The sequence below is a fragment of the Lepeophtheirus salmonis genome, chromosome 2 (assembly GCF_016086655.4).
Source record: "Lepeophtheirus salmonis chromosome 2, UVic_Lsal_1.4, whole genome shotgun sequence".
Lineage (NCBI taxonomy): Eukaryota > Metazoa > Arthropoda > Copepoda > Siphonostomatoida > Caligidae > Lepeophtheirus > Lepeophtheirus salmonis.
The window spans coordinates 21125652-21269830 of NC_052132.2; the positions used below are offsets into that span (position 1 = coordinate 21125652).

A 144179-nucleotide genomic window follows, 5' to 3' on the forward strand; every position below is an offset into this window, starting at 1 on the left:
TATGTAGCACTAAAGGAATTGTAAATGTGTTATGAAAGTCAATACGCGTATTCAGATTTAAACCTACGCAAAAAGAGATGATTTTATATATTAAAGCCCTAAGTGTAATCCAATTTGAATAAGATTCTCCTTGACTTTCATACTCAATTCCAATACATTAGTTTTTCCCTTGATAGTGCATCCCACAAGATTTGATCCTGTAACTGGACTTAATTCATCTAATGTAAGAATACTCCTTTTTCTTTGATTAATTTCTTACCTCGACTTATCTTTAAATTTTTGGGAAAACGAAAAAATAGCCTCAATTCTCCAAATGAGTTGAGTTGATAAACATCACTTTGTCGGCGTAAATATCAATAATATGGGGTTTTCCATCAAATAAAATACCACAATCACCATACTTGTGTTAATTTTTATGGTTAATTCTTCTGTGGTAATAACAAGCAATAGAGGATCAGTTGGACATCCTTGACGATAGATTCCATTTAACATTATAGGATTACTTTTTTCTCCATTTATATTAATTGTACCGTTAAAAAGTAAAAATTGAAACGCTTTGGCAGACATTTCTTCATAGTATGAATAATGCAGTCATGATTTACCTTATCAAATTTCTGACGAAAATCAACAGCGATTAGAGCGTCATATTTTTTCTACTTTTTACAGAGTGGATCACAATTTAGATATTTCGAGAGACATCTGACACTTGTCTTTCTTTTAGGAAACCTTTCTATAGTATATTAATCTTCTTATTCAAAATTGGCTGAATATGATCGGCAATTACTCAAGATATAATTTGATAAGTCTCAATTAGCACTGTTATAGGCATCCAGTGGCCAATGTCAGTCCCATCTCCTTTTTTTGGAACTAATAATATTTATCCCTCTGGGATTGACCAAGAAAACATTCCGTATCTTTCCATAGATTTATCAACACATAGTAATAACACATATGAAAAATCTCATCTTTAAACAAAGAATAAGCTTTTCCTCTTATTCCATCAGGGTCCTTCTAAATGCAGTTCAATATTATTCAGAAGAAAAAATAGTATTCGTAAACTTCTGACAATATTTAGGAAAGCAAATTCTCTGCTCACCCATCGTCATAACGACACAAATTTGCGCTTTGTTCCTCAACATAATACAAACTTATGGTGAATTATCTACATTTAACATTTTTTGCAATATTGTCTTTGACCTTGACCTCTTAAAATTTAATGGCCTCTTACTTTCGCCAAATATAATTTTTTTACTTAGTTAAATCAAAATGATCAGTAACTTTTAGCGTAATCTAACAAACAGAAGCAAAAACATAACATTCAGTCAACTTGGCGGGAGTAAGTACCTATTAATATATCTAACAATTATGTACGTCTCACTTAGTAACAGAAAAAGGAAGAACGTATATTATATATTAATTAAAAAGGGCATTAGGAAGAGGATGCGCGAGTTAATCTTAGTATGTATCTTCAGTCTTCATTATATTTATGTTTGAATAAGGGACACGTCAATTAAGCAATGACAATTAGTAAATCACAGGGTCAAACATTTAAAAAATTGCTTTATATTTACTAAAATCAGTATTTTCATATGTTGTTTGTCAAGAGTGTCAAAAGAAAGTGCAGGTTTGATTATATTTATATCAAATAGATATAAGCAACAAAAAAAGTTGTATAAAAGGAAGTTTTACAATAGAAATTTACCCATTATATAATTATAGTTTATAGTAAATCGTTTTAGTTTAAAATTTTAACATAATAAGCAATTTTTCATTCGCTATCTTTAAGATAGATTGTTCGTGCTAGTTTTTTAAAAAATAATGTAAATTTTTTGGAACACCTTAATTTAATTATATTTGTAGCCATTTATCATCAATGTTGTTTAAATCCTCTGTTGCCAAAAGTATGCATTATGTATTAGCAACACTTTGGAAAGCAATAATGCTCTTCCAAGGAGTAAAAAAGAAGAAAAAAGAGTCAAAAGAACGAAGCCGTGGGTTTTTGATGTGGGATGTTGAAAAATATGGGAGAGAAATGTTTTTAGTCAAACGAGGCTTTTCAAGTTATATAGACATTGTGATATCGGATTTTTTTTTTGTAATTCCACAACAGGAACTTCATGGACCATTTGACTTCATAGGGAGCGTTCGGAAAGGTGAGTTTTGAATAATAATTTGAGACTATGTATTAAATTTTTTCTGGCTGAGTTTAATGCATGAGTTATATGTAATATGATCAAATTAGCTTTCGAAATAAGAGGAATCAACAAACCAATTGATGTTTGCAGTTGAAAAACAAAAAAAAACAGTATGTGCACTTTAGAGTAATCTTTGTCAAATTAGATTTTTTTTTTGCAGTAATAAATTGCTTCCGTGTTTAAAGAAACTGGTATAATTGTATTTATTATTTTTTATTTCTTTGAAAACACACTTTCTTCGATAAATAAATATGTCGATTCAAGAAAGAGAAAAATATATAACTTTTACAGTTTAAATTACATTTTTATAAACATATATCCTTGTTAGTAATCTCAGACTCAAGTATTGTTATTAAAATAGATACAATAATTCAGTCTAGCTTACATCTAAGGTAATAACAAAATTTGTTAAGTATTTAATTTTGCAGATAATTTAAGTTTGCAAAGTGATTTAGAACTCTGCTAATCTCATATGATTAAATATAGTAAGAAATAACTGTTTTTTACCATATATTAATTCACTTACTGACAGCTGAGTCACATCAGCGTATTGTTGTAAAAATACTTGTCTGATTAAATTTTCTAGAAAATAACAATTATTAATTTGAATTCAAACTTTATTTCGATTTGGAATCTTAATAACTAGTTAACAAATGAATAAAATATTACTTGATAAAGTTGTAAATTTTACATATTGTCGATATGAAAGAAAAACAAACCATAAAAAGGAAATTTGAAGAATGTTTGGGAGAAAAACAGCTTAGTTGTCATGGCGTTTATTAGCTTTGAGAGGAAGGAATTAACACAAAGTTTTGAGATTTGAACACTGTTTAGGCCACTTCACGTCCTTAATGTGCTTCTTCTTCAGCCACTACTTTGTTACCTTGGTCGTTTGCTTTGGGTTGTTATCTTGCCAGAAGAACCATTAAATAACCGATTTTTAGTGCCCTGCTCTAAGGAAAAGAGGTTGTTGCCCAAGATTTTCTGCTACATGACCTGTGTGCCCAACCTACTCTCGATGCCTTGAAGTCTTCCATTCTCATTAGGAGAGGGATCAAACTTACAAAATCGGCCAGATATCAAATATTTATTTTCTCCACTATAGGTGTTAAAATAGCTTACTGAATTTAATGGTCATTTTCTTTGGAAAAATAATTGTCTGATTATTTTTTTTATAAAATAACCACAACCTTGTTTCAATGCATTATTAGCTCGATTTTGAATTTTAAAGGTGAGTCAACAAATGAATGAAATATGAATACAATTTTATTTCGCTCCAAAGTAACCCAATACTTTTACTTATCAAGTATACTTTAAGTGAGTTGCGTTGTAGGCTTACAACTAAATTACAAGTTATAAAAAGGAAAAGCTCCATGAATGAACAAAATGTTGTCTTCTCAAGATTGTATTATAATGATGTAATTTGTGAAACAGACTACTGTACGGAATATGTAACTCGAAGGACATAATACAGTTTCTTATTTCTCAATAAATTCTGGGATAAACCTTTGAAAAATAAATGATATTAAATTAGACAAATTCATTCTATATTTTATGAGGAAAACGTAAATTTTTGCTTGACGCGAGAGATTTATTTTATATGTTTCCTAAATTACAAAGTGAAGTAATAAGTTAATTTCCAATTTGTTATAATTATTTTGGATACTCGATACTTTACATTTAAATATATTAGTAATTATCCAAGTTGTAGAAAATATGACCGAAAATTTGCGTCTGATTTTTTCTAGTTGGAAATCTGTATGTCACTTAAAGGCTTGTCACGGGGGTAATTTTGGTCGAGAAGAGATTTGCTAGGACTAGTTTGAAAGATAATTATTTTCTCTTTTGGTTGCCAAATTTGATCTAGTTTAACTCAGTAATATTGTGTTAGAGAATAGCAAATTTGTTATTTGTAGAATATTTTTCCCATTTGTTGATGCGTAAGATTTCGTGAGTTTTTATTGAATAATTTCAGTGTTTATTGTTGCGGAATTGGAATTATGGCGGATCCTACGAAATAACATTTGTATGGTAGTCTTATTTGTCAAACTACCTAACTGATTTCGGCCCATTTTTATGCTTATTTTTTTGTAAATATGGTTGCGTGATACAAGAAAAGTAACGACGTAAAATAAGGGTAGGCCTCTCGATCAAAATTGATTGTATGTCTCTTGACATACAATTAATTTTGGCTTATTTGAAGTCCAGGGCTTAAGGCTTTCGACGGCTTTGTACTATTTATTAAATAATTAAGTTTGTCGATAAATTCTGGGAAAACTGAGAAACAAACCCAAATTGATAGATAGATAAACATAAAAAAAGTACTTTTATCTATTCTTTATTTTATGTTATATAAGGAAAAACTCATCAAAAAAACTCCAGGTCTTAATTCAATTCAATAACTACATTTGTATTATAGATACAAAAATAAATTATGTAAGTACACATTAATAGTTCTTTTCATATATACATAATATTAATGATTAACATGTGCGTTCCGATAATATGTTTCAATTTTATACTTCCATAAATACATCTATAATGTACATCATATATATGTAGGGCAGACCAGACATAGTTGCCTCAACGCCCTATCCTCGAGCATAAAAAAACAACTAACCACAAAGTTAACATTACAATTGTATAATAAAATGCAGATTATTGTGGAAAAAATAAATAACTACACTATGCAACAGCATTTCCCCCCGACAGTTTAAACTAGGGGCGTCTGCAGAATTATATATTTATATTTTTGGGGGAGGCATGTTTTTTGGAATTTTTTATAAAAAACATTCACACCTTTTTACAAAAAATTTCAAAAATTTACAGCTATTAACAAAAAGTTATATATTTGTTTAAAATTCAAAAATCTGTAGCTTTTCACAAAAAAATTAAGAAATTGAATTTAAAATATTAAACTTTTTGAAAAAAAATTCAAATAGATCATTTTTTCAAAATAAAATACAATTTTTAAAAACAAAATTTAAATATTCACAGCTGTTCATAAAAAATCCTTCTTTTATATTTGAAATAATTGATTTGATGTAAGTAATCTGATTGACTTAAATAATATTTCATTTCTTAACTTTTACTACTTCTAAAATTTTCATTACTTCTTATAATTAGTCAAATAGTTTACTTGATTATACATGGCTCTGAATCAAATTTATACACAAAAAAAAAACAATTTAAAAAAAGGCTTAAACTCCAAATCTACTGAAATTAAACAAATTTAAAGATCATTTTCTAGTTCTATGACTTAAATAACATTTATTAATGTAAACTTTAGCAGATGACCTTTCCAAGACCTGAATTTTGATACAAAATGTTATTATTGTCACTTTTGTTTGAGATATTGGATAAAAATAAGGAAACATTACTTTTATGGAACCAAGAAAAGATTGTCAACTCTAAAAGATGAAGGCCGTGTCCATGGTGAACCACACTGTTATAATGGCAGCTCAGAGTGAATCCAAATTTGGATGGGAAGTGCGGCAGATATTCTTCTCTAAGATACCTCATACTGAAAAGTCAGGGTTCAAGGCTGGAGTAGGGCCACATGGAGTCTGGCCAGAAGTCAACCATATTGTTGCTAAAGAAGTATTGGTGTTTCTTGGTTTCATAGGGCTGTAATGGACTAATTGATGTTATAGACAACTTTCAGCTTTCTTAGCACTCACACCAGTGCAGAGGAGATTGCACCGACGTTGCCGCTTTGGTTGTTGCTCCGGCACTTTTAAATTTAAAGACATGGGATAAAAACAAAATTTGTTTATTATTGTTTCAGCTATCGTTTGGTTGCAACTTGAAACTTTGTAATTAAACGCCACTGCAAATTTTGGGCCACCTCTCTGTTTAGTTGCAAATCAAAAAGGGTTGCAACTGTCCCTATAAAATATATGTTTATTACTGAATGAACTGAGATTTTCGATTAGTAAAATCTCAAAAGATTGATTGGCCAAAAAATAAAATAAATCTACCTTGATAAAATACTTTAGATTGGATTTCCTGTTATCAATTGTTGAACAATCTCTTCAAGTCTAATAAAAAATCATTTCATTGTCAAGTCTGAAATTGAAGAGGAAGAAAACTCCAATTTCAAAGCTTGGAAAATATATTTACCTACATACGTACACTGACCGTTATCTGCTTTTCACCTTTAAAAAAAGTAATGAATTAACTTTCATCAGGAGGAGAGGATATAAAATTAATTTTTCCAAGTGTTGATGCAGTTTATCTAAGATAAACAAAGTATAATAATTAACTCCTGTAAAGGCTAACACTAAAAAAATGTTAATTGAATGTTTACCCACGAATGGTTCATGAGAATGGGTACGATTAAAAGTAGCCATTTCGAATTGATTTTCCTCCCACAGTACTTTCCTTTAATATAGAATATCTTGTTTTTATGTAGAACTTGAACTTCTTTGTAATGGAAACATGATTTTCATTAATTAAAATTCATTATATTTCTCTCGATGCAATCCATTTATATTTATTGTATCTCACAACATTTACTCTAAAAAATAAAGCAGAAAAAAAGACCAAAATCTCAAAACAGTTCACCCATTCTTCACCTAACTGTAGAATTATTTGTAATAATTGTAAATAGTACCTTGTTCACAATTTAATAGGGAACAAATTCAAATTCAACTGGCTAACGTTCATAATACTGATAAGGAGAAAAAAAACAGAAAAGACGATAGTTGACTACAAAATACGCCGTAAATTTTAATCTTTGTGAGGTAAAACGGTAAAAACAATGAAAAAATTATTAGATAATATCTATCTAAGGACAATTATGAACTTTATTGTGCACATTGTGAAAGAAATTCCAAAGGCCCATAAAAATAAGCAGAATAAAAAGACTATGCAAATAATACACATTATGCAAATAGTAAACATTATAATATGTAATTGAGTAAAGGATATTAAAAGAAGGTATGTTCTTAAAAGATAATGTTTTACACAGCTTGACCGTGAGTTTCATACACATAAAAGGCCATAAAAATATTTGAAGTGAATGAATGCAATTAAGTAAAACCTACTATGCTTCTGGGTATAAATATGAAAATGAAAATTTTCATTTTTCTTAATATTATTTAGGTATTTATCCTACAAGTATCAAGGAGACAGAGGAATTTTTGTTTAGGGATAAAATATTCGGAGCTAATGAGATTAAGACACTTAATAGGGCTGTAATTACCAAGAGAAAAGGGGCTAGGTCATCAATTTTTTTTTCATTATAAGCAACAACTCTTACAGGTTTTGAGGAAAAAATTTCTTCAAAAGAAATAGAAAAACTTCCATCTGAAGTCACTGAATCTATTAAAATAACGCTTGAAACCGTGGCAACTCTGATAATAAAGTACAAAAGCAAGATTTTCTGTTCCTTGGTGGACCAAGGAATTAAGCAATTTTGAGGATGGCTGTCAGGAGGGCTGAAAGACAAATACGCAAAACGCAGAGTTCCAAGGATATAATTGCTCATTATGGAAGTAATCTCAATGCATTTTAGCAATGCTACTCTTTATAGACAAGGCCGGAATGAAAATGTGAATGAAGGGACAGAGACAAAATAGGACCATTCATGCTATAAGGTTAAAGGATATGAATAATTCACTTGTGGAGTAAGTATTTAGCTCATTCAAAAAAATTTAAAAACCTGGACCTAATGGCTTAGCCCTATTATTTTTAAAGATTTATCAGATGAATAGTATAACAGGATAGCTTTTATATTTAAGTTATCACTTAAATTTTCCTATGTTCCTAAGAAATCCAAAAGCATACAGACCAATTACCCAAGCGAACGCAATAGTTAAAGGACTGGAAAGATTGTTAAAGTGGTTGATAAGGTAAAAAGCGCCGTTGACATTGAGGTAGCATTCAACAACTTTCCTTACGGTACCATGGAAAATCTTTTGAAAATAATGCTATTAACCCATGCTCAATTCAATGGTACAAACATTACTTGATAAACAGAGAAATGACCTGTTCTCAAAAGGGAGTAATTTTCTTCTGCAATCCAACAAAAGGATGCCGTCAAGGGGGAATTCTATTACCATTCGTATGGAACTGCGCCATTCAACACATTTATTCAACCTAGCCCGGGCACATTACTTACTATTGGTCTTGCAGATGACAAAGCCTTGTTGATTACTGGGATTGATCTGACTTCAATGGCTGATATAATTCAAAATCGAGTAAGCGAGATGAACTTGTGTAGATCTCAAGTTTAGTAGGTCAAAGACTAAGGGCATATTATGTACCTAGGCAGATAAAGTGAGTTTTCCTGAGATTAAAATAAATGATACAGTGATAGAGTGGGTAGATTAATACAAATACATGGTGTTATAATTGACCGACGACTGGGATGGAACCCTCATATCGATCATATCATTCAAAAAAATGTATTGTTTGTTGCAAGAAACTTAGTTGGTTTCCAATGGGTATATACGTCCAATGGATTTGAGAAGTATGCATGGAATCAGTGTTATATCATTGGGCAGTCATATGGGCACCTCGGATCATAGAAAAACAGGGAATATCATTAAGTTTCGAAGGGTCAATAGAGTAGTCTGTCTCTTGATTTGTAGAGCGATGCGATCAACACCAACAAAAACAATAGAGATTACTTTTAATATGGAACCTTTATACATTAGAATTAAAAAGAAAACATGTGATGACAACTAAATTAAGAATTATGAATGATGTTCCAATCACATGGATTGCACAGTCAAGAACAAAAGGAGGACAAACCTTCTCCAACAAAATTTAGATAAAATACTCCACAAATTTAATGCACCGTTAGAAAACATAGTTCATAAACCTTATAACAGTCCTTCTTTTCGGACTATAGAGAAATGTAAATCTGCTAATCCTCGATGTGTAAATTTTTTCACTGATAGATTAAAAATTGAAGATAAGGTTGGGTATTGCTAGTGTATTTCGTGTGGGAACAAATCTATTCTTGACGGCTATGAAAATTTAAACGTGTGTGACAAAGTGTTTCAGGCGGAGTTCGAAGAAATTTTTAAAGCATTGTAAGCGCTTGTTGGGATGGAAAAGTATTCAGGTTGCCCATTGGTTTTTCATACTGATAGTATGGATGCCATAGATTGTCTGTCAAAAAGAAAAAGAAAACAAGAGGAATTTTTACTTGACAGCAAGAAAGGATATTAGCTGAAGATTGGCAGATTGAAAGGTTTTGTAACCATGTTATGGGTAAAGGACCATAACAATAATACTGGCATTGAATATGTGGATGCACTAGCTAAAATGGGAAGTGGAATGACTGAAAAATCGACATTGGAAGTCCCACTGGTCACAGTAAAAACTGAAATAAGAAAATAAAAAAATATGTCTGGTCGAATGAGTGGTGTGGTGATTGAAGTTGGGGGCAAAAAAAAAATTACTTTTTTCCTCGTCTTTGTGAGAGACGAGCTGGTATAAATAAATCGGAGAAATTCCGTTTGTCATTCTTTTTTTACAAAATCGAACAAATATATATGTTGTGTCATAAGTATAGATTGCGACTTAACCCTTATTCTCCCAGATAATATTTTTTCTTCAAACTTAATGTATATGAGTTTCTCTTACATTTATGCTCAATTTGAAATATTATGTCTGTAACTTAAATGGTTTGCAAAATATTGCAGATTAGTTTATGGCAACAATAGTAAGATAGTAACCCCAAAAATATATATTTAACTTTTATATAATTTTATTTTATGGTGATAAAAATCGATTTCTTGCAATAATTATTATCTTTGCAATGTATTGTAATTTATAAAGCTAGAAAAGAAGACACCCACATGGAGCTCCAACAGTTGATTCCCCGTTTATATTTCTTCTTTTGTCGCCTTCAGTTTTTTCTAGTAAGGGATCTGTTCTATTATATCAATTTCCTTCTTTATGTGAACATTTTTTTTGTCACAGCTTTTTGGTTTTGTACTTTCAGATACCACACAATTTTCTTCTTATCACTATAAATTTTACTTCCTTATGTATCCTCATTCATTCATTCATCTCATAGAAAAAAAAAATCCACATACAATAGCATAAAACTGAATTTAAGAAACATGATAAAATTTCAACACTTAAATTGTTGAGAAAATCTATAAAAACAATGTCAAAGAAACAAAAAATATTATTAAAAAAAAATAAAAAAAGAACATGCGCAAAAATATGGAGGGAGTATCAATTGACTCTTAACCCTAAAAAAAGACAGTATTAACAGTTAAAATGTTTTAAAATACCTTTCTCACTATTTCCAAGACTCCACATTCGTAAAATAAATGGAAGGATACTTGTTACACAATATGCAAAGCCTACCGAATAATTATTCTTTGTAATTATTTCCAGCATTAATTTTCTTTTGCCAGCAAATATCCATGCAAGGAACATAAATACAACACTTGTTCCCAAATCATATCTTTCAACAACTGCTTAAACAATGCTTTACAAAATTACTTTGAAATATGTAATCAAATCTGTTTCTACATATTGAATAGTAAATTTTTAAGCCCTACCTATTTTTTCAAATAACTTTTCTTCCTTCGAAGAATGTATACCCCGATATAACCAATATACCGATGAAAATCTTTTTCTTATTCTTGATTATCAGAGTGACTTAAAAATTTATCGGAGAACTATAAAAATTTGAATGTTTTTAAATTTGTCAAAATAAAACATCATCAAAGAACAGTTCAAAGATATCATAACATAACATTTTATCTGAAAAGGTTGAATGCTGTCTTTGAAATGTGGAGATTTCCAACGCAATATACTCGACGTTTTCCATTTGGTGCTCTTAAAACTCACATTATCAATAAGAAGATATGATCAAAATGCTGTTGCTATAATCTTGTTTATAATAATGTCGAAATTTGTTAGTGGGATGAAATCTTGCGTATTCCTGATAAATTAATCAAAATGTCATTCACAGAAAGGAATATACCTTATAAGATAAATAAAAAGAAATTTTTACATAATAGAGTTATTCTATGAAAAACTTCGATGTTTTTAATAATTACGAAAGTTTTGAAGGAATATAATTCATATTAATGAATACCTATTAAAAAAATATTTTGTTATATAATATTTTCCAAAAACAACGTTCAAAGAAAATAATATCTCACAATTCTTTTGAAGAGATGTTTCTTTGATTAATTAATTCACAATTTGTTTGTACCTTGAAAAACTAAAGTAGAGGACATGGGAAATATGCTTTCATACATCTTTATTGAGTAATTAAACTAATGAAAAAAGTGTCAAGTACTAATATTTACAAAACTAAAGATTTTGTTTTACAAGGACATCCAAAATATGAAACTTAATTAAAGCTAGAAGGGGCACTTGGTTAAGTGTAAACCGTTACTTAAGGGTATTTCTCCTAGCTCAAAATGTTCAAATATTATGGTAGATTATGTATTTTACCTCTCAAAATTTAATTACCTCATACTGTGACCATATATAATCTTTGTACCAATTTATATCAACATGGATCAGTAAGTTTTACCGTAATTCTAGCGATCAACAGACAAAAAAAAGCAAAAGCATAACTTCTATTTACTTCTTCGTTCGCGGAGGTAATAATTCTAAAAAATATTTTGGGTGTAGCTAAGTGTTAAGCGCAATAAGAATTTTTACATGAGCAATGTGCTATCTCCTGTTCAATAAATCAACTATTCTTTTACTAATAAAGAAGCATATGTAGTAGTTTTACTGTACTTTTGAGTGATACAAGATTTTTTATTAGTTATTGTTTAGTTATTTATTAGTATTATTTTTAGTTGCACTGATTCAGTATAAGTAAACAGTAAGAAAATTACTCCACTTGATCTAGGAATTGTCTTTAAAGTCTTGTGTGAGTATTCATCTATTAAACAGCACGTTGTTTTATCAATTAAAACGACGTGTCGTTTACTAAAAAAATACTCACATTCAAATTTGTCTTTCCTGTCCTGGATATGAAAACGTATTTGGGAGTAAAGATATCAAACCTAGGGTCATTGAGATCAAGAAAATAATTTTCCCGAGCGCGTTGTACATTGAGCTGCATCATTACCTTAATTAGTGTTTACTCAAACATTTTTAATTTTGATTATTCCCCTTTGCATAAAGTAGAGCTTACTAAAAAAGAAAATATTTCGGGGGAGTTAGTTTAATTTTCCAAAAATTGCCTACTTGAGTAAAGTGGTGTGTGCTTTTGAATTCGGTAATACTTGAATCCAACACTATTATTTTGCAATTGTAATGTAAATTTTGTTTTGATGTTCGAGCAAACTGACTTTGATATAACTCTACTCAATTTCCCCTAACACATAAATATATACTATGTTCTATTTCTAGATACGTGACTTTCCATGTAACAGTATTTTAGTAAGTTGCATTTACGAAATTACATACTTCTTAATTGTTGTTATTACGAGTATATTTGAAGACGCAATAAAACTAATGTGTTTCAAATTTATCGTCAACATCTTGTAATGAAGGAATTAAGCATTGAAAGAGGAAAATAGTGAGTTAGCGGGAGTCAAAATATGTACATACAAGATGTGCATAAATTGAGACTAAAATGTAAAAACATATTTATCGTTCAATATTCCTAATACTTTATACATCAAATAGAAGTTATTTGTTTGTTTTAGACTTTTTGTAGAGGTTAAAAAAATATAATTTGAAGATTCGTCTCTTTTTGTAACTAAAGCCAGCCATCCCCGTCATAAAAGGCCTCAAAACAAGATAAAAGTGCAATTTAATGTTGGGCCGAAAGTTCATAATTATTTTTGTTTGCATGCATTATTATTCATTTATCAGATCTCATAAAAGAGTCAGGTTGAGTGACGTCATTTAACTAAATTTCAAATTTGACTTGAAAATTGAGAGCCTTGGCATAGTTTCGTTCGAACAGAGTTTGTATAAATAATTATATAATTGATAAGACACCATATATAATTTTATTATTTTTAATTTTTAAAAGAATTAATTCTATTGGACCAAAGCAATGAATTTACAGAAAGTAATGTGAATAAATCCAATAATAATGATAATGACTAAAAAATAAATCTGATGACTTCTTATTGTGTCATTCTATGTCAAATTGACCATAGAATTTAACATGCCACTCAGAGATTTGATAATTTTTAGCACACAAACTTAAATTTATGTGTTGATCAAGTATGCCAAATTTCAGCACATCATTTTGAGTTGCTCAGGAGATATAAATACTCGTTCCAAAATCTCCACCCTTGCTTTAATGTATTATTTCTTGACACTACTGTTCTTTATATATTATTTTACCCAAACCTTTTGAAATTTGGTACTTCATTATTTTGAAGTCTGAGAATTCCAAAATACAAAAAAAAGTATAATATTTAAATGTCCTATCATTTCTATTTTACTCAAAAAAAAAAAAAAATCTGAAATACACTGGCAAGAACTTGATCAAGTATAAAAGAAAATTGACACAATCTTATGAAACTGAGACTTTGTCAACATGATTCACATATTTTAAAGGTATCACCGTGTCAAAATCAGTTTGGTTTTTTTATCATAGCTTTTAAGGTAGGACCTAAAAGTAAAGTTACTTTTCTCTGGAAATGGGATCAATTTTAAGTACGTATTTATATCAGGAATGCATTTAATGATTTTATAGACTTACAAAAGAAAATTGAACAACATATGTATTTAAAAAAATACAGTTTGTAATACTAATTCATCAAATATCCTCCATTTTATGTTTTGTAAAAAATTAAATAATTGCTTTGTTCATCTAAAAATACACATTAAAAAATGTGGAATATAAAACAGTTTCAATAATTAATAAATATTTTCATTTTCAATATATCCTGTGGTACTTTGATTCCGCAAGAATCCGACAGTTAGATAAATCAAACTATCTAGCTATTCAAATAAGGTTTAATGGTACTACATCAATTTCTAAATTAATAACGAATTCTGTAATTAAATATCGAGGTTTCAATTAATGGTTTTTTGTATGTTCTTATTATTTATTTACGTAAGAACGTTAAGAAACTTAAGGAATGCCTTTCACATTAACAGAATACAAATTCAGAGTAAAAAAATAAGTAGAAAAATTGAAAAGGGAGCAAAAAAATTTATTTGCTTGATTCGATATTTCTGTATGAATCCGAGATATTTTTTTCTAGACATAGATAATGGTGAGATGAAGAAATGTACACAGTTGGAAATTTCTAAACAAGGATTTAGCAAGTGAAAGTTGGAGATGTCTAATTCTGTACCAAACATGTTTTGCTCCATGATAACTTATTGTAAAAATATTCTATCTTCTAAATTCTACAAAATTAAATATTATTTTCTCCAACTAATATTTTAGATTATGAAATCGCAGGTATAAAATATAATGATACCACATGGTTCAATTTGTTCACTGATAGTATCATTCCTATGTGACACCTACTAAGGACAAAACTTTATATTTATTAAAATATCCTTATGCGCTGGATAAACATCCCAAATAATTCATTGCATTACAATTATAAGTACAATGTAACGTACGGTTAAGATCGGAAAATATTCAATCCTAGGTCGTGGTCACTTCTGTATTTGTCATAACTCTTTTTTTGCAACATGTTTTTGTGTAAAAATCATTGGATATATAAAGAAAGTAACGTAGGTTTAAGATCAGAAAATATTCCATACTAAATCGTGGTTATTTCTGTATTTACATTACACTTTTTTTGTACCATATTTTTATGTAAAATCATTATCTGTTTATGGACATTTTTTTCAATCAGTTACGTTTAAAATATGTTTATTACTCGCTTTGTAACTTTGAACTTTTCTATGTATATGTACCACTAGATAAATATATGAGAATGAAAAAAATAAAAAAATATCGTTTCTAATTATCGATTAATGAACTCTTTTTAACAACGGATAATGATAATTATATCCATATTGGCCTTCAAAGAAACAAAAGAATAATAAGAAAAATTGAAGAAGATCTACCGGGAAGGGAATAAGACTTTCAGTGTAGTTTAGAAAGTTCTAATAATAAAATTGGGCATATTGAAAAGTTTTTTTATTATATTTCAAACAAGATATTAGCAAAAAATTTATTTCATTTTTGGACAAAGATGTACTTAGAAAGATTGAAGATTGTTACTTTAATTCCCTTGATTCCACAAAAAAATAACATTTTTTTATAATACAATCAAATCTGGATAAAGAACATTTTTATTGTCAAGATGAAAAGTCGACCAGATGTTAAATAAAACGGAGTTATAAAAAATAACATTTTACGGATAATTATTTAATAAGTAATTTTGAATCTTCCCATTTCGAGACAACCAGTGTTTGATTAGATCCTGTTTTTAAAGATCATCCTGGATTTTCAGCTTATCTCTTAGATAAATTATTTTTCTGGGGGCATTCATGATATGTTTCTGTATTGATTAGAAAGTAATGTTAAAAGAATTTAAAAAAAAACCCATTAGGAATAAAAGTGTTGGCACCAGCTAAAGATTTGTATCTATAAAAAGAAAAAAAATAATCAGAGAATCTTCATTTCCATGAATTTGTATGAAGTTGATATCAACAAAGGGAAGAAAAAGTTGACTTTATCCAGATTTTTATGTTGTGTTTTTTCTGTGGCAAGTATTTTTTGTATAAAAAATTGGTATTTGAGATAACACACTCTATTGATATAAAAGGATGCATGTAGATCTGTAACCATATATACATAGTTTTTAACTTTGGAAAGTACAAACCCATTTCTGAAAAGTCAAGAAACTTGAAAAAAGTTAACTGGGATCCTATGATGTGGAATATAATTATAGATTCCCTCTTGACCGAGTTTAAAGAAGGTGTATTACAAGTTGTAGGTTATGCCGATGATCCTTCTATTAATAAGTGATAAACCTCCTGTTACCCTTGTCAATGGGATGCAGAATGCTATAAATTTGGTTCTGGAATGGCTGAAAACAAATGGTCTCACCTTTGATCCATCAAAATCAAGTGCTATAGTCTTTTCAAAAGCAAATGAATTAAGATCTAAATATTTTCCACAATTATATATGGATAGAAAAGCTATAAAATATGCAACACAAATTGTTAGGTGTGTTGTTTGATCCAAGACTCACTTGTACTGAACACCTGAAAGAAAAATCTGCAGAGTGTTCCCGTATCATGTTCCATATATGGTATTCATGGCTTCGTAGATCAGATAAAGTTATCTGTTCTACGAAGCCATGATCAGACCTATCATCATCTATAGGAGTCTTGTATGGGGCAAACGGTTATTACAAAGAAACGTGGAATAAGGAAATAAACCCCCATTCAGTGAAAATCCCTCTTTGGCATGACTCATACCCTCCAATCAACACCAACAACAGAAATATAGGCTGTGTTGGGCATCCCTCCCCTCGATTCCTACATACAAACGCAAGGAACGAAGTCTAGATAGAGAACAAGGCATTTTCTACGGGCACCTGGGATGGCGTCGTTGACCTTCCAAGGCGTCGTGGGTAGCGTTTCCTTAACGATAAAATATTTGATCAAGTTGAATTTAATAAAGTTAGTGACTATATAATCGGCAATTGTATCTGGTACGACAATCACCAAGTTGAACACCTGATACAATTACATATACAGACGGATCCAAAGATGAGAAAGGCAACACAGGTGCTGGATGGCCAATTACTGAAGGTGACATGTCAATTCATCAATCATCAGCATCATTATATAACGAAGCATAGGTCTTCCAAGCAGAAATCATAATCTTAACCAAGACATTTTCTACATTTTTTTTATCATTCTAATTTCCTTAATTGTAGAGAACAATAAATGATCGCACCTACACTGTTTTTTAACTACTATTGATATTATTAAACTTCAGTAAATAAACTTAAAAAAGGAAAACCTTTCTTCCTTTTTTTCTTATTAATTATCCTTTTAATATAATAATAATTTAAATTTAGAATGTAAATATTGTATTTATATTCTAACAAGAAGAATAACTATGTTTAGAGTGGTGTTGCAGTACAACCCCCCCCCCCCTCTCCCCTAAAAGTAATTATAAATTAACGTCAAAATCAGATGGCCCTTTAGTACATATATCAAGTTTTACTGCGTAGTACGTCATTGTTGTCCACGAATAGAGGGGGATGTAAGGAACTGATAATGCTACTTAAGACTTGGACAGATCTGCTAAGGAAAAATATAGTTCAAGAATTACCTACAGGAACAATATTTGTAACTGGGAAAACTAAGTCAATTTAAAAAAAAAAGTAGTTGATATTTAAAAATTGACGAACTATCTATGTATTTATATGTGTAAAGTAGTTAGTAATTTATATTATTATATAGGGATGATAATTAGTAAAAAAGAAAATAAGTGAAAACGAAAATTATTGTTATTTTTCTTCTTCTTTTCTCTACAGAAGTTAAATAATTTCTTCTTTATTTAATAAACGGTCTAGGCGCCATCTTTTACTGTTTGATACAATTAAAGTAAGTGAAAAGACAAAAAAAAAAAATTATACATTAAGATAATTTGATAATAGAAATATATATATATATACTTTTCAATATGTTTTTTATAAAACCCATAGTAAAAAATGTTTTGCTTCATACAGTTTGGAAATTGCAATAGTACTAGAGGTAAACTATAACCAAATTTGGTAAAATTTTGTATTTGAGTTCTACTTACCTAACTGCAGTACAAAAATTAGGTTCTGCTAATTTTGATAATAATGGGGTCACTGCATCATCCTAATGCATATCTGTACTAGTTTATAATGTACATACATATGTACATAATGTGTATGTACTATGGTAAACAGCAATAAATTCTTAGCTAACAAAAAAAAAAAGCTATTTTATTAAATTCGGCTTTTAATGTATTTATCAAACGACTTTTTTATACATATTAATGCTCTATTTCATTATTAGAATTACCTTTTTTTAGGAAAAGCTATCTTTTTTATGGTTTTTGTAATAGATGGTGTTTATATTTCATTTAAGGACTTTTTTTCAAAAACAATGTAATAATATTTATTTTTATTTTTAAAATGACCTTTTTTTCATTTCTTTTCTTAAGGTCTTTTATAAACATTTTTCTTTGTATATATATTTATATATTGAAATTTATTTTATCAAATTTGTCCAGTTACGATAGGGCTCTGGGGAACCTTCTCCTTGTGCTTCTAAAGCAATTGGCCCTGGCTACATTCCAAATAAAAACTTTTTCTGAAGTTATGTCATAAAAAGTCATAACTCTGAGAAATAACTCCCCAAGAAAATAATACTCGAACTTTCTTTGCAATAACGGTGTACTCCAAACAAGACATCTACAGGTGATGATAGGTCTGATCACGGCTTCGTAGAGCCAGATAACTTTATTTGTGGCTAACAAATACAAAACTCCGAGGAAATAAGGAAAATATAATTGGGTTTCCCATTATGAACTTACAATAGAGAAAATTCAGATAAATACAAAAACCACTCTTTACAACATTGAATTGAATTAAAAGTCTTTGTAAAAAGTTAGACAGCCAGGCATTTGGACTTCCAATGCAGTTTTGCATTCCCTAGAAAAGTTTGGATTGATTTCAATTTTGGGAGGAGAACAAGAACTTCTAGAAAGCCTTATTCGAGTGTATGAAGTAGGATATCCCTATTTTTATAGTTGGTGAAATTGTAAAGTGATTTGTGTCAGACAGAAAGAGAGACGTGTAGAGTTATGGGTAATATTGCAGAACTCCTTAACGTACTATTGTCACAAATTTCTAATTTATCGAGTTGCCTTGTCCTCTCTTTTCATGTGTAAATGCATGGAGAGTCAAGAAGAGAGGTTAATTTTGTCTGTTTGTGTTAAAAGGAACTAGAAACATCTTTTCCCTTTTCGTTACTGTTATGATAATATACTCACGTTACAAAAAATCTTTGAAACATAGGTCCATAAATCATATTGAATGAGGTTGAAAACCATCATATTGGGTCATAGCGACGTCCACTCTTCATCAGAATGCTTGAAGAATAGAGCTCATAATTTTAATGATCCAGAAGGTCTTATATACCTCAAGAGTAAATGAAAGTACGCTTCATGTAGCATTCTCAAGGATGATAAGACGGAAAGTCGATATCATGAGGAGCATAGAAAAGACAAATCACCTCTAAAATTATTGATGCACGTTAATCACGTTATTTACAGAGTTATTTTGAATAAAAATATTTTAGTTTTATTGTTTATTAACAATGGTTAGGTAGTTGCGTATTATTAGTGATGAAAATCTTTTGTATTTTTAGCTCATCTATTTTTGGAGTTGCTTAACTAACGAATGAATTTTCTCTTCCTAAGCTATTGCCATTATTATTTAACCAGGGGTAGATACCAACATCGCCCAATGCAATGAGAAGAAAAATGTAAAATCTTGGGATGATTGACGAGTACATTAACCTTAAGAGCGCTCACTAATAACAACAAACAGAATTCATTTTAACATACCATGGTTTATATTTCAATCAAACATCATATACTGATATGCACATAATCATAATATACATAAGAGACCAATAACAAAAAAAAAAAAAAAAAAAAAAAACATTTTCCTGGTATACATAAAAGTAACTTTTTTCTCCATTATCGGGAAAATGGTTCACGATATAGCTTTTTATGTCTTATAATTTTTTCAAGATGACTTAATTTGTACTAAGAAATATTATTGTTTTTCCGAAAAAAGAATATATATAATGTCAATCACAACGCAAATCAGTTGAAAAGAAAACATATATAACGTGATGCGTGCAATGTTCTTATATTTCTCTTTTTTTCACTAGATTTTTTTTGTTATATTTTCATTTTGTTTAGTTGTTAAAGTTTTAAAGTGGCAATTAGATCTTTTGGATTAAAAAATAGTTAAAAATAGTAAATTATATGCCAAATTGAGATATGGCTAGGGATAGTTCAACGACTTTAAATTGCTAATTTATAAAAAAAAGGTTTTATACTCAACTATCATCAATAATTTTTTGTTTTGTTGTACGCAATACATATTTTTTTAATTTATAACTTTTTTAACATAAGATAATTTATACCATAAAAATAATAATTTTTACTCTATGAAGCGTTATTATGAAATATATATTATCAAATAGTTTTCTTTTTTTCTTCTAAATACTAAGATAGCATCTATACATATTTTTTTTCGAGTCCGAGTACATTGATTGATGCTCATCAACGACATGAAATAAGAATTGAAGCTGCGATTCATCAGTTGTTAAGGATTCACTGTATTTTTTATGCGTCTCACTTTTTGTTCTACATAGGCATTGATAACTTTTGAAACATTATTTCAAGGGGTTTCTTTTAATCATAGTTACTTTGTTATAATTTTGGTTCGACTTTTAAAAGCTCTCTAGGGTGTTTCAGCATCTGAAACTTTTTATAAATTCAAAATGATGATATAGGAAAAGTCAGAAAGCCATTCATGAAGAAGTCAATTTATTTTCAGTCCATTGGGTATTAAATACGCCATTCAGATGTAACTTACATTGAGATAGTATTGATTTTTTCATAGTGTCTGTTTTTTTTTTTTTTTTTTTTTCTCGCTTGAAAGGAAACTAAAAAGTATTGCATGGATTATTTTTACTAAATATTATTATTAATAATTATAGTACGATGGTAATACTATACCGAATGGATTTAAATTGTAAACAAAATGACTCCAGATGTACATTTGTCCAATGATGCTTCAGGAAAGGAGAATTGAAATTCGGGACACCTTTGAAGGACCAATAAATGGAACTGATTTTACATCCTAAGTTAAGAAATGACATAACCAAAACAAAAAAATATTTTTTTTGCAGGAGGAAAATGGGAAAATACAAAAACATTACATGTAACACGCTCTAGATTTATGAGTTTTCTCTTCAAATATTTTTCATTGCAACGAATAAAGGAATAGTTTTTGATCTACAATAAAGTACTTTTTGGGAAGTTTGGCAAAACTTTGGTAGTATGGATTTTTAAGTATAAAGAAATACAAAATTATACTTTCAATTTATGGAAATTATATAACCATTTATATATAGTATATTTTGTATGGGAAATTCCACTCATCTTGAAAAGGAATATAAAGATTAAAATATGTTTTTATAAGATTTCATTTGCCAAAATCAATCAATACTTTTAACTGGAAATTTTTAAAGTCTATTAATATAAAGAGTATTCAATCCTTTTACAAATTTGAAATCTACTAAAAGCCATATTCATTTTTTTGCAATATTTTCTGATAACAATATCATCAAATCTTAAAATATTTGTTAATGAACGGCTGTATTTTATAAATTATATTTCAATACACAAGAAAAAAATAATATTAATTAGTTTTAAATGTTTCATTAATTAATGAGAAATTACCTGAAAATAGCTTCTTAGAATAAAAAAGAAAACATGCATTATAAAATACGATTTCTGTATTCCGTATAACGCGCATCACGTTGCCCTTTTCCTTCATATTATATTTGCAGTTTTATATTCACAGGACAAAACCACAGAGAAATATTATTCACATAAGTTCCACTTTAAATTTTTAGATTCATTGAGTAGGATAATAATATCAGATATAAATATTTATTTTTCAAAAACTTCAAAAGATGCATTTTTATACCTTTAAGGCACATGATGTAGGATTTAATAATTAAAAAAAATGATACTTTGGTATGTGAAAAAGTAAGAAATATAGCAATATAAACGAAAGTATTCTAAACGAGTGTGATAATATGTGGGAATATTTTAGAATTACAAAATAGTTGTTTTTTTAAAGAAGTTTAATATATAAAATGTGGCATATCTTGGACTTAAATAAATAATTTTGGCCTCAATTTATATATTTTAAAGACTCAACACTGTCATTGTAAAGATTTGGACTAATTTTAGTATGAGATTGCGTTAATATATTGATCATTTTGTAGATGCTTTCAAAAAACATATTGTAATCATCAATAGCATAATTTTTGGTTTATAAAGATTATTTTTATGTTTCTTGATATGAAAGCAATCAAAAACAAATCATCTCAGTCCATGCGCAAAAATAAATAAATTTGTTAACTAATGTAAAGAAAGTAATCTAGGAAAAAAGTATTTTCTTATAATAAAATGGCTTATTGTGTATATGAGTATGCATTGAATTTTATATATAAACGTTTAGAAATTCCTCTCGGATATGTTAATCAAGAAATATTGTAGAGCTCTTATTAAGACTTTAATCACACTCAACTAAACTAATACATGCAATTTTATTAAGTTTCTAAACATAGAACTTTTGTTATTGTGTGTTTTCCTGTAGGGAAATGGAACTCATTAAAACAAAAAGACTTAGTTAGAAAAAACAGCAGACAATTCATGTATATCTAAAAAATATCATTTTTTCTTGATATTAGTGCTTATCAAATTTTCAAACTCTTTAGAGTATTTTTGAGTATCTGCACCACCCACACTCATTTTATTAGAGATAAATATTTCTTTTTTATTTATAAAAAGTATTTATATGTCCTTCTTCTGAACTTGCTTTAAATCTCCCCCCCCCCTCTTTATGAGAGAGGTGAGAAAAGGTACTTATATGTACTGCAAGTCGAATTTCGAGTCTTTACTCACAATTACAAGTCTTTGAATATTTTCATCGAGCACAGTTAATATAAACTGCAGGAGCAGTAAAAAAAATTACTTTCCAAGTCGAGATGCGAGTTAATATTAGTAATATTTCAAGTTAAATTGAGTAAGATACCTCGGAACATTTCTTCTCGATATGAAGGTGGCTGAATAGATATTGTAATGAGACATACATAGTTACATTACAGGCAATTCATTTCTTTATTTCTATATTGGCCCCTATCAAAAAATTCTTTATTTTATCATTTTAAAAATAGCAAGCATACTTAATAAATTTGGAGTACAAGGACTCCTTTACTAGGTGTTATTTTAAAGATTTGTGGTATGTATTAAATTTACAATTCAATGATTTTTTAATATTGATCCTGTTCTGTTCTGAATAAAAGTTCTAAGACTCTAGTTAACTACTAATTAATTATGGGCTTAAAATGAGCTTGATATAAATCTGAGAAGTCGAGCTGGACTTGATAATAAAATCAAATTCCTTTGACATGAGAGCAATGAATTTAACTACGATACCAAAGACTTTGGACTCTGTTTAGGCTTTCAATTTAGATACTTAATCGCAATTAATTACTGGTTAATACATCAGTTTGGGCATGGGTAGCAGACAAAGAAGTAAGATTAGTGAAAAAAATGCGTGAGGTCTTGTTTGGACTTTTTTGAAATGTTTGGTAATTATGATCGAATTATTGATAAATATGTAAAAAGATTTTTATAAAGGTGTAATTATTTCCATTTTCTGTTTTTCTCATTAAAGAAATGTTATATATGTTAATTCTTGCTACAATTAGTATAAATATATATATTTATACATAAGTACAAGAAAAATGTTCTCAGATTGGGTATAGTTTCTTGAATCTGATCAAATTTCTTTTTGTAACACAAATTTATTTTTATTCATTTTATGGGTAATATTTGAACCTACTAATTTATATTCATTCAGAATAAAATGATAAAAAAATTCCTTTTGTTCTTTTGATTAAAAAACAAATCATCCGATTAACGAATTAATCTTGAGATATGATTAAATGCGAGCACTTAGAACACAAATAAATCATCTTCCATTGTTTATAAAGAGGAATTGCCCATCCATTTTGAGTCTAAGAGTGTACCCACTTTACAACATACGATACATTATGACAATAAATTGGATGCATATTTGCAAATCATCTCATCTAATAAATTGTACGATATAAAGTGTAATTTCGATTTCAAATCGTTACCTGAATCCTACGTTACATTCCATTGTAAGACTAAAGTGAAAAAAAAATTTAGAGTTTGAAAAAAAACTCTCTCTAGCGCAATGCCCATTGATATTAAATATATTGTGTTGACAAGTTATGACGTAAAGAAAAGTCCAATACATCTCTATTACATACGTCATAATATTAAATTAATAATACCGCATGTTGTATGGTTGCTACATATTTTAAAAGGGGAGTAAAAGACTGGAGGTAGATTGTTGGGAGTAGACGGCTCGGGGAGTGAAATATTAGAGGTTAAAGGGGGAGGTGTGCCTGCTAGTGATTAAAGTTACAGGGGTTAGGAGTTCTAAACCCTTTTGTATTAAAGAGGTAAAGCCGAGTCTTCCCTCACTTTCTTTTTTAAATTTCAACATCTGAGTTCAAATTTAATGCAATACTTTCACTATTTTTTTTTCCAAATAACTTTGATAGAAAGAGCCAAAACTAACTAGAATATTCAATAAATTGCTATAAAACCGAAGAAATATAGTAGGTTTGTGCCCCAGTCGTTCCTAAAGAAAGAATGTATATGGATTTGACACAAGATTCCTAGGTCAGATGGATTAAATGTAATACTACGATAATATCTAAGCAAGATACATCTCACGAAACCTCCTACAAACAAACTACTTCATCACGTAAACGAGGAAGAAATAAAATGATTTAGCACTTTTTTTTTAAAAACAGTTCTGGTGATAAACTTTAGTCATCAAATTAGTTACTTATTAGACAATAAGGATGATTTGGAAGGATCTTTTTCACAGAACATCCGAATATATGGATCTGAGTCAACTCATAGTTCCATTCAACTCCTATGTGTTTATGACCTTGGGATGTCCATCATGTTAAAGGATTTCATCTCTTTAGAAAAGGTTCTTGCGCCTTACTCGATGGATTCTATTTCATTTAATAGAAGTATCAGTCATTGTGCAGATGTCCTTTAACGTCCGAATCTGTTACCCCATCATCCATTGGTTCAAATACACATCCGTTTGACTATATCTTGTATGTAATTGTTGTATACTTCTATAATAACTGAGTATATGTTTAATCAAGAGGAGTAATACTGGAATGAAATGTACAGAGAGGAACAAAGAGACTTATCATCCTTTATCTGTATCTCTTCCATTGAAACTACTTCCAAAGTCTACTCTATTTCGTCTCTTAATATTCTTAGAAAACTGTTTCATTGATTTGAGTCCTTAAATGTCCTTAATTGATGTACATAAAAAAATTACTCATATCTATGACACTGAGTCCAAAAATATGTATAAGGCTGAATTATTTCTGTAATTCTAGACACTTTATCCTCGCTTCCAATTCCATTATTGCTTGCGTGTCACTTCTGTCATTGAAAAAAAGTAGAAAACGATCATGCTGCATGAATTTAAAACGGTCCTCTTTTCTAGATATCTTTATCAGCAAACCCGTACAACATATTCAGCTCTCCCATTACCTACAATCTACATATATGCATAAATAGTTTTTACGTTATAAATATGTTAATAAATTATCTGTGATCTTATAACTTCAGTAGAGTTATTTTGGTAAATATTAATTTCGTTTCACATATTTTAAAAGTTAGTGAGTTGGATGTCATTTTCTGAATACTCAATTAAATATAATTAAATCGTGAGGATTTACAATCTTCACATCAATAAATAAATTAAGGATCACACTAAATGCTGACGATGTAACAAAACTTTATATAAGAAAGATTATTTCAGTATTCATTGACACAAAATAACAGACGATGTTCTTTGACAATTGTGAAGCACATTAGTATGATATTAACAATTAAAATTATTTTATGATTTATCAATTGTAAATAATGGTGTATTGCAAATATGTATTTATTTAAATGCTTCATTGATTTAAGTTTATATTTCTATTTTTTCTTAATTGTTTAACCATATAATATATTTGATAATTTATCAATTTACTACGATTTACACTTATTCCAATTATATACTTCTAAATATCTAATATGTAGTAAAAACGTAAAATTTTTGTTGACTAGTCTCATTAGTCAAAGGTTAATTCATGAGTGTTTTTGTCTTGTTCCAGAATGCCGTAGTAGTTACAAGGTATCAAAGTCTAAAAATATTCAGTATAGTGCTTACTTTTCTTAGCGTCGTTTTATTATTCAATATTCTAATAAATTATAAAAAATTATATCTCCAACAAAAAATCCAAAGGAATATTTTTACTAATTATAATATTTTAAAACTTATATTTGCTAGAAATTCTTGACGTTGACTGTGATGAAGATCATCAATTTGATCGTTTTATATTAGGGTCAAATTTTCAAGTGTATGACTAAACAACTAGTGTCTGTAGTAAATTACAATATTCATAAAGATATAAAAATAACTTATATAAAAACGAAAGAACAAATAAGGATTCAAAAATTGAATAGTGCAGATTAAAAGGTTGATTTATTTCATTAGTAATATTGATAATGTTCTTCAACCTTTATAAAAAATTTGTTTGTCTAATTGTATTGTACAATATTATTATTAATATTGAATACATTCACTACAATCGACTCTTATTTACAATAATAAACGATATTATACATATCAATGAAGTGAAAACATAAGAATGCCCCATACCGTATCTCCTCTCACACTCTTTCTCTTCCTTTAAGGTAAGTATTCATTGAATACTGTAATGTTTACTTATGCTTAATTAGTGCATCTTCAACTGATCAATCAAAAAAAGTATATATACTCATGGTACAAAATAAAAAGTTTCATTGGAATATGAATTATATTCCTTAATAGACTTAATTTATCTTGATGTATCACCAGAGTCTCAGATATTAATGAATGAAATAATATATTTTTAGCCAATGATAAAAATGGTAATGGTGGAATGTTTCATGTCATTGAGTTAGAAATGTTCTATGAAATCAAGACATAATAAATGAATTTCCAGATGAAGGATGACTTTAGTCCTGAAGAAAGTTAATTTTGTTTTGAATCTTCATTTTATAATTTACTTAAATGACTTTGATTATCTGGATGCATCACCACAGATTATATTTTCAGATATTTATCAACTCGTCACGCGAATTTTCTTGGAGTTTAATTCGTTTTAGAGTGGTTTAAAGTTCATCTGCACATTTTTATTAAGTTAATAAGCGTTATCAGTGCACATCTTTCCTCTTTTGAACCAGCATTAGACCTCAGCCATCTTAATTCCACCAATATCTGTATCTTCAGTCTAAAGCTAGAACATTTTTCTTTTCTTTTCTTTTGCAGTACATTAGGAACGTTTCTTATAATAAGAAGCAGACTCTCTAATTGAGCGGAAATTTTTTTGTCATTTGTCATTCATCCTTTGACAATGGAGGAAGAAGATATTGAAACGTGTAATAATCATATACAAAAATATGCATAGCCAAATAAAATGGAAATTACCTCAACCTGAAATGGAAGACCTTCACATACAACAAGTAGGGTTCACATTCTATGACGTGAAAACAAGGTTCTAAAGAACCTCAAAGCAAAAATAACAAACTTGGAGTGAAAAAGCCTTACTCCATAAAAAATAATAATCAGAAAGTGCAACTCCCAGCACATGAAAAAACTGAAAATCTATGCCCCAGAAGTAAGAAACGAGAGAGGGAGGATCATTCTAACGAAACTCCTCCACCTAAAAGGCCTCAAAATTCAAAGTAAGAGTCTGTTGAACAACAAAAGATTCCACGATCGAAGCCTAACCGTAAATTTGCAGAAATTGCCAAGGAGGCCGCATAAATCTCCATTTTAGGGTAAGATGGTGATCACATCTTTCTTGTTGAGTGGAACAAGGTATAAAATACTGGATATAGACTATATAAGTCTCATATCCAACACAGAATCCTCCACAAAACTGTTACCTAACTATGAAGGCCTCCTCTACACCAACAAAAGAGCGGTGATCTACGTAAGGGATGCCGCTTCGGAACAATACTACCGAAAGGTTATCCTGAAGGATACAGCTCTCTTGCCAGTCTCGTGGAGAGGGGTGGAGAAAATGAAAGAGGAAAAAATGCCGAGAAAAGGCTTATCCGCTTTATCAGAAGGGTAAAGCATTGGCGATGAGATACTTGCTCAGATCATTGCATATCAATGTAACATCTTTCGAGTTAGGGGTAAGGTCCAATTGACCAAATCTGAAATTACACAGTTAGGAAAAGTCCTACACCTTGATGTGTATCAAGCAGTATTTGAAGATCTGCAAGCTATTGACTTCACCCTAAAAGTGGCTGGAGAAGACAGGCTAATTCAAGTAGCAGGTGTTAAAGACTCTGGAAAAAATTCAAATATTTATTCAAAAAGTCGTGGTGGCAAAAAACAATCAGAAATAGAAATTTTCCTCGATTTGGCTACCGAAAACCTATTACTTGATAAACCCACAAAAAAGAAACCAAAATGATTAGCCGCTCTTATATCAACACTCAATACTTAAGATGCTAAAAGATCTTTAACCAGTTTTGTGTAGTTGTGGGCCTTTACATTTCCTAAGAACTGCTGACACACTTTCAAAAATGATAGACATGCTGCACACTCTAAGATTGAGAATTTTTCTTCAAATTCTATATTCGTCATTAGTTTTCTTATCCGTGGTCCAACAAAAATACCTTCTTTTATTTTTCCATTGCTAATTTTGGGAAATTTTTCTGTCAAATATGCAAATCCTTCTCCCTTCATGTTCAAAGATTTTACAAAAAATTTAATTAAACCCAATTTAATATGAAGTGGACGAAGAAATATTTTTTTTGATCAACAATGTAATCTTTTATTACATTTTTCTTCCGTGGAGTTAAAACTCTTTTAGACCACTTTTTCTTGTTATAATGGTTATTCACAAAAATAAAAAAAGAATATTTAGTATAGCCGAGTTGCATACCAAGAAAAAGTGCTATAACTTTTAAGTCTCCACAGATTCACCATTCATTTTCAATGGAATTTATTTTTTCTAAAATTAGCCTCATTCTTTCATGGGCTTCTTTCATGCCCACTGCATGTAAAAGAGAAACAAATGGAAGTATATTGCCGTTGTGCAGTAGTCCAGTTTTGAGAATTGTCTTGGATGAGTCAATAAATAAATGCCACCTATTTATTTTATAATCAAGGCGAAGCTCCTTCATTACAGAATTTATGTCATTACAATAAGAAATGCCCTCTTTAAGTTAATTTTTTTTTAAGTCTATTAACTTTACAACAATGGGCTTGTACTTTCCAAAGTTAAAAACTATGTATCGATGATCTGACATTGATGGTTGCAGATCTAGATGCTATCTTATAATCTCTAACTTTTTTAAAACATGTTGATTCATAATTGTAATGTCAATGGTTGAACTGGCACGTTGAGTAACAAAAGTAGGTTCATTTTCTTCATTTAATACTATAAGATTATGTTCATCAATTATGTTTTCAAGAATTTCTCCTCTAGTGATTTACTGCTTCAATGACGATTATGAGCATTAGAATTCGTGGGCATAAGAAAAGGTTTTTGTAGGTGTTGACAATGTTCAATGAGACGTAATAGTGTTTCCTTCTCAACTAATAACAATTGATCAAAATATGCTGCACAAATATACGTAATAGACTCGTCTTTTTTTAAGCATACTGTGCAAACATATTTGCAGAGAATTTTGGAACAAACCATACATGCAAATGATCAGCAGTTCGAACGCATGCTCTTGGTTTTGCCCCATGTTTGCAATGGATAGTATACCCACTTAGAGTGATGCTTTTTATTGAACCGTTACAGAGGTATGGCTTTGTTATTAAGGCTATTTGAGAATTTTTTAGTTTTAATTCTGAGTTAGCTGTTTTACAGTATGTTGATATTAGAGCGGCTAATCATTTTGGTTTCTTTTTTGTGGGTTTATCAAGTAATAGGTTTTCGGTAGCCAAATCGAGGAAAATTTCTATTTTTGATTGTTTTTTGCCACCACGACTTTTTGAATAAATATTTTAATTTTTTCCAGAGTCTTTAACACCTGTTACTTGAATTAGCTTGTCTTCTCCAGCCACTTTTAGGATGAAGTCAATAGCTTGCAGATCTTCAAATACTGCTTGATACACATCAAGGTGTAGGACTTTTCCTAACTGAGTAATTTCACATTTGGTCAATTGGACCTTACCCCTAACTCGAAAGATGTTACATTGATATGCAATGATCTGAGCAAGTATCTCATCGCCAATGTTTTACCCCTCCGATAAAGCCGATCAGCCCAATATATTCATCCTGAAGCTATGAACCTTTGAATAAAAAGCAACTATTTTCAACTTCAAAAAATCATAACTCAAGTTATAAGCATGATAGATATATTTTAAAAATAATTTTAGATTTTTTCAAAATTAGGCTTTAAAATATACTTACTTAATTTATCTCTATCTTCAACACCAAGCACTTACAAAAGCTTTAAAACTTAAAAATAGAAAAAAAAGACAAAAAATGTATGGCTTTTTTATGAGGGCCACGAGGCTAGCAGAGAAAAAATAAGACCATATTTGGAATTAGGAGTAAAATTCAATTAAACTGAGTATATACTGTTTTTGTACCATTTTTGCTGTTGGAACGTGTATTTAATGTTTTTTCTATAGCACTAACATATTATATTGTAGCAACTCCAAAGATTATTTTAAAATAAAGATTATTTTTTTTGTAATGTCTTATATTCATGAAAGTATTTTTATTATTTTTATTTTTATTAATTACGTATGAAAAATGGATAGAATAATTAAAAAAATAATACAAAAATTAAATGACATAATTATTATAAGAGTTCAATTATGTATCATGTAATTTAATACGTTTTATTTTGGGAGTTTCTTTTTTTATCTTGCATTACAAAATAGAAAGTAACGTAGTCTTTTGAAAAATATATTTTTTTCCATATAAATGGATCAAATAGAATAAATTTAGAAAAACCAGTATTTGAATATATTTCATATTAAGAGCATATTTATATTTTTTGTAAATATTATATAATGTATTTTAAAGAAACTTGGAAGTATTTTTTATTTATTTGGGATACAGACTATTCTTATTTATTAACAAAGGATTAAACAAGAATAACCCAATAATAATAATCCGATTACGTGAAATCAATACTTTCATAAAAATAACAACCGTAGATGTTCACTTTTTTTTTTCAAAAACCTAATATTTATTCATAAATTATAACAGGTCTAATTAAAATAGATCTTTTTAAAAATGCGTGAGATTGGTAGTGCTGTGGGCATCTCTATTTGGTACCCTATTTCCATTAATTTTTTGACCACAACTTCTATTGCATTGTCGTGATGGAAACTAAACCTTTTTTTGCGAGCTGGGACAATCGTGTGTGTTTTTCTTGCAGCTCGATTTTCAAACAGTCCAATAACTATGACGAATATGCACCTTTAATAGGTTCACCTTTTTCCAAATACCCAATGAAAATTATTCCTTCCGAATCTAAAAGACAGTCGTTATAATCTTTCCGGCCGATTCTTCGATTCAAACGATTTCTAAACAGAAAGAAATATACCCATTTATCTGAAAGTTGATATGTCTTCTTCAACTAGATGCTAATAACTAAACATAACCTCGATACGCGTTATTAGTGCCATCTATTGGACTCTACAAGGAATTTTCAAATGACCCTCATATGGTGTATTTTCTCTTTCCTGGTGCCCATCTTTGATATGTGCTCAAAATAATAACAAAAATGTCTAAAAACTGTTATAATATAAAATTTAATCTTTTTAACGCCATCCAGTTTAAGTCGTTTGCACTTATGGAATACGAGATACAACTTACCATAAACATCTATTAGAAAAACTTTTTTTTACTACACCTATTATTCAATAAATAACATAACTATAAAATAAAGTTATTAAATAAATAACTTAATTAAACAAATGAAAAATAAAGGTGCTTAAACTCCTTCTGATATATAGGTTATTTTGTTCTTTTAAGGCATAACTCCTTCTCAATGAGATGTTTATTAATCATATGTCATTATATTAAAGTAAAATAATTGATCGTTCACTTATCTTGAAGGTATTAATGTTTTTACTCAACATTAATTAAATAACAAATTAAGACCCAATAAATTGAAGTAATATAAGTCAATGTGTATTTAACATCTATCAATGTATAAAGCTAATACATTATTAATGAATAAATATTTACTAAAAATAGATGAGAGTGAGACTAATTTGTTTCATAGTTATATACAGGGTAGGGCAACAAAACGTGGACTGTTAAATAATGTATATTTTTTCATTACTATGAAAATGTTTTCTGATTATTTTTTGATATTTTATATCCACCGTCCTTTCTACATAAACAAACTATACTAATTATTTAGTCATTTCCTCATCCCGAGTGAGCAACAAGCTAAAAGGCAGCGTATCTAAGATCTCCCAGATGCTAGAGTTGATGTGATGAAGATTACAGACATTGTTAAGTGTTCTAGGAGTCTAGATTTTCAGTTGGCCATGATGAAAAAAACGGATAAGGCCTCTCCAGGATGCCAGAAAGTAGAGAGTATAATTTAAAGAGGGGTACAAAGTTCTTATTAAGTTTGAAGAATAATATAAAGGAGGATCCCACAAAGTCGATGAATCGCCTCGCCAACGACTTCTCTGTGGCTCCTAGAACCATCAGGAGGCTATAAAGCAAACATGGAATTAGTTTTTTTCACAAGTACCCCACGCCACCTTCTGGCAGAGGGCATGAAAACCAGGAAGCTCGAGAGGTGCAAGAAAATCCTCACATGGATCAAGGCAAATGAGTCATTTGTGAAAATTTTCTCGGACAAGAAGTTGATCAATTCTACAACCACCGGAAAGACTGCTGGCTTGCATAAACAAACGAAAAGGTCCAAGGGATTTACTACACCAAATATCTGGCCCAAACAATGGTCCTCGCCGTGGTGTCCTCTTATGGAAAGAAGATGCCTCCGTTCTTTTTCAAGGCTGGAGAGATAATTGGCCAGTGGGCTTACAAAAGGTGCATCTTGCCATAGCTGAAGACCAACTACCGGGAGGGTAACTATGTGTGGACTCCGGACGGCTCCCTCTCCCACACTTCAACCAAGTGCCAAAAGTTATACACAGATAACATGGCTCGTTTTTAGTCCAAAGAGATATGACCCCCTTCCTCACCAGATTTGAACCCACAATACTTTTCTATGTGGGGCACTTTGGAGGGAAACCAAGAGAACCTCACACCTAAATGTGGGCTCACTGAAGTCATACCATGTGGCTGGATGGGACAACTTGTCAGATGAGTTTGCCATCAACTCCTGCATTGATAATGAAGGTGGTCATATTGAGTGAAAAAAGTTTTTCAAAAACTTAGTCTACATGTTTTGTTAACAACATTTTTTTGCCCATTATTGAAAATATTAAATTATTGATGTATTTCTAAATCCATCTTTCGAGTGCATGTTTTGCTGCCCTACCTTGTATATCTAATATATCCTTGACTTTCATAAATATGTAATTACTAAATAATGTTGTTGTTGATAATAGTGAATGTGTTTTTCATCTAAGCTAATTTCTAACGTAAATACTTACACTATGTCTATTATTGAAAGATTATTTACACATGAAATTTGGATAGATAAATATTAATTGTTTTTTTTTTCAATATTACGAACTAAAAAAACTAGTAAAAATTTTATAAAATCTTGTTTATTCTGAATTCATTATTATATTATAATAAAAATCAATAATTCAACATTTTGGGAGGTTCAATGACTTATTCAGCCACTAACTTTGTTTGCTTCTACTTTTTTAATTTTCTATCTGAAACTCAATTAATTTTTGTCATTAAAAGCAGTTGCAACATTAGACGAGTGGTATTTAAAATATTCAAACGAATAAAAGCGTCGTTTGATATATCAAATAATTATAATTAACACGTATTATTCCCTGGTGATTCTATTAAAAATGAACAGTTAAGATAAAATGCAGTTATTTCAAAGTCTATTTGTGATAGAATAATGATTTTTAGGGTGGTTAAAGTACACATTTAGACAAATATTATTAATTAATTTTTTTATAAAAACAAAAGTATTGTGTTCACTTAACTCTCCATTAACAAAGTGGGGTTTTTATTTGTCTGGGGTATATTAAAATCCCAAATACATAAAAATGCTTGTTTTTCCATTGAATCTACATTATATCGCCAATGGTATGCTGCTAAAACATTAAACATCAGTCAATGCAATTCTTTATTCATCCGATAATGCTTTGTTTAGGATTTATTCGTATATTTAGATATTTTAATTATGGTTTACTGAATTTAATCAACTGTTTTCGTTCATTTTGATTCATTTGATTTTTTTTCCAATATGAGAACTAAGGCGAACAAAAAAAAAAATGATACAAATTTTAAATGACGTAATTATTAACTCAAATGAAAATAAACATGAAATTAATAATTAATTAATGATAAATTGCTTGCTTTCTCTAATAAGCATAATATATAGAAATAATAATATTTTATTTTATGAAATCGAAGGAATATAGATTAATCAACTTATTAGTTACATTTCTTGAATTTGTTCACACAGGTGGAATTAAGTAAAAAAACTAGTTAAATCCTTTTAGTCCAGAAGGAATATGAGCAATACTTTTTCTCCCATTGATAAATGATGATACTGAAATGTACGAAATGACAAAAAAAGTTTATGTACATTCGTATTTGAAAAGAATAGCATCAAATTTTTTCTTGACCACATCTCTAGTGGAAATGTTTTAGCCAAAGCCAAACCATTAGTATAAATTTATAAGTGAATTGTTCCTAAATGTTTGATTTGAGAATGGAGTATTTTAAAAAATAGTTTGTCTCTATTGGATTGTCTCAGTTACAAATATTTTGTTTATACAATAAAATTAGAAGATACATTTAGCAAATATAAATCTTTGATAAAAATTCCATTTTCTATAGAGTTGTATTTATTCATTACTCTAATTGTGTCTAAATTGAATACAAACCATCTGGAGGTATCATCTTTTTATTCATAAAACAAAGTTTCACGCTTAACTATTTATAAAAGCATCAATCCTTGCTTCCTTGAATCTAAAAGAATTTTCCATTTAAGAGCATCTGTAACATCTGTTGTTTTTTTTTCAAAAAATCTTTCTAATTTTCTTTAAAAAGTAATATTAATTCAACTTAAGATCCATCTAGTGTAAAAAATAATTTATTTATGTATGTATGAAAAGAACAAGGGAATATAATATACAAGAGCACTGTATACAATGAAGGAAGTCTTGCAGGCGTTTAGCTCAACTTATATTAAAAAAAGGAAAAAAACTGGAAGTACTTTAATGGAAATTTAAGTTTTGCAACCAGCTAAAGTGCTACGTAGCTCCTCAAGACCTTTTTTTTAAATCCAGGAATGGACGTAGCTCATGGACTTTAATGTGCTGGGGATAAATTATTCTTTTGAACTCAATGTACGTAGGTTCCCACTCCGATCATTGCGATAGAAAAAATATACTTAATTGTCTTGCGATTGTTCGTATTATTATTTATGTATTCATAGTACTTAGTATGTATTACAAACGAGTAAATGAATACAGACCCATTCTTATATATACTACCGAAGAAGCAACACGTATTTTATTATATAATCTTTAAAGATTATTTAATACTTATATATTTTGTAATTATAAGTATCAACCATTTATGTATATGGACTTCACACAAGATTCCTAGGTTAGATGGAGTAAATGTAATACCGTACTAATTTTTGCTTATTTTTTATCAGGCAACTCCATATAACCAATTAATGGAACATTTAAAAAAAGAAAATCTCAATCTGTTATTATTATTTTTTTATTCTTGAGAAGAGAATGTCTAAGTATTGAGTTAGTAGCTAGGGGTGAGTGTGCTCATGAAAAACGGACGGTAACACCAAAGATTTGTTATTTTCTATATTATTAGATAAAAATGTGTATGTTCGTCGACACCTAATATCTCTGGGGAATTCCGTGTACTACCGCTAGTAGTTGATATTTAAAAAAATGAGCTAATTAAAAAAAACTTCAAACTCAGTGTGGGGATTTTAAATCAGAAAAATTTAAGGATAGTGTATATTATGGTTTATTTTCTAAAGCTCATCAGTAATTCTAAAAAAAAAAATCCTCTTACATGACGGGGTCTATAGTGAATTCAATAATTCAAATCAAGCACCCCAAGCTTCAACCACAGCCTCCAACTTAGGCACTGAATCCTGCAGGAGCATGGATGAGGAACTCCTAGTCAGTAATGGGCAGTGTCTAGAGAATAAAAGCTGCAAGGAGTGAACAATTTGCACAAGGATGCATTAAACGTCTCATAATTGATAATTTTTTCTAGGATTTTGTTATTATCTCAAATGTGAGAATTGGTCTCATAAATGTTTGTGCAAAAAATGTGTCAAAATTAGAGGTGGTCTTTTAGGACCACTTATTTTTATACGTTTTCGCTATCATTTATTATTTTGTTCGTTCTTATATAAAAGATAGCTTGGACCATATGCAGGTCTGTTTTATTTGACATTACCTTAAGGCCTCTACAATCAAAGCAACTGCAAGGTACTTGGATAAATGGGGAAAAAGTTTGTGAGTGTTTTTTATGAAGACAATACTCCTATTCGATCAGTATATATAAACAAATATCAGATACTTGAGTACATAAGATGCTTACATACAAATTTAAAAAAATTAACATACGACAACTTTACTTTAAAAAAGGTACACCTGGGCATGCAAGAAAAATAAAACAATTTAGAAATTATCGAAAGTTTAAATGATGTGTATAACAAGGATATAAACAGTATGATAAACATACTTTAAAGACGGATTAACACTTTTAAAATATCCAATTTAAAACTAATGGACAGAATTAAGGTTGTGAATCAGATAATAATTACGTAAATTGTTTTAAAGTGACAAAATAAACCTGACTATAGGACACAAATTTATAAAAATATTCAAAGACGAATATTCAACGGCCATAAAAAACATAATAAGAGACAGAATACGGGAAATGTAAAGAAGGCTAGGAGCAATAAATAGTATACTATGAAGTGCATGCTTACTGAAAAGAAAAGAAAAATACAAAAGGGATCTTTTGGCAAGGATTATTGTGGGATAAAGAATAAAAGGTTCCTGGTACGGAAATCACTTTAAAACAAAATTAATAATCCTAGAGTCTAGTCAAAAATTTAGATCTAGAGTCGAAAGATGAGAGAAATGTCCAATGTAACAGTAGAGTTCCAAAAGTTGACAATTGCGGCTGTAAGGAAGATGAAATCGAAAAAACATTGCTAAAGGAGCTCCAAAAAAGGACCAAATTTGTGCATGATATACAGAAATAATATCGTTAGATTCAATGACAAACACGGGGATTATCCCAAATCCTTTCTAAGACCTGATTGAAAGAAAAAAAATATTTTCATAAATTTAGTAACATTTTATAAATACGATAATATTCGTATATTATATACTAGATGCAATGGTGATACAGAAATAACATTATTAAAGTGGTAAACTATGATTTGAGTTTTATCAAACATGTCCAAACTTCCAATGTCAAATATCTTAAGTTCAAGGCTAGCCTTTCAGCTAGTGTCATACGACTACTTATATATTCAATATTATAATATTGAATCCTACACATTGAATTAATATACCAATGAGATAAGAGAGTCAAACCATCCACAATGCTTTATTTCCCTAAAAATGCAGCCAAAACTATAAAAATTGATATATATATATATTTATTTTTATAATTCCAGTTATTATTTAAGTTAGATATAACTTATTTATCAAAAATATATGAACTTCAACTGATTTCATATAAATTTTTCTTTATATATATAAAAAAAATTGAAAAATAATTTATTGCTTGCTAAAAGGCAAATAAACGAAATCTAATCTATCTCATCAGATTCATGGTTTACTTTATCACTATAAATATTGATCTAGTACCTGCCAATCACTTTTGAATTATATTTTCGAAGATGAGAGATTAAGGGGTCACTGCATATAAGAAAATGGCAAATCTGATCTGTAAGGATATTAATTCTTGATGATTTGCCTTCAGCGATTATGTCTGGCATTTATAATTTCTTAATTTAATGCTTCTCCAGAATAAAGACCAATTGGATAAACAGATGACTCAATTACTTGTTTTTCATGCATAAATACTTTATTTATAGAGGGAGGCATAATAAATATTGTAATATTGCTTGATTGACTAGAGGGAAACATGCTCATTGTAGGGGGTATCGCCCAAAATAAAAATTGAGAAAGGAAAGATTTAATTATGAGGAAAGTTGTGTCAACATGTGTCTTGGCAATAGAAAGGAAGATAGATACATATATTTTTGGGGCACCTACTTTTTATATCAACAGTGCGCGCACAAGCCTTTATTGCTTCTTGAACCCTTGGGAAATCCCTTGATAACTTTTGTAATTGATAGTACACATATTTTTTATCAATGTAATTTTTTTAAATGACGCATAACAAAAAAAAAACATCATATGAAAACCTTTGAGCCCCATATATTTATCTACGTTTATTTTTATTGTCAAGACGCAAATTTTGCCACGGGTAAATCCTTGCTATCTTAATTTTTGTTTTAGATGATACCCTCTCAATTGTTCAATCTTGCATTACACTATCAAGCAAAATCGTTATTGTGGCAAAGTGCGCTAAATTTTATGGATTTGGAGTTTTGAGTTAATACTTGAAAGACTTTACAAAAGACATTGAACTCTACTTAGATCTTGTAAATAACAATCTTCATTGTATTTGGCAAACTTTCCTCCACAATAAGAAACAGAAAAAAGACCTGTGTTAGACAAAGTTTAATTCATTACTAGAGATGGGGTTTTTGAAAGAACTCGAGTAAAAAGGTGGGAGCAAGACATATTGAATTACTTAATGAAGATCATTGTTAATATGATGCTACCTGTTAAATGATTTGGAGGGGGGAGGGAAGAAAATGAATTACTGCTATAAAGAGAGAACTTTTACCATATAAAATAGCAATAGTACAGGAAAAGTATCAAAATTATAATTAAATTTATATATACTTACTTTATTATGCATTTTCAAACCATTTTATAATACAGATCCCTTCTTTATTCATTAATATAATCCCTTTAGCTAAAATTTACATTCTGCTTTTGTATTAGATTACAATTTATAAATCCTTGTCTTTTATTAGTGTTCTGAACATTAATTTGTTGAACTCGAATGATATCTTAGGATGTGACTGTCTGAATTATTATGGATACCGGTGTATGATCATTTCGTAAGTATTAGTTTCGTGGAGCCTCATTTCAACAAATTTTTCAATAAATTAGCATTGTACAGGGTATACATTTATTGTATCTCGCAACCTTCCTAAGAAAAAACAAACAAACAGAAATAAGTCTAAGATCAGTTCGTAGTTAGATACTATAGAATGAACTATTATTAACGGTTGGCAATGGCGAAAAAGTTTAAAAAAAGCTCATTTAAAATCAACCTATGAACGTTTAGAACACAAATAAAGGTAAAAAAAGTAGAAAAGTAGAAGTCTGACAACAAAATACAGAGTACGTTTTTGAGTTAATAAGGCTATGTAGTGTGTATAATCAAATCTATGAATTTTTTGTCATATATAAAACCAAACTTTTAAATAATTACCTTTCATTGTATTATTACTAACAAATTCTTCTTTGTTGATGATGTATTATCAATATTTTTGGCATAGGATGACCCCTAAATCTAAAATCTTACGTCATCATTATCAGGTGCACCTTTCAAGATCACACATGAGCATACTACATAAATCATATTACAAAGTATTATGCCTTATTGATCAATGAGGATTAAGTTTTACAGATGAGAGAGTCATATCTGTATTCAAGTGCGAGTCCATATGTCTACGAGTTTGGGTAAATAAAAAAAATGGTTCATGTCTTTAAATGAATACAACACCTCTGGAGACGAACGAAAGAAATGCATTAAGGGAATGGATAAGTATCACGGAGTTAAATATCTCCAAAAACTCAAAGAATATTTAAGACGCAAAGTTTGATAGCACGGTTTCATTATATGTAGATGGAAGGTTTGGTGATATATAATTGAATAACAAAAACATCAATCTTATCTATTTATGAATAGGATTTTTTTAATTTCACAAAAAAGAAAAGTTGCATTTTATGCTCCTATGAATTAATATTTTAGTTTAACATTACTTTCGAAGACAGCAAAGAACTTTATTAATGACAAAAAACTACAACAATGCAGACAGACAGATCACAAATATGATAAAAATGACAATAAAACTTTTCAGGGAATTACAATATAATTATTATATATTTGAAGAAGAAGAAAAAATTATACTGGATAACATAAAACAAAATAATTTGGCTATCGAGATCAATTTTTAAATGTCTTCCTCTGGACTCTTCAAAGTCTTGTTGTGAGAACGATTACCAAAGTATCAAAATCGAACTTTGTTTTATCTTTTTTAGAAAAGAAAATGTCGATTTGGAATTATGAGGTTGAAATTGACCTTTTTCGGGCTTTTGTGCTGTTAATAATATAATATAGCAAAATGAAACCCTTGTTGAACAAAAGAGAGAAATTACAAATCGTTGAGCACTTACAAGAATAATTAAAAAAAATATGCATAAAAAGTACAAATTTTGACATTTAAATAAATGAAAAATGCATAAAAATAGTTTTTAAGTAAATATTTTCAGATTTCTAAAATATTTTTACAATTTTTTTATCTTTTTCTGAATTTAAGAAAATGCCTTGAAAGTATAAAAAAATGACAAAAAATAAACTTTTTCTTTAAATTCTAATAAATTCTTTATTTTTGCTGACTGTGAAAAAATAATAGTTTGTCGTAAAGTGAAAACATATTATTTTATATTAAAAAAAAGAACACCATACAAAAATGATATTTTAAAAATTATAGTACATTTGTTACTTGAAAAAATATTTTTGTATATTAATTAAGGTATAAAAAGATAGCTAAGACCGTCAAATTTAAAAAAAAAGATTCAACCAATAAAAAAAAGATCAAAGGTGGAAAGACTGATTAAAAAACTAGTCCTAAAAACGATTGAATATTACTTCTACAAATAATTTCCTAATTAGTGTACAATTCAACTGTCCTAATTTTATAAGGATCTAACTTGCTAGTTTTATGAAACCAATCAAAAACTAATTATTAATACTTTTTATAGGTTTAAGCTTTTGAGTAGGAAAAAAATGAGTAAAAAAGTTATTGCATTTTGTGCAAAATTTTATGTTATAAAGAGTAAGGATTAAACTTAACAACAATGAGGACTTATCACACTCATGATAACAAATTGTACCACAATGGAATTTAAAAAATCCGGAAAATTATATTGATATTTAAAACAGATGGTAAAATTTCTGAAAATCCAAAAAATATATTGGATGAAATTGATTGTTTGGATATTGAATAAATACATTACATGGTAAAATAACAATGTAGACTTTTGCTATGACTATGTTAGTGAAATGCATAGCTCCTTCAGTGTCTCTGCAGAAAACAACAATATCATTCTATGTTGAAGAAATAAAAACAGCTATTGTCAACAACACTAAATTAACAACGTTAAATAAAGCACCTGGCCCCTCTTGATTTACTTTTGAATTTTATAAAAAATATCGAAGCAAATTGGTTCCCATTCCTCTTTCTTTTTATGAAACGATTATGTCAACTGAATATTTTCTTAGTTTTGCATCTGAAGGAAATATTAATTTAATTTCAAAACCCAATAAAGATCCTAGATATTTAGATAAACCACGTCGTTTAACAATGCAATATATAAAATTTTATCCTAGGTTCTTGATAATAGGTTTAGTATACTTTTGAAGAAAAAAAATTGTACTCTGCTCAGTATGGTTTCGTTTAAGGCAAAATAATGGACAATAAAAACCATATTAGAATATAATAAGAATGTATCACTAATGGCAATTCATTTCACTAAAGCTATTGATACCCTATCTCACAAATATATAATCCAGAGCCATTACAGAAAGGTTTTTGGACACTATATTATTCAAATCTTGGTGTTATCCTATCTAGAACTCGAACGTGGTTTCAATATGGAACTCAAAAATGATTCTTTTATTTTAGAGCACTCACTTAATTAGATTTAAAAAAAAAAAATGATGCAAATTCTTTGATCTATGTTTTTCAATAGCCAAAAATTGCCGAATACCCGGAATACTTCAAACTTTTATGCCTCTCACATACAAAGTAATTATATTTTTTAACTGAAATATTATATATATGTTCGTGCCGAGTGTAGTAACATAAGAAAATTGAGCATACCAAATGTACCTTGCCTGCAAAATTTGGAAAAGTTATCTTACTTTTTGAACGCACCTCGTTTATAAATGTCAAATAATGGCAAAATATATATATATATATATATATATGGTACGCATTCTCGAACGTTCCAAATTGTCAAACACTTAACGGTTAAGTTGCAACAATTTTTTAGTACTTCAACCTAAAATATCAAATATGTAATTTTGACACATTGCTGAATATTATCAATAAATTTCAAATCGATTGATAATATATTTTTCGAGAATCAAAAGTTTAAAGTCCGAGATTTTAATAATTTGCAGTTAAAATTCAACACTTATATATTTTATTTATTTGCTGCATTTTGTCATATTTTTTGCAAAATGATAATTGTCTGATAATATGAACCAAATAATTGACAAATTCACATTATTGGACAGTGTTTCTAGTTATTAGTTAGTGAATGAAGCCTTTCTAAGCAAAGATGATAGCTTGGATTTTGTAGAAGGTAATGCAAATAAGTCTAGAGGAGAGAGTGCTGTATTAATTAATAATTATTATTGATAAATGAAACCAAAGAATGTAAAAGGCTAGAACATCAACTAAATGATAAATCTTGATTGTTAAGGTAAATGAAAGATTTATAGTTGGAGTCAATTCTTCTTCATAATGGCTCATCATATTATCAGAATAACATAAATTTTGATTTGGAAGAGTCTCAATGAAATATAGGCTCGTATTGGAAACGAGGATTTAACTTGCTGGAGTTGACAATAAGATGCAAACAAGACCAGATAATTATACAACATGTTTGAAGAGTTGATAATTTCCCAAGGTTCCATGAGTTGAAGTTAAGCGACTCGGACTCATAGACTTCATACGATAGTTAGCTAGAGTTAGAATAAAAGCCAAGTAGAGATTTAACCGTGAATCGGATATTGGATGTATCCATGGAATAGATGGCATCATATCGCAGAACTGGGTCCATTATATTCCTTTCCGAAACGGAATTGAAAACACGGATAGGATCCTTTATAAATCATACTAATACAACTAAAGAAGGACGATTCTTACTTTTCTAATTTATGTACCGTGTGTCTGTTTCTCTCTCTATTCATTCTCGTAAGATAATATGAGATCCTTCATCCCAAGGATTGCCAAATAATTAGGGGTTCCCATGTGTACAAGAGTAGGTAGGTTGTACTTTGAATTTTATCCATCAAAGAGGAAAATATTAAAACCAGTATTGACAGTCGTAATTCTATTTTTCTCCTATATTTTTGCTATTTCATGGTGTCCAAAATCAAACAACATGATTTGAACAACGTCCGAAGTTAAAAATTTTAATTTGAAACTGTCTGAATTTTTGAATTCTGGGGATTTTTTGAATCAGTTTTTAAATCATTAATAATTCCTCCTAATTCGATGTTTTAATGAAAATATTCTGATAACATATTACTAACATATTTGTTAATGTGTTTATTTTAAAAAATCTCAAATATAACGCACGATGTCTGTAAGCCCATGAACGTAAACCTATCTTCAATATGTCCGACGATGCGTAACTCCACCAATGTATAATTGAAGAAGAAGAAAAAATACTGGAAAATAACATAAGTGCACAAGATAAAATAAAGTTCAAAATTTTTGATTTTGTTAAAATTGCCAATAATTTTATACAGAACCATGAAGTATGTAGTGCAATAAAGATTATTTTTATGTTTTTATAGGAAAAAACAGTTAGAAAACCTCTATATCAATATATTAGCTAAAATTTATAAACTAGTCAAATACTTGAGACACAAATTTCAGAAAATTAAATGTGTGTAATAATTCATTTATTTAGCTTTAAAAGTTCATTTAATAGCTCGTTGACATCGATCTTAAATTCTTTCATATTTCAAAACTCAATATGAATATTAAAAAAAAGCCTGCAAAACGGCATCCACAAAAAATTCAAACGTAGGTATTTGAACTAAATAATGTGCTACAGTTTAATTACATTCTTATTAAAGTAGTCAAAAATTACACCATTGTCAAGTTATCCATTGAATATTCAAATTTAACTTTTATTATTCTTTTTTTATTTTAAGAACACGGTCCTAAACATAAACTAGAAATTTAAAAAACAAAAATTTAAAATTTAAAAAAAAAAAATTAAAAATTAAAAAAAAAAACATTTTTGTATTATTTTATATTTTTGAATAAGTTTTTAATAAATGAGTATTGATATAGTTAAATATTTTTTATATAATTCATTTCATATTAATGTACACATATACAATCGAATAATTAATATTAATTTTACATTTGGAGTGTAATAAACACATTTTTTTATAACAAAATAAAATGTGTCACCAAGGGACAAAAGTAATTTATGTCAACATGGTAAAAAGATCAATAATGTAATTAATAGGGTTTTTGATTGCATCATTCTAACCTTAATTTTAAAGTAATCAAAATGAATGGGTAGATAAGGAATTACGTAAATTACTCGAGTCTATATTTTGAAGATTAACAATTTAATATGAGTTCAAAATTAAAGATTTGAAATTTGACATTAATGTGAAAGGACTTTTTTAGGAATTTTCTCATAATCCATTTTTTCAGTCGATATTAAATACTTTTCAAAGTACATTCTATTGGGAAATAATTCAAAATTCTAGATAGCAAAAACATCAAAATAGTAGCAATTAATAAGTTGAGATTTGATAGGGTCCATTATTTTTGATTTATTTTGGTAAATAATTTATACTGGATTAACGAAAAGCCTTCAGACTCAAATCAACAAATAAATAATTATGAAAGAAATATGAGATGGCAATTGGACTCGATAAAAATATTTTATGGATTTGGAGTTTTGAGTTAATACTTGAAAGACTTTACAAAAGACATTGAACTCTACTTAGATCTTGTAAATAACAATCTTCATTGTATTTGGCAAACTTTCCTCCACAATAAGAAACAGAAAAAAGACCAGAGTTAGACAATTATTTATAACTATGGTACTATTCTTCAGTAAGTAGCAAAAGTGGCGAATTGATACTTGTGTCTTGACATGGACTTGATTCCATGCTTTGATTACTTTCGACCCGATAGCTACAACTCAGGACTCAGCTTGGACTCAGAAATGTCTTTGAATCCTATAGAGCGTGCAGAAGCAAATCACACCGCTGTTATTAAACAAATTGTTCCAAAATATATCAGCATTCATACGCTGTATAATTGGTTCAATACGTCAACAAACAACGACAATGGGAAAAATAGGCAGTGAATTGCAAATTTTCTCCGCGCCCATAACTCTATAAACGAGGTTGTGGGCATGTGAATGCTATGCTGAGCTTGTTTGTAAGGTTAGTAGCCTCATTAAAAGCGGCAAACTCCTCTCTCGGAATACGGGAAGAGGAAGATACGATAAGATTGTCACTGAATACTTCTTGACTGGTGTGGGCTTGGAAATTGAAGCCTTGCCAACAAGAAGGATATAATAGAGGCTGTGAAGTCTTTCTTGGATGCCAACAACCCTAAAGAGAATTACTGATGTCAACAAAACTCAGCACTTAGCCATAATCCCATAACAATTCAAACCTGGTGCAAGGAAACCCTCAATGATTTATGGCCTCCAAACAAGTGGCCCCCTCATCATCGGACTGTGGAATTTTGTGTTGAGTTTTGGTGAGAGTAAGGCCTGCACTGTCCCCCACAGTAATATTGATTTCCTGAAGGCCTCCGTTGAGAAGGAGTGGACAGATATGTCTAACGACTAAGTGGTCAATGTATTTTGTGGATGTGTTACATTTGGATCTAAGTTACTAAGATCAAGTTTATATATTATATTTTCCTATGTAATGTATATATAATCAAAATGACCTTTGATCCTTTTGAATATATCAAAATAATCTATAAATATAAACTGTTTTTATGCATTTTTACTTTCGTTTCAAGATGTACAAATAATATAAGTATGTAAACATATTTTTTTTTATTTGGTAACCTGAGTAGTCGTTATCTTTTTTAATGTTTCCTTAAATTGATTAGATGGAGTTGCACTATTAAGTATAAATAAACCTTATGGTATCACATTACTTCAAATGACCTTGGAAATGTGTTTGAAGGCCACATACATCATGTACATAAATTTTATCATCTATGAGCAAATAATCTCTTCCATGCACCTTATTCACTTAGCTAAATTGCCCAGTAAGGAGTTGTTTAGAACTTAACAACAGCAGTTCATTCGTATTCAACCAATCAAATTTCTAAATTTGAATAGGGGAGAAGAAAAGTAGAAAAATTGATGGCTGACAAAAAATACATAGGAGTTATTAATGTATTAAAACACAACTTACTTTTAGAAATAAATAAAAAATACAATATAGTAAATCATTAGCTGGTTTCGTCAGTTAACTCTTTCTTATTCAGAAGAGCGGATCTTGTATTTATATATAGCTACTGGAAGTTTTTTTATGTGTCCTTTGCTTTTTGAAAGTTGAGGTTTCGAGGAACAAAAAGCTCGTTGTATTTTTTTTTTCAAAAAAATTAGTACAAGAAAAACGTTATATTTATATTTCAATTCATACATTTATATTTGTAAATTAATTTATACCAAAGATACGTAATAATGCTTAGTTCAGAGGAATAAGTTAACACCACAACGATCTATAAATTGATTTAAAGCTTTGATCCGATCTTTCACAATGCATTAATTTATTTGTTCTTAATTTGTATCGTTTTTTAAATTGCAAGGGTAGTCCTTTGATGCCTGAACAGCTAATATGGAAGGAATTAAAATGTATAACAAATCAAAAAATATTAAATGGGAGATGATTTTTTTTTTTTTTGATTTTTTCATTCTTGTTATTCGTTCATAAATATTTTAAATCTTATTTGTAGTTGATTCATTGAAATATATTCCTATTTCAATATTTTAAGACATAAACAATTAGTTACAAAACAAAACAAACCCAAGCTCTATAGCTTACGTACAATTTCTAAAGTCAAATTTGCACCGTTCTTGCCAATTTATAGTTAATTTCAAGATTAATTTCTAATTAATTATCATAACTGACATACTTGTATTCTAACAGAAAGTAAATCAAAATTGTATTAGGTTTTTACAAAATGATTGAGACTACCCCAGTAAGACTTAAATTTAAGAAAAGAGTCATCTCTTGACTTTTTTTTTCAAACGTTGAGTTGTAAAATAAGTAAGAAAGAGAAACATCAATTAAATATGGGATCGTATTGGAAATGATGATTAACAATTTGAAAATCACGAGTATGGCCTTGATGGTAGGAACATACAAAAATTATATGTAAATAATCCATCAACATAAAGAGTCTCAGACTCGGAGATAGCCTAAAAAGATCCCTTTGCTAGAGTTAAAATCTGGAAGAAGGAATTACCGTTAATTTTGGTACATACTATTTCAAGCTAACATTGACAAATGGCGGCTGATTTTCTTCGCATGGATTCCACGTTCTCGGCCCACGTAAATCAAGGACTTAATTGTTGTTACATTGACATCATTACAGTTATTCTATGGAAAGCTCCAGAACTTTTATTCAGCAATCAATAGATAATCTATGATTGAGGATTTAAGTTAACTGTCATTTTATGAACTCACCCCTGTACATATATGCATACGAATCAAACATTAGAAAAGCCTTTATAATTATGAACTCAAAATAAATCTGAGGAAACCAACTAAACACGATCAAAATATTAAAGTATTCAAACTAGACTCAATGAAAATATTCAAAGTCTTGGAGATGTGAGCAAAGACTTGAGACTCGATATGGAATTGCAGTATATGAAATTTTTATTACCTTTGGTAGTTAGTTCATTCTTCTGGTTCAAATCTTGCTTTAGCATAAGATATTGGCTTACAGCTCAACAATACCTAATCCCATCACAATGATCAAAATTAACCAATTCAAGTTGTTCTGAACACTAAAACCGGAACGAGAAGTAGAAATAGGGACAGCCGGCAAAGAAATGCACCTTTAAACATGTGAGTTAAAATAATATTTTATACAACTATAAATATGCATACTGTGTAAATATTGTAATTTTTACAATTAGATTGTACAAATTCCAATTCGTATGTCTTATTAGCCCTTAAGTATTATATTTCATTCTTATTAAAAATATTATGTGAGATCATATTTTTTGAATTACAAATAAAAAATAATCAAATGATCGTAAAACATATTTCCTTAAAATTTACAGAATAAATAAAAATAAGGCTATACTTATATAACTAGTATAATAATATAAATTGAAGAAAAATGGATGTAATACAAGAATTCTCACCTTTTTTTTTTATAAGGATGTGATATCCACAACGATAATGGACTTTTTGTACGGGCAGGATCTTCGAACTTTCGAGATGTTTTATGATTAGAGTTATGAATGGGTGGAAAAATTCCGGTAAATTTCCGCAAAGTTTCTGAAAATTTTGACTGAAATTTTGCTTCGGGAATTTTGAGATTTTCAAATGAGTAGGTTATGTGACTTTGAAATGTTTTGTATACATTTACATGACAGTACTTAAGATTTTTTTTGTCCATACTCGAACCATTAGATACTGTGCTTCTGAGTAAACTGAAAAATCATTCGTTTTAAGTCATATTTTTTCTTCCCTTCGCTTAAATTACCTTGTTAATTCAGTTAAAAGAGTGAATTCATGGAAGCTGCATAATTAGTTAAAGAATTATATTCAAGTATATCCAACGTCCATTAATTTATGAAAGAGATTATATGACTTTAATATTACGATTCTTCATTCATAACATTGGCACTCAAAAATCCACGGAATATTTTAGATCTATTTGATCATTATTTTCGTTGGGTTTGATAAGTTCACCATAAAAGGCATTTTTGATGAAGATTTCTTTTTGGCTATGATATATTGGCACTTCACGATTCACAAATTTCAAAATGACATTGTCTTTAAAAAATAAATGATTATTTTAAAATTGATTAAAAAGTGCCACCATCTCCATGTTATCTTGGGGGGGGGGGGCATTCAGAGATTAAAAATAAATTCAATGGATCAGGATAGAATTTGGTTAATCTGGGCCTTTATACGAGCTGATATGAAAATAAGTTGATAATAAAACTTTTTTCACATATTTTTAGTTTTCCGAAATGCCTTATTTGTTGAAATTTAACCAGAGGTCCAGAAGATATGACTATTTCATAAAATTGCAAAATAAAGGACTCTATGTCACGAGAACCAGTCAGTTGATTTCAAAAAATAATATTCTTCAAGTTTGAAGGTAAAATCTACATGTAGTACACCTACATGTAGAAATTCTATGAAATTCTGAAAGGGTCTTGCCAAAAAGGTGCCCTTTTTTTGCGAGGGAGTGAGGGTATTTTATTTATTTCGACCAGTGGCGATCATCAAAGCCTATAAAGACCGACTATTTAGTGTTTATAAAATATAAGAATCATCACTCTTAGTATAAGTGATGCATTTAAGATACGAATATTAAATTAAAGAAAAAGGCAATGGAAGGAAAAAATTAAATTAATAAAATAAACCCCAAATGTAAATAATATACTCGTAGATGTACCATACAAAAAGGAACTAACTAAAAAACGCTTGAGGTCAGTCTCACTTCCCTGGCTATAGCATAGAGGTATTGCACTCCAAAAATTATTCGATTTGTTATAGAAACTATGTTTAAAAATGTCAATATTTGGTTTTGGGATGTAGATGGTGTTTTGAGCAGAGAGTCTCGTTTCGTGGAAGAGGTAGCCTTTATTTAGTTTCTAGTATGGAGGAGATAGGTTTATATTTTTTTTTAGAATTAGGTCGAGATTAATACATGTAATATCTATCCTTAATAACTCGTCTATGATACATAGGAGTAAGACCAAATCTTTTGTTTTTACATTGATAGTTGTCATTTTCTCCCATTGAAGTAAAAAACGACACAAATCTAGCTTGTACCTTTTCTAAGGACTTAATAAGGTAGTTTTTGGAAAGATTACAGATCTCAAATCTGTATATTAAAATCTGGAAGACATACATTTTATAAAGTTTTACCATGAACAAAGGGTCACAAGTTTTTAAACTTCATAATTCCAATTCAATCGTTCCAATTGACCTTCCTTATAATGTAGTTTATATGCCTCTTAAATCTAAGATCACGAGAAATGTAAATTTCTAAATCTAAGTAATCATCTACCGCCTTAAGACTTGGGTGGAGGAACTCTTTTTCCGGAAAGAAAGAAGTACATATTTATTAACATTTAAATGCATTATCCAAGTAACACTTTAGTTAATAAATTTGTTATAGACATCACCGACAAAGTTTAAATATGAACAACTAGATATATGGATGAGTAGAAATTTTAAAGTCAACGAAACCTCAGAAGTTCCCTTTTTTCTATTAATAATAACGAAGGATAAATATTATTTAAAGTATTTAGTAGTCCTTCATAAATACATTGAATAATGAATTAAATGAATAGTTGTGTTTGGATTCCTAAACAAGTAGAATATTTTGTATTTAAAAAATAAATATCAATATAAATATGCCTTTGCATAGGTCATTTTGCAACTATTACATATCTAATAAAAAATGAATTTCAAAATTTTTAGAGAGGGAGGATGTTTGTCAGTTAATATTTAAAAAAAAAATAATATTATTTATGAAATCTGAACTCAATTGTTATTCGAAATTAAGAGGTTTCATTTGATAAAACTTAAAAAAATAAAATATTTATTTTTTTAAGATTTATCTAATTAATTGTGCTAATGTTCATTCATAAAATCGGATTGTTAATATAATTTTTATAAATCCAAAAAATTGATGAAGGTTTAAACTAAAATTATTGCATTTCATTTCATTGTACAATAAGAAACTATGTTTCAATTTTTTGCTAAGAAATTTATGTGTGATTATATTCTGTATTCCTGTGTTCAAGGTTGTAAGTATCTTAGATGTACATTTTTAATCAATTTGTCTCCCATTGAGACAGTGATGTATTTGAGGATAGAAGATTTAATGTAATAAATTTTAGTAAATATATATGTAAAGGTTTTACTTAGAAATATCTCTAAATTGTACATACAATATATCATATTAGTATCTTAACGTGTTATTTGAGTATATGAATTAGGGTATTTGGTCAAGTAGGAAATAAAGTGTTGAGAGTGATGTTTCACATTTCCTGTGAAATTGTTGTTCAGCTAGATCTCAGGAAGCCAGTTTCTAAATTTCGGATTCGCAGAAAATTCTGGCAGGAGATGGTTAAATAATAAATACTAATTTATTCTATAATAGAACACGGGAGATGTTCTTAGGACTATAGTTCAAAAGTAAATATTTCACTCATCTGATCCCGCCTTTCATTGCCTTAGAAGATATTCCAAACACGAAGATTAAGCAAGCTTTCAGTTTTATATTGGTCGTGAAGAGAAGGATTGATCATCTATCGCGAGGCAAAGGTTCAATAGACTTGGAGATAGAATGGAACATGCGGGTCCAAACCATGATCCTTAAGATGGTTGAGGATGATACCTGGATAAGTTTCGATGTAAGACTGAGTTCCATGGATTAATTCATTGTAATGTCCTCACAGTATAAGAATAGGTGGGAGATTGAGCGGCTTATCAACAAAGTATAATATACACAGTTAAGCATAAGAACCAAGATTTCCTTTCGTGGCTCCATAATTACATCTCTCAAACAATTATAACCATTTACTCCTCCCTTTCCATAATTAAACTTGTAAGTGTTGTTTAGCTGTTGTTTTTTTAGCCAAAACCATGTTAATAATTATGTGTAGTTTAGTTCATTTGTTCGTTTGATTTAGAAAATTTGTTATTTAGAATAAAGTTATGTTTTTCAGCTTTTAAAAGAAATCAGTATTACATAAAGAAGAATATATAATTTTATTTTTTAATTGGTCAGATAGAGTTCCACCAATTATTTTGTTTATTTTTTGTCCGCAATATAATAATAATTGCATTTTTTTAAAATAATATATTATTTTTCATTTAGAGTAAATTATTTATGAATTAAAGGTACCAGTAAAAATAATATTATATTTTGATATTGAAAATATCATCTCATTTGTATAAAGTGTCTAAACTTTATACCGTAGTTCAAAGTGCGTAGTTTTTACCTATCTTTATTGTTGGCTGACAAAATAATGATTGTCATAATCTATTAATGGGATTGAGTCTGCTAACCTCTTCAAATGTTATATTATAAATAAATGAAGTACTGAACTCTGAAGGAGTTATAGTTGCTTTAAAAAGTGCCCAAGCAATTTTGAGACAAAATGTAGGTTAGGAATTACTGTGAAACTTTGCCACGGTGAACTCTTTCATTGGTGAAAAGAGAGCGTTGAACTTTGTTGCAATTAAAATATTCAACAAAGAGAAGCCAATAAAAATCAATTGTTTTCTTAAATATTGATCAGTAATTTATCAATTAATCTTCTCACCAATAAATATCATATTAATATTTCAGACAAGATGAGTAGATCATCCGCCAGTTTTGAAAAGTTTTGTCAAGTTACGAGTCTTCATGGATGGAAGTTCTTGTCTGCAAAACAGTCTTCAAAGCCTCTACGCTTCGGTTGGATATTGGTTGTTCTAGCATCTCTTGCTGTTACGATTTTTTTCTTAATGTACTCCATTTTGAACTTTTGGGGATCCACAGTTCAAACGACGCAAGATACATCGAGGTAAAGTAGGATTTATGTTTTTAACTCTTGGATAAATAATATAAAAAAAAGTTTAATCAAACCAAATTTTAAGTGCTCATTAAATCAAATGATTATTTTTTTTTTTATGTGAAGCAATTTTGTAAAATGGGATATAAAAAAAAACACCTTTATTTATTTAATAATGTCTACTGTAATAATATATTAGATTACTTTTAGTATATTTGTTACAATACACTTACTTTTTGTCTGGTTCCAGTATTAAAATTATTATAAGTATTTAGATACTTTTTTTCAGGGGTTTTTATCATTCAAAAAAATAAGTATGAAAATAAATATCATAAGCACAAATTCTACTTTAGAATTATGTATCGTAACTATAAACCACTATCTCATTTGTATTGTTTTTGAAACATATCACATTGAAAAACAATTTTCTCATAAGAGTGGTTTAAGTATGTAAACCTTGAAAGAGGTAAAAATAAATATGTAAAAGATATCATCATTTTCTAAAATAAAAAAAATACACATAAAACTGAGAAACCTTCACAACTCAGCCCAAACCAAAAAATGATGCTCATAAAATACAAAGAGTAAAAATGATGATTGGTTCTGGAATTAAAAGTGTAGTATGTCCTTTTTGAGCTAGGAGTGGAATTGTGCATCAACATTGGAGTAACTCCAGCCTATATGACCTTGAATTTAGGGAGTGGGATCTGTGTTTAATGCCTTCCTCTCATGTCTGCGTGCAGCTGATCTAATATAGCGTCATGAAAACCAAACTGTTCTCTTTGTAAAAATTCTTCAAATATTTACAAACCGAAAGGAAATGTTTTATGCATCACTGGAGGAATATCATAAATCTTTTTTATAATAAAGATGAAACAACGTACATATATTCTTGCTATTTTATATGTAAGATATATTCTTATTTGAAAAGAGTTATGAAAGTTATAATCTTGCTTTTGTTACTTTTGTTGTATCATGCAACCAGTGTTAACTTCGTTAGCTATTTTCAGTTTCGTCTCATCTTCGTCAGTCATTAGTCTTCGTCATCATTTCGTCAGCTTTCGTCTTCGTCATAGTTTTGTTTGCGTCATAATATTGTGTTCTTCAAACATCGTCATTGTTTCGTCATAGTTATCTTTTATTTCGTCTTCGTCAAAGTTTCGACATCGTCAGAATTTTGTCTTCGTCACAGTTTCGTCTTCATCAAGGTTACGTCTTCGCTATGATTTTTGTCAGATTTTCGTCTGTGTCAAAGTTTCGCCTTTGTCAGTGTTACCTCTGCATTGGAAACAATTTTTCTAGTTCGATGTATATTTTCTTAGTAATAAATAACGTTTGAAAAATTTGTTTTTAAAGTCAATATGGGCGGAGTAGGCTCATAACCCACAACCAAATCATTGTAATTGGCAAAAGGAACCCTTATTTGAGACTCTATTTACTTTTTCTGCCAACAAGCCAGGCTCATAACCCAACACCTATTCACTGTTTATTTATATGACTTCTAGAGTATAACCAAATCTTTTAATCATAATTTTTAATCCATTCGACTTCCTACTGGGTTTGCAAAGGCGGTCACAGGTGTGCCCACAAGGGTGGGCTGGAGGATCTGTAGCCCTCCCAAAGTTAAGGATTTTTGACTTTTATTAGAAATTTGTTTGTTATTCTGACAAATTATATAGCAGAGCAAAAAAATTTAATATTTACTATTTTTTTCCAAAAAATTTAATTATCTCTTTGTAGCTATGGATTTTTCAAATTTAAAAAAAAAAATTAATATCTGCAATTAAACTTTTTAATTTTCTTCCTAAAAATTAAACTTGATGTAAATAGCTATGGTTTTTTGAATTTTTTTTCTAACAAATTTAATATTTAAAATTTTTTTCCCTAAAAAATTATTTTTTGTGAATAGTTATAGATTTTTGAACTTTTTTCAGAAAATTTTAATGTTTGGATTTTTTTCAAATAATTCCAAAAACCAAGCCCTCTCAAAATTTTATCCTGCGGACGCCTGGGTCATTATCAAGAATGGGGGTACATGCCTAGAAACTTTTTAAGGTCAATTAGCATTTGTTGAAGTTAAAAAGTAAAATATTCAAAATTCGTTAAATTTTAGCCCAGGCTGTGAATCTGTGAGACAATTTTTTTTTATAGACATTCTCATTCTTTGTGGCCAGTGTTCCTTTTTATTTGTATTTGTTATTGTAATAGGCGAATATTTACGCATTTAATTTGTTTGGTCTTCTCTAATTTATTAATTACACTATCCAACAGCAAAAATGGTACAAAAACAGTATATGCTCAATTTAATAGAGTTTCCAAATATTCCAAATATGGCATTATTTTTTCTCTCAGTGGCTCGTAGCCTTCGGGAAAAGGCCATATTTTTTTTGGGGCTATTTTTAAAGTTCAAAGCTGTTTTAAGGCCTCGTCGTGGAAGATAAGGATAATTTATGTTAATATATTTTAAAACTGAATGTTAAAATTATTCTAAATCCATTTTTAAAATGTCTGCACAAAACTTATAACTCGAGTTATCATTGTTTAAAGTGGAAAATAGGTGCTTTTTATTCAGAGGCTCATAGGTTCGAGATGAATAGATTCAAAAAGTTTAGAATTGGATAGCTGAAAGTATGAACTTTAATTGAAAAAGAAAGAGCCTTCCGAAAAAACGCTATATATCGTTGTCAATTTGAGATAAAGTCACGACAATATATATTTCAAGGATAAACCTCATTTTTAAATTGATCTCATAATAAAAGTCCATATTTATTGGTATGCCCCAGCTAGAAGATATAGAAACAAAGAGAGAGAAAAATAGAAAAAGAAAAGATATATTATACAATTTGTTGTAACATATGTCTCAACCTGTACAAATAAATTATTTCAAGTTCCATGGACACAAAATGACTCATTGTATACCTGGAATGAGTAAGGAATTCCATAAGACGTACAATAAAGGGAGTCCTCGGAGCAAATCCTTTTTCTTCTTCTCTCTCTTTGTCTATATCTCTTTTTTTCTCCTCTCTCTTTGTTTCTTTCTCTTCTAGCTGGGACCTAATCTCAAATTGACAACGATATAGAGTGTTTTCGGGACGCTCTTTCTTATAAATTAAAGTTGATACTTTTGGCTATCCAATGAAATACTTTTAAACTTTTTGAATATATTCGTCTTGAAGCTATGAGCCTCAGAATAAAAAGCATATTTAACAATTTATAGTTATGGCTCTTAAATGTTTCTAAGGCTGAGCCTCCGTTATTAATGCTGACCGTCTTTTCAAACAAATTAGGAAGTTAAATGGTTTATATAAGTAAAAATTTTAGTTAAACTCTAGAGGTCTTATCAAAAAACAGTGAATTAGCGTAGGGTTATGATCCCACTACGTGCTTTGGTGGAAAAAGTAAATAGAGTCTTGCATAAGGAAAAGACTAACCACATCAATTCTGTCGGATGAAAATGAACAAGGTTTTAAGTGGTGCAATTGCACAGACTCCAAAGAAATAAGTACATCTGCAAAAAACAGGTAATTGAAAATGCCATTATAGAACAACATGCAGGAAAAATAGTTTATTTTGGTGAATAGGTTTATGTTTAGGATATATTTAGGTAACATTAGTTATGTTAGGTGATTTTTTTGAAATTATTACATTTTATTTTAAAAAGTATATTAAAATAAGTTTTTTTGTTTATGTCTATTTTGATCAAACTAATAATATTTATATGAAATATATAACTGGGTAGTTCAAATATTATGAAATAGGATCAATAATTCCAATGTAAGTTTTTATTAGATCTTTAATTGTTGCTGTAATTTTCCTAATATGCCCAAATTTTATCACGTCCATTCAAATTGATAACCCTTTTGGCTTACATTTTAGTATTAAAAAAACACCTGAACCTCTGGCTGCAGAGGAGTTGCATGCCGTTCATAAACCCCCACCAAAGTTACACATACCTTTACATAGACCACTATGTATAATACCAAAAAAAGGTCTAGAGTTCTGCGAATAATGATCCACCTTCTCGACCAGATTTCGCTTGCTCAACCTATGAGCTAGGGTGTATTTTAGGATATTGAAAGGGATCCTTAATGCTCAGGGAAGTGGTGGGTAATTATCTATTTTTTGGACCAGTGGCTCACTTATACAACTGGGTTATTTTTTAATATATTAGAAGGGGTTCTTGATACTAAGAATAGTGATTGAGATATGTTTTGATCCCTCTTAGAGACCAGCTGTCTACCTGCACAACATGTTCGCCTACGTATATTTTGCAAAATAGAATTGAGTCTCTCGTGGCAATTTCTTCTCATAAAAAAAGTTTGATTATGTGAGCACTACATATATTTTAATGGAAATATACCAGAGTATCAAGGGGGTAGCAATCAAATTGTTTTATAATCAAATCCTTAACAACCAAATTTTTAGCATTGAATTGTTTAATAATCAAATTACCAAAAATTATTTCACTTCAATTAATTGAAGTTAAAACGTCAATTGACCCACTCTATTGGAAATTTTATAATTTAATCGGGCATTTTGCACAATACCCGCATTGATGGGAATTTTACACATTGCCTACTCTCACGTGCATTTTTCAAATTGCCGGTAGCACATACATACACATTAAAAAGACACTTAATTATTAATTAAATTTAATACCCTTAAAGAAAATTTTTGTGTTATAAGTTTGTTATAAGACCATGGGGACATGTTGCACGAACCATCAGCATCAGTAATTGTATTCATATTTTTTTGGTTCGTAATCGTAAGTAATTAGTTTTTGTCAGAGTTTTGTCAGTGTAATACTATAATCGTCGTCAGACATCGTCATTGTTTCGTCGTAGTTATCTTATATTTCGTCTTTGTCTCGTCTTCGTCATGAAAAAAAGTTTCATTAACGAAATGATTTCGTCCCGGCAGGTTTGACTAAGTTAACACTGCTTGCAACCTTAACTTCTAAAAGAAAAAGAAAAAATGCATTTATTCAGTTGGTAGCAAGCTAATTCTTCCTTAATATGTAATTACTCTTAATTGAAATAGTAGATAATTGTTTACAGCTTAACAAGAGCTAATTCGAATTATATCAATCAACGTTCAGAACACTTCTTGGGGGGAAAGAAGAAAACTGACAACAAAATACATGGTAAACTTTTGTATAAGTAGAATAAAGCTGTGATCAAGAAAAATTTTCTAGCCCAGAAATTTGAGAAATGGCGTCACCGGAGTGATTTTTTCTCATGATCTAGTGGTACATCAAGAACTAGATGCAATATGTTTGTATGCATATATGGTTATAGTATAGTATCGTTTTAAATTCGTTAGTACACCGTTACCAGAGTACCGGTATACCGAACAATACTATTGGTTGCTTGCTGTAACCAACATCTTAAAGCAACAATTTTTTTTTTGTTTTTCGCATGAACCATTTTTTTTCTTTGTTTTCTATGACCCATTATTTATCTTAAAACAAAAATATTCTTTATCGCATTCATTGTATTTTAAATATTGTATATATAATATATTTATTATTTCTCTTTACAAAATATACATTAAATGCACATTTGCATTGCTTTAAAATGATTTTCGTCTAAATACTTAATTTAAAATATAAATGCCACACTAAATAAACTTGTGTAAAGTGGATATGGATTTTTTCAATGATTTAATTTCAATCAAAGTGTCGGATGAATGGTTAGACTAAACAATTCTTCAAATATGTGTTTTAATTCTCAACAAATATCACTAACTTTAACCACTGACAAGGAAAAATATAGTTTCATGCATATATATTTTTAATCTTTTTTCGGTACTTAAGTACAATTATATTTCAACATGTTATTATTATGTCATGAATCACATATAATGTGGAGGAATTTTATGTTGCAGAGACGGTCTTAGCTATTTTGTGGCCCTATGGAAAATAGATTGCCCTACGCCCTAAATTTCAATCTGGGTAGGGATAAAGGGATCATATTTTTCTCAAACTATATTTTTTTGGAAAATAAATATATTTTTCAATCAAGCTGTGACCTATTGAAAGTGGTCTAAGGCCGGCCCTGTTCTGTTAGTGGAAATATAGTAAGCATGATCTCCAAACTGTAAACAACACTTTAAAGATTAAAAAATAGGGATAGTTGTCCCTTTCAGACGTCTCGTACCATCCCAGTTTTAAAGTAGAAGCCAAATTTTCGAACGTTATTGCTGTATTAGTTTAAATCTACCAAAAAAGGGGCTACTTTTCAAAAAAATAAAATGTCTGTAGTTGGTTTAACGCAAACAGTTTCCCCCTTTTTTGTTTTTTTACTCAAGTAATAGACTAATTTTAATTAGATTAATTAAAGCTAATGCTATTATGCTTTTTTCATCATTCAAATGAAAAAAAAAAAACTTGTTGTATAAAAGAGCGGGATTTAATTATATTTAACTCAAAAAAAGTTTGAACTTTCTTTCAATTTGATAAGTTTTATAATTATTTTTGTGATAAATTCTGTTTTTTTTCTAACTTATAAAAATACTTTGTTGTTCTGATATGTAATTTCACAAATGACAACTGACTTAGAAGCACATTTTTACAAACTATGTTCAAACAAATTCAGCATTCCTACAGTTATCTATAAATCAAATTAAAAAACTGCTAATATAAAACAATAAAAAAACCGCAGGAAAGCAGTTTAAATCAACAAATTTAACCTTATTTCTTGAAGTAAGATATGAATTGAATGTGTATCACATATTAGATCAGGGGTGATTAACCTGTAGTCCTCAAAAGCTTTTTTTTTGCGATCCTTTCTATTAAAAATATATAAGTTCTTGTATTTTTGAGCACTGTAAAAACGCGAAGTTGTAGGAATATATGGGCCTATAGAGCACGGATCATGACAATTAACACTTTCGAAAATCAAGGTTATACGCCTTTGCTCTATATTATATAAGTATATGTTTACTTAAATTAAAAATTGTCGATTTTAACGTAAATATGTTCATTAAGGTTAACGTATAGTATTAACCTATTTTTTAAGTATATTTACAATGTGATAAAATTATCAAGAATACATATCTACATTTGTGAAGGCCAGAGTATTTTCTTACATAAACGCTACTAATTACATACCCTTTCTATTGTTTCTAACAAAAGGTTGAGCAATTAAATGAAGTTATACTATAGCTATGTAGCCTTTACTATTTATAAGACCAGAAACTTTTTATAATGATACTTTCCTCTCTTCAATATACATACATAGATTTTTATACACAATATATTATATTTGTAGAATGTAACGTAATCAAGAAATATTAATTTCAATATTCTAATTTAATTTGTAGACTTTTATAACGAATATTTCCATAAGGAAAAGTACAAACGTGTACAATAAATAAAATGTAGCTTTCTTTACATATGCTTTCATGTTTTTTTAATGTAAATTTATATCACCCAAAGAACTAACTACTGTAGAAAAGTAAAAAAAAATATATATATTTATAATTACATGACTAAATTAGACACATTTATCATTTACAATGTGTGACCTCCATTTAACAACAAAAATGGTATTTTTTTTTAAACGGACTTTCTCTTAGACATTTGATTTGAATAAAAACCAATTACAAACAAAAGCTGACTCCTTTTTTATTTATTATTATTTTATAAAATCGCTTGTGGCGTCAATAAAAGCCTCGATTGGACCTCAAAAATGGGAGCAGATCCTGATGACATCAGTTTGGATTTTGTATTGCAATAGGATCTTATGATGTGTTGCTCAACTACGACCACACAAGGTGCCAAGGGATTGAGGTTTGGTGAGCATGGAGGTCAAACACTGGGTCTAACAAAGTCAAAAAAAATATCGGACAACCTGGTCAAAGTTTTCTTTGACAATGTGGCATGGAGAAGTTACTAGACAGATGGTGTCCCAGCGGTAACTTCCTTAACCCAAGACTTGATTTGTCGAGGTTTAAGAATTTTACTATCTCAACATTGTCTCTTCCAGTGTGGATTGCAACCAGGGCGCTCTGCCTTTTCCACAAATGTGGAATAAATAATTCGTTGATCGATTCCATTTTTTTTAAACTGACGTATAACACTTCTGACTTTTTAATTGAATTTCTAACCTTTTCTTCCTCTATAATTATAAGGACAGAAGTAAGGTCCAAAATCAAGCAGAAGTTAACCTATTCTTTCCAATTGTTAGGCTATGATTTATTACATACTTGTGGGAATAAACACAGCTCGGAGTAGTTTGTTAAATAACATTAATCGTGTAGTCATTTTGAAAAAAATCAATTTTTATCCGTAAATAAATATTCACGAATTAAATTCAAATATGTATTCAAAAAAATATATATATTTTACAGAAAATTTAACGAAATATCTATTTTTTAATTCTAAAAAATATTTATTTTATCATTCCAAAAAATATCTAATTTATAATTCTAAAAAAATATTTATTTTTATTTATATTAAGATGTTCATAATTGCAAGAAAAGATCTTTAGTACCTTTTTAGACTTTCAACTTCTTGGATTATTATTATTGGTTGGTTTCGATTAATGGCTAAAAAAAGCCCAATATTGTCGTCTCATGATAAAATATAATAAAACATTACGATAGAGTATAATAAAAAAATATGGTAAAATCTAATGAAACAATATGGTAAAATGAAATGATATAATATGGTGTGGAATTAAAGTAGATGTGAATTATTTTTTAATAGTATCTGAAAACCGTAAAGTTATTCTCACCTCTTGGGAGAGACTGTTCCATATTCGTATAGTTCGATTAAAAAAGCTATATTGGAGGTAATTAGAATTTGCCGATGGCCGAACTAAGTAAAAATCGGAAGACGACGTAGTGTTGTACACCTTACTACATACTTTGGGCTTGATATTACAATCAGTCAGTCCATTAATAACTTTAAACATCATAACTACATCCTGAAGTTTCTTCCTCTTTATAAAGGGTGAGTCAAAACGAGCAGTTTTTGGATTGTAGAAATAAAACACATAAAATATTATATTATGGTAAAAATTTTATTATGAACCGAAAAAACAATCCTTTAAAATTACTTCTAGAAAATAATCCCCTATATATGTTGGCCGCAACTAGATTTTAAATGGTTCATTCTTTCGCACCAATTTTTGATGACGCGTTCGAGCATTGTGACCGGAATCTCACGAATAACTCGCTCAATATTTGCTTCCAATGCCTCAATCGTCGCTGATTTATCCACATAGACTTTTGCTTTTACGTAGCCCCAAAGAAAAAAGTCCAAAGGTGTGATTCACTGGGCCAAAACGTGAAATTAATTGCTCACCAAAATGATGTCCCAATAAGTTCATTGTTGAGCGCGTTGTGTGGCAAGTGGTACCGTTTTGTTGGAACCAAATATTGTGGAGACCATGTGCTTCAATTTGAGGTACCAAAAAGTATGTTACTGGTGCGATAACGTTTGCCGTTGACGGTAACGTGTTGGCTACACTCTCGGCTACAGCCGCAATATTTTCTACGCTGGCTGTTAGATGTACGTGGCCTTCCAGACGACGGGACATCCAAGCAAGTTGCTGCCCCTTCAAATTTTTCGATTATTCTGCGAATTGTGGATTCTGAAGGTCGATTATGTGGAACATAAGTTGGGCGTAATTTGTGAAAGGTTTCTTTCACAGAACGCTGATTTTCATAGTACAATTGAACAATTTGTACACGTTGTTGTGGTGTATATTTTTCCATGAAGAATTGTAAAACAATACTGAGTAAAAATGACGTATGAATTTGACAGAACTCACGCGCGCCTATCAAAAAACCCCTACTGGAAAAAAAACCTCGTTTTGAATCACTCTTTATATACACAGGAAGATGAGGCACCTTTGATATTAAACTCTAAAAAAAATTATAAACATACAATCATACAGGAAATCAAATCAGAAACATTACTTCCATCACTTTTATTTAATTAGGAAAGTGGGATTAAATCCAAACACAAGAGGTGAGACAAAAATGACTTAATGTGAAGTAATCTATCGATGAAAACAAGTTCATCAAGAAACGCTCTTCTCCAAGAGAAATATGATGAATTACGAAGGAACTGACAATTTCATAACTTTTTTATAGATATTCCTTATAAAATAAAATGTCTTCATTCTATGTGATTTAATAAGAAGCTCTCCTTCCATATTCACTAATACAGACGATTTGAATTAAAAGTTAGATCTGAAAGGAATAAAAGGAACTCTTGTATAAAAATTTAGCTCTTTTTTCGATAGAATAGATTCATACTTGATCATTGCTTTTGGAGTACTCTTTCAAATTTCACCACCAAAAAATGAAATTTTCCGACAAAATCTTTCACAAGACGATCCACAATTCCATGATTGAATACTTAAATCACAAATGAGGGGTTTCAATGGACGATCGGATAAGTCCCTATCTCTACGTTCATGATTCATAACTTTTTAACTATAATTAATTGTTCTCTTCTACACTTGTTATTTAATAGAAGAATTATTAATAATTTATTTTAAAAGTTCTAATATTGAGGTTGCGTAGCATGTGTCTATCCACATATTAAGGAATCCATAAATAAAGACAGGACAAAATATACTCAATTAATGATGAAAAAAAAGTGATGAAACAAGACGAATTGAAAATTTGTTGACAAAATTAACACTAAGTTGTTTGTAGTTTAAAAGAAATAAATGAAAATTGTACTTAATATAACCGAAACGCTTAGACAATGAAAATTGTCGTTTAAATAATGGAAATTGTCGCTCATATAGCAGAAACGTTAAAGTAATGTATATTGCTTTTTATATAAGAGGAACGTTAAAATTAGGGAAATTGTCTTTTACATAGTATTATTTTTCTCATCCATTTATCAAATCGTCACATTTTTTTTTTTTTGAAAGAGAAAAGTCTCGTATATCGACATACCATAACATTCGTTGGCAAATACATTTCGTTTAGTTCTGGCTGAAAAAATGAATGTTATTCCTTTTAGATATTTTTTTTGAGAATTCAACTCCATCACCATTTGGTAATTTGTAGCAGCTGTCAATAAAAATATATATTTTTTTATTTATTATAACTTTTTGGAAGATATATTTTTGCCAAATGTCTTTTTATAAATTGTTTTCAAATAAAACTAGTAAATTGAATCTTTCTGATGATGCATAGGACTAAATTTTCAATTCTACTCGAAGTACAAAAAAATACTTTAGGTTATATACCCTCTTTTTTGAGCACAAACAAATTTACAATCAAATTTTGAATATAATTAAATGTAGTAGGAAATAAGATTCACTACAGCTGGTGAACATAAAATTCATTCTTCAGATTACCAATTCCAAAAATGAGGCTGAGCTAAGAAATACTACGGATTTTCATATTTAATAACCCTATTCAACAAAATGAAGGTCTTGGAGCGCCCGGAGGCTGAAACCCACAATCATTATTGTTATTTAAGCCGTAGAATACGAAAATGGTCATTTAAACTTTCAACAGATATCGGTTGGCCCTTTAAACCCTCTTCAAGTTTTTAGAGTACAACTACGATTCAGTGCCATATTTCGACATAAAAATGAAAGTAAATATTAATTGATACAAACATTTTGACATTTAAAAAATGAATTATTCATTACTTTATCTTGATTAAAATGAATAAAAAATTTATTTAACTACCAAAAAATCGAATAAAATGAAATATCTTATTTAGAAGCTAATATCTTATTTATTTATTCTTCCTGTGCTGTATATGCGAGGACAGGAAATTTTGGGACCAGTAAATCCAACCCAGTCTTATGACCAGTCCTTTCAGTTTTTGGGACTGATCCTTAAGACCGTCGGTCCTTGGTACTGTTAGAATTTAAACTGTTAAAAAAAAGTTGAATGACGTCACCAAGGACCAAACTTTATCAGTTTTAGGACAATTATGCAGCACTGAACTGAACTAGACTGAGACTGAGCTGTACTGCAGGTTTCATTCCTTAATTAAGACGGACACACTACTACATATAGCCATTGCAGTATCCATTAAACAAGACATTAATACTTTGTTTTTGCACTTCCAACCTAAACTAAGGAACGCCATGACAAAAATATTTGAAACTCCGGTGATTGTAAAAATATGTCTGAGATATCTTTATAAAATATAAGATTAAATATGTGTCTCTTAAAAAAATGTGTTGAAATGTGTTTAGAATGGAATATTTAGGAACAATCTTCAGAAAGTTTTGAATACGAGTATTAAACGCTTCTCATATATTATATATAATCTTGAGATAATACATTTTTACATTTATTAAATTACAACTCAACATGCATAAATATCTTGTTTATAAATTCAAATATCTTCAAGAATATTCAGTGTTCCTATTCTTGATTTGCAATATATTTGAAAATTATGTGAAAGATACTTGAAAAGCATTTATTGATGTTTGATTTCACCAGGGGCGTTATATACTTTCATCATTTGGGGGGAAGGGGGAGCCCAAAAGATCAAACAACGTAATATAAATAGATTATATAGCGTGAGGCTTTGATAATAACAAACTCTGAGCAACTACCACAGCCGTACATGTGCAGGTAGGATGTTGTTTGTTGTTTTGACAGCCAGCAGAAGTTTTTGGGGTCAGTTAGAAAAATGACATCGTTCAAAGAAGTATTTATCCCACAATCGTGGAAAAGGCAGTGTGTCCTTGTTCCAATCCACGCCGGACGAGACAATGTTAAGATTTCTTATACTTCGTCAGATTCTTTGTTTGGATATTTAAGAAGGAACTGAAAGATTCTTGGGGTGATTATGAGTAAACAGCAAATCGTGTTGATCACAAGATAAGGTCAAACTTACTTCAAAAACGATTATATTAAATAAATAAAAAATTATGAATGTTTCATTTGGCATTGGTTTTATTGAAATCGGATGATTAGTTTAGGAGAAAATCAATTTAAAAAATGAAGATGATTGTTAAAAAAAGGACACAACCAATATATCTAATATCAAAAATATTAAGGGTTTCAGAAACTTTTTTTTTTTTTTGGGGGGCTTGACCCTCAATTTTTCACAAGGACAGTTTACAATAAGGTATGTAATTCCAATACAAACTTTCCCAAGCCAAATTTTCCAAAAGCCGAGCTTTCTTAGATCCCAGCTAAAGTACCATCAACAATGCCATGCAATTAGTGTAAAAAGGTCATGTGTCAGAGTTTTTGAAGAGAGCAGAAAAGCTAAGACGAACCTAAACATTAATTATCTGAGGAGCAAGGTGAAGAGGGCTCGCTCTTTCCCACTAAGAATTAATTGTCCTATAGTAATAGGCCGAAAAGTATACCAACTATCCCCGCTAGTTTCTGATATGAATCTTTCATTACAAAATTTCAAGTTGAATTGTTGTAGTTATCATGTAAGATGACATCTAAAACGTTATTTAGTCTATTTGAAGTATATTTTCGTGTATTTACATAATATATCTATTGACAATTCAGATATACATATTTATCATCGTATTTTATTGTGGTATTTGTTGAGGCTTATTTACATTATACAATGTCGTATAATCAGGTATCAATGAGCAAATAATCCCTATTTTAAATTTCTAAGTATTTATATATAGAAATATACTTAGTAGAGTTTCTCTACCAAGATCCCATTTTCCCTAAAGGTTGTTTGGGTTTGACAACTACGGGAAATCCATCATTTAATTATCTTATGATTGGAGTTTTATTTAATTAAACGTCAAATTCAATGTACATAAATCTCTCTGTTTTTATGATATATACATTGCAAATAATGTTATACGGATATATGCATCCATAATAAATGATGCCCTACGAAGCATCAAATTGTGTGCGAGGTCACTTTTTGCCAGTGGAACAGGTTGTGTACTTTCATACAACTCCCAGCTCTATCAAAAATGAATTCGTCCATCAATTACTATTCAGTTATTTTTTTGCGGTTTGGATCAGGTGACGGAATTCAAATTATATTTAAATTTTTTAGAGCCGAAAGTTAGTTTACTAAAACTATGGAAAATATAGTCATTTATACATCAAACACTAAAGTTCTTCTATGGAATCATCATACCCTTATATAAAAACTGATGATTTCTATAAAGAAAAATATATTCAAATGTAAAATACAGAGCAAATCGAACATAAACACAGCGCTAGGTGACTATATTTATATAAAGGTGAGGTAGCAAGGAAATTCTACAATTGTTTTTTTTTCATTATCAAGAGAAGAAGGAAAATTTAATGACATCACTGTTGATTTTTTAGTGAATTAAAGATGTAGGCGGAAGAGGCAGAAATTTATTAAATGGAATCAGAAGATTGGTTGGCCACTTTAGTCACATGTGGAGTCAGGGACGATGATGTTTACCAAAAACTTTTAGAAAACACTAAACAACTTAATTTGAAAGAGACTATTACCTTGTGCAGAACGAAACTGAATGTTAAAATGATTTAGTATTAAAGTTTATTAATATAATTTCAAAGGCCGATAATGATAAAAGTGGATTTGAAGGAAGAAGAAGTAAGAGTCAAGAAAACCCATAGATGAGATAGAGAAAATTAATATGTAGACAATGTGGATTTGAAACACATCAATACAGAAGACCATGTCCTGCTAAAGAGACGGAATGCCAAAAGTGTAGAAAGAAAGGTCATTATGCAAAAGTATGCCGGTCTAAGAACATAAGTTCAGTATTATTCATCAATTCAGTTTTTGGATGTGAACTGAATACAATTCCAATTGATATTCTGAATGTAAATGTATTAGGAATAAAATTTAAATATGTGATAGTAGTACAATGGCTTCTATTGCAGGCTTAAGAGTTTACGACGATTTAGATTTACCATCAAACAAACTATGGCATCCATCTACTAGCGCCAAGATAGTCAGAGTGAACGGCTCAAGACTGGAGGTTATTAATAGTATGAAACTAATATTTAGACTCGGTAATCGCCAACATAGAGAGATCAACTATTTTGTGAAGAATATTGGTGAGGAGGATAGGCTTTTATCACAACATGCGTGTATGGGATTGGGAATTATGCACCCAGATTTCTCTATACAATTAAAGGAATAATGGATTAGTCAATCGTTAGTGAATGCAAGTATTAAACGTAATAAAACTCTAGATTTTAATATATCAGAAAAAGTCAAAATTGATCTTTTGCAAGACTTGATAGCCGAATTTTCAGATAAGTTACCTGTAATGAAGAACTTAAGATGATGAAATTCCCTCCGATGAAAATAGAACTTTTAGCTTCATGGATCAAGACAAATTCCATTTTGCTACAGAGATCAAATTAAAGAAACGCTAGAAGACATGGCGAAGAAAGACGTAATAAAGAAGATCGACGATAAGGTGACAGAATAGGTCATCCAATTGTTGTTGTACCAAACCTAATGAAAAAATATGGTTAATAATAGATCTTACCAAATTAAATTCTCAAGTAAAGAGATTAGTTCACCCTATGAAGACACCTAAAGAGGCTGTTTCGGAAATTAATCCGAAATCAAGATACTTTACCAAATTTGATGGAGTAAATGGATATTAGCAAATGCCTCTCGAGGAGAGAAGTCAGAGATTGACTACATTTATAACACCATATTGTAGATTCGATTTTAAGCGAGCACTAATGGGTTTCATTTCTACTGGAGATGCATATAATTGTAGATACAATAAGGTTTGAAAGGAATTCATAATGGTCATAAAGTTGTTAATGCCTTTCTTGTGGATGATGAAAATTTTAATTATATTATTAAGTTATAAAGTATACGGTATTACGCTGAGCGAGGAGAAATTTCAATTCGCAAGTGAGGAAATCAATTTTGTTGGCTACAGAATTTGTAAAGATGGGATAGCATGTCCCTCTTTTCCCGTTTTCAAATTAATGATTATTTTCTTCGTGAATCTCCATTTTTAAAGGATAGTAATTCTGCTTACATTGAAGGCCGTAAAAAAAAGTCGATTGTTAGAACAATTAATGTTATGGCTGAGATATACTTCAAAAGTTTACGAAAGACTTCCTTTGTTGAATTACAGAAGATGAGGAACAAACGCAATTTCCACTACGTTGCATTCATGAACACAAAAAGATATCCTGAATGTAAAAAGACAAAACACTGAAAAGAAAATAAATCCAAAAACATTAATTTATTGAGTTATTATGTAAAATTAATCCTAATAGTATATGAAATAGAGTCATATTATTTATCAACTCTTAAAGATACAATCAACATTATCACTTTATGTAGAGTAGGGGGGACCAAGGAAAGTTGAAACACGTTTTACTGAATTACTTGGATATACTTTAAATTAGACAAAAAAAAATTTTTTACACAACAGACTAATTGTGAAACGAGTTAAAATACAATTATGATAAGTCATTTTTGTAGAATCTATATACTTTAAGCTCTCGTCGGCACCAGTTATCGATATCTTAAAGATTTTTTTTTTCATAATTGTGTAGATGAGATCAAATAGAAAAGAAATGGAGGATATCCATTTTGAAAAATTAATTTCAAATTTATGGGGCACCTAAACCTTTATATGTATATAGTCAGATCGCTAACACAAAAATACACTATGTATTTTGTTATCAGCTGTCGATTATCTCCTTTCATATGATACTTCATGGCTATTTCATATTGTATTATTTTTTATTATTGAACAAAGTAATATGTTATTCTATACTTATACTCCATTTCCAAAAAAGAACAAGGAATGCCATTTTTTGATGATCCCTCGTCGTTTATATAATATATATATTGACCATTATTATATTACTTAGGAAAATTATCATACAGTATCGAATAAAATACCCTGGTTTCACTGCCAAAATTGGGAAAATGTCAAGTTTCGAATTCGTATAAGTAATACATGTTTTCTAAAACAAAATTTTATGCCAACTTCAAATCTGAAATCTGATATACAAAATATGCAATGGTTCTTTAGATATACCCCTTTTTGTTAAGGTATGTCTAATCAGACGGAAAAAAATATCCCTTCATCATTATCAAGTTCTACAAATGAATCAATTAGTCAAATAACCTGCAGTTGTTTTGTGACAAATTAGACCTTGTTTAAGTCAATATCCAGAAGCTGCTGGTCATATGATTGTGTAATATCACGCGTTCCAAAATATGGATATTTTGCTCAAAAATCGAGTTTCTGTTACTTCGTAAAAAAAAAAAAATTCCAGAAGTATTATGTCGTTTGACTCAATTTGCGGATCATTTTCATAAAGAAGTATATTTTGGACATAATTGATAAAGTTTTCACGAATTGCTCATTCTATATTTTGGTTAAGGTCTCTCGTAATGCGAAATTTTGCAGTAAATTTTAAATGCGTAAATCGTAAAAAAAAGAAAAAAATCAGCAATACTTCAGCTGGTAGGAAAATAATAAACACATCAGCCTAAAACATACTATTTTAGGTACAAATGATCAAATTTTCTAGTATTTAGCTCCTAATTTTTTTATTTACCATCCATTTTAATTATCGACGGTATTTTTTTCCACACACCAATAAAGTTAGGGAGTAGACGCAATATTTTTATTTTTTTAAATGTTTCTGTACGAGAAATAGGATAACTTAGGTATCAATTTAAAGCTTATTAAATTTCCAATGAAATGATATGTAAATCAAGTCTGTAGTCCTTTCTTATCAGTAGATATGACTACCTTAAGCCAGGAATTTATCTAAAAGTGTGAATGTTTTATACCGTTTGTCACTTGAGACATATTTTTTAAATGGTCATTTCACAAAAGTTATGGTAAAAAAAAACTGAACAAATAGTTTTATTTTAAAGTTCTGGCCACTATCTATCATTTATACATAAATAAAGGTTTTTTAAATGTACATTGTAGATTCTGTAAGCTTACAAAATTGGATTTCAAAAATTTTGTAACGCAAAAACAGTCATTTATGGGGGAAAAAGTGTCAAATTTCTTGGCTAAACAACACAAAATACAGGATTGAAACTTAAAAAATCATAATTTAAAGCCATTTTTACTTATTAAACAATTCTCAAAAATTTATTTTCTACCCTAAATATTATTTGAACATTTTTGGCAGTGAAACAGGAGTCAAATCTACAAACATGTCATATATGTAATTTATTTTAAAAAAGATGAATAGATAATATGACAGTGATAGTCTAGGATAAAATAATATATAGATAGTGGTTGCTGTGAATGACTTATTTGACTAACTACCAGATGATTTTGGGCCTTTTTTATAAAGAAAGGTTGTGTGATACAACAAAGGTAACAACATGGCTGTTAATATGCCTATTTATTACTAATACAAGTTGAATATTTTGGTGAATTATGACGGCGCTAACTTCTTCTTCAGATCATAAATATTTGTTTTTATATCTTATATCTTTGGTTGTGCTTTATCCGCATGTAGATGTTTTTTTATATTGAAAACAGTATATGAAATCACAAAACTAACGAAAGTATGGAATAAGCTCGGAGTATCCCAGCCTTACAATGGTCAAATAAAGAGCAACACCAAGTAGAAACATGTGACCGAAGCACGGAGTGAGAGGAGTCATATAAAGCTCTGAAGTTATATTTGATCTCACAGGCAAAGATTTATAATGCTTTATATTTTATTACTTTTATTAGTGTATATAGATGGGTAAATTTTTAGACAAAGCAGGAAAATCATTTTGTAGATAAAGATGAAATTACTGAGAAGTGCCAGTCGTAATTATATATTCTTTTATTTACTTCATTATCAAAAGAATGAAAATGACTTATTTTATTGACTAAATGCGGCTACAGTTTATCTATGAACTAAGTCTTCGTTGAACTATTTAAATATACCTTCACTAATCGAATTTGCTATTTTGGATAGGGGTAACATATTTCTGGGAACTGAGGTGTTACTATTATCCAGATTGGATTATATCTATAGTATTTGATTGAAATAATTTTTTTAATTTGATACACATGGGTAGGAGAGAATGGGCATAGTTGGAACCTTTTTTTCTATTGGCCATATTGATCAGAGTTGGTTGAACTTAGACACGCCTTAATTTATCACAAAATTTATACAGTGACCGGAAGATTCACCCCAAGGAATTTTTCTCTAGAATATTTCGCCCTCCGGAAGTTTTCCCCGCCTTTGTATACTTATATATTACATGTATCTTGGGGTCTTCCTTCACATGAAGTCCCTTATAATTCAATTTATTTTGCATGGAATAACTTAAAATGAGGTTTTTTTAATTCAATATCAATGTAAAACATTAATATTAAATAAATATTCCTTCGTTATATGAATTTCTACAGTTTTTTAACGGTGTACATACTTTAAGTCAGAGAAAATAGAAAGAAAGAACACAAACAAATAAATTTGAATAAACAGAGGTCATTACTGCAACTTCAAGTTTTATAAATTTTGTGTCTCCAACTCTGAGTAAAAACTCCATAAACCTGTCGGGGAGACGAACCCCACCTCACTCTCTTAGGATTTGAAACACGACTTGATTGGGTTGGCTCGTTTTTTCTCTGACGAGATTAGCAAGGATGGTGTAGCATAAGTTCCACTATTCTGTCACTGCCCTTGGTATCCTTTCAGCCGTATTCTTTAAATTATTGTATTTTATAAATTATATGTGAGAAGATAGATTTTTGACAATAAATAATATATCTGAGCGAAACTTTCACAGGGCGAAAGTTTCAGGATTTAACATCCTAAAACCCATTTGTACATACTATCTCAGCTATTTTTTGAATACATTTGGATATAATAGCATTAAGTTTTTTTCCCAGAAATTCAATTTGACCCGTAAAATGTTGCAACTGTCCGGTCGTTTATAAATCAAATTGGAGTTAGAAATTAAGAAAATTAAACTAATTAATATTTTTTATGAATAAATAATTAGAAGTAACAATTATTGAAATTAATAAGAAAAAAAATTAAAAAGAATAATGGTTATTATAAAAATAACGTTTCTAAAAAATACCTTTACCCTTCAAAATCAGTTTAAATGCAATTTTGAAGAAAAATTAACATAATTAATTTTTTCCCACAATAATTTACATGATTTTATACAATTGTAATGTAAATTTTGTTCTTTTTGTTGCTCCAGGAAAAGGATATGATGCAACTGCCAATGATATCCACAACCATTTAAAGTACTAATCAAATTAAATATCTGTCACCCCATCATAGTGCAGTTATTTTCAGCTATTGTATTCACTGTTTATCAAGATAATGTTATATAGTTATGTTATAATGTTATTTACTAATAGTAAAAGCAATGGACAAACAATTCATGTTTATTTAAAATAATTTATTATACCAAAACACAAATCTTAAATAATGAAAGAACTCTTAATTAGGATATTTAAGTTAAGATGAAATGATTAGAAAGCTATAATTATGTTTCAACAATTTTCAATTTGAACTCTTTATGCATAGGGAGCTGTAGGTCCGTGAGAAATAATCTTCCTTCTTCATAACTAAAGTCACTAACATTAATTTCATCATTCAGAATGATATTCTTGATGGCTACAGCATGCAAACCGTTAATGCCAATAGAATTGAGCTTTAATTCCTTCATTTCATAGTAGTTATTATGCTTGACAACAGACCTCAAAACTCCATCACTTGACATATCATAGATGGCTCTGAAATAATTGTCATTTTCAACAGTATCTTGGGATATTCCATCATCGAAAAAAAAGGTCCCCATGTGCTTCTTTATTTATATCCAGAGCCACTTCTAGAGTGAATGGGTTCTTTCGAGCTTTTGTTGTATCCATTGCGTCTTTTTGTAAGGGGAAAATGTGTCCACCTCTGAAATAAATGGGTATTTTATCAATAGGAGCGTCAATGGTAATCATTTTTCCAGTACAGTTGCTTGGGAGTTTCATTAATTTGATTGAGTTGCAGATAATTTGAAACATCATACCACCGACTATTGTTTGGTAGATACAAATCTTTTGTCACATCACCTTCATTAGTAACAGGGGCTATAAGAAGACTTGAGCCCCACATAAACTGCTGGTCAAGATTTCGGCAAACCATGTCTTGTGGGAAATTGTTCCACATGGCACGAACAACAGTAGATCCATGCATGTAATGATGATAGAATAGAGTGTAAAGGAAAGGAAGGAAATTGTATCGATATCGCAGGGCAGTACGGATTTTATCTATAGCATCAACACCAAAGAGACCTGGATCCTGATCTATAGTATTGATGGAGTTATGGTTTCTTGCAAATGGATAAAATGCTCCAGTTTGATACCATCTAATGCAAAGCTCTGGGGTTGTATTTTCCAAAAATCCACAGATATCTGCACCTACATGGGGTATTCCAAACATATTGAACTGAATAATTCCAATGATTGAATCACGTAAATGTGACCACCTATTCCAAAAGGAGGAATATAAACGATTAATTGAATTTTTTTAAATCTTAAAATACTTAAATCTTACCAGCTGGTGTTATCTCCTAACCACTTGGCAGCATATCTTCCATTACTCAAAAATGAGGATCGAGTTAACACAAAACCTCTTGTTTTTGTTACTTCACGAATAGCATTAATTGTCATTTTTGATTCAAACAAGCCATATAAACTGTGAACATCGTAATGACGAAGAGAGAAGCCTTTGTAGTTGTGAACGGAGTCAGGACAAATTGTTTTCTCACTTAAGGATTGACCAAGTAAACTTGGAGGCACAAAAGGGGGGGTATTCACGTTATTAGCGATACAGCCTTGCTCTATATCACCATTACCAAAGTTAGCAGGCTCGTTCATATCAATCCATAGCCCATCTACTTTAATCAAATCATGGAATTGACTGATGCATATCTTCCACCATTCGGCTGTATTGTCGTTACAAAAATCAGGAAAATACACTTTACCATAAGGCCAAACTTTTCCGACCACTGGTGTTCCATCAGGTCTTTTTACCCACACATCCATGACATTACCACTATCATAAGCATCATAAGTATCATTTTTATATTTGTTTTCTATATCAATTCCGGGGTCGAGTATAACCACAAACTTCTTGTCTTCCTCATGCAGACGATCCACGAATTCTACAAGTCCTTTAAAGTTACCATCATCTACTGTAAAGTCAAGATATCGATGCATGTAGTCAATATCTATCCATTGGACGTCAATTGGAATGGAACTATTCACTGTTCTTTCATAGGCGTCGGTAATGTGTCCTGTATTTTTGTAGCCATAACGGCACAAATGATGTCCAAGAGACCAGTATGGTGGTATATAGTATTTGCCAAATGTCTCAGCATATTGTTGTAGTGACTCTTCGGGCGTGGGACCTAAAAATAAGTGAAGATCCAAAATTCCTCCAGTTGTTCTATATATAAAAGTATTGTCTGGGGCCATGACCCATTCTTGCGCATTACTATTGAGAATAACAAGAGTGGATGCTGTCCCTTGAGGTTCAACCACAGTTAAGAAGGGAAATACACCATACAAATTTGCATTGCCATTTGGAGTTGCATCTCGAGCCCACCCATTCCAATTCTTCCAATTCATATCGTGTTTGAGAGTTGACTGCTCGTTTTCACCAAGACCATATACATCTCCTCCCTTAGCTAATCCTAGTGGAATTTGTAGAAACTGGTCTGAAAATATTAGTCCAGGAAGATTTTTGGTGTCAAGAATAGCTTCACCACTGGATTTTCGAATAACTCGGAAGGAAAACAACTCTGAGTCCGAAAATTCTACATCATACAACAACTCTTTTTGAGGATCACTAACAGTATCCAATAAATCAATTGGCACTTCATATCTTGGACTGTGATCACTGATTTTGATTCTAAGGGAGTTATCATTTTTAAACTCAAAATGTGCAACAAGGGTCTTGGAGTCTTTTCCAAAAAGGGATACAAGTGAGTCGTCTCTTTCAAGACTCAATGCCCATCCATTTGTGGTTTCTATTTTATTTTTTATCTTGTATCCATAATTGCTAGGAAGTGTGCAATATGGGCCTTCAGGAACTTCTTTATACAAGCAATTTCTAGATGCACAAAGCTCTTTCAAATTGTATCTAAGTTTGTATGAATCTGGAACACAATCTATTGGTAAGTTAGAGGATGCAGCAATGAGAGATGAACCACAAATAAGATATAGACAAAGACCTATACAATGCGCTTTTATTAGAGACCCCATGCTCTTCAAATTTCGAAAACAAACTAATGGAAGTCCTTCAAACTTTTTTCAAAAAGTATGAATATTTATACGTAGGACATAGCTGAGATGAAATCAAAAAGCAAACATTAATGTCCCTTGATAACGGAAAAACAAACATACGTTTGGATTAGGGTGTGTCAAATTTCATTACTATATAACATTAACATGCGCCTCTGTGTATTATTATATTATAACTATTTAGTTTATATCAAAATTTAAAGCAATTTGGTAAGTGATGAAGGACTGCGCAATTACTTTAGTTTTAAATTTGAAGAAAAACAGAGGTTTTAACACTAATTTGAGAAAATCACGTATATGAGAACTTATAAAATCAATCTGTACCAGCAGGAGGAGTTATTTCGTTGGACCAGTAACTTCTTTAATTTTGAGTATACTATAGATAGAGATAAAATGAATGTTTGAATACATTTATTTTCAGAAATTACATGGAAAGAAGAGCTTGAGTTATATAGGATATAAGTTCTATAATGAATACGAATAGTTTTCATAAATGTAAAACTAAAAAGTCTTCAGCAGTCCATGGGTGAGGATCAGTTGTGTCTGAATAAGGTTGGCATTTACCTGTATCTAAATTACCTACTGTGAGAATAGTGTTAAGGGTTCTAAAATATCTGAACGTACATAAAATATATATATTCAATGTCAATCTGGTTTCATTGTCAGTTTACAAAAATCATTTCTGAACAATTCAAAGATACATTTGGTCATGATGGCATTCCCCATAAAAGTCGAACCTTGATACTTAGACACTTCTATTATATTGATTTGAGAGGTTTTGTATGAAGAAATTAAAAATGTATTTAATTTTATAGGTAGCCATGTATCTCAAGCACCATTACTTTTTGATTTTTTTTAAATTGGACGAGAAATGTCATTGCAGCAAGATTCAAGGCGTAGGGTATCAACTCTTCTTCTTGCGGGTCACACTCGGACAGAGGTAGGCTGTCAGGCTGACAGCAATATCCAGAAAATATTATTACTTAAAAATTCTACACATATTGGTAATAAACAAGTATTTAAATAGAATATTTAATGTAATTACTATATCACTGTGGAAAGTAATTTATTAATTATTTAAAATACAATTAAAAATGTAAAAGTCTAGAATTATCTTAAATTACAAAACTTTGCTTCAACTAATCATGGTGCAGCCTTTTGTCATTAATCAAGTTATATGAGATATTTTGCACAATTTTTCTTGAGAAAAAATAAACATTTATGCAATAAACACATTAAGATTAAATCACTTTCTTTTTTCTTTTTTTTTTGCGGGAGGGGGGTATTTGATGCACCCTAATATGTATAAAGGCATTATTTGTTACTAAAACATCAATTTGATTGATATTAATGTTAGATAAATATATTTACAAGGAGATTATTAGCGCTTAACGTTTCTGAGTGCCACATAATTGTTTCCAACTCAATTGAAATGACATACATTTATATTTTTTTATCTCTAAAGATGTAGATGTTTTTTTATCGATTGATAAAATGTCATAATTGAAATATTTATAAAAGCAAATATATCAAGTATAGGATCTATTAAAACTAAATCCTGTATCAGTTTTATTTCAGATTCAAATTCGACTTCAAATATATGTTATATATACTTTATCACTGATAAGAATGTGAATCAAATTTGATAATAAATAGTAATAAGCCTTATAAGTCTGGGAGCCTGCCACGGAAGATTTCACCCGATAATGTACAGAAGGTTTGAACCCCTAAAGTTACTTATATCACCTAGAATATTGAATTTTTTAGTCAGCCTGACCCTTCCCCTTCTGGGTCTGGCCTCCAGATCCCCCTCCCCCCTGAAAATATATTATAGACAGATTTTATGAACCATAAGATTCATGGACAAGACTTACACCATTGTATATGTTAGGACATCAGAAAAAATAAATACTGACAAAAATTATCTGTTGGAAACATGAGGTTACCCCCCCACACACACACAATGTCACCCTAAAAACGTTGAATTTACCCCATAAAGTTTATACACAAAACTTGTATCAACATGTAGTACTATCGCATGGCATTATAAAAAAAAGTGACTCCAAAAAATGTTGAAATGACGATTTATTTCACCCCATAAAGTAAATAAACAAAACATGCATCAATGTTTTATATTATCTCAGGGCATTGTAAAAAAACTCAGACTGACAAATTTCCGTTCTGGAAAATTAAGTCAACCCTCCCCCGCCCCCTTTAAATTAAAACAATAATGCTTTATCAGGACATTATAATAATCTCAATCTTAACATATTTTTTTCATTTACACATTATATTATAAACTTTATAGATACATATTTAAATATAAAATTTTTAAAGACATTTACTATGGATATTGCGGATTTAAAGTCTCCTTCTCACTGTCTTCACTTTTCTCACTACTATCGTCATCTTCGACAACATGCACATAAACAAAAAACACAAAACAAATGAAATTTTATTAAAATCATTTTCTAAATAATATTATCCATTTACCAGTTTGATAAAATGTAATTTTGATGTATGTGAAATTAGTAAGGAATTTAGTTGGACAAAATTCAGGGATTATAATTTTCAGTTTGAAACTGAATTAACCCTTTTTATCCAATATATGAACTACACCAACTGGTAGTAATTATTTACATTCTTCCATCCATATTCCTGGGGAGATAATTCTGCTTAGATCGATTTAGTTTCTAAAATCTAGATTCTAGTTTCTTGCAACTAAATGAATGCGACGTTCTTCTAGAGTAGTTATCTTGAACATGGAGGTAAATAACTGTCATTTAACTTCTGTACACATGTGATTCGTTCCTCAGCTTTCTTTGGTTTTTACTTGTTCATAAACAACTGGAACTGCAATTCATTTACAGATGGTGAACATCGCGCTCAAACTTTCAAAGAGCTGCAAAAGTGGATTTGTTCATTAAATATGCAAGTCGAAGCTGGCTAAAAGCTAAGTGCGCTTCTTTGCTTTTCTGCAGGAGCTCTAGTGATCTTACTCTCCCCTTTCCATTGAATGACGATGACAGACAGGTAGTGATTTGCAGAATGTATCGTCATGTGCTGCATCTGAGTTATGCTTATAGGCCGCTGAGTGTTTTTGGTTTGTAATCCGACTTCTATCCATATCTTCAATGAAGGGTCGTATGAGGAACAGCACCCTAAGCCAATAACGAAACAATTGGGGGCTACTTTGGGGGCTCTGACCTCACTTTTCTGATGGAAATTTAATGCCAGTCTTAGTTTGTTATGATGTCTTGACATAGTTATCTACATTGATACAAGTTTCGTCTTTGTACCTTTATGGGATAAATAAAATGTAAATTTCACTGATTTTCGTTGTACCTAATCTGACCTCATGTTTTCGACCAAATTTTTTTGTCAGTCTTAATTTTTTATGATGTCATGACATAGTACTATACATTGGTACAAGTTTTGTCCATTTACCTTATGGTTCATAAAACCTGTCTCAAGGCTATTTTCAGGAGGGTCGAAAGGCCAGGCTGACAAAAAAAAATACAATGTTCTATGTGACATAAATAATTTCAGTGGGATCAAACCTTTTGCACCCTATGGGGTGAAATCTTCCGTGGTAGGCTCTAGGACTATCAGTGATGTAAAAAATAGTTTTTTTAGCGAGTGCCAATCGCTCAAAAATTATAATGTTTCTATCTAAAAGTCGTATATTCTAAGTATTTACTAGCATGTGAAATTCTTGATAGATGGTAATCTGAACTGTGTTTCCTCTGATCTTCAAAGGTTCTATCATTATTCCTTTATTTGCGAGGAAAGAAGACTAAAGTAAAAAGCTCATGCGCTCATGAAAGACGGATAGTAACACAGAGGATTTGTTGAGGATTTATAAGTATGGACGTGAAAATTGTCCAGATCCTCGTTACCATACATTTTTTAAAAAGTATATGCTGGTAATCTGCAGGATATTAATGTTCTTATTAATTATTTCTTCCTATTTTGAAAATTCAAACGTATAAGCAAGTAAGGAGCACTATAGTTATGATAGTGATCTATGTCGGAAGGTATTCCGTCTATCAATGCTGTCAATGAAAAAATCTCTTTTTGATTTACACTCAGGATGATTTATATAATTATCACATCTCTAATTATAAGTGTTAGGACTAGCTGGACTTACATGAGTATTGAGAATCGACATTGGAGTAATTCCTTCCTTTGTCCTTGCTAAGCTCGGAGAGGGGTTTGTGATTACTTCTTTATCAACATAGCTGCTTGTAGCTGCTCTAATAAAACGTCACAACAGATAAGCTGCTCTTCTTCCAAAAATTCTTCAAATGTCAGGGTTATCATATGTCATGTTATGACATTTCTGTTTCTTTTTTTTTATCAGTAGTCCTTAGAATTTACAATTCTAACCGTAAATCTTTTTTGTAGCAGCCATCATTTTTTCTTAATTTTTGTAGAACATGCATCAATTAAATACATATGTTTAGACTTTACAAATTATTGAAAAAATGATTTGTAGTAAAAAATGACACAATGACTCCTTGCTTCGTTTTAGTAGTAATGATGTGCTCAAATAGCATAAATTTAGGCAGATTTAGAATAAAAAAGTTAAATAATAATAGTTTCTTCATTCTCTTTCTAATGTCTTATACGCCACATCAGCTGACATCAGGTTTAACATATTTTGTATGACATACTTATTTACTAAAGTTTCTTGAAAAATAAAAATATTGATTTAATACTTTTTATTTTATATTTTCTTGTAAAAACGAAAAAATTCAACAAATAGAATTAAAATAAAATAATTATTGTTTTTGCAAGTAAACTAATCATAAATGACTTCATGCAAAAAGAAATAATGCATTCAAAGCTTATTTTAAGGCCATGCGATATAATCTCAAAGAAATAGCCTTTCTAATAGGACTCCTCAGTGGATTCACAATTTTCTATGGGCCAGTTAAGTACATTAAATTAGGTCTGAGAATAGTTTTTTGGCTCACGATCCTGGGCACGACTTTTAAACTCCTTGGGATTCATCCATTTTTCACCATTTGACTCATGATTTATCGACAGGATTTTTCATAATATTATGTCGCTTTTATATGTATTTTGATTCAATGATGTAAATAAATTTTTATATGTAATTATCGAAACGAACCAATAGAACTTCTACTATCTTTAATTAATATTCCAATACTTTGAAAGGAGTTGATCAAACTTTTTTCCCTATTTTTACTCTCTCAATCTTATGCTCATTTTTATGTTTTACCTTTTTCATGATATACCATGTGAAGTTTTTTTTTTTTTTTTTTTTTTTTTTGTAGTGGATAATTAACTAATTTCTTTTTGCGTCTAGATTTATACTACCATAGTGTACTGCGTATGATCTAAATTATTTATACATTAAATCAAATGTAAGATCAAAACTTCTAGGACCATTATAATTAATCTTTCAAACTAGAAACGCATATCACCACTCACCACATATATATATGTGGTGAGAGAATACAAAAACAATCTTGAATAAAAATCAAGAAAGAGTTAAATGTTCCATTTATCTTTTAAATCAATAATCTACGATTTTATAGACTTATTTTGGTTATTTATCGGCATTTTATTTAAATTTCTGGAACTATTTGAGATACCCAAGAACGTTGAATATAGTTTAAAGCCTTATTTAATTTATAAAAGCATATTTAGCCTCGATATATTATTTTAAATCAAATCTATGAACTTGTAATTATTTCATTGTGACAAGGAATTTTTGCTACTCTAAGCAGGGCCTTTTGCCACGAATGGCATGACACCTTGCCCTCCCCCCTATTATTTGAATAGGGAAAACGTAATACCAGTAGGCATATTTGTATTATTTTTGTATATATGGTGTCTACAAGGTGCGTTTTTTTAGATGTTATAAGTTGTATGGTCAAATTAAACCAGTTGCAACCAAAAAATAGGATAATAATTTTAAATGAAGGATTTACAGAGCTTGGTAATATATGTAAGTATTCTTTGGCATACTATAAATAATAATAAAATAATATAAAATCATCTGAAAATAGTACTGTGTATCACTTTAATTCATTTTGTGAGCCCTCAGCTCAAATAATTGCATCATAAAAGGCCTAAATCCCTTGCAGACATTGACTATATAGTCAGACTTGAGCTTGGTCCACTACTTCTAGATAAACGTCTCTAGAGACTGGATACTTCTATGAAGAGTAGCGCACACCCTCTACACCATTTGTGCCTCAAAAGTCCGGAAAGTTATCTCTCAGAAAGGGATGTATCTTAGCTGCGAGAGGACAAGGAGCTCCGCCTTGAGTGAAACAAAGTTGTCCCCGAACTTTTCTCGGCCCAAGTTAGTACTTTTTTATCCAGATGTTCGACGAAGGCATCTGCATTGAGCCGCTCCGTCCTCTCCACAAAAATGTAAGGGTAAGGTCACAACGCCCAAGATCATGGTTCTGGCTGGATTTTTGTTATGAAGACATGTCTCACTGAAGTTGAGACATTGACTGGATGTTCGGTTGTGATGTAGCGGCGGTTTTGCTTATTCCCAGTGGCATAAACGCTGATTATTATATTTTTCATCATTTTTGTTATGCTTGAGAAAATTTAGAATCTTCTTTTCTTTTTCCAACCGTCTCAGCTTGCTCTGTACAGAGATATGATGTCTCTTTGTCCTCCTCCATGATTTTGAACAAATGCAATTTTGGATTGAAAATAATAAAATGTGTACCAGTGGATATGATCATTTACATTTACAGTGTTGTAAATATTGATTTTTTTTTCTAAGAAACCTTTGAAAAAAACATTCAAATATTAAATTTTCTAGTAATAACAAAAATTCCTTAATTTAGTGTGGGTGGGCTACAGTCCCTTCAGCCGATCCCCTGCAGACACCCCCTGCAATTTTTTGAGGAATTATGTCCCTGTTGGACTCAAAGTAGGATTGAGGATCAACATCAAAGAAATTCCTGCTTCAAGATGCCTAAGCCAGAAATAGTGTGGGATTTGAGTATATTTTCTTTCTTTCATAGCTGCTCTCCTTCCAAATATTATTCAAATTGTGAGTGTTACTATGTCATCTTTCCCTTTATTTTTAGCGTACTTTAAGTCATTTATTCATATTTCCTACAATTTTATCAATAATATTCATCAGTGATGTATAACATAATTAACATAAATCTTATTATAACTTAATATTCTCTACTAAATATGTTTAAACTTAATCATTTTACACCTTGAAAGGTCTTGTAATTTATTCATCCAAAATATTATAAGTCTCATTTTCTTAATTTCTAACTCTTTTTTTAACTGATTGACGTCGCAGTAATTCTTGACAATGTCCTCGTTTATTTTCTACTTCCCCTACTCCCTTGCCATTGCTGATTGTAACTGATCTAATGAAACATAATGACAGCTAAGCTACTCTCCTCCACTTCCATATTCTTTAAATTGTCAGGGTTACCATGTTGATTTTCGTTTTTCTTTTTTTTGTTTTAACGTGTCCAAAATAAACACGAATTAGGGCAATTTTATTCATAGCATTGTGTCGGCAGAAATATATGGCTATAAAATCATTTTCCTTCCAAAGTTTTTTTTTTTCATTTCATTTCATACCCCTTTTCGTAATAAAATGCAAAATTTATAAGTAAAAGAATACATGATATTATGTTGCACAGAATGTTTCGAAAAGTCATGTAAATAGCGATAACCATATTTTATTAATTGTTCAGGATGTTATCGTAAAAAAATAAATTCTAGATTTTATTATCATCATTTTGTATCCCTTGAGTAAGTTGTAGGGCTATATAAAATTTTCCAATGTGCAGCAATCAGGTGGGCCTCAGAATAGAGATGCCCGGTTTAAAGCCTATTAAGAATGATTTCTTAATACATCTAATATTCAAGCATAACCTTTTTCTGCATTCTTCTTGAGACAACAGGTTGATAAACACACTCGCTAGACCCAGTGGAACATGACACGTACCATGCTTGTATAATACGCGTTGATACACTTTAAAAAAAAGAACAATTATTATTGAATTATGTGAAATATCAGAAAAAGTCTTCAATTTTTGCAAATGAAAGTATCTACATAAATGAGGAGTATTTCGATTCTGAGAACCTGCACGTTGGAACGAGAAACACCTTCACTTTCCGAAAACTTTCCATATATACCGATCCAAAATAGACACTGGCGATCCTAAGAACCTCCTCATTATTGGTGAGGAACCATGAGTGGATCTGGAGCAAACATGGGAGATGTTTCTTATAATAAAAGTACAGTATAAATATCAAAACTGCTTACCATTGTAAAAGGGATTGAGAGTGAGGAAAACATATTAATTTAAACACTCAAAGTTTTAAAGCTAGTTTTATAATTTTCGTATACACGCATATAAAAAAATTTCCTTGTGATGTAAATATAATCATAAATATGGGAGATGCTAACACCTTAGGCGTGATTATAGAGGGGGAATAAACTTTTGAATTAGACAATGCAAAATATCCATAAAAAGCGAACAATCTTTTATCCTTTGAGTCTTTATCTTAACGATAAATCATTATGAGATGTATAGAGATAAAAAGAAAATGTAGATGAACATAGAGAGCTCTGCAAAGTACATATTACGTAGTTAATTTAGTTCTGTTAATATATTATCTTATTTCTAAGCAAATAAGGAATAACGTCAAAATTTTATAGTAGGATTCATTTTCCTCTGTGCGCAGGATATTCATCAGAAGGGTTATACATAGTATACCCTGCCGTTATCTAAACAATAGAAAAATGACACGGTAACCCTGACAATTTGAAAAATGTTTGAGAGAAGAGTAATCTAGCTCTCATAACATTTTATTATGTTAATCATTGGGATGTTCCGCAATGGTAATAATTAAAAATTGAGCAAATAATAAACATCGTTATTCTATCCATTTTAGAGCGCTTAAACAGAAATAAAATCATTGAATTGCGTATTTATTTGTCAACTGCTATTTTTCCTCCTTTAACTCAACTCTATCTCAATCTTTGTCGTAACTCAATTCATCAGAAGATTCGCTTAAACAGAAATAAAATCATTGAATTGCGTATTTATTTGATTCCTACCCGTGTTCCTTTTTCGTTTATATTTGGATGTTAACATCTCTAGAATGAAATAATAATGATAAAAGCTTTGGAAAATAAAAACACTGCTCAGATTGCCAACTTCAAAAAAACTAACACGGGAGTAAATGCTTAGAGTGACCAACTCTACCGATGGTTTCTTATAAGCATTACCACATCGTTAATTATTTGTTGCTTCAATTTGTCATATAGTTTTCATTTCATCTAATATCCAAAAAAGCTTAATCTTTTTTTTTGGTACTGAGTACGTTGGTTAGGGCTGAAGACTGGATTTGAGTCTCTGTCTAGTTTAGTTAATTCCTAAAAACTTCTGAGACTTTGAAGACGTAACTAAACTTTATTTCTTAAATCAGTTTTAGTACTAACAGTCCTATGAATAGAGGGTCTAAGAACCAGTCCCATGGACCAATAGGACCTTTCCCAATACTAAATTACACTTTATCTATTAAATAAGGACAGATACAACTCTATAGATAAGAACCTAATGATCATATCTGTGAAAATATTATGCTTATATTCTGCACAGCTAATGAAGTAAATATTGACATTTTTTGCTATTCTTTTGAACCATTATTTCATTATTAATACATGGTAGTTTTTTCCAAAAAAAAGAGGATAATTATATTTTTTTATTAATTATATCTTAATCTAAAAAATATCAATATTTTGGAGAAAAATAAATAAATTAAATACATTCAATAAACATTCAAATGTAATTTTGATGTCTGTTTCACTTTTCCAAATTTTTTATTGTTTTTGGGGTTAAAATTGAATTTAATCTTTTTCAATCAAATTGCACGGATGTTTTCATTAGAACTATCCATACAGGGGGAACACTTAAATCTTCCGCGCCGAAAAAGTGAAACTACAGCTTTATTTTTTTAAATTTATTGAAATCAAGAAACATACATATGTATTATGTTATAGAGAAGACATTTATTCAATGAAACCGCCTTCTGTCTTCAAAAACGTCTCGAGACGGGTGCGGAAATGGAAGCACGTCGAAAAGAGGCGAATGTGTTGTAGATAGCTGTAATCAGGCTGACTTTGGTATTGTGGGGGGGTCATGTTGGTGTTATTCTCGACGTAGGGCCACACCTAGTAGTAAAAGACGTTCAAATCGGGTAAGGAGGGGCCAATGTGAGAACGGTACGTATTCTTTTTCAGCCGCTCCTGGGTGGCATTGGCCTTATGGGCGGGGTGGAGTCCTGATAAGATACCCATGGTCTCTTGAAGGCTACCTGATGTAGCCACGGGAGCATTACATCCTTGTTCTTGTTTCTTCCTTGTTCTTGACCTTCCATCTGGGTCGTGCACATTCCTCTCCACGGCCTCCAGGGTGTTGTCAAATTCCTTAAGGTTCGCTTTGATGCTTCTAATTGTTTGTTCTGGCATTTTCAGGATTGAAGAAATCTCCTTGTTGTTAAAAGTTGGATCATCACTAAGCATAAGTTGAATAGCGGCGTATCTTCGATCTCTCTTGTTGAAGACATTGTCATATTTTCCATTTTAGAGAGATACTGTTGTCACTGCGCTTTGTTTGTAACTAACCAAATATTACAAGAGCTCGTAGTAACAGAAAAATCAGTTCCAGTACAAAATATATTGCTTTTGGTAGAGCTACAAATTTGTGGTAGACTTAATCATTTCAACCTGTAGTACCAAGAAAAGGTTATCCGTAAAAATTTAAGAATTTGTTATACACTAGCCTCACACTAATGTATATATAAAAATATATTTGTTCCATGTTTGGTTAAACATGATTGTTATGATTACATTTTACGAAATTATTTATGAAGGCTCATAATATAATCATAAATGCATAAAAAACTGAGGCGAACACTATTTTTAAAACGATGCATCAATTTTCATCAAAAAAATTGAACTTATACCAATAGTATGTGGTTGTTGAAAGTATTAAATATTTTTAGTATTTTTAGGAAAAATGTACTTTGTCTTACGAATATAATTTTTGCCGGATTATGACGGATTCATAGAATTGTATGATTGAGGAAAGAAAAGACGTACCTTTGGTCTTACCTATAAAATATATCTTCTTTCTAAGGAAATAGTCTATCAAAATAGTTGGAATTCACTCAATACGGCTAAACTTGAAGACAATTCTTAGAGCGGAAATGTATGATGCAGGATTTGCCACACAAAATGGCCGTTGATGACCTGTTCATTAGGAATTTCATGAACTACACTTTTGGTCACCTTTACCTTTCAATCATAAATTCTCCCTAAAAGAACGCAGAGTTTAGTACGCATCGCTGATATTATAAATTCCTTCATTCCAGCAAATAAAATGTACCTTTTAATTGGTTACACATAAGAAATGTTGAACTTATGGGTCAAGTTTCCAATGAAACTTCAGCTTCAGTCTTCATTACAAAGTGCAACCAATTATTCACCAATTACTGCCGTACTAACCTAATCTTTTTGTTTTTATCGATTTTTTTTTAATAATAGGGGACTCTCGTATTTATGATCACTAGAAGGGAGATCCCGTTTACATCGTTTAGCACCTTCTTCTATTCAAGAATTTATTTCCTTAATCTCGGAGTAGTTGTCGTTATCCTTTTCATCATTGACCCATTTCCGAGTACGAGATACGACCTCACATTGCTGACTGAGAATATTTCTCCCTACAGCATTGATGTCCATTAGGATGATGAAGTTACCCAAACATTATCAGAATCAGCAGAACCTAATTTTGGTATTTTGAAAATATGTACTTTAATCAAATATTTTTATGAACAATCAAGGATTATCGTTTTTTCTATTTTTTTTATTTTTTTGTGATTCTAGTTTCCTTGATTGTAGAGAGTAATAAGTTAACGCACATAGATCGTTTATTAAATAAAGAAAACATTGTTTAACTTCAGGTGAGAAAAGAAGAAAAAAAAAGTTTTCCTTTTTTATTATTTTCTTTCTACTAATATGATAATATAGATTTATAATTAAATTATTAACTCCTTAACACATATAAATAGAACATTCGTCAATTCTTAAATACTAACTACTTGTGTCTTCCTTTCTGTTTCTTTGATTTGGAAGAGAATATCTATCTTTCTCAACCTGTAAGTTTTCCTTTTTTTCGAGCTTCTCCTAATAAGTCTTTCACTATCTTCTCCCCTCTTTCAGCTCTATCGTTAACCATAGACAAGTTATCGATTTTCTCTTTGCTCATCCAAAAGTCAAGATATGATTCCCATTTTTCAACTGGTTTCTGCACGAAACTTTTGTCTAGCCTCATGATGTCAAAAAAAAAAAATAATATGATGATGAATCCTTGCCAACAAACTGCGATCATTCCTAGGGATCTACAGTATCTTTTAGAATCTGTGGAAACTTCGGGTTTCCATATTTTGAGCCATGCTTTATATGCAGAGTCTTTGTTCTAAAGTTAGTAATTTTGAAATCATCTTTTTTTTATGTCGTTTCCAACTGGATCAAAAAACAATGATAATGGTACTAGTTCTTCAGCTTAGTATCACCATTTTTAGTCAGTTAATTTTCCTTTTGATGGTCAATTTTCTTAAATGAACTTATTTTTGGTACAGGGCTTCAGCCTTTTAAGTCATATTTATCCTGGCGATTGTAATAATTGGAGCCTTTAGGTAATGTAGCATCACTTCTTCGACAACAAAGTTTGCTACCATTCGTGATATTTTGGTAGATTTTCTTACATCCTCCTTCATTAATTTCTCCAAGTTTCCCATATAAGATAGCAGAACTTGATTCCATGTTGGGAGTTTAGATCCAGTTATCTTAATAGGTTCAGCCATGGCGTTTCAAGTAAAATATACAAACAAGAACCAGAACCTCTGTTGCACATATTAAGTAACTAATGCAATACATAACAAAATAATAAGAAAGGGTAACGACTAGTTTAACTCAATACTCAAATATTGACTAATGCTACTAATGAATCACACTGTGCATACAAATTTGTCACTCAGTAATACATATATGAAACAAATTTTCATTTTTATGAACTACGCAGTAGATTTGACGGATTTACTTGTAACTTTTGTCTACATATATGTATGTATGTTAGAATATAAATACAATATTTACATTATAAATTTATATTGATATTATTTTAATAAGATAATTATTAATAAAAAAAAAGGGGCCAGATTGTCTTTTTTTTCTGTACTGAAGTTAAATAATGTCTTCTTTATTTAATAAACGATCTATGCGATACTCTCTACAATCAAGGAAACTAGAATCACAAAAAAAAAAAAAAATATGAAAACAATAATCTTTGATTGTTCATAGAAATATTTTATTAAAATACATCAATTCAAAAAAGTTTTTACTTCATACGTGTTTAGAAATTACAATTGTGTTAGAGGTAAGCGTTAACCAAATTTTCTAAAATTGTGTATTTGTGTTTTATTTACCTAGCCGCAGTACCAAAATTAGGTTCCGTTGATTCTGAAAAGGATTTCTAATTTCAGGGGCAACTGCATTACTCTAATGTCCATGGGACTAGGTGTCTCCTCATTCTCAATATCAGTTGTCTCATCACTCTCATCTAGACCAAATGGCTCAAAGTCCAAAGGTTTATCGATGTTATTATTTTGATGTAAATCTAGGACCTCCTTTAGGGTCCTTTTTTTCATAAATTTCATGGATAAAAATTTATTTTCTGGTGAAATTATTCATTTTGGAGCAAAAAAAAGCATTCATTTCAATTTATCATAATTACATTTATCTGCTTTCTATTTATCCAAATATTTGATATTATTATATTTTGCTATGAGACATGCCCGACGTACTCTGAAGAACGTAAAAAAAATGTTAGAGCATTATGAAAAATAAGTTGTAGCCCAAAGTCTATAGATAAAGTTTGGAGCAATAATAAAATAGTAAATAATATTTTATTTAACCAAATTTACGAACGGATGTTGCATGGAATATTTGAAATTTCAAAACTTTTTTGACTTTGTACGCGTGCTGTGAAGCAACTACTGAATAGTTGACTCTAAATCTAGGTCAATCAAGTCAAAGGACTGGTATTCATTAACTTGATCAGACAATAAAAAAAAATCTAGATACAAAGGATGCACCATTATAGCCATATAAACAAACATATATTTATGTTTATCTGAGGACGTTGGGTAGTAATGGGTTAAACAAATATAAATTAATGCTATGTAAATTTGTGTTATAAATTATAATAGCGAGTACGAGTGTCCCTATTGTAACATATTGGTGAGCCAATTAAATCTGCTGATTTTTACCGGTTTTTGATCTATCAGATATTGCCTAAAGTTGCCGATTTTTATTTCACTTCAAATACCCATTTAAAAAAAAAGGAAAAATTTGACGTTATGTGTGTTACCAAATCTATCTTACAAGAAAAAAAGATATTCGTACAATCAGGAATTTACTCAAACAAACAGTTTCATTTCTCCACTTTACTTAAAAGTTTTAGTTCGATATAAAGGTACTCTACTGGAGAATAAATAAGTCTTCCACCACTTCTTCCACTATATTTTGATAGGTGTAGAGAGTTTCAATTATAAAGTTGCACACATTACAAAATAATATATATCACCCTTGAAGAAAGATGAACAAAAAAAAGGTTGAAGTTTTTAATTTTAATTCGTGCCGGCAATTATACCTCGGACTTTGTCATATCAAGTTGCTGTACAAGGACTTTCTCTGTAAAATAATTTCAATTTTCCTCTTTTTTCCTCGGCGACGAAAATCACTCACTCTCCATGATACTTGAGTGAATAATGGTCTCACTTTAAAAATATTAGAATTCGATGAACAACCTTGACTTCATTTAATATGGTAAGGTGGTCTAAGGATTTCTTGTATATGAATTAGGCCATGGAGATCTCCAGAGTGGCCTCAAAAGAGTGCTTGGTAGCTTCAGAGATTAATTTGACTTGCTTACCGATTTGGGGACAATCCTGATGCCAGACACACCTTCCAGGCGCTTGCAAACGAGATCAATGGTACGATGGTTGACCTCTAGCTGTTTGACGATGAGGTTTTATTGCTTCTATAGCATCAAAATAACAGATTTTCACTAATTTGCGCAATTTTATGATTGAAACTCTATACATCTCTCAAAAATACAGTTAAGTATGTGATGCAAGACTTATTCACTAGCCGGTAGTGGTGCTACGATACTGACGCATTTAGAACGGTATTAAATTGGTATTGGAACCGGCTCTTGCAAATTTATTACATCATAAACAAATTATCCCGCCAAGAATGTCACTCCCTAAATTTCTGTGTTAGAAACTGATCTTTTTAAAACCAGGGGAAAAAGAAAATAGTACTTTTAACATGATCAAAATTTAGATCCAGTCCCCTCTCCCTACTTTTAAAAAAATATATAAATTGCTCTTAACTTGATTTTTATGTTATCTTTTTAGTCGAATAAGGATCGAAATACTGATGATAATTTTTGTACCCAAGCCGCTACAAAAAGATTAGTATCGTGACAGCACAAGCAGAAAAAGGTGTTTTTATTTATATTTATTTGCAATTGATTTCAAAATACACATTTTGGTTGTTTACAGGACATAATGATGAGGAGTTTTGAAAAAATGTTTTATTTAATAAAAATAACACCTTCTCACTTTCAAAAAAATTTAAAATCTTATATTATACATTCATAACAGACAAAAAAAGTGGGCGTGATACATCAATACCGTAAATTGTCTTTTTTTTCATGAAAATAATACTGTTAGAGGAGAATCCTTATAAACAATATTGAAAATATTATTTATTTTTCGAAAATAGTTATTTTATATAAAACGTTCTATTTTGAGTCAGGTGAGAATGCAATTTTTTTCGTAAATTTTTAAAACATTATTGATAATTGTTGTTTTTCCACAACTTCTAACCATAAATAAATATTCTCAATCTTAATATATTTTTATATTTTATCAAAAAATAAAACATTTATGTTCTATGTTTCCCCAACACTTTGAATAAACAAACTAATTTAAAAGCACATGTCTTAAAGAATGGTCATTTAGTTTGTCGTTGTTGTTGGTCTTTACTGTATGTAGTTGATTAATGAGTCTATATGTAATTAAACCCAATTAAGAGGAGTAGAGAGTAATTTATGCAGATCTTAACCCCTTGCCAACATTATTTACTAATTTAGAGGATCACTTTGGAAGACAAATGATCAATTAATCTGCCGTTTTTCTTCCTTTGAATAAATTATTTGACTGCTATTTTTCATCAAAAGATAATAATTAAAATACATCTTTGTAAATCCATTCACTCAAACTTTTTGTAATATATTTCCAGGGGATCCTTGCGAAACGTATATTTTCCATCAGTGACTCTATGTAACATAAATCAAGGACGGAGTTCATTGTTTCGTCAATATGGCCTAGGAAGTAACGAAAGCCTTTTACATGCAGTATTGGAACAAGCTTATTTTGGAATACGAGATGGGACAGCCTCTAGAGAAATGGAGGATATTCGACGAATATTTGGTGATGAAGATCTAGTTAAAAAGGGAGTCCTTGCGGATACCATGTTTATGATGACACCGTATCGTTCTGAAGCCTATGAGCTTGCAAAGAAAGATGATTGGGCTAAACTCATGAACGTTACATATGTGACAGACTCTGGTTGGTATTTCAAAACTCAAGCTGTACAGGAAATTGGTAATATTATCCATTAGTTTCATGTTTTATAAGAATACTTTCATTCTATAATAAAAGTAACATGAATTCAAAAATAGTTGGTATTAAATTAGATATTGTTATTAGTGACTATAAGGGATGCTAAACTTGCGGACAGGACCTACTTTAACTATTGAGATGCCCTTATAAAACGGATGGCACGGATTCTAAATCCCAACCCCAGTAGGGATTAGGTTAATAACTCTATCAAATAAAGTTAATTATTGTCATAAAATCTATTTATTTTTTAAGTCATTTAACGTACCTACTTACTCCCTGAATGGTTATGTTTAAATACATTATACAGGTTACGGCTATAACTTCCTTTATCAAAAGGTAATCAAACAAGCTTTATAAATCCGATTTTTTTTTTGTTTCATAATGAAAGTACACATTCAATATTTTATTTTAAACAATTTAGAAACCCATTTCAGAAGGTTGCGTCCCGCATGGCCCATACACTGAATAAACCTAACTTCGTTATTTTTATAAGCGGTAATTTTTTGTAAAATTTTTTTAAATATGTTTTTAGCATTATTATGTATAATTTATTATATAGCTGGGAGAAAACTTAAAAAAAACAACACAAATTCATTCACTTTTTATAGAAATGGAACAATTTGTGAATAGAAGATAAAAACATTCTCCCCAAATTTACGTACTAATTAGTAGCTCAGGCTAAAAAAGTTAAATTCTATTACATATTATTATACATTTTTTTGTCCATAGCTTACATAAAAGAGGAGTAAATAGACAAATTAGTTGAGTAAGATGCACCTAAGCTCTACCACCATTCCTTGCAATGTAAACAATGATGCAAAACGCAATGGAGAACAGTTTTTTTGGTTTTTTTTATAATTGAGTGAGCAATAACATATGAAATAGTACACGCAAGCATCGTCGTTGAACAAATGTTCTCTGTATTCACGAGAAATTTTGTTAGAGAAAAGAAGGATAATATTCAGAAAAGTTACAACCGAAAAAACTTTTCTTTGCAAGATTGAACAAAAGAAAATTTCAAAATTGAATTGGGTATTGTAAATATTTATTAGTACATTCAGGGGGTAATTTGAAAAGTCCGTGAAAAGTCTGAGAGATGGCACTACTGGCGCGTATCAAGGTTATGTTTTGTACTTTTTTCGAATTTCGATAACGGATAGTGCGGAGAAGTTGTCATATGGTTATATAATAGCCTATAGTAGTATTTTTTAGAAAAACACACACCGACTTTTACCCAGATCGGTGTATTTCTTTCTGTTTGGCATTCGTTAGAGTCGAGGAACGGTTTTCACCTTTTTTGCCACAGATTCACCCTTGATAACCCATTGTTGAGACTGTTGTTTGGTTTCAGGAATGTGGTGATGTATCTATGTTTATCCATAGGCACGAAACGACTCTTAAAGTCCTGCAAATTTTTCTGGAACAGCTACACACCATCCTTGCAACACTTCACACGATTTTTTTATTAGTTTTGGATAGCTTTGTCATGTCCAAATGTTGATTCAAAATATTATGTACTCGTTCATTCGAAATTCCCACACCACTAGAAATCTCACGCATCTTCATCCTTTGGCATCCATCACTATATTATGGATTTTATCAATGATTTTTGGAGTAGTAACCTCAACGGGCGTCCAGAACGTTCAGCGTCACTTGTGCCTATATGTCCAACCTAGATAAGCGTTGGTAGTGCCATCTTTTGGACTTTTGCACGCACTTTTAACGATCTTCGTATGTATTTGAAAGATATTTGTCCAATATTATTATAAAAATTGTTTCTAAATCGTCTAAATTCAATTATTTACTTTACTGAATTAAATTTTGAAATTCTATTTTTTCATTATGAATGATAGTGTTTTCCAATTTTTACAATGAAATTGAGCTATTTTTAAGTATTGGTATTAAATAATATACTTCTGGAATAAAATACAGACAATAACAGTAATATTTGTTATTTTTGAGTTAAAACATTTGGCATTTAACCCTTTCGTTAAAAGTCACAATTGACCTTTTATTTATTCATCTTAATTCTGGAAAAGTTCATAATTATCACAATTTCGAAAAATTTATATGATTTATTTAGTGTGCTTATCTATGTTTGTTATGCCGGCTGAAGTATTTGTTAATCTTACTCATTTCATCCCTTGTTAGTGTATCCTATGGTTAGAAATGGGATTTGTGTAAGATCGCGAGGAGAAGGCGGGAGGGAGACAATTGGTATTACTGAATAAAGACCCTTGTTGATATTAATTGCTTATTAAATGATTTATACGGGGCAAAAATGAGTTACTGCTATTAAAGGAGAACCTTCTACGTATAAAATAATATTATCACTGGAGAAATATTATAATTATAATTAAATTCATTTTATATTTATTATGCATTTTTAAATCAATATACACCTAAGATAGGCAAGAATTCTTCTTCTTCTTGAGAGAGCTATTAACCCCCCTCCCACAACCTATTAAATAATGAACAAAAGAGAAAAAAGACACACTCTCTTTTTTCCCATGTTTTTCCTTCTCATAGACCCCTCTCCTACCCAAGATTTACAGTATATTTTTTCTTCGAATTCAAAACGAAAAATTAAAACAAAGAAGGTGGAAGCTCTTTAATTCTTCTTTGTGAGGGAGATATTATCAGCAAAACGATTCTACAAGGAATGACCATAATGTAAAAAAAGTAAAATTGTATTAATTTTTTTTCCTTTTATACTATTATAAAAGTATATTTTTTTTATGTACAAAAGTCCTATTCCTACTGATTATTCAATCTATTTAAAAAATGTGTTAACTCCTTTACTCCATCATTAATTCAAGTTATATGTCAATTTTGACAATATTAATATATATACACTTATAATATATACTATTTTCAGGTGAAAATGTTGTTTTAAGGGCAACATACCAAAGAACAGAGAAAAACATTGAAAAGTTTACAAGTCTTCTTCCCTTTTTTGGGACAGACTATGGACTTTGCACTCTCATAAAGCCACAAATAACGTTTAATTCATCTCTTGAAGGAGTGCCTTTCAACGATTTAATTCAAAACTATAGTCGAATCATAACACCAGGTATTCGACTTGGAAAGGAAAACGGTCTAAGTTTCCTCGTGGATGCAGAAGTATATGACTATGGATTTTCTCCACAAAGAGGGGAAGGCTTTAAGTTAGCTATTCATCATCATATGGATCAGCCTATCATGGCATTAAGTGATGTGGATATTAGTCCAGGATTTGTAACTCAATTGTCAGTAACTCCCACTTTGACTGTTACGACGGAGGAAGCAAAGAGACGATTTACACCAGATGAAAGAGTTTGCTATTTTGATGAAGAGTTTAAATTCAAATATTTACCGGATCAAATGTACCGATATGGACTCTCCAATTGCCTTTTTGCTGCAACTTACGATACTATTCTAAGTCGGTAATTACACCTCATTTTAATAATAACTCATATTGTACTCCTGTGAGATTATAGCCCCATTTTCTTATCTTTTAATTCAATATTTTTTTAACTTAAAGTTTTTGGGTTTGTTGTTTTCTTCAGTACATACTTTTATGTTCAAGTATAAAATAATTATTGGCGAGACCGGAGGAAGATTGCAAAGTACCGTTCTTAATGAATATCAAAAATACAACATCCATAAATTGTATTTCACGATTGTATAATATAAAATAGATTATTGTGATAAAAATCAATTAATTTATTCAATTATTTTGCTTTGAGATATTGGTTAAAAACTGATTTTGAAGGTTAAAAGTATTTATTTTAAAGGATCAATATTTTTGTTATAATGAAGTCAATATTTCATTGTTTTTGATGTACTTATGTCCTTTAAGTTAATGCTTCTTTTGATGTAAGTATATATATACTTTTATTAAAATACAACTATTGAGTTATCGAAACGCTCAGTACAAAGGGGAATTGTTTGCTTTGCTAGAACTAAACCCTCAAGATATTTGTGAGAATAAATTTATCAGATCTAAAATACAGATCAGCAATCTGTAATATATAAAATATATTTTAATCTTTTATAATATATTGAAAGTACATAGTTCGACAACTTGAAAGGTCCAGTTATGTATTCCTCACAAAATATTTTTTGTCTAATTTTTATCATTTCGAACTCAACTTCAATTTCTATAACTGTTGTAACTGTCCCTGTTTACAGATTAAAAAGATAGAAACAAAAAGGTTGGAGAATGTAACTTTGATCCGTGACGGAAATGAAACTTCTGACATCGTCATATCAGATTGCTACAAGGACTTTAATAGCTGAAAAATAATTGCAATTGTTACACCATTATAATTTAATATTTGAATTTACTCCCTTTTCATCGGAGAATAAAATCACCCAATCAGCATGATGCTTAAGGTCATTCAGATTACGGTGTTCCATATGGAATAGTGGATGGATTGGAGTAAAAAAATTCCCCCTCTCTCAAACATATTTGACTTCCCCCAGCAGCATTTACAACATTAAACACGGTAGATCGGTCTAGGGACATCTTCTTTTTTTTTTTTTTGCAAATTCGGCTATGGGCATGGCCTGTTTGGGATTGAAATAATGCTTGACAGATTTACTGGCTTATCGTTTTGAGTACGATCCTTGAGGCTGGACGCATCTTCAAGGCGGTTCACTTCGAGCTGCTTGACGATACCAGAGGTGTCATTGTTGAAATCTCCAACCTTTTTGTTCCATCTTTGTTACAAAGTGAAATACGAGTATAAATTTGTTTGCAATTTCTAGTGTGAAAGGTAACAACGATAGCTTTTCATTTATGTTTTCAACTTTATTATTAGAACTCTTTCTACCTCTCAAAAATACAGTTAAAGCGGTTGTGAAATACATATTCACCAGCCCATATAGTGATAATCTTTGGCAAGTCTAGCTCAAACCATCTCTTAGTAATTAATCCCAATAGAAGTAGTGTTGCAACCTCTATTACCTATGTTTTACGTACTTACTTCAAGGAACATACAAATTTCATACTATTAGACACTATATGAGCAGCCAATAATTTAAAAAATTTCATTGATTCATAGTACAATAATATAAAAGATCCTATAATCATCCAATATATACCACCTTTTTTCATATTGATTTGTACATTATTTTTGTAATGATAAAATTATTATTTTTGTACTTATAAAATTATTACTTTTTTAAATTACTTCTTTCCAGATGTAAATGTGTTCCTTTTTTCCACACCATTGCATATGCAGATTACCCTCAAATTTGTTCTGGAAAAAGCCTATATTGTATGAACACTATATTGAGCGATATTGGTTCACATACACATGTTCGAGACATCAATGGGATTATCCGTCCTTGCTACTCCCCTTGTCAGGATCAACGCAATAAGCTTGCTGTCACAACCTCTGTTTTCCCGAATCAAAACACTTTTGCTTCCTCTTCATCAAATGGAGAGTTTTGTGCTGTTCTCAAAAAAATCCGATCAACTTGTCGGACAGATAAGAAAGTCACACTCTCAGAGCGTTATCCTGGAATTTGTAAACTAGTGACGAAGTATGGAGCTGCTCTTTGTCATAATGAAATGGATGAATACTATCATGGTACGTTGGGTGAATACGGCTATCGTGAAAAAAATTCATTGATGAAGAACAAGACTCAAATTGTATATTTCATAATTGTTTTAATACGAAACAAAATAAGTTTATATATATATATATTAATTGAGATGTACATTTTATGAATATAAAACACTGTGGTGCTAGTCCAGGGGCGTCCGCAAATTAATATTGGGGGAATTGGGTTTTAATTTTAATTTTTTAAATAGAAATCTCTACACTAACATTTTTACGAAATACAAATTAAAAATTAAATTTTTAAAATCTACACTTGTTTAAAAAAAATATCAAAAATACACTGTTGTTTACTAAAAATTACATTTTTTGGAAAAAAAAATTTAATAATTTAATTTTTTAGAGAAAAATTTTAAAAATCAATTGGTATTTAAAGAAGGTTAAATATTTTAGATTTTTTTTTTCAAATTATTATTTTTTAGATACAAATTTTAAAAATTATTTTTTGTTGGACAAAAAATTTAAAATCTACAGCCGTTAACAAAAAAATTTCAAAAACCAAGTCCGGTTTACTAAAATTTAAATTTTTGGCAACAAACATTTCAAAAATTAAGTTTCAAATATTAAAAATCCGCAGCTATTTGCAGAAAATTATATTTTTAGGGAAAAAAATTAAAATTAAGTTTCAAAAATTATATTTTTTTGGAAAAAAAAATATTCAACAAGCCACTATTGTTTACTAAAAATTAAACTTCTTTGAAAAAAAAATTAAAAATTAAGTGTCTAACATTAATAAAATATTCAGACCAGTTCACAGACATTAAATTTTTGAAAAAAATTCAAATATCTAATTTTGTTGTAAAAAGAAAAAAAAATTATTTTGGGGGTGGGCTACAGCCCCTCCAGCCCACCCCCTGTGGTCGCCCTTGTAATCTATTTATAACATTGATTCCAATTGACTTTATATATATATATAGATATAAAATTTAAAAAAAAACACTTTATATTCACTTCCAGAATTCAATTCTCATTCGATTCCCAATTTTTGAATCCCTTTGTTGGTACAAATGTCCATAAAATTGAAATCGTGAATTTGTTTTTCACAGATAAAAAGTTGAAACGTCATTTGATGTGCTCACGATATTATAATATTTAAAAAAATGCAAAAAAAAAAAAAAAACATTTGTGGTAAAATTCTTTGAGGATTTTTTACTCATCAAAATTGAGCATTTGAAAAAAAAAAAAGAAGAAACAATCTTAAAAAGTTTTTTTCCAATTTTTTTTTCAAACTTTTTCATTTTTATGAAATGGTAGCTAACATTAAAGCCTTTAACATTTTAACTTTAACATTAACCTTTTCATCTGTCAAAAACAAACTAATAATAAAAAACTTTATGAACACATGTACCAAAATAATGAAAGATAAATGCAAGAAACGAATGAGAATAGAATTTTGTATTAGAAAATAAGGCTTTTTTATCAAACTTTGTACATATATTACATAAAGGTCATTTCATACTCAAACGTTTAAAAAGGTTAATCACATATCTCAGAAATGGTAAAAAAGCAGTATAGGAATTCAACCGGTGAGCACTTACTCCAGATCAAATAAAAAAATTAGATCTAAACATTTTTCTACAAAGGAAAAAGGGAAAAACTTTATATTTTCATTTCTAGCTATTTTTAATTAATGAGAAATTACTATGATAATTTTCATGCATGAAAAATTATAATTAAGCCTGAAATATATTTTTATTTTAGTAAAATAAATTTTTTGTAAAAAGTGTAAAGTTTTTACAAGGTATCTATTAAATGAATTTTATTTATATAAAGCCGCGCAATTTGATATTTAAGTCATTATTACATTAAACACTTGACAAAAATTAAATACGGTCACTAAACTTAAACAAGTAAATCTCCAGTGTAGCTTGCTTATTCCTTTATTTTGTGATAACTGATAAGTCATTGAGAGTAAACCTACGTGTTCTACTTTCACATGGAATTTGATTTATTTTTCTTTTCTCTTTCTATTCTAACTTCCTGCATAAAAAATCAAGAGTGACAGGAGGAAAATAGCTTACAAATTTATTATTTGTGTTCAAGTATAATCATTAATAGCGGGGGTCCCAATCAATTTTTCGATAAATATCTCAAATATAATTTAAAGAACAGTATCTTGTAAAGAAAAATTTATTTTACAAAATAGGTTCACTCAAAAACTGTTTCCATTATGTTTTTATGCTGCTTCTATACATATATGATACAGTATTTAAATACATTTTATTAAGGTTTAAACAAAACTTGAAAAAACTTTCCTTCTTATGGAAATAAGTTTGCGCGCAGTTAAGAGTAATATAAAACTAAATTAGCCAAGTTTTAAACAACATATGGTTGTAAAACTTTCAAATGATTTGGTTCAATAAATCCAGAGATATAATATGAATACCAAAATTAGGCAAGGTTAAGTAAATCTTTGTCCTAGAAAATCTTACTGTTAGTAGTTTTTAAATTAAATTTAAAAATTATCTGTCAAATATTATTCATTGGATACAAAAATGTTAAATTGATCTCATAATTTCAGTATTTTCATATCTAAGTTGTATTCAATAAAATAAAAAATTGGTTTCTATTTCTGAGAAATTTGGTTTACTCTGTGGTCGTCTTTTGTGGAATGACACATATAAAAATGTATATAATATTTCTTATTTTCTGTATCTTTAAAACAATTATGAAACAAATGTACTACTATCTATAAATTCAAAGAAATCATCGAAACACAGTGAATTGACACGAGTTCTTTATCGCTATGCAAGAGAAAACCTCGCCCTCGTCAATGTATACATTAAGGATCCCTCAGTGACTCAAATAAAGCGGGATCAGAAAGTTCCTTTAATTTGGTTCATAGCCAATATTGGAGGTATTCTTGGCCTTACAATGGGATGTAGTTTAGTGACTATTTTCGAAATCCTACATCACATCATACTCATCTTCCTCAAGACAGGAGCCAAGTCCATCTCCACTGTACGGAAAACCATACGACGTGGAGGAAAAAATGAGAGTGATACTCCTCCAGACGAACTGGAGATCAATCCAAGTAGTATTCAGAATGGAAGTGCGCTAGTCTCCATTGAAACACAAACCTTTCATATAATAGAAAAGAACAATACCAGAGGAGAGACTCGTAATGTTTTACCAAGGGAACGAAAGACTCGCTTTCAGTTAATTGAGACATCTTAGTAAATGAATTAATTATGATACATAAATTTTAAAAAATCGCATAGTGTACCTGAGTTTTACAAACATACTTTTGCAAGTCCTTGGGAGCTATTGCATCCGAATAGTATATAGATATATAAATATTTTTAATTACTTACATTAATAGTGATATTCAGATATAGCACGCATATCAAGGATTCATGTAATTTCGTCGGTACTAGGAATATTGCCCTACTAGGAAAGTTTCCTCCGACTTATAATATTATTTAAAAGTTTACATGTTTACGTACATGTTTAAAATGCAATTGTTCAATTTTAAGATCTCAATCTGGGATTGAAAAATCACCAGCCCGACGTCCCGAGGTTACGAAAATTTTATACTCCCTTCCCGACGGGCTATCTACAAATATATCTGATACCTTGGATGGCTGATGAGAAGAGGAGACATCATCCTCATTTTGTGTATTACGTGGACAACCAGGTATCCACTCACTATTTTGTCCTGAGAGAGCCATTGATTTTTGAATGTTGAGCACTTTGTAAATAAGACAACATCTGAAGACTTTGACCCAAGAGGAAATTAAGAAAATAAAATAAAGTTTAAATAATAAATAGGTTTTTCTTCGTACTGTAGTAATTAATCTAAAGTTTTACTTTTTAATTTTATGAACAAGTGCAAACTTTTTAAAATTATAAATAAATGTCGGGCATTTTTCTAGCGGGCAACATTTCTAGAGTATCAATTTCCTCACATCTTGTAATCCTTGACTTTAATACAATTTCAAATAATCTCATATAAATTAATTACATACTTAATCTTAATGAAATAATATGATTTCCAATATAATTGGACGATTGGTGAATCCATTTCCTAGACGTATGTACAATATAGTTTAGCATAAAATAAATCAAGAATCCATTCCATTCAAAAAGTTCCTTAAATTCATGAGTTCTTAAAATATTTTTATGTTATTAAATCATTATCTTATTCAGTTTTTCTTCAAAGTTATCTTTCACGTCTCGGAGATGCATTAAATATATATTACTATTATATAAGTATTTATTCATGCCAACTCTTTACTTTACACATAATTTGGCACCCAAGAAGTTTCGCTTCCCAATATTTATGTTATAGATACATAAAAATAAACTAATTTATCAATTTTGATACCCCTTAAGGAAACACAGTGATGATCTTCTTCTTTTTTTTTTTTAAATAATACACTTCTTTAAATAAAAGATACAGGATTTTCACAAGAAATTAGGGAGAACTTAACATTATGAAGAATGAAAAATACGATAAGGATTATAACTTTTTCTAATGAAAGCAGAGATATGCACATTAAATTTTATGCTTATCGAATAGGATGATCTTTCGTCTCAACTACAAGCTCAAGACAATGCCTGAAACACTTGCAGGCAGCAAAAACTTCCTGAGTAGGTACAACTTAAATATACATTTTGATGCCAGTACTCAAATGTCGTGACGGAGATGTGAGGACTTTCACATACTTGTCTTTCATAACCTTTAAATACACATCTGTGGTCACTGTTTCCTTAGGCTAAAAATAATGGAGTAAGATGACATGACATCCACATTCCTGATTGGGAATCCAAGAACATAATGATGGCTTGATTTTTGTTAAAAAGATACAAGGAAATTAAGATTTGGTATCTCATATCCATTTGCCATTCTGATGACTGAGTTTTTGATCCACAGTCCACACTTTTTAAATACTCAAAGTTTAATATCTAGTTGCATCTCTTAGACATAGGGGCGTCCGCAGGGGGGAAGGGGGTAGTCAAAAAAAATATACACGAGTATATTATCATGAGGATTTCGTATCGTATTTTCATTATTTATATATAATCCTGCGGACGTCCCTGAAACTTAATATCCTTAATCCTCTCCATTTAAAATGTGTCTCCTCCACAACATGTAAAACATCAATACAATGTTCCTGGTGACTTCCTTGTGGATCAATGAGGTCGAAACATTTGTTTGATTGTAGAAATCAGTGAGTGACCATCAATTGAAGGTTTAAGGTCAGTAAGGAATCTTTGGGTTCTAATTTCATTTTTTGTTTTACGGCCTTTCCTAGGGGAGGGTGAGAACTATCGGGCAGTGGTAGAATTAGAGTTTATTTCAAGTTAATAGCACATAATTTTCATAACTTATTTCGTAGCATATTTGTAACGTAAATTTTACCTAGTTTAAATTATTTGATGAGCATGTAGGTTTTATTTTTATTTTTGAACTGTCCAATTTTTTTCAACCTTTGGGGTGATTTTCGACTAATTCCAAATAAAGGGATCTAATAAAAAAATGGAGCAAGAAATTCAAATATTATAAAGTACAGAGATAGTTCGATATTCATCTTTTTTTCAAAAAGCTCAAAATATGTAGTACATCAATGTAGTGACCTTGGAGTCTTGATGTCTTAAAATTATCAAAGCACATACAAAAAGTCGTCAAGAGGAATTTTAAACTGCACTGCCCAGATATTCTTACTAGGTTTTATTAGATATATATATCACCTATCTTAATTTATGGAGCTGAAGTATGGAACCAAACTCAATTTTACCTAATTAATGCTATTGAGAAAGCTGCCTGACTAATCTGCAATGGGAACTCCAATTAAGAGAATAATATAAGAAAGGTTGTCCTTGTAACCTTAAAGGTACAAAGGACTGCAGATGACATTTTAACGTTTCATCGTTTATATCAAGTTTTGTGTCAACATTCCTAATTAGATCTGAAAGCAAGGTAACTCTACTTACATGATTAAAAGATATCTTAACTGCAATAGAGCCTCCTCTAATTAATGCTCATCACACCAGAACTTTTTCTTCAGTGTAATTAAATATTGGAATCATATTATAAATAATGAAAATAAAAATTGTTTGAAAGACTTTATTACAAATATATTTTAGAAAATTTGAATTTTAGACTTGCATTTATATCTTGTTTTAGTTTTAATTATTATTATTATTACAAATTAACTTATTATATTTTATTCAGTTTTTAAATTTAATAAGTCGATTTAGCTTACTGAAGCTTCAATATTAAGGAAGTTATGACTAAAGTTGATAATTCTGTAGAGAAAAACGCGTGCAAGGAGAAGGGGGAGAAAGACTTATGGACCATAAGTTATGAGTTATGACCAATTTATCATCGAAATTTCACGCCATTTTCTCTTAGTATTAAATCTGTTAATGTTATAACCTACACAAAAAAATACAAGAATGTGCAAAAGATGATATTTTTAAATACTTGCAATTGAATTGTATTATATGAAAATGGAGTATATGAATACCATACTCTCCCTACAATTAATAATAACTATTGAAAAAAAAGGAGAGGTTAAAAATTAAGACAATGTACTTTCATCTCATAATAAAGATTGAAGGTGCTAATATCGGATTAAAATTGATGTACGTCGAACAACCAGTTTTTTGGAAACTTTACCAAATACTAGAATAATAAATCTTTTAAAGCCCATTCTAATTTTTACTCGATCCATTACTCTATCTGTCATTTTGAAATCTATCTTGAAATGACTTATTTTATATCGAATAGTGCGATTAAACGAATCAACGCATTGAAAAAAAAAATTAACTGGTGGAAAGATTAAGAATTTATCTACATTAAATAGAAATGACATTGATTTCCCCAATTTAAGTAATAAACAGCATTTGTACAGGGATCCTCGAAACACTTCTAAACTTCCGCGCACACCTTCTACAAGATATCCCCTCTCCTTCGGCATTATGTAACGTACCTCCTTTATGATTGCAAATAAATTACAAAAATTTATCCCAAGATATAAAGACAAATTAGGTACAAGAATAAATAAAACTTAAAGCTCTAAACTTATATTTTAAATAAAAATATCCATAAAATGATTAATACAATGGTTTAACTATGAAATATTATTCATCGACAAAAGTGATTTTTTTTCAAAATGTTCGTCCTTTAAACTTTGGCATCTATCTTTAAATATTTGACCACCTTTTGAAAATACTCTCTCAACGGCAGCTGAGGATGGCAGTGTCACTGCTTTTTTCAAGAACTCTGGAAATGTCCAAAATACAATCAAATTTTTCATTCCACCTTGTCTCATTTGGGACTATCAGAAGTTTCCCTACAATATCTTTAATAGTTTCAGCTGCAACAATACTACGACTTTCTTTTTCCAAAAGCTTCGTAAAATAATTTTTTACACTATGTCTTTCTATGCTATCAAATTCATACAGTGAGCAGCACATCTGAAATGATTTGGTAGGCTAAATTCTGAATCTTTTATAAAGTCAGGTGTTAATTTAAAAAAATTGAATATCTTCATCCAGGAAATCATTTTTTTCTTCTTTTTCATCATCTTGGATTCCGTAATTTTCAAAACACTTAATGCAAATTCTTGCATTGCCGGTGATCATTCCTCCATCGCACTTATTTTGCAAGCTATAATCGAAAATAAAGGTTTTTAAGGCTTCGGCAATTTTATCGTGAGTGTGGCTGCCTTTTAATCTAGAGCATGCTAATACTGCTTTTCCACAAGAAAAATCCGGTTTTATCCAATGGCAAGTTACACAATATAGCCACGCTTTGCAGCTGACCAACAATATGCTGTCCAACAGAAACAGTTAATATTTGAGAAAGTTTGTTTCATTTTTTTCTTCATGTTAATAAATTGATGATCAATATTTTTCAGGATTGTTTCATAGGAAAGGATATTTAAGCCCGGAGAAATTGCTTGAATGAGTCTATAAAAATATTCATCCCTCGCTAAAGTTGACGCCTGAGATGACTTAGATTTAACGATAAATTCAGTTATTAACGAATTTAAATAGTTTTGAGAAATGTGAGCTCTAGAACTTGAACCTTTAGTTTCAAAAAAAGATTGGATTGAGGCTTGAGATTGTGAATATACTTTCAACTTTTTCTTCCCTTTATCGGATTGAATGATTTTTTTAAATTTTTCAAGGACTTTTGTACCATGGAGAGACTGTAAATGACGTAGTAAATTGAATTTCGATCTTTCAGTCGCAGTTACATCTTTCCCACATTTTCCAAATTTACAATGGAATTTATAACTTCTTTTTTTTCCAACACGTAAAAAAGAAAAAAATGGTTCCAACATCCAATCACATTTTTAAAGATTCTTTTTCTGCTTCGATTTTTAATAAATGTCCTTGAATTATTTCAAACTAATAATAAAATTTAACTCTATATAGACGAGTTGTACTTCCAGAAGTGCAACATAAAAATTAGTTTTTTTGGCTGAGGGTGTTCTATTAGTGTTAAAATCGATCACACCCTCCCAAGATCTGTTCCATTAATGAAGTACTTTGTAACAGAGAAGAATAATTCTCCATCTATTGCGTTTTTTCCTTTACGGCTTTAGTTGAATTTGAGTATATTTATTAGTAATTATTCTTTCCTTTTTACAAAGTACTTCATTGGTATAATAGAACAGTCTATATGATTTTGTTGGCATCCTTGTCAAGGGATATTCTTGTATTTATTTCTTCTGATAAATTGATGTACAGTTATTTTAATTAATTGTCTCCTTTATTCACAAATTGATATAACCATATTATATATATTTAATTTTGTAAAAAGGGATGGAGAATGCATGCAGTACATACTCATCTTAATGTATAAGTTGTGTCGTTGTTTTTCTTCTCTTACCAATGGCAAGTATGTTCATGGAAAATACGTTTAAAACCATGAGGGAAAACGCTTATATGAATTAGTCAGTTTTTAATATCAGTTTTGTGAAATATTTTCTAACCTTAAAACGATAATAAATAAATTAAATTATTATCTATTATTCAGACGAATGTATATTTATATAAATCAGAAAGGAACATTTGTGCTTGATTAGATCTAACAACAATTCTACCAAATATTCAAATTACTATTAAGAACAACTATTAAATTGATAGAATTAACATTACAACAAGCAAATCAGATAATATTAAGTGCTGATGGGAAGTGGTTTCCAAACGGTGTATCTTGAGGCAAGTTCAAGTGTGCCGTACGATTTATGACAACCATACATTATTTGTAATAGCTTATAATAATCAATATTGTTAGTTAATTAAAATAGGTCTATCAAGAAATGTCTTGTGGTGTGTGTTGGGCGCAAAAAGTTTGGGAACCACTGTCTTAGGGGACATATAATTACGGGATATCGTGCAATTTCCTGATAAGTAAGCCTGATAATTAGTTTGAGATTAAACACAGGGTTCTCAAGTTTTTTAAATTAGGCTTGCGTGAGATTTTGAGATCTTATGTCAATTTATAACATAAAAATATTAGAAAATCGTATTTCAGTTGAGAAAATTCGTTTTACAAATAAGAAAAAATTATCTTCGAACGTAATTTCCACACACGAAGGGGATGGTAGTGTCTCTGAGGGAACTTATGTCTGAGTCTTAATAGAGTGACCAGCTACATGAGAGGCAAACTCGTCAACTGAAGACAGCAGAGAGCCACAGATACAGCATTGAGACATAACTTTAACCATCTTTTCTTGTAATCTTTAAAATTATTCTTTAACTCTCAAACTTTTCGATGTTATCTCATAAGATGCAGAAAACTGAAAAAGTGATACAAATTTATATAAATGAGCGATTTTTTCGCTCTTATAAAATGGCGAGCGCGCTCCCGCTCAAAATTTTTGAGCGACGCTCTAAAGAGGGGCGCTTACTAATACTTTGCCAAAATGTAGTTATTGCATCATATGACTCAAGCTTAAGTAATATGGATTTATATTATCGAAAATACACACAGAGATATAATCCCCGCCCATTTTAAATATAATGTCTAGATTTTCTCTGTATTACAATGAGAAAAAAAATATTGGATATAAAAAAGATGAGTTACAAAGTTGAAAATGTTCAATACGACTACATTTAAATCTAATACCTTTTATGGAAAAATATTTTTAAAATATATACCGATACAATGAATTTGAGATATCTGGAATAAAGACAGAATTTTCCCTTTTCCTCTCTAAAAACAAAATTAAAACTGTATTTTATTGCCAGCTGTCAAAATTTTTTTGTCTTAGCTTCCTGTGATTTAAAGTTATTACAATGTTAGTGAACGTCTGGACATTATATAGGCCGCGAGACTTTCGACCGACCTATAACGTAATCCAATTTTAATGTTACATATTTTCTAAAAAGTAAATGTTATTATAACGCAGAGGAGGAAAAAATTTCATTTAATATTTTTCTAAGATTAAACAGACTTGTATTGTGTATCTAAATCTACTTCAAAGTCAATATTTATGTACATTTCTAATTTTGAAATCAAAAAAGTAAAAATTCCAATTTTATGTGAATATGTAAAGTTGCGTGATTACCGTATAACGCAACATTTCCATCATTTAATTATAAATTCAATTTTAAATTTATTTTAATCTTATTATTCGATATACTATTATTGAAAAAAGTCGATGGCAATTGAAGGTTCTACAATTTTATCAAATTACTTACTACAATAATTATAAATTAGTTTAAACATTTTAAACCAACAAAAACCTATATTTCAATAGGCTGAGTGATACAAAGAATAAAGAATGTTCCGTCAAATAAATTTCTAATCAAGGTACGATATTTTAATATTTATTATGAGGGATAACCATTTTTTTTCTCTTGGCCTTTATTCGGTCAATGAGTTCTACTAATATCTGGAGTGGACCAAGGGTCAATCACTTAACGTCGTGTAGCGGGAGTGTATTTTTATGGTTAAAAGTCATATGGCGAAACCAAATTGACTTTTTACTTTTCTCTTTTTATTTCTTCAACATAGAAAAATCAATGTGAAGTCACATGAACACGAAAATCACATTTTGGAACTAAAATAAAAAAAAAAGTTGTTAAAAAAAAACTTGCATAATGTAAATATTTCAGCTTGGTATTGCCACAAACATTACTTTTAACATTTTTCTACAAGTCCATTACAAAAAAAAAATTACTAAAAATAAAGTTTAGATCGAATATTTTATCCATTTAAGTTAGGAACCATCTTTTTGGCAAAATAAGTAAAATATATTTAAAATAAATCTTTAATTCATCATTTAGAAAGAGAGAAGATCGAAGGAATGAAAGATAATTATTAATTGATTAATAATATTAGTATTAAGTTAGACAGTATTTTTGACCGTGCCCTTTTCATTTCATCACTGAGTATTATTAATTAACTTTGCTTTACATAATAATTACATAATTAGTAATGTGGTAGAGAAAATTCATTCTATCTGTGATAAATGTGAAAAGGTAATTTATAATTACCTTGTATTGAAGATTATCATTTATTTTTAAAAAAATGTAGCATATACGGTGATGAGTACATTTAATGTTTTTAAAATAAAATACATATTAAAAAATAATTTTAATGATGAATCAGTCCTAAAAAGACACATAGTAAATACGCTATTATTATATAAAGCAAAATTAATGCATAATATTCTATGAAAAAATGAAAATGGTACGAACGCAATACTGTCTACTATAATATTCATATCATAAATTATGTAATCATCATTCATCCCCTCGATGCTCTCTATCTTTCTTAAAGATTTACGTTAAATATTATTATATTATATACATCCTTTGCGAAAAAGATGACTTATAACTTAACGGGTAAATTTTCAATGTAAACTTTTTATTTTTATTTTTTCTGTTATTCACTTGTAGAACAAATCTTAAAAGTAATATTTGTAGTACTGAAAGTTTGAAACACAAAAACTACACAAGTTTTTTTAATCAAAACTTTTTTACTTCATTTCAAAAAGGTTTTCTCCTTGAAAAAAATATTAATTGTTGCACGTGACTTGCTACAAATTCTCTGATACTGATCAGTATCAAGGACAACTAAAGTTGTCAATGCCTTAGAAAATGAGTTTGGTCATCATGGGCGCCATTTAAAGAGAACATATGAACGAATAACGTAAAACCCTCAGCTTATATAAATTAATAAAGTAAAACTGAATCAGTACTTCATTATTTACAAAATTAAATATATTCATAGAAAATAATATACGAATTAACAGAGGATTTAAAAATTAAAAAAACAATTTGCCTCATTTTTAAGCTTTTGCTCGCATTACTTGCCACTAATATATTTGAGGCACCTTCAAATTTTACATTTTAATCTCTATAATAAAAGTGTAGCTTACAATTATATATTTTTTTAACAATTTTCCCAATGTCTCATGGTGACAAGATGTAATAAATATATTGGAAAGATTTGTCAGGATTGACGGGGATATCTCATAAATAGGGTTGTTCATCTTACATATTCTTAGATTGTAGCTTTCAAATATATAACTAGCTTTTTCAAACAATGAAATTGAAGAATCGCTACAATAAATTAAAGAGTTAAAGAGTTTTCCGAAAAATACTTTTCTTTAGAAAGTAAATTTAAGGAAGAACAAATATTATAGTCCTTAGTATAATACTTTAAACATTGGAGACATGAATACTTGATAGTTCTGCGAATTGAATAACCTCCCAAGTGACTTAAAGACAATTTTTTGAGGTAAAGAAAAAAAAAAAAGTTCTCAAAAAGATTTGGGAAGGAATAAAGGAAATCCAGGATCTCTATATATTTTGACATTAAACGCATACTGAGAGCAACAAAGCGTCTTCTGAAAGTGTTGACGTCAAACCAAAGCCCTACTTGATCACAAAACTATGCCGTCTTAAGATATTTATAATCAAATGATTTAGCAGAAACGAACACTCGAATTGCCGCTGCCGTTTGTCGGCTGAGAAGGTGAGAGGAAAGGTTAACTTTCATTCTTTGAAATTGTCCCGACTTAATAGACTCTTTAGACAATTTTGGATAAAGTTTATATGACACTTGATCTTGATATGTAATTCAAGATTGAAAAGCTTCCATGCTTCCACAGTATCAGAGGAAAGATTGTATTTCTTTACCAAATGTGTTAGTACTACTATTGCATGTTCTCTAATTAAGTGATTTTGTAGGGTCTTGATCAAATGTGGGATATCCGCAACGACACATATTAGTTCATGGGATGAGAGAGGACTAGGAAATGTGTTAATGATATTGCCTTTCTTTAGCATTATTCCGAGATCTCTCTATGTTGCCTGATTTGATGAACCCATATCACTGGTTATCGAACCAACTTTCTGACCAATGGTTGAAGCTGAAGTGATAACTTCCTTCATTATGGAAGTACTTTCTTTGGGTCGAATGAGTTTCCAGTAAAATGGAATGCTACGATTTGTTTCCTACTAGTTTAAATACCTTTCAACATGACGTACAAAGCATTAGTTGCTAGGACATAGCTTTCATCAATTGATGAATATCCTTTTATTGATTGTCCATCGAATACGAAGCCAGACTTGATGGTCATTTCATCGAATGCTAAAGAATAATGGCGTTCATTAGGAGGGAAACTTTGAACTTACAACCTAAAAGATAAAAAGACTATAAACTAAATATATTATACAGTAAATTTAAAACTACTTCAACAAAGTAATTACGTCCTCTAAAGTACCTGGATTGGAGAAAAAAACTTCCAGCGTCTTCTCAATGGCCTTAGACTTGGTAGAGAAAATACTTGTCGAAGTAGCATCTCGTATCGTAACCACAAGCAATTCGTAACTGCTATACTTTTTTTAAGGTATTTTTTTGTATTATTGTACAGATAACGTAGCTGGTCATCATTAAATATACGATAAATTGCCTCATTCATATCTGTAATATATATGTATGTATAGCTATGAACAGAAACACAATTTGTGTCAATTCTACCTAAAAAATGAACAGTCAATTTTACATATTCCCCTGACTTAGTCTGGAAATTGTCAGTTTGTGTAGAACACTCCCGTACATCAGGCTTGCATTCAATAGTTTCAGTAGCCGTAATTTTGGAAACTGGTTTGTGCTTCAAATATTAAAAATAAAATTCAGTGATAGTAAAACATATATACAAATTAAATTTATATAAACAATTATACATTTTATAGATCATATGATGTCAATTGTTGAATTAGCATATGAGTGTTAAAGGAGTATCAAACGTCCCAGTTCTATGTAATTTTCAATTGAAGTATCTCCACTTCAATAAAAATTGTAGGTGGATGCCGAGGCTTTATCCGAGCTGAACGGCGATTGATCGTGTAACTTCATGGAATTAAGTGTTTTTCTTGGTTTTGCTTCTTTAGAATAGGAAAATTTGCTGGAGATTGCACCAGATGCATCCGTTTTCGATTTATTTAATAAAAAGTATCTTAATCCTTGAAGTGATCAGAACATAAAACAATCGAGTCTTTTGCTTCGTATTTCTTCCACCTCAGAATACGTAACCAAGCCTTATTTTGGTGTAAATCTTTTGAAAAACAAAAGAACGATTTATATGGGCCTGGAAATTTTTTATTAACAGGACAAGCATACATTTTCACACACACACAAAAATATTTTTTATAATTAATGACTTCTATTCTTTTAAACTAGGGTTTACTTAATTAGCTGACGTTTCAGCTGTAGAATATCCAGACTCTCGAACTTATTCTCAAGGTGACAATATATATAAGGCGTATCAGGAGGATTCGCCTTAAGCATTATTGTTTTTTACGTTTTTACCTTGTACGTATTCGCCTTCTGACGCTTTCGCTTTGTGACATTTTTGCCTTGCGGCATTTTCGCTTTGTACTGTTTTACCTTATACCATTTTCGCCTCTCGACTTTTTTGCCTTGGATAATAATAGAGGGAATACTATTTCTTCTTAGTTATATATTTGTTTTGAATTTTTACCGGTGTATTCAAGCTTTGAAAAATTAAAAAGAAAAAGGTAAACAAGCTAGACAATAAAATTCTTCAAACCTTAATTATATATAATACGTAGGTTTTAAAGCATTGGGAAGGTATCACGGAATACTACTGCTACGTTCTGTTATAAAGAATTATTCACATTCATATGCAGTCCATTTCTTCATCAAAATGCCATGAAGAGGTATTGAAATCTCTACTCACATCAAGGATTGTACTAAAGTTATAGATCAAGATGAGAAACGTTTTAAGCAACCTTAGTTTTCAGGGGCCCTGCTAGAACTTGGGACACTACGCACTCTTATATATATTTTATGTCATTCTGCTAATGTTGTACAAAGTAATTAAGTTTTGTTATTTGATTTTTAACTATAAAAAATACACTTCCCCCTACATGGGGAATAAGTAATTGACCATTGGTTCACTTCAGATATTAGTAGAACTAATTGACTCGGCATTCATATATTTTTAGATTTTAAGGAAAAAGACACAAACAAATTGAAACATGTGTAATAATGACAGCTATATGAAAAAATACTAGATACTTTAAATATTTGAAAGCATTCGTTTACAGCTTTACAATGTTTAAAACTCCTCCTGTGTCTTTCTCTTTCCTTGTTCTTAAGACGTACATAATATGCTGTGCTTTTGTAAGGGTGGCATTAATTTTTTGACTATCTATACCGCTAAAAAAGGTTAAAAAGTCATCACTCTGGAGCTTGCACTCAAAAGAGTTATATAAAACTCCAAAGAACGTCTCTCTATAATATATTTTAAACAGAATATTCCCACAAGAAATGATTGGTAGTCTCCATTAAACAGCAAAAAGGCAATTCTGCACGTTTTTTCTTTATAAAATTTAGTTCTAACTTCCGGATGATTTACAATAAGTAAACGATTTTTTGAATCTTTAGATTTTTCTTCGTTTCAGATATTCAATAAAAGGGTTTAGTGTTGAGGATTGAGTACACTTTCTCAACAGTGATACTGAAATCGTTGTTAATCTCAATCTGAATAACACTTTGAACTTCAATTTTCTTGGGAAATATAGATTTATTGTGTCGTAAATCTATTTTGTTTACAAAAATGGGTATGTAGCAACGTCAGCAACAATACATCTATCATAGATTTTAACTTCTGTTGTATATAAAGATTCCTTGACTGGTATCTCCCATTCCAAAGATACTTGATGTTTCATTTCGAGCCTTCACAAAATCCCTTTAGTCTTGGAGAGTAAGTGGAGATTTTCTTTAAATTTTTGAACACTCCATTGGAGGGATTACTTTTATAATTTTGGCATTGTTTCTTAAGAAACTTATCGAGATGAACGCTCCATAAATTATTATTATTCCAAAGTTGACTGATCCAATAGAGATTCAATGACCTCCATAGAGCTAAAAAATTACTTTCAATATCACAAATTTTTGTTAAAATATCAGCATGAAAAGGTGTAACACATAAAATATGTATTACTTTAGGTACAATATAGGTATTTCATACAATTGACTTATTCCACATATTTAAAGTAAATGGATTAAAAAACTTTACAGCATTCATCAGTTTAGAAATGATATCATCCTGATTCATTTCAATATTTTTTTCTCTTATGCATGGCCCTAGCTGTTTTATTTTTCCTGTGGCCTTACCAAGGGTTTTTTTTTGAAAAAGTTATTTGTATGGACTTAAATCTTCTGTCTTTTCTGCATTAATTTCAAGGCCAGAGTAAAGAGAGTTTTTCAAGATTTTTGTCACATTTTTATTAGATATTAATGCTTTAAGTAAATATTAAAGTTAAGACATCTGCATAACATAAGGATTTTAAAATAGAAGTTGAAGAATTAAAAAAATCACCAAAACTAAGTAAGGAGTATCTACTACTTAGTAGGACCAAAGCTTTTATATCACGTCGAACAAGGAGCATCAGTTAGCCAAATAAATAAATCATATCAATTGCGACTTATATCTTAAGTTTTCCCTGATTATTTTTTTAAAGGTATTTCTCCACAATTTTTGAAATTGATTACATGTTGATATACCTATATTTATATATATATTGAAATATTAAAATCCTACATAGTATTTTATTAGATACTTAAAGAAGGGATATGTGTGAAGAAAGAACTAAAATTACCAATTAGAGAAGGAAAAACGGTTGTTGTCTGTGCTTTTTCTTCTTTTTTTTTCATTATTATTATTTTTTTATAATTTTGACAAACAAAAACAAACAACCATTTTAACTGATTATTACACAATCCTTAAACATATCTGATATGGGTTAAAGAAAAAACAATAATAAGAAAAACGACAATAAAAAATAATAAGGCAATCATGTACAATACATATTAAATATTAACATGAAAAAATAAAAATCAAATTGATACGCATGAGTCCTGAGTATCTAATTTAAAAATGCTAGAAAATTTAAAACATATTTTGTTTATTTCTATTGTACAACAGATCAGAAGGCTCCGATCAACATATTATTTAGATTTATATAAATTGTATGAAGATAAATTCCTTATAGATATTGACTCATGTTGTTGTCTTTATTTAGGAGCTAGAATGTATTCATTTCTCATCAAAAATTATCCTGACTTTCGCGAGAAAAAATGTTGATTATTTTCCTCTACTACATGCTATTTATTAGGTCGTCGTAGTATTAACGTTTTTCTCGGAAGTAAGTATTTTGGCATATATTTGGTGTAAATTCTTTGAAAAATGAATAATAAAATAAATATATATTAATTTAAATACAAATGAGCGCTGTTTAATTATATTATTTTGTACACAAGGCGACAGTGAATGGTGCCGTATTACAGAAAAATGATACAACTCCCCGAATAATATTATAATATTTATCATTATCTGGCCATAGCTATTCGATAAAGAAGGACTGAAGACTGAGTCACCTGTTGACAAAATACATTTAGTTTCATTAATAATTACTATTTGAGACGTTATTAAAGTGATATTATAAAATGATAGTTAAATTAAAAGTATTACTTTAGGTACAGGGAGCGGGGATCAGATTGTCGCCTACTTTTAATCTTGATAACTTGAAGACGACATTATCAAATAAAAAAACCGGTTACCAAATAGGAAAGCTATTCTCGTCAGCTGACGATACGTAGTGCAGTTAGCATCATGCCGTCATCGTGTGAGGATATTAAGAGCTATAAGTGGAACGAGGAGCTTTCGAGATCCGCCGTAGTCATGGCATTGGTTAATAATGGAGGTGAAATCTCCAATTCAACGATTGCTTCAACCTTAGGAGTGAATTTACGGACTGTTCAGCGTATCCGTAAGGAGGTAGAGGACACCTGGGATGTTGATGCCACCATAAAGAGGGCGCCGGCAGGAAGGTCAGGGACACCGACTTTGTCGACAAGGTGAAGAAGATGGTTGAGGATGACCCTACCAGGTCCATGAAGTCCATGGCCAGGGATCTGGGCTGCCATGGGTGTGGCAACAGGACTCAGCACCCTGCCATGTGTCCAAAATCTCCATGCAGGGGTTAACCAAGAACTGTTATGACGTCGTAACCAAGGATTTGTGGCCTCCTAACTCTCCCGACCTTAATCCTTTGGACTATTTTGTCTGGGGCTATGTCGAAAGACATCCCGATAGCACCAAGAGCAGCCTGATGGACTCCATCAAGGAGGTATTCGGCAACATGGACAATGAAATGGTCAGAAGAGCCTGCAGCCGGTTCAGATGCCGTTATTGATGCCAACGGTGATTATATCGAATGAATGACTACTCTATACCTATATGCTCGTCATAGTTTAGATTTTCAATAAAAAAGCTAAAAAATGTATATTTTGTGTTGTTTTTTGTAGAAAAATATTTTGGCGACAATTTGGTCCCCGCTCCCTGTAAAGTGGCTCTTCCAAATTTCAAGAATATACTCTTTTGAAGAAATTAGAAACGTCTCAAGTCCTTCTCGCTAGTAGTCCTCGAATTATGATTTGGATTTAAATCTATTAAAATGAATCCATCTATTCGTCTCCTTGCCTCAGTTTCACAAGTTTCTTCGGAAAGAGTTTCTAAATGAGTATCGACTGGCTTTTATCATTCTCATTTAGATGCTAATGTCAAAGAAGTTAATTACACGGAATCTTTTTCTTTAGTGACCAACGAGTGACTCACTCAGATTAGGAAGAGCTCACATCCTTTTGGATCAGGATCTTTCAAAATAATACGAATATAGCCAGGATTGACTACTAGGATGGTGTTGCTGTGTGTTTGGTGTGATTGACAGGGAATAATCTATGATCAGTAGCTCCCCTATGGTCAAACGTTCAATTATGCCTTCTACTGTAAACAACTCGACATTTTCAAGCTGGAAATCGATCAGAAACGTCCAGCATTTGTAAATGGGAGAGGAAGAATGTTTCATCAAGACAACGTCAGGCAGTACCAATCTTTGATGACGCACCAGAAGCTCTGAGAGCTCAGATGGGAAGTTCTTAGCGTCTTATAACACTTTAAAGTAATCAATCGAAATAGTTTCTACTGAAATAATTTGGTTATCAACGAATTTGTATTTATTTGTTTAGTAAAAAAAATTGATTTTGATTTGTATCGATATAAATTATCGATAAAAATAGGACATTTGCCCCGTTTACAGATTAATCTAAAACTGTCTAAAATGGTTTGTTAATATTTTGGACAGGTCCATGTATACGTAATCTTTTACCAACTTTTTAAGTTATAAATATCAAGGTCCAAAGTAATCGTCCTTATTGAAAAGAAATAAACCCAAAGAGCTTAAATACTCTTCCTACAATAATGTATCATTAAACAGATTAACGAATTAATTTATTGTTTAATAAATGGAATGATACAAAATCTATTTGACAAACTTTAATTCTTAGTGGGAAATGAAATCATCGTTTTTTAACTAAAGGGATTATATGCAACACAAGCAATGAGACTTCAAATAAAAAAAATATTTAAGTAACTAAGGATAAAATTTAATCTCTTTATATTTTATTCTAGGGTATTTTCTTCTCAAAAGATATTTAATTCGCTGAATAGGTACACATGAATAAATTCTATTTCCATTTATGTTAATATAAATTTATATATTTGGGTCCATAATTTTCCTTAAAAAACATTGTTTGAGGTTAAGAACCTTCACAGCTCAAAGAGTTTTCCTGCGAAATTATAATTCCGAACATCTTAAAAGAGGTATACACTATCAAACTTTATATAAATAATATTGTTTCTTTTTTATTAAGGAAAATAAAAAATGATCATAAATTATAAGTTGTCTATTTGTATGTCATAATACTCGTAGCACAGTAGTTATAAATGCTGGTTTTATTAACATAAGACATTGAAGCTTGTAAATTTTATAGTGATATAAATCATGTATATTTTTTAGGTGTTCTGTTTTTTCAGAATTGGTTATCTGATCAATGATTTTTATTTTCCTTAACTATTGTCATTATAATTTAACTCCAGAGTAGTGAATTTTCATTCCTACTATATTCAAAACCTAATCGAGCATTTGTGTGTGCTCATAAAAGACGGATTTGTTGCGGAATTATTATTATAAGTCCTTCTTGGACTCAGAGTAGAATTGAGGATCGTCATCGGAGTAATTCTTGCCAATATCCTTGTTTCTTTCCTTCTCTCCCTCCTCCCTTGTTACAGAAAATTGTACTGACTTAATGATACGTCATAACAGCTAAGCTGCTCTTTTCCATAGTTTTTTTTAATTTGTAAATTGTAAAAAAAAAACCCTGGCAAACAAATTTTAAGCTGGATTAGAATCTTTTTACTATATCTCATTTGAAAGACAAAAAACATCTAATATGATCAAAGTGGTCCTACCTGGCTAAATTAGCGGATTTTGGTTTATAATTCAAATATCAAAAGGTAGGCTTAAAATTTTTTTTTTTCAAAGAACTTATTATTGACTCGTGTATATTTTGTTAACAACTATTTAAATTGAGTTTGTTGAAAATAAAGTTAAAAAAAGCAACTGATGTTTGAGGTAAAAAAAATCTCTTTGGAATTTAAATCTTTATTTTTTAAAATAATTGTAATTTTTTTTTTCTGGCTCCTCAAAGTGCAAAATATTGAATGAATATCACAAGAACCTCAAAAAATTGTCTATGAATTTTAAATTTTTAGAAGCGACATTATCAAGTTAAATACAGTAAAGTAATATAATGATAAAATAAACTCATATGGTACATAATTTTTAATTACTTAAAATGACATCTCCAATTCCAAAAAGAATAAGAAAAGGGACATGATCTTTTATAAAATAATAGAATTATATAGGTATACGTTCGTTGTATATTTCAGGATCAGAGCATTTTCTACCTTTGAATTTGTTGTCCAGTTATCAAAGGGGCGTCCTAAAATCCCGTTCAACTTCTCTCTTACTTTTTTCTAGTGCATACACCTCTGAAAACGATGAATAGCATCTTCTCTCTCTGGCTTAAACATTTCTAGTTATCCAACTCGTTGGGTTGGATTCAACTATTCATTAGTTAAGAGTTAGTGATCAATCGATAATTAACCCACTACGTGTAGTTTGATATGGAGGGCTATAAATATCTCTAAGCAAGTCCTTCTCACTTTTTTTATCTTCCATCTTTTTTAAAACTGTTGATAAGTCCCAACCCTGATGAAGTGGGCTCATGGACTATGTCCTTAATGTTCTTCTTTGCTCTGCATTCTAAAGAAAACATTGACGGATCTGACAGGATTGCTCTAATAACCACTATTTATATAAACCATTATTAATTTCAACCATTTCTCTTGCTGCTCACTTCTATAGCATTTCTAGGGATTTTCCAAACTCGTTGTATTACCTTGTTTTCTCCATTTTCGGTGAATATCCGGAATATCCTTCCATTTTTAATCACATGTTTTGCTCGTTTCCTCTATTACACATATGTAAAACACAGTTATATATAATATCGTTAGGTCCATACCCTGGCTTGTCTTGCAGATCATATTCATAGTACTTAGTATTCACTTCAGATTTGTTTGCTTTATCCTAAGTACTACTAAACTAGTCAACTAAACTTTGGAAGCACTTGAAGTTACTCTTTATCCAAAATGTGTTTGTATCTACTTTTCCAAGTCCTCCTTGATCAATTTGTTCGTTTAGCCTTGATCATGATATTGTACTACGCTTTTTAGTATTATTTATCAAACTCCTCTTCGCTTGGTTAATTTTCCCTCTTATCTCTGTAGGTAACGAAACGCATCAGATGGACAATTTGATATATGATACTTGGGATAATGTCGAAAATATATACAATTTTTATAACTTGCTTTTTAATTTCATTTAATATTATCGTCCAGGGTGTTTTGCATCTCTTTAACTGAAAGCTTAGTCCTGGTTCTCGATTTCATATTGAAGTCTATATCTTTCTCCGTTTTTGTTTTTTTTTGGTTTTTTTCCAGTTTTCGACGAGTTTATCATCAGACCACTTATTTTTTTTCATAATCCTTCAACACTACTAAAGCTATGATAAATAAATGTGGTGACAAAGGATCTCTTTGCCTTGAGCAACGTTATATCCTGAAGTGTGTTGTCCACATCGATCTATAATTGAACTTGATCTTGAAATAATTACTATGTGAGACTGAAATTTTATGCTATGATTAATTTTGGTCTAGTAAAAACATTGCAATCAAATCAATATTTTTCTTAAAACATGTTATTTCACTGTTTACGCTTTTCAGAAACAAATATCAAGTTTTCCATGCTTTAATTAAGAGTTTGTTTATTGCGGAAAGAAGTAAAAATTGAGATGATATTTATCATTGAGCAAAACCCTCTCAAAAAGTTATTAGTAAACATTTTAGTAATGTGATATTATTTTTTATTTGATGTGACATTAGTAATGTCACATACGCAAAAAACTATATTTTGATGTGTTAATTTATAATTAACATATCAAAGATTAGATGAATCAGGTTAAAAAATAACTTTGTTTATTATTGCATGTCTAATTTTTTATCTCAAAAAAATTAATGATAATTTTAAAGGAACTTCATTCATGTTTTTTTATATTAATAATATTATTTTTATTAAAAATGTGTATATATAAAGAGAATTACAGAAAAGTGATATATCCTTTGTATATAAAATTTGATATGTAAATTAAAAAACAACATAGAACACATAATATATAAAGAATATAATAAAATAATAAAAGAATAACAAAAGAATATAAAAAACTAGAAAAAGCGTAAAAAGTTCTGCCGAAAGGTATCCTGCAAAATATTGAGGGAGCACTAACGGAACATGAAATATTTTACAGCTTTTTATCAGAAAATCTAAATATATGTTTAGCTCAGAACATTGCGAAATTCAAGATAATCGTGGGAACGATAGGTGATCATATCTCAAAAATCGCTTCTAAAATGTAGTTCAAATTTAAAAAAGCCCTTGGCTTGAATCAAACTTAAGGAATGCTTTGTGGTTATCCGTATAAAAAAAAAATTAATTTTACATTTTTATCAAAAAATTAACTTTTCTTTTAATCGGTTCAGCCGGTTTTTCTTTTATTGTGTTAAATTATTTGATTCCTTTTGTATACTTTGACCATTTTACTCGTAATTTTAATAATTTGAAATAAAAATTATATTATATATACATAAGTAGAATTATATTAAATATGACCTTCAAAAAAAAAAAAAAAAAAGTGACCGAAAATGAACATGGTAATAATAAAATTTGAATAATGTTTGGGGAAGAGAACAGTTTAAGTGGCATAACGTTTTATTAGATCAACTGCAAGCAGTAGTAAAAATAAAGAAATTAATCCAAATTTCCACTTTATAATGACTTTTTAGGTAGTAATGAAAATCGGTTGTATTTTTTTTTTTTTTTTTTTTTTTGAGTTGGTAATATGAAAAATGAATTTTCTTTTGCTTAAATATTGTCGTTTATATTTAACTCCTAAGCAGAGAACTTCCTTTATTACCAAATTCAATTAATTAAATTCGAAATGGGATTGAAAATTAATAAATGACGAAGAGTAACCTTGAGCATTTGTTGCAGGTCTATGTTGGACTCAGAGTAGAATTAAGGATCGGCATTGGACAATGGCAGCTTTGATGCTCTCCTTCAAAAAATTCTTCAAATGGTTAGTGGAACCATTTGATTTTCGTTTTTTTATTTTAAATTGCCCAAAATAAAGACGATTTTCATCACTACTTATTGGCAGGAATAATTCCAAGGTAAATTTTACTCCAAGCCCAACAAGGATTTACACATATAACTCCTGAGTAAACCCTCATTGTTACTCTTTGTCTTTCCTGAGCACATGCAACCTTATACTTAATATTCTCTCTTAGATAATAGTGATAACAGCTTTAAAATATAAAACTCCTTTTTTCAGGTGCCAACTATAATAATTATTGCACTTATTCTAGGTCATATTTTATACCAATCAAATGGTTATAAAACAATAACTTATATAAATGAATAATGCAGAAAAGTATACTACAAAATAAAAATCATGAAGATATGGTTAAGTAATCTTTAGTTTTTTACATTATTATTCAAATTGATACTAGAAATTTGATAATAATTTCCCATATGTTTCGAGTTTTGATTGTTCAAGTTAAATATTTTATATCAAAAAACATTTTTTCTTCCTTATATGCAATGTTTTTGACTTGATAAAATTATTTTTAAGAAAGAAAGAACAATAAATGTATGTTTTAATCTTTTGGAGTATGGAAATGCTTGTCTATGTGGAAAGAACTGTATCTTGAGAGCTACCAAAAGATTTAGGTAAAGCTTATAATATGAGCTTATATCATCTCATTTTTGATAAATATGAGGTTAAGAGGCAATGTACACTTTATTGGTCCCAATAACTTCAGCCCATTGATGACTTAATTTAGTAGAAACACCCACGACGTATTTTTGTATCGACCTTAATTGAAGAGTGATACCCCTAGGCTTAAGGATTCAAGTCCCTCTATATATTTTATAGCTTCTCTACTGAAAGGAGTCCCTCATATCCCTCATGATGATTTTTATGTCTTTTAATTAGTCATTATATTCTGTTATGTTGAAAACGATCCAATAATGGATCTCCATTTTCTCCATTTCTATGATAATTTCTTCCGCAATAACAACATCTGCTCCTTTTTATGATTTGTTTTTAAACTTGATATCGAATTTGATTTTCGAGCGTAAGCCTCCTCCTGAATTTTACCTTTCTCAATCTGTGGAGATTTTATATGTATTTTCATCTCTTGATTTATTTTGGTGGCACTTTCTTCCTACTAATGTCGTTCCTCTATTTTGTCAGAAATTTTGCAATTAAATTCTTTAAACATTTCACGGTGTAGTTCATCTCTTCTGATGGACTCTTCACGAGCTGGCTTTTGCTCTTCTATTAAGATCATCATCATTCTCATCTTCGGATCACCCTTCTTATTTTCATCGACCGATATTAGATTTCCTTCCAACATTTTGACATTCTCTATCAAAATCTGATTTTCTTCTTGTAATTCACCCTTAGTAGGCATTCTTGAATCTTTCCGTTAACTCAATCTTCTTCAATATACTGTCAACTGCGCCATTTTATGTTTAGAACGATCCTATGAAGATGACGACTGATTATTATCTTATTTACACAACCATAATATTATACCATTAGACATTAACTAATAATCAATACATTAAATATACAACATCATGGTCAATCCCATATTAATACCCTTGTACGGCACCTAGTGCTAGAGAGAGCGACGTTCTAGCCTGTTTAGTTAACTACTAAAACCCCAACATATTCTAATTCGAATTTAAAAGTAGCATTGGCCAACAATCTTTCCTAACAGTCATAACATTCATTTATGACTTTGGGTCTCTATCGTTTTCTAACTGTACTTATCAATAATATTGATTGATTAAAAAATGGGAATAAAGGGTTCGTCAGCTCGGAGAGTAAAATCCTAGGGAATAAAAGGACGGAGGGGGGTCCCGTTTCCTTGTATCTATAGAAAAAGAAAAGTTCTTATATTCTGGCAGTCTGGGACTCATATCTCAAGGAATTACTGTATCTTTGTTTTTACAATTTGTCATAGCTGACGTTCATTGCTGCAAAGTGAATATTTAAATCTACTACAGCCTTACTATGCCGAACTGCCCGTCGAAATCCCTTTGTCGTGTCGATTATGTCAATGTAACTAGGTTACCTTGTATGATGCATACTCCTATTTACAAACGTATGTTTTTTTAATTTTTACATAATAAATAAAATAATTAATTATGCGTTTTTTGTCATTTTTTATTTATAAAAATACAATGAATAATTGAATAAAAAATATTTTCATTCTCCCATTTAACTTTTATATTACTATTACTACTAATATTATTGATGTTTCTATCATAATTAATTGCTTTAGTCTACCCATCTTAAAAGTTGATTAAACAAATACGAAGAATTAATAGCTCCCATTTAACTCTCCGTTACTTCCTTGGGGAAACCCCTATAATATCTTGTGTGTATAATATTTATCTCTACCTTCTATGTAAACTCCTGAATTATCATTTAAATCCTGTACCCCATTTTATTATAGTGTACTTCATTAGATTCTTATTTATTAACAAATTTTGGAAATAATAATCGAGGCTTGAAAGAATGTTTTTACACGTTCTGTTTACGGTTACGGTTTAGGGAGATGGGAAGAAGGAGTAGAAATATTTTTTTCTGTATAAAACATGTTTAGTTTGATAATTAGTTTGTTTGGTGCCGACTAGTGGCTAATTTTGTCGACTCATGATAAAATATCATAAAATCTAATGAAATAATTTGGTGAAATGAAATGATATAATGGGGTAGAATTAAATGAAATAATATGAATAAAATTAAATGAAGTAATAATGGGAAATTGTGATTTAATATAGATTATTAAAATTATTTGATAGAATTTAATGATAAATGCAAAAATGAACAAAAAAAACAATTACATTTGAGATTCCTAGTGTGGAATTAAAGTAGATGTGGATTATTTTCAAAAAGTATCTTAAATTCGTGAAGTGAAGATTTTCTTTTCACCTTTTCGACGAGGCAGTTCCATATCCGTATAGTTAGAATAAAGCTATGGTGGAGGTAATTAGTATTTGCCGAGGTCTGAATAAGTAAAATTGGAAGACGACCTAGTGTTGTACACCTTACTACATACTTTGGGATTGATGTTACAATTAGTCAGTCAATTAATAACTTTAAACATCATAACCACATCCTGAAGTTTCCTCCTCTTTTTAAGCAACAACAGATGTTAGCCAATCTCATTGGATATAAATAAACCGTTTCTGTACCTTTTCAAGAGCTTTGATTTACTTTTTATACTAAGAAGCGTAGTTTAAAATAGGCATAAGATATGCTTCATAAAGCTTCATCACCAGCTTCATATTTCTCGTTTTAAAACTTCTTCCAATAAACCCAAGCGCTATGTTTGTTTTTCTAACAATATTGTAAATGTGAGTGCTGAATTTTATATTAGAAGATGTCAGCGCTCCAAGATCCTTGATCCTTAAAGACACCCACATTCTTCATCCCTCCAAGGTCAACAACACCACCCCGAAAAATCATAAAGGAGCTCTTCTTAAGATTAACAGGAATTCTCTAACGGTCGCTCCACCTCATGTTTGGCCTCCTCTTCTGAGTGGCAAAAAAGCTTTGTGTTGTCAGCATACATATATATTTTGGATCCCAGGTTATCAAACAGGTCGTTAATATAGACAAAGAAGATAGTAGGTTAATTCTATTTAACGTGTATTGGTAAATCTATGGAGAAACACGGCCGTCCTCCAAAAGTATTGACTAATGGAAGAATTGCTCTTATTCCAAAAAAAGGTATCAGAACAGACTTCATAACTGTGCTTAATGAAGCATATAGAATTGTTGTTGGAGTTTTAGGGAAGCAAATTGGGCCAATTTTAAAGATGAAGTGTGGTCCAGAGCAAAAAGGTTTTCTTAGTGGGAGGAGAATCATTGATGTTTCTTGGAACATTCAGGCAGCACTAGAATCGGTAAATGGACGTCAAATGTACGATGCAGTTATAGGTATTGATTTTTCAAAAGCTTTTGATTCTATCATGAACGTTTTTATAATGAAGACTGCTAAGGAAATATTGCCTAAGAAATTTTATAATCCGATTAGGGCTCTACTTTTTATTGGAGCTTTAACAATATCTGTAGGTGGGTTAGAGAGTAAATCAATTGAATAAACGAAAAGTTGCCGATAGGGATGCCCGGTTTCTCCTTTACTTTTCTTTACGGCAATTGAAGAACTCAGTAGTAAATCAAAAGGTATTTTTGGTATTCAATTAGCAATCCAGCACAAAAATAATTGATATGTCTCTCCCTTGTCAAGACGCAACACATACATACTTGTACCTCGCCTCCAATGTCACTCAAATGCTTGGCACATTCACTGTTCATTTACACAATTGGCAATCAGAACTATAACGTTGTGGCACACACAAGATAGCACATTTTTAGAGGGTACAGGGCTCAAAGATGAAATCTGTTCTTCTCTGGTCGCGCTGGAACAGAATGTCGTCTTCGTATTTTTTTTTAAATCGCAAGTAATATACAAACAACACACATTAATTCAGTCTAATTTGTCTGAATGGAAATACTATAATCGGAGCTGCTGGAGATTCAGTTCATAGAGGAGGAACAAAGATACATCGTACTTATTTGTCTAATTAATAACAAAATACAAATAAGTGACCCAGACATCTGTTAAACCTCTGGACCCACAATGCATTATATCCGGGGAAACCAGGAAGAAACTTTAGGATTCGAAATACTCTGTAGGACTATTTGGAAGTCACAAAAGGACTCCAGGAAAATTAGTGACGCAGAGTTCATTGAGAAGGTGTGATAGTAGGACTCTGCATCCTGCCATATCTGGAACTTGGAACTGGAGTATCTTGCCTGGCTTGAGGAGAACTGCCACAACATCGTGACCAAGAATGGTTGTCGCATTGGATGAAGATCAAAGCATGGATTTTTTTGTCTTGAACTCCCTTGAGGCACACACTGATAAGCGTCCCCACACAACTAACTCAATAATAGTGGTCATCATCAAGAAACACGTCGGATTCATGCTCAGTAATCTCGTCATTGAGGCCTACTCCTGCTTAGAGACCGTATCGAGGCTCTGGGTAATTATACCGGCTAAGCCTCAATACAAAATTGTACTACAAAGACTTTTTTGCATTATAAATTTTAATGTATAAAATTACGGATTTTATTCTGTTATTTGTATATACAAATTTCATCATTGAGCCTTCTATAATATATATATACGAGATTTACTTCTACTTCTCAAGGTACTAATAACTAATAATATGCATTCATTCTTATTCACTATTAAAAATGATGATGAAATAATTTATTTTCTGTAAACACCATAAAACCGGTCGTCAATAAATCACATCCGTCTCCCGTTCATCATTAGTCATTTCCAGTTCCAACTGTCTAGCTTTCCGAGTACAACGTTACGCACAAACTACTAATTAGTTTTTAAAAAAAACCATATGGCGTTCCTAAAGATTCTTCATCAAAATTGAATTGATATGTCCGGGAATGAATTACGCTGGGAATGAAATTACTAGGAATGTATTTCTCTAGCATATTAAGTTTAATGGCAAAAAAATGTTCAATTCATCTACTAATGTTTATAGATACAAATCATTTGTAACAACTTCGGAGGACAAACAAAGTATTATTGTGCGAAAATGTCCATTTTAATGTTGGAGTGACTGTAGACCCCAGGGAAGTATTCGCAAGTAGAATTGGAAGGGAAGTAACGGAGGGACAATAATCCCAAAAACAATATGGTAACCATTGGAATCTGTAATAAAAGAGGTTATATGCAGTGTCAAGGATATAATTGCGTAAAATATTACCTGTCGATATGTAAAAGTAAAACCAACCAAAAACTAAAATGGTAATTCTTACAATTTGAAGAGTTTTTGGAAGAAAAGTAGTTTACCTGTCATAGCATTTTATTATACCATTTGTACAACCTTAAGAGTAAGGAAGTAAACACAAATCCCACTCCACATATTTTAAGGACTTAGAGACAGGAATAATAAATCAAATGCCAGTTATAAGTTCTACTCTGACTCCAACAAGGGCTTACACTAAAAACTCTCAAACAAATAATCAGTATTACTCCTCGCTATTCACTAGTAAATGCACTAGTGATTACTATTTAATTTAGATGTTATCTCATCAAGAATGAAAGAATAATGATAACAGTAAGAGAAAATGAAAAACCTTCTTCATATTGCCAGCTCGAAAAAAAAAATCTTTCACAAGTTCAGCTCATATTTTATACAACTCAATGCATTAAAATTTACAAATATGGGAACTGTTTTGTATTCAATAAATACAAATATATTATAGGTTATTAACTGAGACGAATTTAGAGTGATTGTCGCTCACTGGGAATCTTTAATTTTTTTATAGAATAATCAACATATCATACCGGAATCAATAAAGTTCAAAAGTTCAAATCAACAAATGAATAATATTGGAATTGAAATGGGCACGAAACAAATCTGTGAGCTCCACAAAAATATTTAAGATAGTTGGACTTCAATTAGAATTATGAACTTGGACTTGGGACTCTATTCCACATTTAACATATGTACATACAACAGTGTTGTGTTGACCCTTTTTTTAGGACCGAAGACTCTGTATATCAGTCTTAAAACTTATAAAGTTCGATTTTGATGATGTCACTCAACTGTATTTACTTTTAAATCAGTTCTACTACTGACAGTTGGAAGGACAGACGGTTCAAGGGGCTTATAGGACCGGTTCTATAACTGGACTGGACTAGCGCGAAAAAATAAGGACTAAAACAACACTATGTATATGGTATACCTATGTAGTTCTGTAAATAGTTTTATAAAAAGCAAAGTACTAAAATGGAAAAATATCAAAACAATGAAATATTTTTAACATTACTTTTCTTTGCCATATGAAATGTTACAAGAAGTAACACTTTATATACTTAAAAAGTATGAAAAAACTACTATTTTCTTTTTTATGTATTTAATTAAATGCTAAATATGTAGCTTTTTTCACACATAATTCACAAATTAATTAAAAACAGCTAAGAGCGGGTTGAAATCATACTTATATACAAAAATAGAAATTTTTTCGAGGATTTGATAAACTTTAAAATGAATTTTGTTACTAAATTCAATTTTTTACTTCGCACCTTACAAAAAAATGTTCTGATCTTTAATTAGAGATATAAAAAGAATCAAAATTAAAAAAATATATTTTAATAGCCTGCTAGATATTAATCATGCTTACTTTAAAAATTAAAAAGTATTTGTAAGCAAGGAGCACTTGGATGGCAAGAATTTTCAGTTGGTTTGTGAAAAAACTGTGTATATTTTTTTTGGGTCGAAATTGAAAACGAACCCATAATTATGGATCGTAACGACAAAAATATTTTTTTTTGTTTTACTCAAGTTCTTCCAGTCAATTCTTGAAGCCAATGTGCATTAATCTTTTTCCATGATAAATTTTTTTTATCAGCAATTCACCAGCGTATCATACAAGATTCCTTTTTGTGTCACTAGTGACACACGTGTCATTGTTTTGCTCTTATTTGTATATAGAGATCATTGTCAGAAGTCTCTCAAAGTTACCATAAATGTCATTTTTTATTATAAATATGGTATTTTTTAAGGGGGATTTTAGTTTTAATAGATTATCTACCTTTTTTACATATCTACAATTATAAAACTAAAAAAGACATAGTGGAGCGGTGGATAATGTGATCGGTAGAAATTATTATCATGAAATCATTGTGTGTAGGTTCGATACCCACTCGCTCCTAGAGAAGAAAATATACATAAATTATATAAATTGACTTCAAAGACCATTTCTAGGTCAGGTGGATTAATTGTTGTACCAACATGACAACTTATACCTAATCATCGGTGCAACTCCATCTGGGGGAGAAAAAAACATAACAATGAATTAATTTCAAATTTTGGGTTTTTATAAAAAATTAGTCGATCATAGAATTTCAAGATTAATAAATTTCAATTTAGTCAGCCCACAAAGAAAGATTCTACTGACGGCCTTAGCCCCTCCAAGAATGTAGGTTTAGTTACGGGACTGCTGGACGGTGACTTAATTTGTCTTTTAGAATGACATCAAATAATTAGCACATAGTTAATTTATTATAAGTGTGTACATTTACCGCAGAAAAATCATCAAAAATTAAAAATGCATGAAAAATTCAAAGTATAGTTTAAAATATTTCTTGCCCATAACTGACTTTTTATCATTCTTTCCAAAATATATTTAAAAATGTCATTAAATCATTTTTTCATTCTGTTATGATTGATAGGAAAAGGTTAGATATAAGTTTTTTTTGCTAGTTAAACAATGACGTGAAAACTTAAAAGCTAATATTATACAATATATATATATTTTTTCTGCATGAAATTCAAGAAATAAAAGTTAGGTAAATAAAATAAAAAAATAATTTAATATATTTTTTAAAGTCTTATACATATCTTATCCGTCAAGAATAATGTGTGTGTTTTTTTTTTTTTTTCTTAACTTTATTCATTTCACAGAGATTACACACACAATGTATATTATTAAATATTTTAGTTTATAATTAGGTCTCTGGAAAAACAAGTTATCCCTGTGAAAACAATTTGGATAATTGAGAAATATAACTATTAATAAAATTACTCAGCTAAAACATATCAGCACTTTAATGAAATAATTCAAAAATATGACTACAAATGCACGGCTTTAAAAAAAGGAAAAATAAAATATAAAACAAACAACAATAAACTAAATAAGTGAAATAGATTCATTTTGAAACTTTCTAAAATTCCAAACCAATTGACGCAGGAACTTAAAACTTTTATCTGAAAAAGAAGGATAATATCTTATTAGATCTCCAGCATAGGTTCCTGCAGTTAAACCAATATTAGGAATCTTGATTAACAAGGATGAATATGTCGGTGCAGTCTGTAATTTTTATTGATCTAAGATTTTTTACCCTGATGGCCTCTGCAATGGTTAATACTTCTACAATCAAACTTTTGCTACTTGAAATAGCTTGTTCAAACACTCGATTTTTAGAATTACAGCTTTTCGAAAGGGAGTCCAAATAACAATAAAGGGCTGAAAAAATTTCTCTTTAATCTTTGGAACTTTTATTATGGTAAATCTCTTACAATTTTGAGAGCAAGACAACTGGAAAAAGCGTGAATTGTCGATTTGACCATTTTACCACAATCCTTACAGGGACCGTTAAAATAAATGCAGCTTAATGAAACTTGAAGTTGGGCGTTAAATTTTTTTCAATCCTTTTTATTCGAGATTGACACCATGGTTATGTTAGTCCATCACATATTCTTGTTGTTTCTGTTTTTGAGAATCATACATTACAAAGTAATGTATGGGAAAGGTTGAAAATTATTTAATGCTGCTTTTTTAAGTGGGAAGATAAATTTTCCGTAATTAAACACCGAGCCATCGCGAATATCGTGAACTGTAATAATAATATATATAATATAAAATTCTAGGCTTTGAGGGTTTAACTTATTTTAAGAGCAAAAACTTTTTCTCAAAAATTCCAACGCACAATGTCAATTATTGAGGAAAATGTTGAATTTGGAGTACCTTTCCAAATAATTATCTGGCTTCTGCCATGGATGGGAAATGCATCAAAATCATATTATTACGCAAGTCATCAACCAATTATAGATTGGGGGAGAGGAAATGGACGAGCACCATTCAGTATTTTTTGATAGATTAATAAATATTTTAAATATAGTTTTGGTATAATTCTCGACAGCAAGGCCAACCAAGAAACAGGTGCGGTTATGCACAGTAGAGTAGTCAATGGTGAGTTTAACTTGTTATCCATTGTCAGGTGAAATGATTTTGCATAATTTGAATATTAGGACTGCATCATAAACCTAACAATGGGGGGTCTAGAACTTATATACCTATTTCTATTATATAAAATATAATGAGTTAACACAAAAATAATCTTAAACAAAAAACAAGAAAAAGAAAGAAGGCCAATTTATTGTTTTACCACATCTATAGATTAAAAAGTACTGTAATGACAAAAGCTGGGAATTTTAAATTTGGTATATTTTTCATTTTGTATTTTATCCATTTAAAAAATAAAATAGACATCAAATTTCTGAAAAAAAGTCATTTTGGACAATCTGTGAAATGTCGAAAAAAGAAAGAATTATTTAATTTTTTTCCTTACACGGGATCTGGTTTTCCCGGGAAAAATTCATTTTCTGGATGTTTTGAATTTAATTAATTTATAATACAATCTCCATTTTATTATTATAACAATATAAAGATGCAGATTCTGCCAATTAGTTAATGTATTTCAAGATTATACAGCTCCCAGCTTCATTAAAAATTAGCTCTTTTATGACTTAATATTTAAGTTTTTTATTCTGGGTGGGATCGAGTTACAAAATTAAGAAAAGCAAGACCCACTGGCTTTAAAGTCTAACCTGCATACTATTAATGATAATGCTCACATAAAAAAATGAGAACTGATAATAGTACTTAATTGGGTAAGACTAGCTTAAAATATAATCCTTCTTTTTAAAATATACAAATAAATACTTAAATTTCACTGCATTTTTTGTTTACGTAGGGTATCCCAGGAAATGATAAAGCATAATGCCCACATATTATTTAACCCTTCGTTAGTGAACAACTTTTTTTGTCGTAATACTGTGGATTCCAGGATTTATTCGTATATTTGCAATTTATAATCAAGGTTTTGGGAATTTTATTAATTTATTCGATTTTATGGCTTTCTTTCGTCTTAAATTTTTAAGTTTTTTGTGACCTACACGTTGCTAATTTGTAACATAAGCTGTTATAATATACATATATAATACGCAACCTTGCCCAAAATTCATTAAAAGTTATTTATATATTTTTTAAATATATATTTCATCACAATGTAACTGAATACTTAATCAGGAAAATAATCAAAAATAAGTAAAACAGGAACATTCATAAAGACGTTCGAACTTCCTCGTGGGATGATCTTCTTTTGATACTAGGTATTACTGCAAATTAAAAAGATTTGTGACATTGTTGTGTCCATTTAAAGGTAAAGTTCTACGTTAAAATAGTATATTGACAACAGGTAAAACATAAGATGGCTCTTTAGTATATCTAAGGGCTTTATTTGTTCATCTTTTTTACAGACTATAATAATTTAAAAAAATTGGTTCGAAAGATTTCTTTCGATAACCAAGCTTCTCCCTCCATAGTTGTGCCAAAAAAAAAGTGCAAGACTTTCCTTGCAAATTTATACTCCCTGAAATATTTATGCCAAGCCTTCTAAAATCTATTCTTTTACACAATCCGTAAAAATATCTAACTCTGTCTCCAGTTTTCCACATTTAAAGGAGTATATTTTTTTTTCTGGGGATGTTCTCGTAAAATAATTACAAAGTAAAGACTTGGTATTGATATGAGTTTGTAAATTTCTACACACTACATCCCCAAAACTTTTTAAGATGTAAAATGTTTAAAATCTTTTCTTCTCCCTCCTTCTCTCTCAAGTCGCCATTTTAAAAAAAGGACGAAACTCAGTTCTAAATTTTTAAAAACTTCTTCTTCCTATCGCTGGAGGTTGGCTTAGATTAAAAGATGGCTGCATTGGTCTTTATTAAGGATCTTCAGCTTTTTAAATAATTTAGCTTCCTGCTATGCAGTGTATTTATCTTTTAGTCCCACCAGCTGGTAATGATTGCTCAGGATATTGTTTAAAATTGCCTTCTTTTTCTAGAACAACCTTTTTATGCGTCTCCAATATTCTTTTTCCTCTTCTACCTCTTAGCAGTGTTTCCAGCCTTACAAAAAATAGGGAATCATTCACAGTTTCTCCACTCATACATAAGTTCCTTCTAAAATATCCAATATCCACATACTCCAATTCAGATGAAGAAAGTAAATTTTCTGAACCAAATAAAAGTAACTTATAGTCGGGGAGTTTCTTAAATAGGTCATCCATATAACTTTTTGTTTTAAAATTCTGACTAGCTTTTTTGCGAAAAATTTGGCAATAATGTTCTCTTTTGGGTCCAACCCAAAGCCGCTCATACTCCTTAGAACTTCCAATTGTTTAATATTTTCTTTGGGAAGAAAATTCTTCTAATTTACTGACATTTTTTCCCGATGCTTGAAATTCCCTTCCAATCACCCGTCAGGTAATAAATGAACTTTGAGCACACATAGAAATTCCACCAACATAGCATTTTGGTGTAGTTTTACGTGAAACTTTGACCATAAAGTGTTTTGGTTTATATGCTAGTCCAATTTCTATTCATAGTCCACGTCTCTTTTTTATTATCAATACAATTTATAAAGCGTATAAATTATTTTGTGTCACATTTGGGTCGCCTTAAAAACATTCAAAAAAAAAAAAATCATCTAATTTTTTAATCTGTAGACAAAACATATCTTCATTTGTGCTTCTAAGATAATCAGGGGAGTCTTTGATAGTTTCTTCGTTAAAAAGAATGTTAAGAGAAAATTTATAGATGTGCCATAAAATATTAAATTGCCAAAAAATAATTGATGAATATATCATATATGATTTGTAGAAATAAATATTCAATAGAGAAAAACAGTTCAAAACAAACTACAACTTGAATTATTTTGTATTACTCAGCAAAAATAAACTTTAAATATCATTTTTGCTGTTTCTGGGAGGGAGGGATAGAATGCTAAATGAATTGAGAATTTGTTAAATAACATCAACCTTATATTTTCCCTATTTGGCTTAGGACTGATGATTATGCAAAGAAAAATCATCATATAACAAATTGTAAAGGGTAAATGACGCAACTTAAGCAAATTATTCTTCCAAAACGACATGTTGTAATTAATTTTTTATGAATTTGAGCTACTTGTCAACAAAGTATGAGTACTAGAGATTTTTTAGAATTTTTGAGCTCATATATACAGCAGGGTCAATTTAAGCGTAAGCAGATTGGGTCAAAAATAAATATGCAGGTTACTTTTTTCTTGTCTTTAAAAAAAATCATTTAAAAAAAAAATACTGGCCCTTTTTTGATATAACCTTCTTGAAATAAAGGTCAATTTTCTTTCTATGTTATGGTTTTTTCTTTTCTTTATTTCTTCTATATATATTTTAAGTTTTACAAAATTATAATGTCCTGTTATCCTGGATCAAGTACCTCCCTAAAACTGGACCTGTCTACAACCCTAATCTACATCTTTCCCATAATTTTAAAATGTAACCGTCCGATGATACAATCATGTTCCCCATCAAATTGGACTATCATCAATCATGTAAATCCGGTGTGTTATTTAGCTGGGCCGTTCATTGGCAATGCAAAGAACGAATTTTCTTTTCTTAATCAGTTGTCATTATGATTTAATTATTGAGTAGTGAACTTCCTTTCCTATATAGATTCAAAAACTGATTGAACATATGTGTGTGCTCATAAAAGACGGAGTGTAACCCTGACGATTTGTTTCAGAGTTATAATTGTAAGTCCTCGTTGGACCCAGAGTAGAATTGGGAATCGAAATCGTATTAATTCCAGCAAATGCCCTTTTTTATTTCTTTTTCTCCTTCCTTTCTTGTCACAGCTGATTGTAGCTGATGTTATAAAACGTCATGAGCCTTATTCTTGCCATGTTGATTTTTGGTTTCTTTTTTTTTTTAACTTCCCCATTCTAAACTGGATTCCCATCATTGATAACCATCAAAAGGAAAGAGGGTAATACATCCAGGATCCCCAAATAAAGTTTGTCTGACTACCCTTCAACTATTAAAACCATTGGAAAAGTGATGTGTCGAATGATCATATCCATAAATAATTCCGTATTTAGGGGGGCACATTGGAGCACTTTCCCAAAGGCCATGAACATTATCCAATGAAATTTGCAAAATATTTTGTTCAATTAAAAAAAAAAGTTATTATTCTTTTAGGGGGCTGTAATCGAAATATAAAGAAGTTAATTAATATTTTTGGTTACTATTTATATACTAAGAAATATTTATTTCTTTTTTCTGCCTATTTCAATGGAGATTATATTTTTGCCCATGTTTGTTTGTTAGTCACTAGGATTACGGCAAAAGTTACGGATCGATTTTGATCAAAATGATACGAAGATTAGATATGATTACAGTAAGAGGTCATAAAATTGAGAGAGGTCTAGGTAATACAAAATGTAAAAAAATGCACAATTGACCATAACTCAGATAAATGCAAATACATAACTCAATTTTATTTTAGGTGGAGGATTGTACTCCACCGAGTACCCATTTTAGTTGATACTGTATTTCTACTTTCGTATTTTTACCTTGAATATTAGTATTTAAGTATATTGAACGGGATCCTCGCCTGTTTTAACATTAATCATGTAAATCCCGGACTGGCCTCTTTTTCCATTATGGACAAAAAATAATTATAAATTACAGTATCTGTGATGATTCATTACTTTACTGTAACATTAAAGTTCTTTTCAGATATATTAATGAATCTCGAACTAAAGTATAATGTAATTTCTATATACATATATATTGTTTTTTCATAAGCAAAACAAAGAAAAGTATAAGCATTCCTTTCAAAAAATTGAACACCTCATCACTATTGTAAAAAAATATGTTATACAGCGTTCTTATAATTATAATGCATGATTTTTGTTTTTTGTTTTTTAATAGAAAAAATAAATGATAACTAATTCAAAATTTATAAAACAGAAATGAAAAAGAGTCATCTAAATAACAATAATCTGAACTGATCAACCTTTCCTACTCCCAAAATATTTTTTAGTATGATCCTGAATGAGTCTACATTTTATGTTTGTCTCAGGTTGTAGCAAAAATATTTTATTTTATATTATATTAACTAAAAAAAGTAATGTTACACGGTGTTTTGAAAACAGGAAAAGGTTCCAAAAAAATATCTCCACATAATATTTTCCTATTTATTAATTTACATAGTTTCAGATTTTAAAAAAAATCGTATTCCTATATTTAAAATTTAAATTAAAATGTTTATAAGGAATTAAACACATTATTTTAAAATTTAATCAACTTTTTTTTTGGATAAGTCTCAAGTCATTACTGAAAAATTGTACCTATTTATCTGGGAGCCCTGCAAGTTGTTTGATTTGAAGGAGGATCATGGGAATGATTAAAAATTTATCCTAAGCTGCATCAAGTGCCACAAAAACATTTTTAATTGAAATTTCTTATAACTTCAAGCCATAACTTCAAATTGAACAACCATCTCGTTTCGAGCTAGACTCTTGAGTAATGCAGCACACCATTAAATAATTTATACTATACAGAGTGACCCACAAGTCTTAGGATAACTTTAACAGCCAAGAAAAGCCAAAAATATTCATTTCTCGAAACATTTTTTTACACCATTGCAATCAGGGTGAATTTTCCTAGAAAATGAGTGCCAGTTCATTTGAGCACAAGTTCTTCAAGAACAGGCAACAAACGTTCCTACAGCAGTGTTAGCTCCCTAAAGGCTAGCATCAACAAGAACTGCAGGATTATCCCAGTTGATCAAGGCTACAGAACCATTGAGGGAAGGAATGACAAAGGATATTGGAGCTGGAGGAAGTCACATTAAATGAATCAAAACACAAAATCATTAGACTTAATCAATAAATAACCATGCTATAAATATTATAATTTGACGATAATAAATTCCCAATTTATCTGAAAAATCCTGTAGGTAACTACATACATGTATGGAATAGCTATAAGATTTACATGCTGTGTTTTAAGATTAAAAAAACAGAATTGTTATTTATTATTATAAGTTGATAACTTATGTATTAAATTAGACCTATAAATCATATTCAAGCTACTGTGTCATACTTTAAATACTATGTCTTAATACTAGTGCGGGTAACTATGAAAATAAATTATTACATTTAATACCTTGCATCATTACCGCAGGAATATATGTATATATATATTTTTTTTGGGGGAGGGGGGCGGTTCTAATTTTGTTTCAAAGAAAAGTAATATCATTGGATAAAATTTAAAAAATTCCATTTTTCTGGAAAAAAAATTAAAAATTCACAACAGCTGTTCATAGAAAATTAAACTTTTTTACATAAAATAAATTTTAATATAAATTTAAATATAAAAATTCAAAGTTATTCAAATTAATTTTTTGGAAAAAAATTGAAAAATTTAATAAAATGTCAAATATTTAATTTTTGAAAAAAAAATCAAATATTCATTTTTATTTCTTATTATTATAATAATATTAATATACATTAATATAAACACCAAACAGGGAGCGGGGATCAGATTGTCGCCTACTTTAAACCTTGATAACTTGAAGACGACATTATCAAATAAAAAACCGGTTACCAACTAGGAAAGCTATTCTCGTCAGCTGACGATACGTAGTTCAGTTAGCATCATGTCATCATCAGGTGAGGAGAGAAAGAGCTATAAGTGGAAAGAGGAGCTTTCGAGGTCCGCCGTAGTCATGGCATTGGTTAATAATGGAGGTGAAATCTCCAATTCAACGATTGCTTCAACCTTAGGAGTGAATTTACGGACTGTTCAGCGTATCCGTAAGGAGGTGGAGGACACCTGGGATGTTGATGCCACCATAAAGAGGGCGCCGGCAGGAAGGTCAGGGACACCGACTTTGTCGATAAGGTGAAGAAGATGGTTGAGGATTACCCTACCAGGTCCATGAAGTCCATGGCCAGGGATCTGGGCTGCCATGGGTGTGGCAACAGGACTCAGCACCCTGCCATGTGTCCAAAATCTCCATGCAGGGGTTAACCAAGAACTGTTATGACGTCGTAACCAAGGATTTGTGGCCTCCTAACTCTCCCGACCTTAATCCTTTGGACTATTTTGTCTGGGACTATGTCGAGAGACATACCAACAGACATCCCCATAGCACCAAGGCCAGCCTGATGGACTCCATCAAGGACGTATTCGGCAACATGGACAATGAGATGGTCAGAACAGCCTGCGGCCGGTTCAGAGGCCGTATTGAGGCCTTTATTGATGCCAACGGTTATTATATCGAATGAATGGCTACTCTATACCTATATGCTCGTCATAGTTTTGATTTTCAATAAAAAAGTTTAAAATGTATATTTTGTGTTGTTTTTTGTAGAAAAATATTTTGGCGACAATTTAATCCCCGCTCCCTGTACATAAAATTTGTTAAAATATTCCAAAAAATTAAGATTTGATGGAGATAATTGACTATTTTTGATGTAGCTTTTCTTCTGATTTCAGTCATGACACTATTTTAAATTTTTATTCGTGAAGAACGAAGTAATTTTATTTTTTCGATAGAAAATAATTATATTTAATTCAATGATTGTTTTTTCCTGGTTATGTAGCATGTCTAATGTTCATTTTTTTTTTTTTCACATTATGAGAAAAAAAGAAGAATAAAAAGAAAAAGGAGTTAAGAAAGAGAAAAATTACTTATCGTTAATTTAGAAATAGAAATAAACAACTAGAGCTTGGATGAAGCATTTGAACTCCCATTGACTTATGAATTAGAAAAAGATACTAAAGAGTATGCTTTCAATAATAATCGGGTGTAATCTACCTTCGCCCGTTTCTATTAATAATTGAAGTATTTTTTTTTTTTTTTTTCAGATGTGGATTTCATTGACATTGATCAGCAACACGGTATGCACATCGAATATTCCTTTGTCCAACTACAGGAATGTCATGTATCACTAGATATATATTAATATATTTGTGATAATGGAAATGTCAGGATCAGCAATAATGTTCCCTTCTGCATATCAGCACTTTCTACCTAGATACAGTTAACATCAAAAAATAATGTAATGTTAGGAAATTACTTTATTTTTCAACATAGAAGTAAAAGTTTCAATTTGTATGCAAAAATATGTATATATATACATATATATTGGACATCCATTGTACTAACAACAGCCATTATTCCTATAAGATATTCAAGGCCCTCGACAGTCATCCTGCCTCAAGGATGCACGGGAAAAACAAAAAATAACTTTACCCAACAACAGAAAACTATGACATAGATGTACCAACCGATATCATTCCATTAATAATAAAAAGTTACTTGCTGAAAAAAATTCCAATAATAGATAAGTTCTTGAATGAGACAAATTAATAATTTTAAGCTATATTGAAGATTTTAAAGGCAAAAATGATATAAAGAATTACTTAAACGACAATATCAATATTTAACCATCATTAGCATCATGATTATTTGTTTTATGTGTCTACTGGGTGCATTCAAGGTGTTTATTTCGATATCAAAGACATAAATTTAAAAAATATGCCAAATTATATTATTTAAGAACAGTAATTCTAGTTCATCAATCAATAAAGAAACTTTATTTATAGAATAAAGAGGAATGTGCTTCATTGTATTTAATATTTTTTACTTTACATTTAACAATTATAATTTATAGAAATACACCATTAAACATTACCATTTAAAGTATTAAAATGTTAATTACGATTTTCTATTCAAATAAGTTTATCTTAAATTTAAATAATGAATACTTTTCAATATTCATTTTTTGGGAAATATACGAATGCCTAGAAAAAAATATATAAAATAGTTAATTAACGAAATTACAAAGATATTTAAAGAATTATCCATAGATATAGACAAATAGTTATAATTAATTGCAATTACAAATATTGTTATGATTTTAAAAATATATACGATTGAGGGGTAAAAAACGATAATATGGTTAGTGCCATCTTTATGAAATTTTGTCATTGTTATTATTTACATATGTATTTACACAATTAATATAGAGATGTTTCAATTTATTTACAATAATCAAGCATATAACAACTCCCCTTTAGATCAGTATTTGGGTTTGAGTAACGTCCAATTTCACCCGTGACAATATAAAACCGATTATTTTCACGAATAGAATCTATAATCCAAATAGAATCCCATTCCCCCTTAATAGGATTTCGAACTCTGACCTGTTGTACAACTTCAAGCATAGGTAAATCTCGAGTACCCATAGAATTCCAATCTGCTTACATTTTCTCTCCGCGATCTTAATTATGGAGTCAGACATTCTTCGATATTATGATTCATGTGCAGGAATCAAAGTTCGGAGTTTTCTTACAAATAACCACTTTGCAGGTGATAGACCCCCCTCCCCCCCACTTTGGTGTATTCCTCCACTATAGTATTGCTGATTTAAATTTATCTATGTCGACATTTCCATTTGTCCAGCATTTTTTTACTAGATCTTTCATTCCTTTAACGCCTGCTTCAGTATGTCTTTTGCTTTGGGGATAGTGTGAACTTGATTATATATGTTCAATTTTAAAATTATTACAGAATTCTTTGAATTCTATAGATTTGTATTGAGGTCCCCCATCGGTTCTCAAACGGTTTGGAATTCCAAATATCATCATGTGACCTTTTAACGCACCGACCACATTTTTTGTATTTGGAGCCTTGTGAAATTGGATCACAGAGGCCCATCCGCTGTATCGATCTACATAAACTTGGAAGTATTTCCCTCCATATTCGAAAATATCTGCTGACGTTGCTTCATATGGTCTCTTTACAAATTCCTCAATAATTGTCTAAGCAGGCTGACGATTACGAAATCGTTGACATTTTTCACAAGTATGAATTTTTTGAATAATGTCATTCTGAAAATTTGGCCAATAGTATATTGTTCTTGATCTTTCTTTCGCTCTTTGCATCCCCAAATGGGCTTTATGAAGTCATTCGAAAACTTTGGGACGAATTTTCCTTGGCACTATAATTCTACAATTGTCCAATAACATTAATCTTCGTCTAGCTTCTTTCTCAACGGATAAACGGTTCCACATTTTCTTGTAAAGATGCGATGAATGGTTCGGTCGTAACTTCCTGACGTCCTTTCCTTCTAGTAATGACTGACATACCATTATATAACCTTCGTCTTCTTCTGCTGCCGTCAAACATTTCATCTAATGCTTTGTCTTCTTTTAATATTTTATAAAAAATGGGTTTGCTTATTTTGGATCCCTCAATTTCTTCTTCCACAGGTTTCTCAATTGGAGCTTTGCTCAATGCATCTGCGATAAAATGAGTCTTCCCCTTCGTCCATTCTATATCGAAGGTGTATGGGCTAATTTTTCAATAAATCTCTGTATACGTGAGTTATTGATTGGTTCCATATCAGTTCCAATAATAATATCAATCAACGGTTTGTGATCCGTCTTGATTTTAAATTATCTTCCTAAAAGATAGATTTTGCATTTTTCGATGGCCCAAAGTATAGCAAGTAGTTCCAATTTATGAGTTGTGTATCTTGATTCAGTGTCACTTATAAATCTTGACCCGTAGAGTACCAATTCTTGACACCCTTCTTCTCCTTGCATAAGTGCATATCCTGATCCATGTAGTCTTGATGCATCGGTGATTATTGTTACTTACTTCTTTGGATCATAGTGAGTGACGATTGGTGATGTACACAACATATTTCTTCAAACACCTTTGAGTGATTAGGTAAGCATTGTAATACATTTTTGGAACTTAATAATCTCCGTAATTGACTCATAGGAAGTACAACATACTTTGAAAACTGAGTTAATTGATTTACCAAACCAAAAAAACTTCGAAGCTGTGAAATATTCTTGGGTTCAGGGAATTTAATTATTGCTTCAATTTTACACGGATCCGTTTTAACAACGTTTTTTACTATTATGAAACCCACAAATTTAACTTCTTCTCCAATTTGTATCTTATTTGGATTCAACCTGATCCCATTTTCTTCACATCTCTTTATAATTTTATCCAAGAGGTTCTTGACTTCTTCCCATGTCTCTCCATATCCCAAAATATCATCAACTACTTTATGAATATTTTTTATACAACTCATTGCAGAATCACCTCGGCGGCAATATTAATCTTCTGAAGCATTTAAACCCATTGGAGCTCTAGTGAATTGTTTTCTTACCCAACAAGTTAGAAATGTGGTTAAAGCTTTGCTTTCTTTATCCAAAGGAACTTGCCAGTAGCTTTTTGATGCATCCAGAGTAAAAAAATATATTTGCATTTGCGGAAATGGAATTTGCTACTTGATTTGTTGTAGGAAAAGGGTGATTTGGCCTATCTACAAATTTGTTCAATCCTCTATAATCCACCACAATTCTCACCTCACCCAGAGTCTTCTTTGGAACAAAATGCATCGGACTTGTCCATTCTGTTGGCTTCTCAACTGATTCAATTATTCCTTGCATCTCCATTTTTCGTAACTCAGCTAAAGTATCCTCTCCATATGTATGTGGAATTGGAAGTGTTACCAGTGTTTTAATAGGTTTATGTTCTATATTCTTTTCAAATAAATATGCATTTTCTTACCCTTCATTGGTTTTA

The 144179-nt window shown here is 30.1% G+C and overlaps 2 protein-coding genes and 3 long non-coding RNA genes across 5 annotated transcripts; 3 read left to right on the top strand and 2 right to left on the bottom strand.

Moving 5' to 3' along the window:
• Positions 1-2045: 2045 nt before the first annotated feature.
• LOC121113868 (uncharacterized) lies at positions 2046-102841 on the top strand. The gene is made up of 6 exons (XM_040707734.2): positions 2046-2153; positions 52942-53158; positions 92762-93126; positions 96023-96569; positions 98332-98785; positions 101457-102841. Exons 2-6 carry the CDS (start codon positions 52947-52949, stop codon positions 101928-101930), a joined length of 2052 nt encoding a protein of 683 aa, XP_040563668.2. The 5' UTR covers positions 2046-2153; positions 52942-52946; the 3' UTR covers positions 101931-102841.
• LOC121132165 (uncharacterized) lies at positions 44675-46247 on the bottom strand. The gene is made up of 2 exons (XR_005869247.2): positions 46033-46247; positions 44675-45968 (listed from the first exon to the last, which is right to left on the bottom strand). It is a non-coding gene; the product is annotated as an uncharacterized lncRNA (long non-coding RNA).
• Positions 73425-76359, bottom strand: LOC121132408 (sucrase-isomaltase, intestinal). The gene is given in 4 exon segments (XM_071886684.1): positions 73425-73844; positions 73846-74023; positions 74055-74534; positions 74603-76359. Coding segments are annotated over 4 exon segments (2673 nt in total). The 5' UTR covers positions 76315-76359; the 3' UTR covers positions 73425-73541.
• Positions 102842-117623: 14782 nt separating the features above from the next.
• LOC139904775 (uncharacterized) lies at positions 117624-119462 on the top strand. Its single transcript, XR_011778967.1, has 2 exons — positions 117624-118220; positions 118730-119462. It is a non-coding gene; the product is annotated as an uncharacterized lncRNA (long non-coding RNA).
• A 20749-nt stretch (positions 119463-140211) lies between these two features.
• Positions 140212-140904, top strand: LOC121132166 (uncharacterized). Its single transcript, XR_005869248.2, has 2 exons — positions 140212-140354; positions 140438-140904. It is a non-coding gene; the product is annotated as an uncharacterized lncRNA (long non-coding RNA).
• Positions 140905-144179: the final 3275 nt, after the last annotated feature.

What these genes read in the sequence shown, in the direction of transcription:
- LOC121113868 (XM_040707734.2), top strand. Translation starts at nt 52,947, where the DNA reads ATGAGTAGATCATCCGCCAGTTTTGAAAAGTTTTGTCAAGTTACGAGT. An exon ending in TACGATACTATTCTAAGTCG is followed by an intron (nt 96,570 to 98,331) that starts GTAATTACACCT and finishes ACTTCTTTCCAG; the next exon opens with ATGTAAATGTGTTCCTTTTT. An exon ending in TGAAGAACAAGACTCAAATT is followed by an intron (nt 98,786 to 101,456) that starts GTATATTTCATA and finishes ATAAATTCAAAG; the next exon opens with AAATCATCGAAACACAGTGA.